General features: G+C 37.5%; 1 protein-coding gene across 1 annotated transcript; it reads left to right on the forward strand.

The window, feature by feature from the left end:
• Window positions 1–5910: 5910 nt before the first annotated feature.
• On the forward strand, window positions 5911–119254 carry LOC140712452 (uncharacterized). The gene is made up of 3 exons (XM_073019513.1): window positions 5911–6167; window positions 112803–112923; window positions 118301–119254. The coding sequence occupies exons 1-3, from the start codon at window positions 5911–5913 to the stop codon at window positions 119252–119254; spliced, it is 1332 nt and encodes a 443-aa protein (XP_072875614.1).
• The last annotated feature ends 24925 nt before the right edge of the window (window positions 119255–144179 follow it).

Below are 144179 nucleotides of genomic sequence, written 5' to 3' on the forward strand. Positions count from 1 at the left end.
GGGAATACTGAGTAATAGCGCTAATTTATATGTGGATGGTCTTTTGTTGCAATCTTATAATCACTTTCTCGTCTTCTTTTGGCTAGTTGGAGATATTGGAGCCCATTTTATTATGATTCATTATTCCCTTACTATTCCCAATTCTTCAAATCTGCATAAAGGACAATTACATCATATGATATCCATAATAAAGTCAATCTCTTTGTGGGTTGAAGTTTAATTTTATAATAAGTGGCTTTTTAACAAGTAACATTTTAATTTTAGTTTTAATAAAAGATTGTGATGATACAAAAATTTCAAAGAAATTACTTCTACAACGAATGGCAATAATTTTAGGTGATAGAACATGCTTTAAAGAGATCACTTTATTTCTTTAGAGCAGTTTTAAGTTCACAGCAAAATTGAACAGAATGTACAGAGAATTTCCATACACCTCCTGCTCCCACCCATGCACCACCTCCCTCACTGTTGATCTGCCGCACTGAGTGGTCCATTTGTTACAATCAATGAAACTACATTGACAGATCATTATCATCTAAAGTTCAGAATTTACGTTATGGTTCACTCTTGATGTTTTATGTTCTGTGTGTTTTGATGAATGTAGTATGACATAAATCTAACATTACAGGGTCATACAGAGTAGCTTTACTGCCATAAAAGTTTTTGGTGTTCTGCCACAGCAGTCCCCAACCTTTATGGCACCAAGTACTGGTTTGGTGGAAGACAATTTTTCCATGGACTGAGAGCGGGGTGTAGTTTCAGGATGATTCAAGCCCATTATATTTATTGTGTACTTTATTTCTATTATTATTACATTGTAATAGAGAAGAAAATAATTCTACAACTTACCATAATGTAGAATCAGTGGGATCCCTGAGCTTGCTTTCCTGCAACTAGACAGTCCCATCTGGGGATGATGGGAGACAGTGACAGATCGTTAGCCGTTAGATTCTCATAAGGCACGTATAACCTCGATCCCTCATATGTACAGTTCACAATAGGGTTCACACTCCTATGAGAATCTAATGCCATAGCTGACCTGACAGTGGGCAGAGCTCAGGCAGTAATGTGAGCCATGGGGAGTGGCTGTAAATACAGATGACACTTCATTCACTCATCCTGGGATCACCTCCTGCTGTGTGGCCCAATTCCTAATAGGCCATGGGCCAGTATTGGTCCATGGCCCAGGGGTTAGGGATCCCTGCTCTCCCACCATTTTCACATTTCCAAAATGTTATATAATTAAATTACGTGTATGTGGCCTTTTTATATTGACTTGTTTTACTTGGTAATATATATTTTTGTTTCCTTCATGTCTTTTTATGGCATGATAGCTCATTACTTTTCAGTGTCACATAATATTCCACTGTCTAGCTCCAGGTCAGTCTTTGGGGCCTCAGGCTCTAGAGGACCCAAGGTCCAGGTATATTCTGGCAGACCCAGGTTCTAGGCCTACTTCAATAAACTCTAGTAATAAGCCAGCCCTGACAGACCAAGATCCCAGGACCACTCCTGCAGACACAGGCACCAAGCCAGCCTCCATGGACTCGGGACCCAGGTCTGCCTGCCCCCATGGATTCAGACTGCAAGTCTGTCATGGTACCAGGCCAGCCTCCATGGCTATAGGCTCCACACCCACCCCTGTGGACCCAATCAACAGGTCCACCCCCCAGTGGTGCCAGGGAGGTCGAGGCTGCAGTGAGCCAAGATCACACTACTGAACTCTAGCCTGGGTGATAGAGTGAGACCCCATCTCAAAAATAACAGCAACTGGCCGGGTGCAGTGACTCTTGCCTGTAATCCCAGCACTTTGGGAGACTGAGGCAGGCGGATCACGCAGACAGGAGTTCGAGACCAGACTGGCCAACATGGTGACACCCCGTCTCTACTAAAAATACAAATAATTAGCTGGGCAGGTGCCTTTAATCCCAGCTACTTGGGAGGCTGAGGCAGGAGAATTGCTTGAACCTGGGAGGTGGAGGTAGCAGTGAGCTGAGACCGTGCCACTGTACTCCAGCCCAGGCAACTGAGCGAGACTCCTCCTCAATAATAATAATAATAATACTAATAAAACAGCAACCGCAATAAAATGCCAACATGTCGTATTAGTACATGATAAATAGATATAATTTTTGTCAATTAAAAATAAATTTTAAAAAAGAAGCAAGGTGAACATGATGCACTGTGTAAAAAAAAAAATGTAAGCAGACCTTTAGCGATCTGTTCACAAGGTGTGCAGCGGGAGGACCTGTCCTATAGCCCCATGATGAGGTTTCAGTGTGTGGTGAGCCTCTGCCCCAGACTCGGAGCTTCGCAAGCTCTCAGGTTCCCTCCCTGAGGTGATACAGGATGGCTGGAGTGGCCTGGGGTTGGGTACCTCCCTTTGCCCAGGTGAGCCAGACTCTCATAAAATGCCAGCAGGTTAGCCTCTGTTAATGAGCTTCTCCTGAGAGCAGACCTCATTAAGAAGAGCAGAAGGCTCTGGTTTATTTCAAAATGGTTCCTTTTCCCTTCTCCCTGCTGGAAGCACTGGGGGATTTTCTCTGACATTCATTGTGAGGACCTGGTCGAGTCCCTGGAGGTAAATCTCACAAAATGTGGGAGCCTGCCTGTGACTCAGTCTCCCTGGAGTTTTTATCCTGACTCGTCCACACCCAGCCTCCAGCCGTTCTTCAGTCAGCTCAGGTTCTCCCATCCTGGCTCTGTTCCTGCAGAGGCTTTTACTGGTAGATTTTGGCTTGGGTAAGTTGTGATTCTCTGGGTCCTGTCTGTTTCTCCACTTTTGGGGGCCTCAGTGTACCCTGTGCCCTCACTTCTCTGACAGCTCTAAGAAGAGTTGATTATTTTCCAGTTTTTAAAAAATTTATCTTAATTTTAATTTTTAAATTAAAATAGGTACAGGATATGCAGCTTTGTTACATAGGGAAATGTATGCCATGGTAGTTTGCTGCACCTATCAACCCATCACCTAGGTATTAAGCCCAGCATGCATTAACTATTTTTCCTAATACTCTCCCTCCCTGCATGCCATCCCCTCTATGAAAGGGCCAAAACCAGGAATACCATTTGACTCAGCAATCCTATTACTGGGTATATACTGAAAGGATCTAAGTCATTCTATTACAAAGATACATGCCCATGTGTGTTCATTGTAGCCCTATTCACAATAGCAAAGACATGGAATCAACTCAAATGTCTATCAACGATAGACTGGATAAAGAAAATGTGGTGCATGTACACCATGGAATACTATGCAACCATAAAAAGGATTGAGATTATGTCCTTTGCAGGAACATGGATGAAGTTGGGAGCCATTATCCTCAGGAAAATAATGCAGGAACAGAAAACCAAACACTGCATGTTTTCACTTGTAAGTGGGAGCTGAATGATAAGAATTTTCAGTTTTTTCAGTTTTGTACTTGCTAGGATGAAGTAGACCCTTCTGAGCCTTTTCCAGGCCAGACTGGAAACTGGAAGTCAGAACAGGCTCTTGTAGGTGGATCTTTAAACACTTTGGAAACTCTAGACTTTCATTCCTGAACATCCCATCAAGGAGACCCTGGCAATCACTTTATAGAATAGACTTAATATGTAGAATTACACAATATGTATAATTACATACAATTCCTGTTATATGTGGTGTTTAAAAAAACCATTTAATGTCAATATCAAATATTGTTTAATAATCAATTGGAACACAAAAATAAGGCTAATTTTAGTTGAATCTTCTAAGGTGCACTGAGCACTTTTCCTGTGCCAATCTGCAGGCTGAATTAATTAGATGATGGTTTCTTTAAAGGTTATAAAGCAGAAAATGCAGGCACTATTATTATCTGATGAGGAAACTGAGATTTCTTTTTTTTTCCTCCCCTTAGAAACCAGAAGACTTAAATACATTCCTGAGATAGTCTCATGAAGATGGAATTAAAATGCTCCCTAGCTGCTGACACCTTATGGGAATGCCAGGGAAGTAGATGCAGGTACTATTACGTTTTTTCTTCCTAATATTTATAGAGCATTTACTGCATCCATAGTGCACTGCTACAGCGCTCTGGGGAATTAGAGAAGTGTAAGCTTAGCATGATATTAACTCAGGGATTTATATTCTAGTAGGGGAGACTAGATATGAGCTTAAATATCTATAATCCAGGATAAAACGTGGCAAGGAGCATGGGAGAAATGAGAGGAGGGAGCAATGCCTCTGATTAGCGGAACTAGGAAGAAGGCTGACATGAGGCCGAGTTTTGAGACGGAGCCACTGGTAGGTGAAAATGACCTGGTAGGTGGAATTCAGTGGCGGGTGAAGGCAATGACCATAAAGCCGAGGCATGAGGGCCCAGTTGTGCTTAGCAAGGAGCAAGTTACTCTTATTGGCTGCAACGTTTGGTGATCATGTGAAAAACAGTGGCGAATCAGTAGATTGGAGAATATGAGGCAGGCCCTTGAAGGCCAGGCTGAGGCATTTAGACTTAGGCTTTTGGAACCCTATGGGGCATTGGAGGATTGCCAAAGTTTAGCGAAGAGCCAGAAATCTTTAATGTTGGCAGAAACTTGACTAGTATCTGGTCTACAATATCACATTTGATAATCTGATAATGAGAGATTCATTAACATTACCAAGATTGCCCATGATAACAGCAAAAAGACATATTGTGGGGATGTACAGTTCTAAATTTAAAATTTTCAGGAGCAACCCCCAGTGTCTTCTTAATCACAGGTGAGTAGGTGCTGGTAGAGGAACTGACCTCTCAGCAAATAGGTGGAATTAATGCCCCGGTACCCTCATCTCAACTAAGCTTCATGGTCTCATGTAGTTTTTGTAACAATTCCGGAAGACAGGTATTACAGTTTCTGTTTAGTAGCTGAGAACAATATCTTCTGTAGTAAAATGTGTGAATCTGGGTAGCAAAGATGATCTTGAATTAAATCTCTGGTCAATTAAAAAAAAAAAAAAGCATTATTACGTTTTCAGACCTCACTACTTTGTTCAGGATTTCTCCTCCTTTGACCCTTTGTCCCAGAACTAATTCTGGGCTGGGCACAGTGGCTCTCGTACCTGTAATCCCAGTACTTTGGGAGGCCGAGATAGCTGGATCACCTGAGGTCAGGAGTTTCAGACCAGCCTGGCCAACATGGTAAAACCTCGTCTCTACTACAAATACAAAAAAAAAAAAAAAAGCCGGGTGTGGTGGTGGGTGCCTGTAATCCTAACTACACGGGAGGCTGAGGCAAGAGAATCTCTTGAACCGGGAAGGTGGAGGTTGCAGTGAGCCGAGGTCATCCCATTGCTGTCCAGCCTGGGCAATGGAGCGAGACTCCTTCTTAAAAAAAAAAAAAAAAAAAGGAAAAGAAAGAAAAAAGAAAAAGAAAGAAAGAAAACTAATTTCTCAGCAGTGTGGGGGCGTGCTGAGAGGCAGGGAAACAGCCTGCCCCGAGCAGCAGCCACGCCTTTGGTGATGCCATTCCCTTTTCCTGGAATTCCTTTTCCCTGAATTCACTAAACACACTTATTCATCAAATATGACTTTCTTCACCTTTTTTAGATTTGACTTTCTCTTCCTAAACTTTAAGAAGAAGAAGAAGAAAAATAAAAAAATCTGTGGTATTTCCCCAATGAAGATACTAAAGCAGAGATTCGAGGAAAATATTTTCTGTATAGGGTGTAAAAAAACCCCATTGGGGAAGCAGGGAAGTAACAAAGAAACAAAGAGCCAGCCAGGAAAGAGTGTGTTAAGTCTCAGCAAGAGGCGTCTACTCCCACGGACACTTTAGGAAATAATGTAAAATGCAGCCCTCAGAATCCTCGTTTTTTGGGGAGGGTGTGTGGCCTGGAGTTTTATACGGCATTTCTCATGAGTCATTGACGGAGGGCTGCTCCCGTGTTGCTGGCTCCCTGGCACCTCTGGCCCCATGCATGCTGACAGGAGGACTTGCAGTACTAGAGAAAATTCCTCAGATGCAAACATAAAGAGGCAGCAGTTAGACATCAGCCGGGATACACTGGCTTGGCAGGGGCTGACAGATATAGGCGGGGCACTGGCAACATTCGTGATCCTGTACAATCAATACTGCTGGTTGTTATTAGTAAACAGCCAGCTATGGAAGGCCCAAGAAATTGTGGAATTGAGAGAGTGGAATCGGGCCACCTGTCCTCTGGCAGAGAACAGGTAATGAGTTCGATGTCCCTGCTGAGGTGTCATGCTCCAGCTGAGAGCCCCAAGCAGCATATGGAACCGTGAACTGCTAGCCTTTTTGTTTAGAAGAGATGCTCTGAACCCACTCGTCAGCAGGACAAAAAGCACTGGGTCGTCTTTAGCCATTGAGCTGGTAGATTTGTGTCAACCCAGGCACTCTCTGTGACCTTGCATTGGGCGGGCTTGATTAATCGTGAACAAATGTTCACAGAGACGTCAAAGCAAAATGAAAGGGAAGAAAAAGCTAATGAGCCATCGCAGATCCTGAAATAACCTGCAAACGAGTCTGATGCTCCTCTTTCCTTTAAATAATCATGGTTTGCAATGATCAGGAATTTCTGATTATCATTCAGATTCTTAAAAATGCAGAGCTGCACCTTCTTTCTACTCACAGAAGCCTCCATGGTAGCCACCTTGGTTCTACCAACTGGTAGAAATATTTATCTACCAACTGGACAAATATTTTTCAGTCACAGGTGGCTATTAAAGTGAGGAAGGAAATTCACTTGTCAGTGATGATTCTGAGTTTTGCTAAGCGGTGGTTTCGAATCTTAACTTTGATGTCAAATGGACACAGGTTTTAATTCCTTATCCACCATTAACTAACTTACTTACTGTGTAATGTTGGGCAAGTATCTCATGAACTCTCCAAATCACAATTTGCTTGGCCGGGCATGATGGCTCACGTCTGTAATCCCAGCACTTTGGGAGGCCAAGGCTGGCAGATCACCTGAGGTTAGGCATTCGAGACCAGCCTGACCAACATGGCAAAACCTTGTCTCTACTAAAAATACAAAAATTAGCTGGGTGTGCTGGCACGCACCTGTAATCCCAGCTACTCAGGAGACTGAGACAGGAGAATTGCTTGAACCTGGGAGGTGGAGGTTGCGGTGAGCTGAGATTGCACCACCGCACTCCAGCCTGGGTAAAAGAGCAAAACTTGATCTCAAAAAAATAAATAAAAGAAATAAATCACAATTTCCTCATCTGTAAAATGGGTCCAATGATGATGGTGCCCAACTCAGAGCATCATGAGGATTAAATGAAATGAAATGAGTTAAAAATTATTGCCTGAAATATAGGAAGAACTCAACGGAGTGAATGCTAATGTTTACATTGTTGTTGAAGCTGACATGGTGGTAGCTGCAGTTGTATTGATGGTAGTGTTAATAGTGCCATTCCCTTCCACAGCTGGGTGCAATGGAAGGACCGTGGATTTTGGAGGGACACAATCCTCAGTTCTAGTTCTGTTGAATATAGCTGTGTGCATGTTCGGGTGTTTGTAAACATTTTGTTTGGAAATACTTACAAAACATCAAGAAGTATTTGGAACCGAACAATACAGAAAGACTAGATAAATGTGAGTTTCCTTTCCCTTATCCTTCTTCATTACAGCTTATGTGTATCCAGAGAGGGGCTATTCTTTGAGCATATTTATAAAAGCTTCATGAAAAGTTATTTTGTAAAAATCTGTTGATAATTCTAGCATGAGAGAAAAATTTAAAACTTCATTTATTCTGTAAACCAATGGGCCATGTCACTGAGCCAGTATTTTAAATCTAGTTGTGGTTCACTCACAAAATAATTTTTCTCTTAGAGAATGTGACAGAAAAAAATCCGTGAGTCTGCAAAGTAAGCCATGACCCAAGGTTTAAATGGTTAATAGATTAAACAATCTCATCATCATAAGAAGCAAAAGAGAAGTAAATACACGTACATTGTTATTGCAGCAGAGGGTAAACTCAGAAAGTTGCAGGTCTGAAAACTATGAACACAACGTGAAACATGTTTTTCCAATCTGTAACTCCTTGGGTTGGAGAACAGCTTTTGACCCTACATCATCACTTCACAAAACAAAACACTGAACTGCTGGCGAGGAGCAGCTGGCAGAGGACAGTTGTTTTGCTCAGAATCCCAGAGGTGGATCCTGCTGGGTCTGGGAAAGGGAAGACTTTTTAATGACTCGTTCGATGATGGCAACTCATATTCAGTTGTATCTGGTATACTTCATAATTTTGAAATGTCATTTATATGCTGTGGTAAAAGTAGCATTAGGATGTTATTAGAACTAATACTGTCATGGTAGAGGTTACTACAGGAGTATAATTATAACTTCATGTTTTCTGAGTGATATATGATAGGAATATATATACATGTATAAGAATAAATGGTATCACTTCTTATATATTATGTTCTTACATATTTGAGAATAAACCATGTCTTATGCTGTCATGGTAGAAGTTGCTACCATGTAACTTTTACCATGATAGTGTAACAACGGTAGCATAAATTTTCAAATATATGGAATATTTTATTCCATAAAATATTTTATTTTCTAAAAAAATGAATTGCCCATGTTTCCTGCTTTTGTATGCATTTTATCCTACACATTTGTTTTTGTGTTATTTACATGCATTATTTCATATCTTAGGATGAGATCAAAGATATTTAACCATTTATAAAGCAATGATGTGCTTACGTGAGGAACAGTCAGGCTGATATGGTTCTAATCTCAGCCATTGTATCTGCCAAACAATGTTGTGGCCTCTTTCCACGTGTGTGTGTGTCCCGTTTAGTCCTAGCAATAAAATAGAAACTGTATATATACACACATAAATAATGTAAATGTACATATATAACACATATGTGATATATAACTATATAACACATATAATGTGATATATAACTATATAACACATATAATGTGATATATAACTATATATAACATATATAATGTAATATATAGCTATATATAACATATATAATGTAATGTATATAGCTATATATAACATATATAATATGATATATAGCTATATATCACATATATAATGTAATATATAACAATACATACATATATATAATGTCAATATATGAAAGCTACCTGACACTCTGAAAACATAAAATTAAAATTGAGATTTTTCTCTATAACCAATGATCTTTCACCTGTACTAGGCAACTAAAGGGAATCATCACTTTTTCAAATGCTTTCCACATATGTGTTTTTGTTTTTAATTTTTTCTTGGAGAATAAGTCTAGGTGACATTCACAATTAGGAGGCTCACATAGCACATGCTTGGATATTGTTTGTCTCCAACTACTTATATATGTTAATGTGAACGATATGCACGCAGAACCTACATGCCTCACCTCTGTCAAACGCAAACATGGAATCAAGGCAGCGTATTTGTATTTACTAATGATTAATACTTCTGGGTTTTGGCAAATCTCAACTGCAAGATGTGGCAGATGTTACAACTGTGTATCTGGTTTACACCAGGAAGACCTGATGTACTGTGGGTTTATATGTCCATGTGCCCTTCTTTACGCTGACCTTGAAATTAAGTGTGGCTATGTGACTAGTTTTGTTCAAAAGTGTGAGCGAAAATGATGTGCGTCACTTTGGGCAGAAGCATCTCCTTGTACACATCCGTCAATCTTCTCTTCCGCTGTGGCTATCGTGAATGCAATTGACGGTATGGAGAAGTTACGTGGAGTCATCACATAGAAGAGTGCTGCCCTGGCAGGCATCCTTGGCCTGTAGCAAACAGCATGTGTAACAATTAACTAACGGGGTTCCAAGGTCTGGATTTGGGAATTTGTTCTTAGTGCAGGATAACCCAGCCCATACTCATTAATGAACACGGACATGAAACAGGCTGATCCATTTGTCCCAAAAGTAGCACTTTGAGTAGGCGGGCACAGCCTTGAGGTTCAGGAATTGCAATCAGAAAAAAAAAGGTCAAGTTGCACAATTTTGAGATCACTTACATAGCTTTCCTCTTCACGCAGTCCTCTGACTACTAGAAATATGAAGGAATATAAACTCTTGATTAGATTTTCTCATTTCTAAGTGGAAGGTCAAACCTCATAATCCCCATTATCAAAAGAGAAGTACAAATAATGAGTGCCTCAGAAAACACTAAACAGATGAAAGTTATTTTTCAATTACAATCTATTTTTTTTTACATCATGGTAGTTAAATAAAGCTTCCATCACATCCTTGAGATTTCAGAGTGAATTTCTCCAAATATTCAAAGTCCCATTTCATTTTCAACTTACAAATAAGATTTTCATAAGTAAAGAGAACCTTCTGTATATTTGTTTGCCATATCAGATTAAAACAGTAATTATTATTATTATTTTTTACCCTATTGGGAAGTCTTGTTTGGAATATTCTGTCTGAAACTATAAACTACATGATAAATTTAATATTCTCATTTTTTTGCTCTCATTAGGATCCAATGATATAGGCAGTTCCTTCTTGAACAACTGAAATAAGGTACAATGAGTGGTCCTTCCTATTGTCAAGACGTATGAAAGCACCATGGACAAAAAATGTAAATAGCAATTGCAAATCAGAGCTGCATGTGAAAAGTCAGAAGAACAGATGCACCAATTTGCAGGTGCCATAGTCCAAGGTTAGCTGTACCATTAAGCTATTTCTTATGCAGGTAATTATATGAAGCCTGCTCCAGGGTTTATTACAGCAAAGACTAATTTATATCACTATTAAGGACATCTTCTTTGACGATGCTGAAAGTGACAGGTTTTATGTGAAATGGAAAAATTTCTAATCTTTGCCTCCTTTTTTCTGTATGGCTAAGTTTTTCTACCATCTGGATAAATAGTTCAAACTCTTCATTTCTAGTCCAAGCTTTTGAAACCTTAAGAATTCAAAATTACTCTTTTTTGTAATTTTTTGAAGGAGTAAATTTGGAAGAAAGCAACGTTATGAAATGTTCCCTTTATATTATTTAATATTTTTCTCATAAAAATAAAATGTTCTTCATTTAGAAAATTTAGAAATTAAAGGAAATTAATTAAAAGAAAGTTTAAAATATTAATAAAATAATAGCCAACACAAACTAGAAAATGAATCCTCATAACATAACCTGCAATCACACCATTCAGGAAAACACAATTAACATTTCCCTTCAGTCTTATTTTCCATAAAATTGACCTTATTTTCTCCATAAATTTATACTTTACAACATTTAATTTGAAGACAAATTTATGGACTTAATTATTTGAAATCATAATTTTGAAGGATATGTAATATTTATACATACCTACAATTATTTATACATTTGTTTTCATTTTCTTAGTCTAATTGTTTCATGTTTATGAATAACCTAATCATTAATATTCTTGCAGATTTTTCTTTGAAGATATTAGGAAAATCAGATATAAGATTCTGAAAAGTGTAATCAATGAACTTGAAAAATCTAAGGGTCATGAAATATATTGCCAATTTGCTCTTGAGAAAATATTACAACAAATTACTTCTCCACCACTCATTTATTTTATATATGTCTTATTCATTGCATCCATAATGTTCTGAGGTTGAAGACACAATGGAAAATATGATGGAACTAGTAATGCATCAAAAGTTAACTTCAGGTGATATTTTCCCAAATCCTGTTAATTGTCTTTGGCTTTTTCCTTGAAGTTTCTAATCTAAATGCATGCTGCAGCATCATTCCTGCCACTCCCAAAATTGAGTGAAGTCAATGTTTATGAGATTGTATGGATTCCTACCTATATCTAATCACCTTAACAATGTTAGTAATATGAAAAAGATATGGCATCTGACTTTGCTATTAATATTAGAATTCAGTTTCAAATATGAATAGACCTCCACAATATAACTTTGAACATATTTTGTAATTTATATATTGAATTAAATCAGAAATCAATTAAATGGAAAACAAAAATTAGATAAAACAGACAATACAGCTGGCTCTTTGAAAACATACTGCTAAGCCTCCATCCAAGCTAAGAATAAAATAGGAAACAAACTACTAATATCAGAAATGAAAAAGGACCCTTACCACTGACACCATGAAAAGTAAAATAGTAATATAGGAATACAATAAACAACTTTATGGTCACAAATTTAAAAAGTATCTAAAATAGACCAGTTGTTTCAAAGATACAAATTTTCAAAACTCACTTATAGGAAAGATACCAGCCTGGACAACATGGCAAAACCCTGTATTTACCAAAAAAGACAGAAAAAGTGGGCGTGGTGGCATGCACCTGTAGTCCCAATTACTGGGGAGGCCGAGGCGTGTGGATTGCATGCCATTAATCTATTAAAATTGAATGAATAATTAATGATCTTTCAAAAAGACAGCATGAGGCTCAGATATCATCACTGGTGAATTCTATCAAATGTTTAAAAATAAATGATATCAATAATCTCTTTTAGAAGATAGAAGCACAGGGAGCATTTTCTCATTCTTTCTGTGAGGCTAGCGTTACCCTAATATTAAAGTCAGACAAAGACATTAAAAGGATAAAGAAATACAGACCAATATCCCTCATGAACATATATGTAAAAATCCTCAACCAAATAGTAGCAAATTAATCCAACATTGTGTAAAAATTATTATACCCACAACACCGTACAATTTATTCCAGATTCGGGAGGCTGGTTCAACACTGGAAATTCAATTAGGGTAATATACCACATCAATAGGCTGAAGCAGAAAAATAATGTCATAGTATTTTAGAAAATCTACATAACTGTTCATTATAATTACTCTCAGCAAAGTGGAAAGAGGGGAACTTCCTCAACTTGATGAATAACATATTTTTAAGACCTACAGCTAATATCATACTTAATGATAAGAAATTAGATACTCTCCTAAGATTGAGGAAAAGGAAAAGTTGTATCCTTTCTCCACTCCTGTCAACATCATAATGGAAGTCCTAGCTAATACAATAAGATAAGAAAAGGATATAAAATGTGTGCAGATTGGGGAAGATGAAAGAATAGTTTTTTTTACACATGACCTCATTATCTATGTAGAAAATACAAAATAAATAAATAAAATGGGATGAGATGAGGGTAGAGGAAATATCTTGAAACTAATAAGTGTTTATGGCAAAGTTACAGGATACAAGATTAATATACAAAAGTCAGTTGATTTCCTATATGTCCATAACGCCCATTTAAAATTCAAAATTGAAACCAAAATGTAATTTACATTGGCATGAGTAAAATAAAATACTTGGGCATAAATTTAACAAAGTATTTACAAAATTACAAAACCCTGAAAGTAATCAAGCAAGATCTAAATAAATGGAGGGCTATTCTCTACTTACAGATTGGAAAACTTAATAAAATAAAGATGTCAAATAGATATTAACAAACTTATTGTACAGTCTATATGGAAAGGTGAAAGACCAAGAATAGCCAACACAATAGTGGAGAATCAAGTTTAAGGATTCACATAACTGAGTTTAAGACTTACTATAAAGCTACAACGTGTGGCATGGCACAAGAACACACACATAGACCAACGGAATAGAATACAGGGCCTAGAAATAGACCCAAACAAAAAAAAAGTCACCTGATCTTTGACAAAGGGGCAAAGGCAATCCAATTTAAATCCAATTTAAAAGAACAAAACAAGACAATCTTTTCAAGAAATGGTTCTGGAATGTCCTTCTGTTAAAAAAATTAGGCACAGACCTTTCATCTTTCAGAAAAATTAAAATGGATTGTAGACCATATTATAGATACTCTGATGAAATAGGATGGGCTTCTACCCAAAATTTGGTTCAGATGTTAACACGGAAGTTATGAATAAACGTATTATTTCCATATGAAGCATTTGGGGAAGAACAGGGCAGACTGTCCTGCTAGACCAAAAATGGCTTAAGAAAAAAGAAGGGAGACTATCTTGGGGGTTTTATGCTGGTAGGTATGGGGCCTGTGTGCTGGGTCTCCAACCCGGGCAGGGGGCTGGGTGGTTTGTACTTTCTGCTGGTACCAAAGGAGGGTGCAGCTGGGCTTCCTATCGGCTTGCCCACATGTGGAGCAGAAAGGGACAAGTGATGTCTGAAGGCTGTCAGCAGTCAAACATCGAAAACCGGAGTTGCACTTTTTATGACAATTGACCCCAGACGTTTAACGAGTGACTGACTCCAATGTGCCTTGAAAAAATTGAACGGAATTTGAAGTTGCTTATGTAAGCCGTCGTGCTACTACTCTATGAGGCCTGCAGCCTGCGGCCATTAAGGGAGGGTCCTTTTGAATATTTTGTTAAAGGGCTCAACTTTGTACATTCTGAGAAGTTAAATGAATGCCTGCATCACGATCAACAATGTCTGAACCTCTAAACAGGATGAGTGTCTTGGTGAGGCATTGTGTTTGGCTTTAGTATGTGTAAAGACACATGCAACCTTTATATTTTAGATATCCTTGAGGCAAAAGATTCCCAAAGTTATTTTCTTCAAAGGGGGCAATTGTACACAAGATATTACTGTGGCTACCCTTGGCCAGATCAGATAACCAGACCACTGGCAATGACCCAAGAACTTGTAAAAGTGTGCAGATGGCACTAATTGTTGACCAGGGAATCCAGTACTAAGATAACCGCCTGAAGCTAGCATAATTTTGCTGATCCTTGGGTCCCATCCTTTATTAGGGACATCTTGGTTAAGGGATGAAAAGCAGTAGCTCTTCACGTACTTCATCGCATGTAGTTGGTGGATACCATCTGTAAATTACATGAACACCCACTGCTGTCCACTCAGTTGATTACAAGGGGCTGCCCGGGTAGCTAAGGTGTTTGGAAGAGGGGTCACCTCCTGCAGCACCATGACATCTGTCAACAGACTGAGGGAGAGGGAGACGACTCCCTCATGCATAGAAGTTTGCCTGAGGGCCCAGGTCTGGCTTTATTCTATAGCAAGGATTCTTTGATAGCATCTGTGTTGAACGTCCATGACCCAAATTATAAAGGCAAGCTGAGAACAGAGGGTCAAAACTCAGGGTATGTGAAAGCCTTGACTTCCCAGGGAGCACAGTACATGACCAGCGATGGCTGCTTTATTGGTATATAGCACGGGGTAAAGGAGGCTAGTTTCTTGGCACAGGATCCCATGGATACTTGTTGCACTTGATGGGTGGTCCAGAAACTGCAGGGGGTATGTAAGGAGGTTGATGAAGTTTCTATATTGGAGGACTCTCTGGAGACACAACTGTATTGCAATTTGGACAGATTCTAGAGTGCTTTGTTCAGGGGAACCTCCATCAAGGTAAACTAGTCTCAAAGTAACAGCATAAATGCACATAAGTAAAATTTGTCAATGATGAACGTAGTTTTTGCCTTCATGTCTCCAAAAGGCCTAAAAGATGGGGCTTGTTTTAACATTGTGGGTACTTGAAAGTTCAATAGCTGTTTCTTGACAGTGGCGGGATGGAGCAGCTCTCAGTTTACCAAATAAGAGTCTAGCATCTAGCCAAGGTGGAAAAGCCTTGCACTGTGTGGGGGATAATGTCCTATTCACTTTTTGTGAGCTTCTTTGTAAGTATTTTTATTTCCCTAATGAGCTTATCAAAGGCGTCTCCTCAGAGTAGGATGTCATCAGTTTTATATTACACCTGCACTCCTGGAGAAAATTGGGTACAGTTCAGATCTTGCCTGGAAAGGCTCTGTGTGATGGCAAGCAAGGCTTTTAAGGTACCCATAGATAGCTGGAGAAAGGCGTACCATGCCTCTTTGGAGGGGAAGGTAAACTGTAGCTGGCAGGCTATTGAAATAGGCACTGAGCAGGACACATTAACCAAATCTACAATAGCAAAATGCTTATCAATAATATAGGCCATGGGAACCTTAATGGGTGAGACTATGGCATTAGGGTTCCTGTAGTGTGGTGAGGAGTCATTCCTGTTTTCCATGTTTATGAATAGGCACAATTGGACTGTTAAATAGAGAAACAGTGGTCTAGCTAGTCTTGTATAATCCTTTTCAATTGTTGAAGGCCCTATTTTAATATACACGGAACCAGTAACTCTTTTAACTGAGAGAGCAGTGATTTGTGCAGTCTCATTTTGCCAAGTCAATTTGTAAGTGTCAAAGAATTAATTTAATTTTAATATATTGCTGAGAGTATCCAAGCCTGATATGAGATATTTTTGAGCAATGTTTGCCAAGACCATGGAAATTTAGATGAGGTAGTAGTTCCAGTAGTTAAGATGAGACAAACTTCTTGCTTTCTATTTTATGTCCAGTAACTCCCATAGTCTTATAGGGTATACCTTGTTAAATTTAGTGGGATGACCAGGTATTACTGTTATTTGCGCCCCAATGTTGATAAAGACCATGATGTTTCGCCATTGGTACCTTTCAGCAGATGTTGAGATTAATTCAAAACCTATGTTAGTAAGTTATAGAAGTCAATCAGCAACCATTTATATTTTAGTAAATTTTGGATTACAGTTGGGTCAAATTGTGGACCTCTCTTTCATTTTGTTGGCGGTGGTGGTCCCTTCCCATGTATCCATGTTTCCAGATTCTCTTTCTGCCTCATGTGTGTGGTTTTTGGATATATTCTGGGGAGAGAGTTCTCTTGATCCTGTTTATATTTATACATTTCCTTATTCAAAGAGCTTCAAATCAGTATCATCAGGGTTAAGTATCTCCCTCAGGGCAATTGTTTCTTTAAAGGATCTTAGGACCCCAGTTTAAGCCATGTTTGAATTAGCCCGTATTTTGTACCACAAGATTGCTAGGAGTGTTCTTCCTCATAGTCATGTTAATAGACGTTTGTTTAGTTTTGTTGGTTTGCAACAGAGGCACAGATAACAGCAGCAAAGGCATTTGCAGAACCATATAAAGAACAATCTGCCTTTAGGAGTGTGGCTTTCAGTAACTCAATTCTTCAAATAATGACTGGTCTTCAAATAGTGACTGCTTTTCCTCCACAGAAGTAACTACTCAGGGGTCCTATATGACACACAGCAGCGTTCCATTGAGAACTCTATTAATAGGAGCCAACATCTGGTAGACACACTGCACCAATAGTCCCAAGGTAAGACATTTTGCCTGAGCCTAGCATTAGTTGCAGCTTATGCTAAAATTGAGAAATGCAATTAAATCTAAGATACCCAAACAGGTCTGGGCTCAGACACAGGCCCCAAAGTCACTCTAAGAAAGACCCCAATCCCATACTCCTGTTCTGAAATGCCAGTTAACCAAACTTCTGACTTAGTTCCAATAAATCTATAACAGAAACTTGGTAGAACTGAGGAAATACAACACAAAGCAGTACAGCTCAATGAGCAAGTTATCCAGCAGGCAGAAGAACTAGGTAGCTAGCCAGAGCAAGAGAAGAAATATACCCAGGGTAGTGGTCAACTTCCGGACATCTCACTCAAAGAGACAATTATTTTAAAGTGAAGATGGACTTCACCTCAAATTTGACTTGGATATCAAGATTGGTGACACCACACACACCATTAGGGTATGAAAAGTTTTATTACCTACATGGTGAGGCTTTCAGGGCAAAGCATAGCAGGCTACCCTTGGGTTGAAATGGCTTGAGAAAGCAGGAAAAAGAGAAAAGCTTAGGGTGTTTATGGTGGAAGAGTCTGGTGCTGATTGAGGGTTTAGGCAAGGGGTTGTGTATTTGACCGTCTTGCCAGTGTCAAAGTAGGGATCACTGAGCTTTCTTATCAGCTTGCCAAGATATGTAACAAGAGGGGAAGAAAAAGGGGTAACACTTAAAAGCTATCAAAGGTCAAATATCAAATAACAGAGTTAAACTCTTTATAACAAACATGAATATAAAATGTAGAACTATAAAACTTCTAGAAGAAAACAGGAGAAAATCTAGGTGATTTTGGGTTAGTGATGAATTTTAGATTACAACACCAAAAGTATGGTCCATGAAAGAAAAAAATTGAAGATATACTTTATTAAAATTAAAAACTTCTGCTCTGTGGAAGAGAAGTTAAAAGAATGAAAAGACACACTACGCAGTGGGTAAAATATTTGGAAAACACATATTTGATTAAAGACTTGTATCCAAATGTACCAAGAACAAAATGTTCTTAGAACCAAATATACTTAGAACACAACATGGTACAGCCACTGTAGAAGAGTTGGGCAGTTTATTGCAAAGCTAAACATAGTCTTACCAGGCAATCAAGCAATCATCATGCTCTCAGTATTTACCTAACTGATTTGAAGACTATGTTTACATAAAAACCTGTATATGAATATTTATAGCAGCTTCATTCATAATCACCAAAAACTGGAAGCAACAAAATTGTTCTTCAATAGGTTAATGGATAAGCAAGCTGAAGTACATCTATACCATGGAATACTATCTAATAATATTATAGTATTAATACTATACTATACTATATAGTATTAATACTATACTATACTACTAATATAGCATTAATACTATCCAGTAATATTAAAAACTATTCTTTGAAGCCACAAAAAGACATAAAGAGAGCTTACATGCATAAGTTAAACAGAACGAGGCAGTCTGAAAAGGCTGCCTACTATATAATTTCATTTACAGTTTTTCCTCTGTATCTACGTAGGGTTGGTTTCAGGATACTCTCCACCCCTCAGAGATACCAAAATCTACAGGTGTTCAAGCCCCTTTTATAAAAATAGCGTAATATTTGCCTGTGACGCATATTCTCCTATCTATTTTAAATTATCTCTAGATTACTTGTAATACCTAACACAATAGAAATGCTATATGAGTAGTTGTGTTGGTTTTTATTTGTGTAATTTTGATACAAATAGTTATTTGTATTGTTACTTCTTATTGATTTTTTAAAATATGTCTTCAATCCAAGGTTGATTGATTCCAAAAATACACAGCCTGGGGATGCAGAACCCACAGATATGCAGAGCCGCTTGGATATGGCATTTTGAGAAAGAAAAACCTATAGAGAAGTAAAACGTCAGCAATTGTCAGGACGAGACGGGAAGTGTTCAATAGATGAAGCACAGGGGATTTTTAAGTGAATGAAAGTACTCTGTGTGACTCTGAAAGGTAGTGCGTGATGTTACACATTTGTTCAAACCCAAAGAACTTTAAAGCATGTGGAATAAGCCTTAGTGTGTACATATCTTTAAAAACCATTTAGGGTATTAATGGCTACCTGGAAGGAATGCATATTGTCCTTCATGACTACCAAAAAGGTACGCATCGTGTCACAAAATAAATATTTAACTGTACTACAAATGTGTAAAACAACCTCAGTAAAGGGGATGCAGGTAAAAGTTGCTGTCCCGAGTAACTTTAGAAATGATTAGAGTTTGCAAAATTAAGGCAAAAAGAACTTGATATAAGCAATGTACTCCATTTGATAAAGTTATTTCTCATGGTGGCATAGGTTAATACTTCTGATACTGCTATATATGTATACCAGAATTACACAATTAAGTAAATGAATGGCAGATAATAGAAGGCAGGTTTCTCACTTTTGGAGTGGAAATTTGCAGATAAGGACATAAAATGGTCCGTGTGGTAATGGATTAAGTTTGGAGACATAAATATTAACTCATGTTTACCTTAATATAGATACCGATGGTTCATACAGAACTATTAGTAAATAGGCCTGGCGCGGTGGCTCACGCCTGTAATCCCAGCACTTTGGGAGGCCGAGATGGGTGGATCACGAGGTCAGATAGAGACCATCCTGGCTAACACGGTGAAACCCTGTCTCTACTAAAAATACAAAAAATTAGCCAGGCAAGGTGGTGGGCACCTGTAGTCCCAGCTACTCGGGAGGCTGAGGCAGGAGAATGGCGTGAACCTGGGAGGCCCGGAGCTTGTAGTGAGCCGAGATCGCGCCACTGCACTCCAGCCTGGGCGATAGAGCAAGACTCTGTCTCAAATATTAGCAAATATGTGTGCATACAGATGAGCATATGCACATGTATTTCCATGCTCTATCTCCTGAGAGCCTAGAAGCCATGATACCTAAGAAATAATGAGTATACCTAGCGCCCATGTCTTGGTTTATACTACTATTCTCTAATAAGTGGACCCAGGGATCCTTGGAAGTTGGCTGATTCTAGGCATGGGAGAAAGAAATATATAGGATGAGCCTGGAGCATCTTGTAGCGCCAGAAAGTAATGAATTGTTCCAAGAAAAAAGAAAACTCACATTGATGGGCTATGCCAAAAACAACAAAACATAAGCGCCAACTGAAAGAGCTTCCAGTTTGGCCGCACCTAAAACAATTTGAACAACAGGATAAATTACGTAACATTGAATTATTACTGGAAGCATAAGATAAAATTTTACAAATCTATCTTACGAGCCGCCTGTGTATAGTCACTTTCTTCAAGAGAATACAGTAAAATTTTTAAAAGGGATAATAAAGGAACTGTATTTTGGAGAAAGAAGGCAAACATTAGCCCAAACAAGTGATCAAAGTCAATATTAATAATGGCAAATGATTCTAATGGAATGTATCCTTGCTATGATGTGATGAAAATGGCACTTAGCCTCTATAAATAAAATATATTAAAGATATAATAAAATCCATAATCCCAGTTTACCCATGAGGATAGCATCATACAAATTCCAACAGAAGAGTTTTCTACAAAATGATAGACCAATACTCCTTAAAACTCTGAAGTTCATTTAAAGCAGGGAAAGTCTGAAAATCAATATTTTAAATATAAATCAAGAATTGTTATGAACTCATATATTTAAATTTATTTTCTGATTCCAGGAACATTTAGTTTTTCTACTAATTATTGTTTCTTTTGTTCCTCAATGTAACTTATAATTTTCTCCTTTTAGGTAGTATTAGACATTATTTTGTTGACTTTTAACTGGATGTTTTATATTTTGTAATCATTTGCAATCAAATGCTTTATTTAAAACAATTGCTGGTATATCCTTTATTCAATCATTCAGACAAAATGTATTGACCACATGCTATATGTCAAGCAATATGTTAAGCATTTAGAATCAAAAGTAGAAAAGACTGTTGTAACCCCTTCCTTTAATGGGATTTTATTTTATTAGGGAAAGTAGAGAAAAAACAGATAAATGGACAAATACACGAGAGGTATGTGCTTTAAGAAGTAAACAAAGAAGAAGATATTTGTGTTAAAGAGCAAAGGAATTTGGTGGTGAAAACACCACCTAAATGTGGGTGTTTTCAACCATTCATGAAAACCTCCGACTCCTATACAATGTGCTCACTAAGTAATTGGGATGGAAAGAGGAGTTAGTCTTTGATAGGCATGGAATATACATGCGCGCATGTATGTGTGTATGTTCTCACTGTTCAAAGACCACCATGAACACACCTATGGTTGTGAATACATTGGGTTTCATTCTTGTGGCCACTAGGGAGACCACACAATATGAGAATCATTGAAGCATTTCAGTGAAAAGCTGTGAGATAGGACTTCTTTAAGACTTTGGCCTTGGTTTAGATTATTTTGGTGAAGATACAAGGAAGCAGGGATTTTTCTCTAGATTGAAGGATATCAGAAGTCATGGGACAATTCTATGGCTGGGTATGTTAATAAATCTTTTCTAGAAAAAGGCAGACTAGAGTGAGGTTGGAGCCACAGTTAGTAAATAAGCGTCAATTGCTCATATTAGCCAAGAAGTATGGACTGTTAGGTGCTGTACAGTGTACAGTGACCTTGCTTTTGTCTGTGATTAGACAAAAATATGAAGTGGTCTTGATTTTGCTGTATTTCATGGTCACACATTGGCTTTCTCCAGTGTCGTCGTTTTGTGAGATTGTCAATGTCTAACAAGAGAACATAAGTCCTAGCTGTGAGCAAAATACAAAATATTAATGAAATACATATTTACATATACAAACATAATACACATATGTCATGATATACACATCTCATCTAAAAAAGCAAGCAAGCATAATTTGTAAATAAAGAGAGACATTGACGAAGAGATTTTCAGATACTGAAACTTCCCTCTCTTCACTACCAATATGCAAACCCTTGGGCTCATCTTGCCTTCAAAGTAACAGCTACAATCTACTGATTTCATTTGTTCTCTGAAAAAGGAAAAAGTTATTACATGACCCTATTAGAAAATTATAAGAGGCCAGGTAAGGAATTTGAGTCTCTTTCTGAAAGCAATTAAGAAAGGTAGAAATTTAATAAGTACATGAAAGTAAATTATTTTTAGTTTAGAAATATTACTCTAAAATAAGAAGAATGGGTTAAAATGGAGCCAAACCAGAAACAAAGTAGAGGCAGCGAGTCGTGAGGCACTGCCAGTGCAGACACGATGCCCTTAGCAGTGCTCCCTGAGTCTACATTGCCTGTTCTTTGTTTTTTGGTTTTTGTTTGTTTTTGAGATGGAGTCTCAGTCTGTAGCCCAGGCTGGAGTGCAGTGGCGCGACCTCGGCTCACTGCAAACTCTGCCACCTAGGTTCAAACAATTGTTCTGCCTCAGCCTCCCAAGTAGCTGGGATGACAGGCGCCTACCACTGCACCCAGCTAATTTCATATTTTTAGTAGAGATGGGGTTTCACCATCTTGGCCAAGCTGGTCTTGAACTCCTGACCTCGTGATCCACCCACCTTGGTCTCCCAAAGTGCTGGGATTACAGGTGTGAGCCACCCTGTTCTTTGTTTTTAGAGTTGCAGATCTTCTGATCTGGCACTTTAAAGAGAAAGATATTCCTTTATCCTCTAGTTTATTTCCAGATGTCGCATTTATTTTCTAATAGTGAAGGGCTAGAGAGCTCTGATGTAATTACTTTGTCCTCCACTTGCCCCAGAGCTTTAGTAGGCAGATATAATAGGGCATGGCAGGTGGTTAAAAATAGGGGAGAGGGAGAGGAAAGACTTAATGTTGTTCCCTTTGTAACACGAATCTCCTATAAATATAACTGAATTCACAAAGGTGATCATAATGGCAAAGGTTTAAAAGGCTGGTGGCAGCTATTATTTGATGACAATGCTGTCATTGTGTCTCATCCTCACTTTTTTTCCAACCATGAGTAGTGCTCCCCTTACTTTATGACCAGTAGGTTTAAATTCCCCTTTAAATACAGAGGGCAACTATCTGTTCATTGTGACTCACAGATTAACCATTGTTCTACTTATACATGCGCTGGATGTGTGCATGATTTTCTCATGGAAACTGGGTCATCTTCCAGCCCTGGTATTTTCTGTTGAACAAATAGCTTATCATTCACAACTGAGCACAGCTCTGTCCTCATGCTTTTCCTCCAAACTGAATGCCTTGCCTTTTAGTAGTGTTCTATGAGTCTAAATTTTCTGTTCTTTATATTCAGTGTTGCAGAAAAATGATTTAAGTAAAAATAAATAAACGTAGTCTTAATAGCCCCTCTCAAAAATATCTTGTCTCATCAATTTCTGAAGGTATTAAAACCACTACCACCACAACACCATTCAGTGCCTTTTCCTGAGCATTCCATTTAAGGAGAGTGAATCAAAGCCCTATGAAATTAAAAAAAAAAAAAAAAAAAACTGTTTGAAAATAAGGTGCCCACCCTCAACATTTTATTAAATGAACAGAGAGGAGAAAGAGTAGCATCACGAATAAAAATTATGGAAAATTTGGTCAGGCACTGTGGCTCAAGCTTGTAATTCCAGCACTTTGGGAGGCCAAGGCGGGCTGATCACGAGGTCAGGAGTTCGAGACCAGCCTAACATGGTGAAACCCCGTCTCTACTAAAAATAAAAAAAATTTAAAAAATTAGCCGTGCGTGGTGGTGCATGCCTGTAATTCCAGCTACTCAGGAGGCTGAGGCAGGAGAATTGCTTGAACCCAGGAGGCGGAGGTTGCAATGAGCTGAGATGGTGCCATTGCGCTCCAGCCTAAGCGACAGAGTGAGATTCTGTCTTAAAAAAAAAGGAAAATCTGATACAAACTGCCATTAATGGACAAATGAAGTTGCATGTGTGTCCTGGAAAAAATAAAATAGACCAAAGAAAGAAAGTGTCATTTGTCATTGACCCATGCTGATTTGGTACTTTGAAATTTTACTTCTTGTGAATGATCATTTATTAAGATATTGGATAAAGAGGAAAAGCAGCTTCACAAATCTGAGAAAGGAAGGCTCATTTGTCATTTGCAAATGTTAATATTAACAATAAAAATAATAGCAATAGTGTATATGATCTGCTAGGCTCCATGAAAGGCCTTTTGTAGGTGCTGTGTTGTAATTTGTAGGACAATAACATAGGATTTTATGGATGATAAAACGGAAATTTTAAAAGACTACATAAAGTGTCCAATGTAGAAGTCACATGCCTGGTAAATGATGTTCCTTACTGATTTATATAATTGTAGTCTTAGTCCTAATTTATTCCAGTTTCTTGGCATTCAGATAGATGTGGACTAGAATGGTTTCTTAATTTAATATTTATTGAGCATGAAATGTATGCTAAGTACTAGTCACTAAACAAAAAGCATGATACACAGACTAAAGTAGTTTCAATAAAATCCTGGAAGTAATTGGTGTGACCACATCAGATGAAATGGTTTATGAAAGGATACCAGAGATGTGTCAAATCTAGAAGAGGGTTGGAAGGAGTGGACTTGGCTAACTTTCTGCCCAAGGTCTATATTCCTATTTATTTTCCATCAGTGACACAACTGAGAGAAAGCTGAGCTCACTCCACTGAGATGTTCCTTTAGGAGATAATGGCAATGGCCACATAAGCAAAACTCTGGATGAATAAGCTGTCCTAGTCGCAAGACACAGAGTGTTACGGTGATACTTCCCCCGCCCCCCGCCTCAATTTTGCAACAAATAACAATCCTCCTTTATTGCTTTAATAAAACAAAAAGGTACATGAATAAAGCATATGCAGGTACGAGAAATATTACTGAGTGGAGCTCCTGTGTCATTTTTGGGATTAGGTTTCCCAGCTGCCCAGGCACTGATTCATTGTGTGAATGGGTTAGACAGTGCCTCCTGACATCCTTTCTAGGAAAACTACTGGGATTGAAAACCCGTTTTGTGAGATTCAGATAGCGGTCTTTCCACATCACTGCTTTTCCTATTTTTGATCACAGAAACCTCAGAAGGCAGCTCTCCTGATTCCCAGAGAAAAGCTCACCACTTCTGATCTGGCACTTTAAAGAGAAAGAGAGATTCCTTCATTTTCTAGTTTATTTCAAGATACACCATTTATATTCTAATAGCAAACGGCTAGAGAGCTCTGATGTGAATCCTTTTCCCTCTCTGACACAGTTATCTTTTTATTGCTGTTCTCCATCATTTCTTTTCCTTTCTTTATATAATAAAAACAAAAGCACTACCTCCCCCCAAACCGCCAAAAATGAGATTTGAATGTCTATATTCTCAAAATGTTTCTTTAACACTTATTTCTTTTTCTACTTTAATCAATTTAGAAGCTGCAAAAATTGAAAGCTTTGATTTTTTAGAGTGCCATCTTCAAAAGCCAATTTCTGACATTAAATGGAAATCGTATCCAGCATAATGGCTGGCTTAATACAACCTATTATGTTTATAGAAATCTCTACTTTTATTTCAGCAGTCTGTTCGATTTCTGTGTGCATGAAATACACACAGCATTAGAAACAATTTTTAAATTCCAAGTTACTAATTTTTAAAGCAAAAATGATCATTCTGCTTCTGCTATTTTATTCATGTTGTCTTGTAAAAATGTAATTTTGAATACATATTGGCTTTTTAGTATGTCCTTTATACAAGGGCTAGATATGACTGTGAGTGTCATAAAGGCAATATTTCAGAATGAATCATAAGAATGTTTATAAATGAGCACAGGAAATCAATTTCTTTCATTTGTTCTTTTGTTTTCATGATTTGCATTATTGTATTATCTGTATTTTAGCTTTTTAAAAATAATTTTAACTTTCCTTATAGATTGAAGGGTACATATGCAGGTTAATGGATATATTGCATGATGTTAAGTTTGGGGTCCAAATGATCCCATCTCCCAAGGTGCTGAGCACAGGTATATGCATGAGTATATAGTATGTGGTTTTTCAGGCCATGCCTCCCTCCCTCCCTCATCCAATAATCTCCAGTGTCTATTGCTCTCACATTTATGTCTATGTGCATTCAATATTTAACTCCCACTTTACAAGTGAGACAATGCAATAATTGATTTCCTGTGCCTGCATTAATTCACTTTGGTTAATGCCCTCCAGCTCCATCCATGTTGCTCCAAAAGATGTGATTTCATTTTTCATGGCTGCATAGTATTCCATGGTGTATATGTACCACATTCTCTTTATCCAGTCCACTGTTGAAGGGCACCTAGGTTGATTTCATGTCTTTGCTATTATGAATAGCACTGCAATGAACATATGAGTGCATGTTTCTTTTTGGGAGAATGACTTATTTTCCTTTGGGTATATACCCAGGGGTGGGATTACTGCGTCAAATGGTAGTCTTGTTTTAGGTTTCTTGAGGAATTGCCAAATGGCTTTCCACAGTGTCTGAACTAGTTTGCATTCCCCCCTACAGTGTATAAGTATTCCATTTTCTCTGAGTCCTTGCCAGTACATGTTGTTTTTTTTGACATTTTAGTAATAGCCATTCTGGCTGGTATGATTGTATCTCATCATGGTTTTGATTTCCATACCTCTGATGATTAGTGATGTTGAGCATTTTTTCTTGTTTATTGGCCACTTGTACATTTTCATTTACAAAGTATCTGTCCATGTCCTTTACCTATTTTTTAATGAGATTATTTGTTTTTTGCTTGTTGATTTATTTAATTTCCTGGTAGATTCTAGATATTAAACCTTTGTCAGATGCATAGTGTGTGAATATTTTTCCCCATTCTATAGGCTGTTTGTTTACTCTGTTTGTAATTTCTTTTGCTGTGCAGAAGCTCTTCAGTGTAATTAGGTCCCACTTGTCAATTTTTGTTTTTGTTGTAATTGCTTTTGAGGACTTGATTAAAAATTCTTTGCCAAAACCAATGTTGAGAAGGGCATTTTCTAAGTTTTCTTTTAGGATTTTTATAGTTTGAGGTTTTACATTTAAATCTTTAATTCATGTTGAGTTAATTTTTATATATGATGAGAGGGCAGCATCCAGTTTCATTCTTTTGAATATGGCTAGACAGCTATCCCAGAACCATTTATTGAATGGAGTCCTTTCTCCATTGCTTTTTTTTTTTTAATTTTAATTTTTTGAATTTCAGATGTTTGTAGGTATGTCAGTTTTTTGTGGGTTCTCTATACTGTTCCATTGGTCTATGTGTCCTGTTTTTGTACCAGTACCATGTGGTTTTGGTTACTATAGCCTTGTAGTATAGTTTGAAGTCAGGTAATGTGATGCCTCCAAGCTTTGTTCTTTCTGCTTAGGATTGCTTTGGCTCTTAAGGGTCCTTTTTGGTTCCATATAAACTTTAGAATAGATTCTTCTAATTATGTGAAAAATGAGATTGGTATTTTGATAGGGATGGCACTGAATCTGTAAATGCTTTGGGCAGTATGGTCATTTTAACAATATTGACTCTTCCAATCTATGAGCTTGAAATGTTTTTCATTTGTTTGTGTCACCTACGATTCTTTTTGGCTCTATTTTGTGGTTCTCCTCATAGAGATCTTTCACCTCCTTGGTTAGATGAGTTCCTAGGTATTTCGTATTTTTCAGCTACAGTAATGTATTTTAGCTTTGATTTACATTGGGCGATATCATAGTATTTTTGTATTTTTTACATTATCAGGATTTCTAAATTTCAGTTTTGTTTTCCTTAGATATTATATTCTATTAATAGTCATTGTTTTAACTTTAGAATCTGAAGAAAAATGTAAAATTTAGTTCAATTCAACACATACTTAGTGGAAACAATGTTCATTTCAGAAGTGTCTTATAGACAGATAAATAAAAAATATTTTATTTAAATTCTCATAATTTTGTGGTGATGGATAATATACACATATAAGTAATAGGTGGGAGTGAATTGGCTTGGTTCCTTGAATGTCAGCAGTAGAAACTGACTCAGAGTCACATGAGTATATATGTTACAATTCTGGGAAAACTTCCATTATAAATTAAGAAAATAAACCACAATCACAAGTTCTTAGAACTCACAAGAATGAGTTGGCTATTTTGATTAACAGTAACCAAATCATCATTGCAGACAACTGACAGTTTGAATTTTTCTAATTATGATTTTTTTCAACTTCTGAAACTTAAGTAGGTTTTACCAGAAAAATACGCAATTGTCCTAATTTTATTGTTTGGTGTACGAACCTACAGGTTTTAATACATGCATAAGCACTACCATACTCAGGCTACAGAATCTTTTCACAAGACAAAAAACTTCCCCAAGCTACCCCTTTGTCACTCCTTCCCTGAATTCCAACCTCTGAAAATCAGTGATATATTCCCCATCACCATAGTTTTAAAATCCACAAAACATTATTGCTATTGCTTACACTGTCAATATTTATATTGAGTCAGGTATTGGCCATTTCCATTGCACTATATTTTTCTTGCATTTCAGTTTTTCTGTTTAGAATATTTTCATTCTATCTGAAGACTGCTTTTAATGTTTTGTTCAATGCATATACAAGTGACATATTTTCAAATTTAACTTGCCTGAATATGTGGGGTTTTTTCCCACATTTTATATGTATGTGTTGACTTTATTTTCAAGGGATATTTTGGCTGGGTATAATTAGAAGATGGCAATCATTTGCTTTTAGCACTTTAAATATATAATTCTACTATCATCTGGTTTTGATTATTTTGGTTAAATAGTCAGATGTCAGTTCACATGTTGTTCCTTTCAAAGTGACATGTCCTTTTTAACTTTGCTTATAAGATTACCGTTACTCTTACAGTTTGGTTTTCATAAAGTTTGCTAAAATGTGAATAGTTTTATTTTGGATATTTTCCTACTTCTTTTGTGCTCTCTGTGCTTTTGTATAATATTTTTATTCAACTGTCTTTACTACATTAGTCCCCTCCTCAGTGATAACTACTTTACAGCAATATATTTAGATTTTATTTTCAATATATCGCATTGTGAGAGGACAGTGTAGAGTTCTAAGATTCTCACATTTTCTGGAAAATGATGGTAATATTTATATCATACTGTAATACATTTCAAATACTTATTATAAGTCTGGGATATGGCATAAAATGGTAAAGTAATGTCTAATCGATAAGGTACTAACAGGAAGAATAATAAAAATCATTGTGAAAGAAAAAAAGGAGAAAGGAAAATAGAACAAGTGAGATGAATAAAAAAAAAATAGGAGATGGGAATAACCACAAATATCGGTAATAGCATTTTATGTTAAATGGGACAAAGACTCCAATGAATAAAGTTTATCAAAATGTATTTCCTTTTATTTTTTGAGGCGAAGTCTTGCTCTGTTGCCCAGCCTGGAGTGCAGTAGCACAATCTCGGCTCACTGCAACCTCTGCCTCCCGGTTTCAAGCAATTCTTTTGCCTCAGCCTCCCGAGCAGCTGAGATTACAGGTGCCCGCCACCATACCCGGCTAATTTTTGTGTATTTTTAGTAGAGACGGGGTTTCACCATGTTTGACAGGCTGGTCTTAAACTCCTGACCTTGTGATTCTCCTGCCTCGGCCTCTCAAAGTGCTGGGATTACAGGCATGAGCCATCACGCCCGGCCCAGAATGGATTTCTTTAATGCCCTTTTTAAAAACACACTCGAATACAAAGACACAGAAACACTGAAATAACAGTTTGGAAAAAGTTATGCCACGTAAACACTAGCCAAAGATCACTGGTGTCACTATAATAATAACAATCACAGCAGATATTAAAGCAAGGAAAATTAATAGAGGTAACATGGGGATATAAAAATGTATAATAAATTGGATCAAACCACCAAGAAGACATACAATTCTGAATCTGCATGCACCTAATAATATAACCTGAAAATATAGAAAATAAAGTTGATGTAACCAAAAGAATAAATACTCCAGACCACAGTAGCAGTGGGAGACATTTAATGCATCTCTCAAAATGACTGATAAAGCAAAATGACAAAATATTAATAATAATGTACAAAATCTAAAAACATGGTCAGCAAATTTGACTTAATTGACATACGCACTGGATTGATGTCACCTGAGCACTATTACCAACAATCCCATATTCCAGAAAACAATTCCCTGGTTACTATTTGCCAAAGAGGAGAACTGAAGGCCATGGTAGCCAGGTGCAGCTTCTAGACTTGAACACAAGTCCTTGCTGCACTCCACAGCACATCACAGGCTTTCCTGGTAGCAGAGCTTGTTTTCCGCTCCACGGCGGGAAGCTGAGATCTTACGGCTGCTTTTCCTAGCTTCTGGCTGGAGCTTGGCAGATCTTCATTCTGCCAGCTCCTCCCACATTTATGTAAATCCTTTCCCCCTCATTAGTAGCTACTGTGGGTGACCTGCCTACATCTCCTTTACTAGGTCAATGCACTCATCTCCCACTGCTGTGACTAATGGTACACGGTTCTCCCTTCTCCAGAGAACTTCCATCACGTGTAGATGCACACTACCCCCCCACAAAATTTCTAGAGGTGACTTTTATCCATGACTGACTGATACATAGATACAAAACCCTGGCTGCCTTTCCTTAAGGTGGGGCAAGTTTATGATGCCATTTATGTCCAAGACTTTACCATGGTACTGATCTGAGGTGAGATACTAAATTAACAGTTAAATTAACATCTGTATTTGTCCCCTACCCTCCAGATTCTATCCTGCTCCCCTCTCTTTCCTACCAGTTTCTCCTGAGAATACCCTCAGTCACTTAGATGGGAATTCTTCTCCAGACTCTGACTCTATGAAACTCAATCTAAAACTTACCTGGAGTAGTTCTGTTTTTCTAATCAAACCAAAACAGGTAACAGATTTGGTATTAAGGTGCTTCCAGGGTAACATAACTTTAAGGATGAGAATTTAGAGCTGATCCTCAGATCTGTTTTGTTTCAAAGACATCAATGACTCTATTTCTAGTGGTAAATGGAACACTGGGAGTGATGGCATACAGGGTGAAACACCTATTTAAGTTGTCATCTGTAGTCACCCGAAAGAGTCAACTGGCTATGTAAAGTTTTGGGTGATCAAGTCGCTGCTGCAATGAAATGTTATGATGGGGATAAATATTATAAAGACTGTTGGAGAAGTTGCTTGGTTTCTTGTGATGGTACTCAAAAAGTTTTAGACAAAAGATGATGAGTTCAAGGCTTGAAACTCCCAACACAATACCCGAGTAAAGAACCAGAAAGTTTCTATGATTGTCCTGAAGGAAACCCTTATCCCTGCAGCTTCAGGGACAAGATCTCTGAAAACCAACCCCAAATTTGATCTTGCAAGTGGCTAAATGTCAATACATGCTGAACTCTTCAAATATAGTTATAAACAATGATTGAAAAAGTGTGATCAGAAAATCTGGGCAGATTCTGCGAACCCCTCAGATCCATCCATCTTCCATTGTTGGTAAAGACAGCCCATTTTCACTTTCTGAGCATGGGTATAGCTCACCAAAAAACGCTAGTCCTCCTTAAGCTTCCCCTCTATCACCAATCACCACTCATTGCTTCCAGAATTTTAACTAGACTCAAATCTCAGATGAATCTACAGGTGTGGATGCCAAGGGTGACCTGGAAACATGTTATAGACACATACATATTGCAAGATTTTGCCAATTGATAGATATCTTAAGAATGTGCATGGGAATGTAATGTCAGGGTGAAAAGAATGTTTGGACAAGACAAATTTACCGATAAAAATGTACTAACTAGGTAGCCTGAGATTTGTGAGTTTGGGCATCTGGCAGGGTTCTAGCATTTGGCTTAATAGGTTGAATGAAACCAGACCAACAGTGACCTGCATTAAATGAAACTGTAATGCTAGAATTTCATTGATAAATTGTAGGTTAAAGTATCTGAAGGCTTAGATAAGAACAAGGGAATGGATTTTTCATAAGCAAACTTCCCCTTCACCTAACTATTCTTCACAGAAAAGGTTTACAGGATATCTCTTAAATCAGGTCTTTGAAAAATACATTGGTGAGGAGAGCATAACTTATTGAAAATCTACTCAGTAAATGGCTATTCTCCACAGGGAAGAAACTAGAGTGGGAGATACTGCCATCAAAATGTGGCTCTTGAATTCAGTGACAGTGATGGAATTTTAGAGGGGCAGAGTCCCAATGGCAATTTCTAATGAACAGAGATAGACTGGGCATTACTACTGTGATGAGAACGAGTATTATAACAGATTAACAGAATATTTATTTTTAATTTGTGTGTATGTTCCAAAAATAATTAATCACACGTGTTACTGATAAAAGACACATTGCATATGTGACAAACGCTACTTCGTTGTCTCTAAGTAATATATCCAATGACAAAACATTGGAGGATTTATTGTGTATATTTTCTAGCAGTGTAATCCCTGTCCCTTGCCAGCCTGCATTCCTCGCTAAGATAAGTAGAGGCTTTTGCAGCTATTTTTAGTTTGAAATTAGTTTTAAATGGGGAAAACATTCATCTTGTGATTACCCTCCTCACAGAATCCCAAGCCTGAGCTTTCACGGGGGGTCACACGGTTCCTTTGATCGGATTATCAAAATAATTTAATCCTTGAAGATCTTTGGCAGTGGATAATCTTTCCTCCTAAAGTCTTACAGAATAAGTAAAAATCTCTTGGTTTAATAAACTGAGATCTGACCTGAATTGTCACTATTTAGAGTCATGGTCCTTTCTCTAATTCTTTTGTTTTTAATATTTGAAGAGGTTTATTCTGAGCCAAGTATGAGTGACCATGGCCCATGACACAGTCCCCAGGAGGTCCCGAGAACATGTGCCCAAGGTGGTTGGGGTGCAACTTGGTCTTATGCATTTTAGGGAGGCATGAGACATCGATCAAATACATTTGAGAAGCACATTGGTTTGGTCCAGAAAAGCAGGACAATTTGAAGTAAGGACTTCCAGGCTATAGGTAAATTTAAACATTTTCTGGTTGACAGTTGGTTGAGTTTGTTTTAAACTTGAGTTTGTTTGCAGTTCCAGAATCCCTTGAATGAAAGGAGTCCTAGTCAAAGAATAAGGTCCCTTTGAATAAGAACCCTACAACAATGCCCAAATCTGTGTGTAAATCTTCCTTCCAGTTTTCCCCCAATGGAACTGACAGCCATTTCCCTGCATAAATGAGTGTTATAAAAAGGAAAATGTACAGACTTTTGAGGGAATACTGGACACTAACTATAATGGTAAATTCTCATGAACCAAAAGCTATTGTGATCTACCAGTAAGAGTGATGGCTTTTGGAACTCAAGTAATTTATGGCAGATCCCAAAACAAACTCCGTGATTATTTACCTACTTCTGAAATACATGCTTGTATTAGAAATATTTATGAAATTGATAAGATCTCCATATTGGCTCCCTCAAATGTGGAATGGGAAACATTATGGTGGGAAAGAACCAAGTAAAAAACCTAGGACTGCTTCCATCCACCACAATAGTAAATGAAAGGCAATACCACATTTTTTTTTGTAGGAATTGCAGATATGGTCTCTTTATGGGAACAAAATAACACAGGTATCTACTATGCAGGTCTTCATCTGTCGAATTCTACCCACTGCCCCCCTGCAGACCCCCCACCACCATCTATATTTTAGAAACAATTTGGTTTCACCTGAAAGGGACAACAGTATACCTTCACAGCCTTAACTCACCAATACTTCAGCACTCTGTCACAATTTAATCAGCAGAAAATGTGATTGCCGTTCCACAAGAGCTTATCCTGGTTCACTACATTGATGGTGTCATGAAGATTATATCTGTTGATCAGAGCCTGGAAAATATCCTAGACATTCTTTTGAGAAATAAGCATTCTAGTGGTGGAAATAACCCTACAAATATTTGGGATCCTGCCACATTAGTGAAATTTCTAGAGGCCCAATGGCCTAGGACATGTCAAGATATTCTGTCCAAGGTAAAGGATAAGCCAGTGTATCTGGCATATCCTATCACTGAGAAGCACACCTAGTGGAACTCTGATTTTCTTATGGGTTGTATACCTTATTTTGGTCCACTGTTCAACCCATATACAGTGTTTTATAAAGCTTCCAATTTTTAGATGAACTCAAAGCAAAAGAAGGCTTTAAAGAGTTGTGGACTGCCACAAAACTACCCTGTTGTGTAAGCCAAATACTAAGCATGTCTGACGGTGTCTGCAGAAGATAACGATATTACAGCAACCCTTGAGTAGGGTCCCGTAGATGAATCATCTAAAAAGGTCAGGCTTATCAAAAAGGGGCACTCTGTCTTCTTCAGATAACTATTTGAAAATCAGCTTTTGGCCTGCTCCAGGGCCTTAGTAAAGATTACCCATGAGCCATCAATGTACTGTGCGATTAAAATCGATTACCATGAGCTGGAAGTTATCTGACCCACTAAGCTGTAATTTGGGGCATGTACTGAGTAACTCTATAATGAAACCAAAGTCTTATATATAAATCTGGGCTTGAATAGGTCCTAAAGGTCTGGAAGACCTCCAACTACAGGGAATCTAACTATGCAAAGGCCCAATTACTGTACTTTGAAGTCCATCCCTAGGTTTGTGCTGAGGCCTCACTTCCTTCAGGTAGCTTCCAGACAATAACTGGGAGGTCTCCAACATCCTAGCCACTGGTTACTTATCCTAATCCATTGGACTGGTTTCATTAATAAAAATGTGATGTTCTATGGGAGTTCATGTTCTTAAAACTATACTATATCAGAGGGAAAGAGATTTGACATAAAAAGAGGCAAACTATAAAAAGAGATGCAAAACTGTAAATGAATATTATCTATATCATGTGAATTAAAAATGTGTACGATCCTTTGTTCTAATCAGAATGGGAAAAAATGTGTTCATCAAATCAATGGCTGGCTATCATGTAACTGAAGACTTTTGAATACACTGTAGTAATTATACCACGTCTGGTAATGCAGTGCAATAAGGGCTACTATTTGATTAAGTTAGAAGTAGTTAGTTAAGATTTATTCTCCTGGATCTGCCCAGTTTTTGAAGAGGTCAAACTGGTTAGTGAAGTAAATGGGCATTGCAGGAATCACCCCACCTACATCCTTTATGTGCTGTGTCCTTATATAGTCTACACATTCCAGCATGTGCACTGTATTAAGATTATCTTGAAAAACAAAAGCAACTGAAGATACATGGATTTATAATAAGGAATTATCTCATGGAATGATGGAGGCTGAGAAGTTCAGACACAGGAGAACCAATGATATGGTTCCAGTCTGAGTCCAAGTGCCTGAGAAGCCGGAGAGCTGATGGTGTAAGTTCCAGTCCAAATCCAAAGGCAGAAGACTGATGTTCCGGCTCAAAGAGAGCCACAGAAAATTCTTTCTTATTCAGCCTTTTATTCTGTTCAGGCCTTCAGCGGATTGGATGAGACACACCCACACTGGGAAGGGCCGCTGCTTTACTCAGTCTACCAAATCAACTGTTGGTATTCAGAAACCAAATGAATGGGTTCAGAAACACCCTCATAGATATACCCAGAAATAATATTTCACCAAATAACTGGACATCCTATGACCCAGTTAAATGGACAAGTAAAGTCAGCCATCATATCCACTTCCTTTACACTCTTCTGTCCCTCCTCTACCATATTCTGGGTCAATTTAGGCATTTGTACTCTGTCAAAAGTTGGCCATTGTTTGTTCGGGGCTTCTAAGAGTCACCCCAGCAGCAAAGTTGCCTTCTGCCCTAGTATCCATGTTAAATTATGTGTCGTGAGGAAGCACACCTAAGTCAATATCTTTTTAGCTTATCCCACCTTAAATTCCAGCCCCTGGATGAAGCACACTACAATCCATCCATGAAATATTCACTTAGCTCCTGCTGGTACATGCCACCTGATTTTTATATTTCTTTCTTTATATCATCTCTTTATAGGCCCAGCTTGGAGGGCCAGTCTATACTGGGATTTAAACCTAGGTATCAGTCTGGCACCTAGGATAGTGGCATGGCAACTTCTGGGAAGGCCACCTGTCCCTCATGGGTCAGAGACTTCTGCAGTTTCTTCTAGGGCAGTGTAAGTGCCAGTCATTACGAGGGAAGGGTCGGCCACCTCTGCATATTCAGAAAGTCTAGGGTGACGCAGAAGCAACCCATTCTGTGACTTTCATCTAGATGTCCTGATCTCAGTTCTCAGAGTCCCAGGTTTTTCTTCCTGGGTCGTGATTTTCACATAGTAGATCCTGCCTTGGCTGAAAATTCAAACATCTGTGGATCTCTACTGTTGCAACTAAGTCTTCAACCTGCTTTTCATCTGTGTCTGCCCTTCTAGGATGGGATAAGGGCCTTTTGTATCTCCCACTGGGGCTCTCTGTCTCTTGTACTTAGCCATCAACATCTGCTTGTTCAGCCCCCAGTCTCTCATCCTTCACTGGAGTCAACTCATCCTCGCAGTAGCCAGTCACCTCTGCTGTATTGATAGCCTTTGCTACCCTATAGATTTCAAATGCCTGTATCATTGAGCCTACAACAGCATCCCTGCTCCACTGGGATAATTTACCAGGTCACCTCTGGTGTAATCTTCATTCATTCATTCATTCATTTGACGGAGTCTCACTATGTCACACAGGCTGGAATGCAGTGGTGCGATTTCAGCTCACTGCAACCTCTGCCTCCCGGGTTCAAGTAATTCTCCTGCCTTTGCCTCCCAAGTAGCTGGGATTTCAGGTTCCCACCACCATGCACAGCTAAGTTTTTGTATTTTTAGTAGAGATGGGGCTTCACCGTGTTAACCAGAGGAGTCTCAATCTGCTGACCTTGTGATCCGCCCATCTCGGCCTCCCAAAGTGCTGGGATTACGGTGGTGAGCCACCACACCCAGCCCACTGGTGTAATCTTTAATAGTCAGGTTGCTATTGTATGCTACCTGAAATGTTCCATCTCACATTTGCACCTGTCCCAAATACCCATCTTACCTCCTGTTATCTCAGACCACTCTGGGCACCACTTGGGCTAGTCCGCATCCTCTGGGAAGATTTCAGGATGAGATTAAATTTGTGAGTAGTTTGCACAGAAAATGCCTGTGTGAGGGACTCAGATACAGAGGCAAAGAAACTTGGGAGAGCAGTCAGACCAAGAATATATCTCTGATTCTCACCCCTAGTTAGTGAAAGACAGAGGGACAAAGTTTGGATGGAAGTGACTTAGACTTAAACATCTCAGGAATGGTAGGCAAAGATGAAGGGGAGTATTTAAGCCAAAACTGGCTGCCAGAGGAGTCCTGTATCTACCTCAGTATTCTGTCACCCTTAGTCATTAACCAGGAGCAACCCATGGGAAGTGTAGCCTTGTTGCAAACAGAAATCAGCTATATTAAAAACATGGGGTAAAGATAATGTATTAGTCTGTTTTCATGTTGCTGATAAAGACATACCTGAGACTGGGGAGAAAAAGAGGTTTAATTGGACTTACAGTTCCACATGGCTGGGAAGGCCTCAGAATCATGGTGGGAGGCGAAAGACACTTTTTACATGGCGGCGGTAAGAGAAAGAAGGAAGAGGAAGCAAACGCAGAAGCCCCTGATAAACCCATCAGATCTCATGAGATGTACTCACTATCACAAAAATAGCATGGGAAGACCAGTCCCCATGATCCAGTTACCTCCCTCCTGGGTCCCTCCCACGACACGTGGGAACTCTGGGAGATACAATTCAAGTTGCAATTTGAGTGGGAACATAGTCAAATCATATCAGATGGTTTAGCAATAAATGATGCCAGATAAATGGGATCAGTGATGCCAGATAAATTTGTCAAACCAATTTGGAAAACTTTGATACTATCTGTCCTAAAGCTGAAGATTTACATGTCATATTGTTAAACATTTCTGTCTTATAAATGCTGTGTATACTGAACAGAAGTGTACACATTTCCACCAGAAAAAGATTTCAAACGTGTTGATTAGAAGCCTTTTTCATGATAGCCATAAATTAAGTAAATCCAAAGTATACATCACCAAAATAATAAATTGTGGTTATATTAGTATTTTATTGCTGTTTTAAAAAATTCTCATATGCTTAACAGATTTAAACAACTCAAATTTATTATCTTACAGTTCTGGTGATTAGTAATCTGAAATGTGCCTGAAATGGGCTAAAGTGGATGTGTAGGCAGGACTGCCTTTCTGCTTTTCTTTTCTTTTTATTTTGTTTTTTGAGATGGAGTCTTGCTCTGTCACCCAGGCTGGAGTGCAGTGGCACGATCTCGGATCACTGCAACCTCTACCTCCTGGGTTCCGGTGATTCTCTTACCCCAGCCTCCTTCCTGAGTAGCTGGGATTATAGGTGCCTGCCATCACAACCAGCTAATTTTTATTTATTTATTTATTTTTTATTTTTTTTTTTAAGAGACTGGGTTTTGCTATGTTGGCCAGGCTGGTCTGGAACTCCTGAGCTCAAAGTGATCCGCCCAACTTGGCCTCCCAAAGTGCTGAGATTACAAGCATGAGCCACTGCTCCTGACCTGCATTTCTTTTTAAAGAACAATCTGTTTTCTTGCCTTTTCCAGCTTCCAGAGGGTATCCTCATTCCTTGGCTTGTTGCCACCTCCCATCTTCAAAGCCAGCAATGGCCACTCTAGTTTTTTTCACATCCTGTCCCTCCGACTCTTATTTTTTGGCTTCCTTTTATGTTTAAAATCCCTGTGTCTGCATGTGGTGGCTCAGGCCTGTAATTCCAACACTTTGGAAGGCCAAGGTAGGAGGATTGCTTAAGGCCATGAGTTTGAGACCAGCCTGAGCAACATAGCAAGAACCCATCTCTACAAAATAAAAATCAAAATCTGCTGGGTATGGTGGTGGTGCACCTGAGTAGTCCTAGCTAGTAGTCCTAGCTAGTCCTAGCTAAGGCAGGGGAATCTCTTGAGTGTAGGAGGTTGAGACTACGATGAGCTGTGATTGCATCACTGCACTTCAGCCTAGGTGATGGAACAAGACACTGTCTCAAAAAAAAAAATTTTTAAATTTAATAAATGTATGTGTATGTAGAGTAGGTATAAAAGAAGATATAAAAAAATCAATCAAACCTGAGCAATATTGATATATCTCAAAATAAATAGTCCATTAAGCATTAAGAATGAGTTTGGAGTAAGATCCCAAAGGATGATTTTCTTAGAAACACAAAACCTCTGGATTTTGAGAAACACCTATTATTTAGTTGTATAGATAAATTAGTTAGTTGTATAAATAGGTGAGATGTTGTCCTGAACATGGAAGAGACGGGAAAATGGCTTCTCTTCTACACAGCCTGTATGAGTGACACTGTCTTTTAGAGAGCCGTTCAGCCATAGACAGTCCTTTTTGTGCTAGCATTTGCCTAACTCTTTACTCCGTAATTCACACTCTAGTCAAAATGAGTAACTTTGAGATGTAGGAAAGATTTATCTTCTCCAAGGGGAAAAAAAAGCAAATGTGTCACGGCTTCATTCAGCATTGTATATCATCCATCTGCCCAGTACAACGTGTAATGTGTGTGTGCTCAGTTACAAAGTCATGGTTGAGTGCCCAGTTACACTTCCAGATTGTTTGCTGAAATATATGGTGCAGTTGTTCCAGGTCTTTTTTGTTTTGTTTTGTCTTGTTTTTTTCTGAAAAAAAGGACTATGATCTTCTGACATCCATTCAGTATGTCAGGCAGGAAGCAGTTCACTGCATCTCTTGATCCAGCATCTTCTTAAAAAGTAATATTAGGCCGGGCATGGTGGCTCATGTCTGTAATTCCAGCACTTTGGGAGGCTTAGGCGGGTGGATCACCTGAGGTCAGGAGATCAAGACCAGCCTGGCCAACACGGCAAAACCCTGTCTCTACTAAATACACAAAAATTAGCCAGGCATGGTGGCATGCACCTGTAGTCCCAGCTACTCAGGAGGCTGAAGCAGGAGAATCACTTGACCCTGGGAGGCGGAGGTTGCAGTGAGCTGAGATCGCACCGCTGTACTCCAGCCTGGGTGACAGAATGAGACTCTGTCAAAAAAAAAAAAAAGTAATATTAAGCGACAAACTAACTAAAAGTGTGTCTGATAAGGCAAGTTAGAACTGCAAATATTATTGGTTGTAAACAGCCACAAAATAATTCTAAACACAAACCTCCCTACAGCTGGAATACCTAATGGAGACTTAGTGGTGGTGACAGGTGGGGAGACAGTCAGTAATTATCAGGGACGTTTGGAGGCACCGGTTAAAGGGAGATTTTTATAACTTTCTAATGCAGTCCTTGGTGTCTGGTATGATGTGTTGATAAATACAGGGACCCATAAAGCTGGGCCCAGTAAGTAGTGAACTGAGGTTTGTCATAGTGCAGGACAAGAATGGCCAGTGGTATACACCCCACAGTCAGTCAGTGCCTGGTGAGGAAGGGGAGGGATGCTTCCTACTCAATACCTAATTCAGTTTAACTTCTCAGGAAATTAGCAAAAAGCTGTGAGAATATAGCAATGCAACCAATTGCTGACTAATACCGCATGCTATCTGTGCTAGCTTCTCGCGAAAGAGATTTACAGTGGGTGTTTATCATATGGAGAAGACTATCTTTAAAGAGATTTACAGTGAGTGTTTATCATGTGGAGAAGACTATCTTTTAAAATCAATAATTCTTTTAAAAATAATTCTTGTTTTGGGGCCAGATGCCATGGCTCATGCCTGTAATTCCAGGACTTGAAGAGGCCAAGGCAGGAGTATCACTTGAGCCCAGGAGTTCAAGTCTTCGGTGAGCTATGTTTGCAATGATTGTGCCACCGCACTCTAGCCTGAGCGACAAAGGGTGACCCCGTCTCTAAAAAAATTATATAAATATATTAATTTTTGTTTTTTAGGATACAGTCATTACTTCCTTTGCTTCATTTTGATTTCTTCCCCAGCACCCATCTAGTCAATGTATTGTATCTCATATTTTATACTTAAATAATAATAACCTCACAACAAATCCCAGGCGAGATATAATATTCATACCTTATCACATCCATCCCCAAATGTTGATTATTTTGCTTTTTTTTCTACTTTTCTAAAATGTACTTTCCATTAGTTCTTTAATGTCTTTAGAGATAATATGTAGACTGTACCATATATAAAATTAAATATTAATTATTTAGGGTCACATCAATACTAGTAATTCAAATAACTATTAACACTATACTAAAGAAATCTATATTCCTTATAATGGAAAAGCATTTGAAGAAAATGTGAAAAGGGAATTAACTAGAAGTTTCAGGGATCTAAACTGAATTTCATCACTTTTAGCCTCTTAGAAATCTTATCACCTATCTATTAAAAGTAGAGAAATTTTATCTGAAGGAAGGAAATCTGAGTGATAGCTTAATACATGCCTTCAAGTCTAAGTTGAATACATTGATCTCCATCTGTTCTCTAATGATATTGATGATAGAAGTAGGAAAAAAAAAAACAGATCTATGTAGCAAAAGAAAGAGATTCAACAAAGACATCAGAAAGAACATTGTGTTAAAATAAATCATTTTTAACTATCAAATTCCACCAGTACCCCAAATCCCTTAGATGCCCCTTTCACTCTCCAGCATGACAAGGTCAATCAAAAAACTTGGGCTACTAGAGTATGTATTGCTGAAAGAATCCAACGTAGTTCAAAATTATAAGCATTGCATCTAGGCACTTTTAAAAAATACTCCCATCTTTTGAAATTATATCCCCCCTTTAAGAAAAAATAAATTTTAAGCCTACCTTTCTAGGTCTCTTTTGACTAATGAGGCATTTGCTTGATAATGACAGATGACTAATGAGAATAAAGCCATTAATTTGATTTACAATTATAATTTATAAGTAAGAAATTCACTAGGCTGGGCGTGGTGGCTCACACTCCTGTAATCCTAGCACTTTGGGAGGCCAAGGTAGGTGGATCACTTGAGGTCAGGAGTTTAAGACCAGCCTGGCCAAGATGGTAAAACCCTGTCTCTACTAAAAATACAAAAATTAGTTGGACATGGTGGTGCATGCCTGTAATCCCAACTACTCAAGACTCTGAGAGAGGAGAATCACTTGAACCCAGGAGGCAGGGTTGCAGTGAGCCGAGATCACATCACCACACTCCAAGCTGGGCGACAGAGCAAGACTGCATCTCAAAAACAAAATAAAAAGAAGAAAAAACAAATACATTTAAATAAGCCTCTGTTCCATACCGACACATAAGTTCAAGACTAAGGAAATTTTAACATTAATAGTGCTATTGATGAATCCTAAATATGGATATTGATAATGATGCTAGAGGAGCACAGTATCAGTAGCTTTGTAGGAGTTTGTAACCCAGTGCTGTAAGCAGCTTTTGAGACTCTTGAATTCCTCATTTACATTTAATGTTTATTAATCTATCAATGAATCAGCTTGCTATTAGGAAAGCATACTTTATTGACTTTTGAGACATAAAAGAGGAAATCTCAAATTAACGATCTACAATGAGTACATACTATTTTCTTATTTAGACTTCTAAATCACTGTGACTATAGAGCTAATTAAAATATTTTAAATTTCACCATTGGAATAAAACTACATCTATTTATCAGTCTTCTATGAAACACATGTCCTTTGAAATCTAGTCCACTCTCCATAAATATTTTGAAAATTTTATACCAACAGCATGCAGTTTTAATTACAATTTATAGGCTTGCATTTAAATTGCATTTTAAACTAATTCGGTTTGTTCTTAAAGTTAATTAACTAATCGAGAGAATGTTTCTTGGTGCAATTGAGATAATAGAGCAGATGTGGAGATTTATTGGCATCTCTTGGAAGGCTCCCAAACTTAGACATTTTCTCTTTGTCATGCTTAACTAACCTTTAAAACCATGTGGCTTTTCAAGAGGACAGAGACCATTCATATCTGTTTATAGTGGACACTCAGCAAAAGTCAGGTAAGACTTTTATATTTGAGTTAAGACTCATACTGTTTTGCACGTAAATTCTCTTGTGGATGCTAGCATTATGCAACTCAACTGAGTATACGCGGGACATATTCTTTTCTTAATGAGATGAACTGATTATTTCTTTCACTCAGATATACTATTGCATTGGATTGTTTAATCTTGTTTTTGTTAAGTAATACGGACCTGTGAAAAGAAGTCTCCTTCGTCAAATTCACGAATCCCACTCTGAGAACGATAGTCATTATGCATCCAGCAACTTCCCTACTCAGAATTCAAGCTCATTCTTTCCTTTCTATGTACTCTTATGGCATGTCAGTGAGGTATGGAAGAGCAACTCTTCTACTGATTAATGAAAAAGGTCATAAGTACAGGTTGATTTTGAGTTGGCTTTATGACCATTATTCCATGAAGTGCTTCACAGGTAGCATCATCTTTAACTCTCATAACAAGGTATAATACTGTGTAGTACTAGCTCCTTGCTTACAGCTGAGGACACTGAAGTCCTGGAAGAATAGGTAATTTGTCAAAGAACCTACAGAAAGGAAATTTTGGACTCAGAATTGACATCTAAGTAGCCTGGATTCAGAGCCTGTGTAACAGTTGTAAATTTTAAAATGAGGCACATGTTTTTCATAGGTATTATGTGTAATACTTCACATTCTGCTTTTATTTAAAATGGAATAAACCTTCCAATTTCTATAGTCTGAATGAGAATAATTTTAATAGATATTTAATAGTGTACCTGGTTTATATATCTTAACTGGTTAAATACATTTCCCTGTTATTGTATATTACACACACACATATGTATATGTGTGTGCGTGTGTGTGTGTGTGTGTATGTATTTAGTGTCTAGAACAAGGGTGCATGAGTGTGTGTGTGTGTGTGTTTTCATTATATAAGTACATAAGTATGCTCATACAAATTAGGTTTTACTTAGGCTGATCTGTTTTCCTAAAATTCTCAGAAGTGGGATTCTGTGCATATAAGTGTGGCTATTTTTATGGATCCTGTCATCTCTTATATATTTGTCAACGAAAGAGACAGGCAAAGAAAGATCAAGCAGCTCACATAGTGGGCGGGAAACAAAGACAATGCCATCTGCTAAAGAGCGAGGTATTTCCACTCAAATCACTAGCACAGATGAGGTAATTCAGTATTTCAGTGATGCTTTCCAGAGTTAAACACTGTGCAGAAACACATGTGACTATAACGCATGAAGAACACATTTCCCAAGCCCTCTACAGCCTGAGAATTTATTTCGTTTTTTTTTTTTTAAGTCACTGACAGTATATTACTGACACTGACAAGATCATTGCCAAACTGTGTGAATATTTGTTGATCAAAAGTTCAGATATATAGATAGTATTTTAGGATTGGTAATCAAACTCTTCCAGAGAATAACTTCTCACAATGTGAATGTGGTAAATCAGGGAATCTGCTGTGTTGTCAGCATTAATTGCATCTTAAATTTACAATATTTTTGACTTACGATGGGTTTATTGGGATGTAATCCCGCTGTAAGTTGGGAATGTAAAAGAATCATTAGTTGGTTGATGGACTGTGCTACAACGGATTTTTTTTTTATATGGGAAACTGTTGTAATTCAGAGGAAGTAGTCTGATCTATAGATATATTTCAGTGCTATAGGATAACTGAATGCAATGTTTGGTCTGTGATTTAAAGTTCTGTATATTAGTTACTGAGTAACTATGAAGGATATAAAGATGAAGTTCCATTCATTCCATGCCTTCAACATACAAAGTATTTTCCTAACATCATGGGCTGTTATTATCAGGTAATATGTTTCTTTTTAACTACTATACAAAAAGATTGTTTTAGATAAACAATTTAAGGAACTGCTTATATAAAGATATTTATATAAATTGATTAGTAGATGATTCGTGGTATTCATAGAATACTTTATGGAATTGTTTAAATTGAGACCATTTAAAGATTTCCATAAAGTAAATATTCTATGTTTGTTTTAAACAATAGAACCTAAAGCATTTAGCTGATACCCATAAAAATTACCACCGTGGGCATCCTGACCCTTTGCAGGACTTTACTATGAAGATGACTGACCATTCCACAGATGCCTAATGGCCATCGTAACACATTCATGCCAGCTGGCAGAGAGCAGGTACACAAAAACAAGCCCAAAGTTAAATAATTGTGACCACTGGAGCAAATGCTACCTTCTTGTCGAATGCAATGCAAGCTCCTCTTGTTTTTCAGCTCAATTATTTTGCCTGCGATGCCCAGTAGGCGTGGGTCAGTGCCTTAAAGGTCACGACTACCACAGTCCAAGTTTTAAAGAGTAGACTGTCGTTAGCCTTTGGGTCTGTTATTGCAGCAGAAACAAGCTTACTAGTGGTTTGTGAGCGTGCTTTGATACCCCTGTAGTCTTGTTTCATTGACATACAGAAGGCTGACATCCAGAGACACTCTTCCTGGGCATTCATGTGTATCAGGTTTGGTACTCTCACTGTCAGCTTGATAGACCCACTAAATGACTGTGCATTGATCCAGAAGCAACTGTTCCTCATTCTCTGCAAGTTGTTGGAGGATTTCTGCATACCATACAGGGTGACAGCTACTTTCCTTCTTTTTTGGGGGTGGCGATCAATGATGCTACTCACATTTAAATTTCTTTGCACTCTCTTCTCCATCAGCTAACATTTTCTTTCATTTGTTCTTATTTTCCCCCACTTTCTCTCAGAAATATTTAACTCTAAGAATACCTATAAAAAACATATTTTTCCTACATAGTGTTCTTATCACTGTCAGGTGAGAATTACTTGCCTGGAGAATGTGTGTGTGTGTGTGTGTGTGTGTGTGTGTGTGTGTGTGTTCCATCATTTGAAACAAGCAGGTAAAGGTAGTGACAAAGATGTGGCTCCATCTTATAAACTCTACATAAAGTCACTGTTTCACAGTCTGTCTCAATGCATTTTTTAGGTCTTCCAACACCATAAAGAATATTTGGGCCTAATGTATTGCTGTTACTCATGCTCAGCATTTCATGATTAGTTCTTTTTCTATTTATCTTCCCCATGCCTGTTTAGTCCACCCTTTGACATCAGATTTCTTTGTCAGCTGCCAGAGTAGTTTGCAACTGTTTGGGGGCCAAGATAGCTTAAAATGAATCTTATACTAATCAGTTACAAAATGTCCTCTAAGGCTCCCCCCCACCACTGAATAATGAATCACTGTAATTTTATAGATGCATGAACCCATTGTTCTGCTTATGACTCTTAAAAGACAAAAATTTCACAATGTATGACTCTGGAAATTTTCTGAAGCCTTACCACAGATTCGGAAGAAAGCATCTCTCTCTGACTGCATGACTCCAGAAGTTGGTGGAAACTATTAAACTATACCGGAGCAGCTTCTTCCTGATTCTGCATTACGAGTTATTGTTAAGTAGATTTGTGGAAGCAGGTCTGGCCAGAAGTAATACGGTCCATTACCCCAGGAGCATTGCATTTGAATCTAACAGTCCTAGAGGAGTTCCTTTAGTTGTAAACACTTTAATTTGCTTATATTAGTGCAAAATAATAGTGCCTAACCCATGTTCTTTTGAAAATCGAATGAGGTATTATAATAAAGTATATATCACCATGACATAGTTACTACTGAGTAAATGGTAATAATCATAATAATGACTAGAAACACAGTCATTCTCAGATAGTCCAGAACACTGTAAAAACAGTTTGCTGAGCCTGGTGCCATCCACTCTTTTGAGATTAAGTACATATTTAAGTGAAGCCCAAACTGGGCAATTATATGATGGGTTGAATAGCCAAGACATATAACCCTTAAATGTATATTTAAGCAAAGCCCAAACTAAGCAATGATAAGATGAATTAACTGGAAAACATACAGAAAATTTTAGAAACAGAAAAATTTTAGATGCAGTAAACATATCTGAATTCCAAAACCTCAAGTTACAGTAGGGACTATCATACAACAGAGATCACCAGACCTCTGGAGGGAAAAATACCCAAATTAAGAGAAAAGGACGGAAGAATTTCATGAGACAAAAGCATAGGAAACGGACACTTAATGTTATTTTTCTATGAATGTGGGTCTGTGAATACTGGTTATACCATTTAACTACACAAGATAATTATTCTGTAACTTTAGAAATCTGACCTAAGAGTTCAATCTAACTTCCCAAGAGAGCGGCTTATAAAGCTTTATTACGGTGTGATTATGATATAATTTAGCCTCAAAGTACATATGTAAGGCAATAGGCTACATTTTATAGACTCATTATTACAAGCTCAAGGGGAAAAAGCATGGAATTATCATCTAGGAATCTGGAATGACATTTTTAAAAATATGAGTGAGCAATGACAGCCTGTTCATTTTCAGTAGGAGAAAATATTCCTAAAACTTTGTGTTTGTTCACCTAGAAAAACAGTGCCTTCCACTAAATCCTTTTGGTCTATTGATTCCTAGAGATCATGTAATAGACTTGAGGGTACTTATTATTTTAAGAGATGATGGGTTTAATTAGCTGTCATTGTCAATAGGTTCATAAGAGAGAAGAAGATGATACAACACAGGGGAATGCAATGCATCCTTTTTCAGGGGATTGAGAGCCTGAAATGATGATTATTGAACTGCGCAAGGTAATTTCATTAAAGGTAAACATGGAGAATCATTGAGCATTTTCCACAAACTTTTGCCAGGCATTCTTACCCTGCCCTACCCCAATGTCCATTCACAAATAAAAACAAAGACGTAAACTAGAGGCATTCCATGAGTTTTCACTTCTTTAGCAGTCTGTCGTGAAGAGTGAAGACTAAAATAATTCAGTTACGCTGTACAGAGCTGACCTTATGTGAGGACCTAGATATTTGCTTACAAATATCCATACATAGAAATCCTTTTATAAAAGGATTTCTATGTATGGATATATTCTCCTTCAGCTACGCTTTGTGCCTGATAATCCTATTCTTAGGATTATCTTATTTATGATACTTTATGGAAATAAAACTTCCTACAGTTGTGTCTCTAGGAGTCCCATTCTCATTTACAAATGTTGTGCCAAGGTGTAAAATATGAAACCATCTTCAGCTAACAACAAAAGTTTACATGAAATGGTATTATTAGCAAGATAGTCATTGTATATCTGTCCTGTGAAATATCCCTTTGGAATACTCCATATGTTGACAGGGGGAGAGATAAAAATGATGGAACTGAAGGATTGTTATTCAGAGAGGCCACTTTTTTTTGTTTGTTTGCTTTTGGGAGGGAGTCTCACTCTTTCCCTCGGGCTGAAGCACAGTGGTGTGATCTCAGTTCACTGCAACTTCTGCCTCCCAGGTTCAAGTGATTCTCCTGCCTCAGCCTCCCAAGTAGCTGGGATTGCAGGTGCCCGCCACTATGCCTGGTTAATTTTTTGTATTTTTAGTAGAGACGGGGTTTCACCATGTTGACCAGGCTAGTCTCGAACTCCTGACCTTGTGATTTGCCCGCCTTGGCCTCCCAAAGTGCTGGGATTACAGACGTGAGCCACCACACCCGGCCGAGAGGCCACATTTTACAAAAGATGACAAATACACATCAGGCTATTAGAGGTTTTGGAGACCTCATGAAGAAGATATAAAAATTGTTTTACTATATTTTAGTTCTGACTCTGTATTTGAAATTATAAGGTTATAAAAATTCAGAGTAGAAGGGACACAAAAGTATGTGTGTGTGTGTGTATATATGTGTGTGTGTATATATATATATAAAATGTCACTGATACAAAAGTTCAACAAGCTTCAAGTTTTAGAAACTACAGCAAGGCATTTCATAACCAAATTATTATGAATCAGTGGTAAAAAGCTGGTGGTGAAAGGCAAACTTAAAAGCAGCAAGAGAAAACAGATACATGACATTCATAAAAACAAAGAAAAAGGTGAGAGAAGGTTTTCAGTGGAAACAATACAAATAAGAAAAAGGTAGAAAACATCACTGAAGTACTAAAAGAAATAGCCTAGAATTCTATATCCAGCAAAAAGTTTTTTTCAGAAATGAAGATGAAACGTAAACTTTTTCAGACATAGAAAAGTTGAAAGAATGAATCACCAGCAGACCCACATTATAAGAAATATTAAAGGAATTCCTTTAGGCAGAGGGAAAATGATACCAGAGGGAATTACAAATGTACATAAAGAATCTGAAGAACCAAAAATGGCAAATATGAAAGATGTTTTTCTTATTAAATAAATGCCTTAAAGAGAAAATTCACTGTTTAAAGCAAAAATAATAACAACGTAATCTGAGGTTTAGACAATATGTGCAGATGATTTCTGACTGAGCATGGTTTGACTTGAGAATTTTTGGCTTTAAGATGGGCTTATAAAGAGGTAACCCATTATAATTTAAGGAACTGCTTATGACTTACAATGGGGTTATGGTTCTACTGAACGTGTATTCACTTGAACCCAAGAGGCAGAGGTTGCTGTGAGCCGAGATCGCGCCACTGCACTCCAGCCTGGGCAACAGAGTGAGACTATGTCTCAAAAAGGTAAATAAATAAATAAAAAATAAAGTGGACAATGCTAAGTCAGGGAACATCTGCTGTGTTGCCAGTGTTAAATGCATCTTCAACTTACAATATTTTTGACTTACAATGTTATTGGGATGTAACCCTGTTGTAAGTCGAGAAGCCTCTGTATAAGTCAAGTGTAGGACGGCAATGGTATAAAAGTTAGGTACGGAGAAATAAAAGTATGTGGTTGAGAAATTTTTATACTATATGTGACATGGTATAATATCTTTTTAGATAGACTTTAATAAGTTAAATGTGCACACTATATACAGTAAAGCAATGACTAAAAGGACACAAAAAAATGAGTTAGAGGTAATAAGAAAACAAAGGAGATAAAAAGGCCTCATAAAAAAATAATCAAATGATATAAACTAAGGCAAAAAAAAAAAAAAAAGACAAAAGGAAACAAAAGACATATGGGACAAATGGAAATCAAAGAACAAGAGAGAAGATTTAGTCCAAGGAGAGCAACAATCACACTAAAGATAAAAGTCTCAAGATCCCTATTAAAAGTCAGAAATTTCCAACTTGGATCTTTTGAAAAGGAAGACCCAACTATATTTTGCCAACTGGAAATTCACTTTAAATATAAAAGCACACATAGCATAAAAGTAAATATAGAAAAAAAAATTACTGCAGTACCAACTTCTCAAAAGAAGTTGACGTGGCTGTATTAATACCAGAAAAAGTAGATTTCAGAGCAAAAGGTAATGATCCTCTTTTACTAGGAAAAAAGAGGATTTTGTGGTAATGACAGAAGTATCATTTTGCCAGGAAGAAATAGTAACTCTAAACTTACATGAACTTGATAATAACAGGTCAAAGCATATGAAGCAAGAAATGATAGAACACCAGGGAGAAATAGATAAATCCATACTTCTCTTTTAATACTTGTTAGAACAAGTAAACATCAAAGCAGTAAGGGTATAGGAGACTTGAACGACATTGTATCCACCAACTTAACCTCAATGATGTTCATAGAAGACTCTAACAAAGTTGGAATATACTTCCCCCCGCCCCCCCCAAGAGTGCAAGGAATGTTTATAACGATCAACCATTTTCTGGACCATAATGTAAATCTCCAACTTAAAAGGATTCAAATCATACAATGTATGTCCTGTGATTATAGTATAGTTACATTAGAAATAGCTAACTAAAAGATATTTAGAAAATCCTTGACTAGCACGAATAAATAACATACTTCCATATATCACCTAGGTCAAAGAGACAATGGAAAAGAAAATGAAAAAGTATGTATCTTGAACTGAATGATTACAAAATGAAAATGAAACCAAATCTGTGGGATGCAGCCACAGAAGTGCTTAGATGGAAATTTATAATCTTAAAGGCCTACATTAGGGGGAAAAAGGGGGTCTCAAATCAATGACTTCAGTCCCTACCTTAATACATTAAAAAAATAAAGAAAAAAATGAACTTCAAAATGATCAGGAGAATGGAAACAATTAAAAATCACAGGAAAAATCAATGGGAAAACAGAAAATCAATCAATAAAAACCTGGTTATTTGCAACATTCAAAATCAATGATCCTTTTGCCGGATTAATCAAGGCAATAAAGGAGGAAACACAAATTACAAATACTAAGAATTAGAAAACATGACAAAGTCTTCCATAGAGATGAACAGGCTGATAAAAAATATTGTGAATACTTTTATGTCAATAAATTTGCTAACTTAGTTGAAATAAACAATTTCCTTGAAAGATGTGAACTACTCACTGAAGAGAAAAAATAGCTAACCTGTTAGCTTTCCTTTTCTAAAGAAGCTGAATTCATTTTTAAAAACCTTCCACAGCAAAAACTCCAGTCCTGGAGGACATCAGTTCCAACAAGGTAAATGCCAACAAACTTTCAAAAAGAAACAATATCAATTTTGCAAAAATTCTTATAGAAAATTGAAGAGAACGTTATACTTCCCAACTCATTCTGTGATGTCTGTATGTCTCTGAGACCAACATGAGGTGAGACATCCTAAGAAAAAGAAAAACTACACGCAGTATTCATGAACATAGGTAGAAATACTCGTGAACATAGGTAGAAAAATTCTTAACCGAATTTGTGCAAATAAAACCCAACAATATATAAACAATAATACATTGTTAATCAGTATGGTTTATTCCAGAAGTACCGGTTTATTTAACATTTAAAAATCAACATAATGATTTGTAACCAGAGACTGAAAAAGCACTACTCAAATGGAACAGTGAAAGCATTGGATAAAATACAACATTAATTCCTAGTAAAACCTCTCAGCAAACCAGGAATAGAAGGAAACTTTCTTAACCTGATAAAAGGCATCCACAAGAAACGCATGGCTAACAACACCCGTAATGGCTAAAGAGTCAATGATTTCCTCCTAGAACCAGGAACAAGGAAGAGATGTCTACTCTCACCATTTCTATTCAACATTGCAGTCCGTTTCTAGTATGTTCTATAAGGCAAGAAGAAGAAAGAAAAGACATTCAGATTGTATAGGAGCAAGTAAACTTATCTTTTCCAATAGACATTTGGTTGTTTATGTAGAAAATCCTATGAACCTAGGAAAATAAAACCAGAACTAATTAGTGGGTTTAAATGATTACAGGATTCAGTATACAAAATCCAATAGCATTTTGTATACCAGGAATGGACAACTGCAAATAGAATTTAAAACATTTAAAAACATTACCACAGATAAGAGTAGATCACAAGTATTTCTACCAAAATAAAATATTATCAAAATAAAATATAAAATATTAATATACTATTAATAAAATTATTAAAATATTAAATATTTAATAAAAATATTAAAATGATATACTATTGAAAATGTATTTGAAAGGGATACATTCCTCCCTTTGAGTAAAATCCATGGATTATTGTTAAGTGGTAATTTATTTTGAAAATAAAATTCATATTGTATAAAATGTTAATCACTTATAGCATCAAAAATATGAAGTATTTTGAGAAAAGTGTGTCAAAATATGAGTAAGACCTGTATATTTAAAATCACAAAGCATTACTAAAGAAAACTGAAGATATAAATAAATTGATAAATATATAATGCTTATTGATTGAAAAACAATATTGTTTAGCTGTCAATTACCCCCGCATTGATGTATGAATTAATTGGAATGCCAATAAAAATCCAAATTGGCAAGCTTTTGCTAATACTCATAGGAGAATACAAAAGACTTAAATAACCCAAACAGCTTTTTAAAAAGATGAGGATATTATCTAATTTCAAGATTTACAGTCTGAAAAGTGTTGTTCTCAACATCACTGACAATTTCCATGCTGCTAAATCCAGGAGTCATATATCACTCTTTGTTTTTCTTAACAAGTAGTCAGTATTTGACATAACCGATCACTTCCTTCTGATATGCTTTTGTAACCTAGCTTCTAGGATGCCATACTCTGTTTTTTCCTCTCGTTCCCTGCCTCTTAGAGTTGGAGTATCACAGTGCCCAGTCCTTGACTGTGTCTCTTGTCTGCTCTGTATATACTCATGTCTTTGGGGAGCTCATCTCACTGCATGCTTTTAAATACCAAGTGTTTAACCACCATCAGATGGACAGGTGCAACCAAGACCTCTCCGGAGTAGTTCCAACACATATTTCCAGTTGTCTACTTGACATCTCTTAGATTGTTAGTGGACATCTGCAAATTGACATGTCCAAACCTGTAGTCTTCATCGTCCATACATTTGCTCCACTGAGAGACTTCTGAGTCAGTTGACAGGAACTCAATTTTTCAATTACTCAGGCCAAAAAAAAAAACAAAAATCTCACAGTCATCTTTGACTTCTCTATTTTGCACCCCATATCCATCCTTTAGGACACACTGTTGACTCTTCTTCAGAGCACAAGCAGAATCTGGCCTCTTCTCAGTATTTCCAAGGCTGATACTCCAAGCTGTCACTTATTTGTTTCATTTGAGTTAGGGAAGTTCTTTATAAAGCCCATATTTTAACAATCCTTTGTCTAGTCGTCTCTTGATCAAAAATTTTCTCTCTCTACCTGTGTATCTATGTTCACCTATATAATTGATGGTTTCAAAAATGTCTCTTTTTTTTTTTTTTTGACTTTTGTGGCATATTTAAGAAATACTGCTTAACCTGATTTAACAAAATACATTTTCTTGCATTTACTAGTTCAGCCTACATGTTGACTTTAAATATTCCTTAACCATTTAGAACTTGTTTTGATCTGGTATAAAATAAGGATTTACTTTTCCTGAAAGCATGTTTATTGATTATTTTTCTCTTAAAGTCTCTATCGTGATACTATCTGTAACTCCTTAGTTAGACTCTCTAGAAAGCAAAGACTGGGCCAGGATTAAGGAGCTAACATGTTATTTGCAAAGTGCAAGCCAAGATAGGGTAAGAATGAAAGAGTAGTGGGGTAAGGAAAGTGGGAAGCAAGCTGTAGAATGCATTGTCATTCAGGCTAATGCTGCTTCCCAGTAAACTCTAAGAGACAGAGTTCACTCTGACTTCCCTGGCAAGACTGAAAATAGATCCCCTTAGACGTGTCTGCAGGAGAGAGGGAGAGGAAGAGTACATGCCTATCCACTTCCTTTCTCCTGTTGGGCCGTGGGTCAATGTCCACACCACACAGAGCTAACTTCCCTTGAATATCTGGGTTATATCACCAGTCTGTTAGCAATGTCTCAGGAAGCCAGATTCCATGTTCTGTGGTAGGCTTTATCCCTATTCAAAAAAGGGCAAACAGGTGGGGTGAGGGTGCCCATCGGCCCATCAATACAGAGACAAGGAAAAGATCCAGCAATTCTGAGAAGGCAAATAAGATTAATGTCCAGTGTAGTCACATGTCAAGTTACCTTGTATGTTTGCATCTGTTTTTCAGCTATTCTATTTCAGTAGTCCATTAACCTATCTCCAGGGCAATACCAAACTATTCTAATGATCACAGATTTACAATAAATCAAATGTCGGGCAAGTCATCAGAAGCCTTGCTTTATTATGGGTCACATACATTTTAGAATCAGTTGTTAAACTGATTTAGAAAGTTGTTAACTTTTTAAAGTTCCAGATAAGTAAAGCTGTTTAATATTCGTTTATATTTTGAATCAACATATTTATAATACAGAATCTTTATAGCCTTAAGCATAATGTTTTGAGTCTTATTTTTAAACATCAGGAATATTTAGGTTAGATACATGCTCTATGGGTTTTGTTGTAATTGGGAAGGATATTCCTTAATCTCAGTGGTTAAATTGGTTGTTGATATATTAGAACACTACTGATCGGCATAGGCTGATCTTTACCCAGCACGCCTGCTAAACCCTTATTACATCTTCTGTATTTTACATATGTTATTTTGGATTTTCTTTCTCGACAATTCTTTTTTCTTTTTTTTGAGACGGAGTCTTGCTCTGTTGCCCAGGCTGGAGTGCAGTGGCGCGATCTCGGCTCACTGCAAGCTCCGCCTCCCGGGTTCACGCCATTCTCCTGCCTCAGCCTCCCGAGTAGCTGGGACTACAGGCGCCACCACCTCGCCTGGCTAGTTTTTTGTATTTTTAGTAGAGACGGGGTTTCACAGTGTTAGCCAGGATGGTCTCGATCTCCTGACCTCGTAATCCGCCCGCCTTGGCCTCCCAAAGTGCTGGGATTACAGGGGAGAGCCACTGCGCCCGGCCTTTTTAGACAATTCTATGTGAATAACAATTTAGATTGTTCATCCTTCACCTTTTTAGATCCTTTATCATTTTCTTTAATTGTTCTCTCTGAAAACCTTCAGCACAATGTTGAATGGATGTACTGATAGGAATCATCTTTACCTTATTTCTAGATTCATTTGATCTGATGACTCGTGATATTTCACCATTCAGGATTATTTTGATATATTCTATCAGGGTAAGGCAGTTCCATTTTATTCTGTTATACAAAGATTCTGGTTCTCATGAATTGACTATTTTATCAAATCTTTCTGTACCTATTAATATGATCAAATATTTTCCATTTGGCCTGTTAATGTGATGAATTACATTATATGGTTTTTTAATATTTGAATGCATATTGGTAAGAAGTCTATATTTTTGTGTTGAATTAAAAATATTTTAGCTGGATTTGGTTCTGGAAAAAATCTCATCTCTTCTAATGTTAATTATATTCTTTCTGTTCATTCCCTCAGAACAAACACTTAGCCTTCTTATTTTATCCTGCCTGGGTTTTTAAAAATATTTTTTTTTTCCATAGGTTTTTGGGGGAACAGGTGATATTTGATAACATGAGTAATTCTTTATAACCACTGCCTGTTTCTTAATTTCTTAACCACATTCATATGTTTTCTATCCCTTTATATTTCTGTCTATTCTCAGTGATTTATGTCTGTCTGCAAGCTCATTAACATTTTCTTCAGTTATGTCAATCTGCTTTTTAAGTAATGCATTCATTTTAAAACTTCAGTGACTGCTTTCCATTTCTTGAAGCTCTCTTTGGTGCTTTTTCATATATGACTGTTTCTCATTCTTTCATGATGGCCTCATTATGGTTTATTAGAGCTCTCTGGTAAATATAAACATTTTTATTCTCTTTCAGATATTTTGTTATTGCTAGATCTTAGGGTAAAAAATCTCTCATGTATTATGTCTACTCACTACCCTTCCTGCTCAATGTTTTTCTAACTTCATTTGTAATTTTCTTATAAGCTTATCTTCCATAGGCATTGATTTTTTGTTTGTGCCTTCCACATGCTCTAGGTTATTTATGTATCTCTTCAGAATTATTTTGGTTTCTTCCTGATGTGGTTTTACATATGGCTGTTTTAAACTTGATAGTGTGTTAACTGTTTGACCTGGGATTTCCATGCCAATGTGAATATCATGAAGGCGTTATAAATACTGTCTTGCATATCTGAGGATGGTATTGGCTTGGGATTGCAATCCACTTGGAGTCAATCTGTAAAATGAGTTATTCATTTTTATTTGTTCTGCAAATCCCAAGGCACATAGCAATCCTTGTTACTGCTTCTCTGGGTTAATGGGAGATGTTTCTAGCTTGTTTTTCATGGCCAAGTGAAATGTTTGAGGTTTTGTGAAGTGCTTAGTTATAGCTCTCTATCTTCTAACACCTTAAGTATTTTGTATCAACACCCCAGCCACCAGCCCCTTCAACATGCATCTAAATCCTGTATAATATTAGACCAACACAGCATCAATTGAAGCTTATTACATTGTATTTGAATTCTTTCTTCAATCGCCTTTGCCTTTTCTTATTTCTTGTCTACATATTTAAAATCAATGTGGTCGTAATTTACCCATAATAAATGTATTTAAAGGGAGGAAAGAACCACTCCACTGTTGCCAGAGGTCCTAGTCTAGCCATTAGTGCCCAACTTGTCTCATACCTTTGAATTTCCATATATGAGCCTACTGTGTTTCCATTGTGTCTTAACTCTCTATTGTTCGTGAACGTTTCTGTCATCATCGTATCCAACATGACATATTTCTGCCCGTAAGTGCTAATCTTATATCTTTTTAGTGTTCACATCACTTTTCATTTTCTAAAAATACATAAGCTTCTTGAAGCCAGGAACTGTGTATCATGCTTCTATAGCTTTCTCTCTTTCTGTAGTAGTTCTTTAATTCATATCTACTCCTCAAATATAATAAAAACTAGAATCCTAGGAAAGAGATACTCAAACTTTTTATGTGTCAGAGAATATCCTAGAACTTCAACTGTATTGTGGCATTAATGGAACCCTCACATGGAGAAACCATGCAGTATGCTGTTCAGATATTCCTTCAGGAGAAAGCCCATTGCAAGGAACACATTGGCTGATAGCCTTGACCTTCACATTGAAGTCAGGTCCCGCCCAAGCAGCTCCCTGCCAAAGATCATAGCAGGGGTACAAGATCCTGGCCATTCCTGCCCACCACTGGGTTCCCTTGCCGGGCCATATGTGCTCTGGGGTTCTCACTGGCCTAGCTGAGCCTTTCTCTGAGTTGCAGTGCAGTCTGAGGCTCTTCTTATCTGATCCTTCCTCCTTCCTACTGCTCCCCATGTCTGCATCGTAGTCTGAATTCCTTCTTCACTCACTTCTGTGATCTCTATCCCTTAAAAATCCTTTACCTGAGAGCATTCATGATTCTGTTGATCAAGACCAATATCATGGATCCAAAGGAAGATATGAAGACTGTAAGATCAGAAACACTTGCATAATGAGCTATGATAGATAGATCTAGAAAGGGTTCATTTGAATAATCTTTCTTAGGCTGTCCCCACTGCTTAGTATAAGGGCCCCATATCTGTAACCTTTACAGATGTTCCCGTTAATACCTCCCTTTCATATCCAATTACACCTGGCATCTGCTTCCCAGAGGATACAAACTTCTTTTTCAAATAAGGGAACCAGGAATTTAAAAGATTAAGAGACATGTCAAGTTTACACAGTTATTCCATCAAACAGTCCAAATTTGAACCCAATTTTGTCTGACTACAGAGCCTGTTTAGTTTACCTGGGAGAAAGTAAAAATAGTGTTTCATGGAAATCAATGTCTTGCCATCTGAAAATGTTTAAGGATCACAATGAAATCATATTATTCCTGCAGGGGACCACTTGCAGTATTTCCAGTTCAGAAGGGCTGAAAACACAAGTGTTGGTCAGGAGACAAATATTTAGTCTCTATATTGTCTGATCTGTGAAAAATCAAAAGGGTAGCATTTGCTTCAGACAGTCACAAGGAACCCAGATGAAACATAAAAGTCCTCCACATGATAGCATTCATGATTCTTTAGATAAAGGCCGATACCATGGATCCGAAGGAAGATGTGAATAGTGTAAGATCAGAAACAGTTGCATATTAGCTATGATATATAGACCCAGAAATGTTTCATTTGGAAAAATTCTTCTTAGGCTGTATCTACTGCTTAGAATAAGGGAACTGTATTTGATTTTCAATACCACTCTTAGATTACTCTATCTTTATGGTTTATTATATTGAACTGGAACATTTTGTTTATATAACTGTCTCCCTGCACTCCTACCACACAAACCTTATCCTCAATATAGACTCACCTATTCTAAAGTCTTTATGCCCTTGGGAGGCGGGGATGGTATTCTTTACTGTTGTATGCATGGAGCCCTGCGGTAGTGGGCATCCAATTAATACTTGTTAAAGGCTTTAAATAAATAGGAGATTTTATAACTGTTATAAAACTTTAGAAGACTGTCCAATGAAAGGAAATGAGTCTCTTTGTAGCTATTATAAGGTGATTGTAAGATTAGTTGGGGCACGAGCTAAATGGCTATAACAAAAGCATCCTAAAACAGAGTAGACTGAACAAGATTGAAGCTTTATTTCTCTACCATCCCAAAGTAAAGACTCCAGGACTGATGGAATAGCCCTGCCACTTTGAATATGTGGCTTTAATCTCAGAGTCAAATAGCTCCTTTAGTCCCAGATGTCTCTAGCCAGCAGTAAGGAAAAATTGTATGGGACAACGCACGCTCAATTGTTTTAATGGCAAGTCACGAACGTGGTGCACATCACTTATTCTCCATCCACTTGCCTTAGTAGTCACATGGCCAACTCAGTCACATGGTCAGCCTTGCTCATTACAAAATATATCTTCAGCCTTGTGATGATGCATCAGTTAAATCTGTATTCCTGCAAGATTGCAAGAGAACGGTTATTTGGGCAAACAGCAGTGTGCTATAACTAACTATAACAAACCACTTTCTAATCAAAAGAACTGAATTAGAAACAAATGGGTCAGCAGTGAGTTATCAGGTTATCTATTACTGACTATATTTAAGCAGAAACATAATTATCATTTGCAAAGCAAAAATCTAAGATCAATACTATGTTTCCCCATTGGGAGATTCAAAGAGATGAGCATTAAACTCTCCACTATGTGGTTTTATGATTTCATTTTATTTCTCATACATTGTAGAATATATTGTACACAGTAGGCACCTGGGTAACCTGCTTCTTTTCACACTGTAAACTTTTTGAGAGCAAGGACAGTATCTGCCTTGAAGTCAACCAGTATTTGGAAAATTACATGAGAGACAGTCGTAAAATAAGATGTAAACATATCGTTGTTGAACAAATGAATTAATGACAATTAAAAATCATGGACTAGAAGCTAAAAAGACTAGGAAATGTACCTATGTTGCAATGGCAGGAAGTTTGGATTGACATTTAATACTCAAATTGCTCAGATTTTGTAACACAGAATATTTTTACTAAATCTGTGAAAGATATTGCATAAACATGAAACATAAATATATGTTGAGTGTATTTTTGGCATTTCTCAAAAGCTGATAGCAGTTATTTCTCTTATAGAGTCACAGAAATGATGAATGTTGGTTTTTTTTAGGTACAAAATGACAGTAAACTCATTGTTACACACTAGTATCCCTCACTTTAATTTGAATCTTTGTTCAACTTATACATTCAAATAGTTATTATTTAAGTTAAAAGTGGTCCCAAATAAAATAAGTTAAAGTAATGTCAGTGTCCCTAGGGGAGAATGTTTTTAACCTTCTCTATATAACTCAGTATCGGGAAATTAAAATTCTTACCACTTGTAAGGCTTACAATGGGGATTGGGTGGCAGAAGATAAATATTACCCATTGTATATTTTCTCTCTTTCTCCCTCTCTCCCTCACTCCCTCCTTTTATCTCTCTCTCTTTCACACACACACACAAACACACACACTCCTCTCTCTCACACACACACAAACACACACACACTCCTCTCTCTCTCTCTCTCACACACACATACAAACTCTCTCTCTCCCAACCCCCCAACTCTCTCTTCTTCTCCCTCTTTTTCTCTGTCTTCTCTCTCCCTCCCCTTTATTCTCCCCACCCCTATGGATCCCCTTCAGTTTATCCTATTTGTATGTTCTGTGTAAACCTTTCCTAGAATTATTACCTGTGTCTTAATTTATTCCTCAAGCCTGATTTGGTCAAGTACCTTCTATTCCTGAAGAGAGCACTGACAAGCTGTACAGGATATAGAAATCACATGGAGGTCAGACACGGTGGCTCATACCTGTAATCCCAGCACTTTGGGAGGCCAAGGGGGGAGGATCATGAGGTCAGGCGTTCAAGACCAGCCTGACCAACATGATGAAACCCCGTCTCTACTAAAGATATCAAAATTAGCCAGGCATGCTGGTGGGTGCCTATAATCCCAACTACTCAGGAGGCTGAGGCAGGAGAATCACTTGAACCCAGGAGGCGGAGGTTGTAATGAGCCAAGATGGCACCACTGCACTCCAGCCTGGGTGACAGAGCAAGACTCCATATCAAAAAACAAAAACAGAAAACAAAAAACAAGAAATCACATGGAGAAGCAAGGAAAAGCTGAAATAGATGTAAAGGGAAATAATGTCAGTTCTTCCATATTTAATAACTGATACAGTCATCCAGAAACAATGTTCTTGGTAGATACCTTGTTAAATTTTTGGCTAAGCACATTATATCATATATGAATACATGTACGGTTATTATATTAGTTATAACTCACGTGCTGTCTGTTATTCTAGGTGCAGAAGAAAACCATCTCTGTGGTATTTTATGAAAAACGCATTCTCGACACAAGTAATAATATCAAAGACTCAGATATAACCTGAAGCAGCAATTCTGACTTTTACAGCAAAATCTATTTAAGATTTTTAAATGACATGTCTCTTCCAGAAGAATAGGGTATTTGCTCATATATGAGTAATGCTGAATAGTTTCTGGAGAGGTCTCTTGTGAAAAGTTAGTGGCTTACTTTGATGTCAGTATCATTCTGAGCAGTAGATGAAATCAGAGAGCAGAATATCCATCATCCCATGATAGATGGGGAGGCTACCTATGGCCTAGTGAGTAGATAAATTGGTTACAACATTTAATGGGCACCACTGATGTCCCAAGTCACTGTTCAGAGATCCCCTATTTTTCACCATGTAAACTTGACTTCCACACTTATTTAACATTACCCTACCAAGACCAACGCTTTACTTTTGTCAGACTTGACCCATTAATTTAATAATTCCCAGATAAATCAATGGCAGAGGCACATGCATCAGGAATATTTGCTCTCACATATAATCTGCAAGGATTGCTTGTGTCTAAAAGCAACATCTTGCTGCCTGTCCATATGTGGTATCTGCCACAACTATGAAACATTTCCTCGGACTGCAGGTTGGCCCTACACATACAGCTGTCAATAAATAATGTGACCTTAGCTAAAGGATTTATTTGTTCTGAGCTCATGTATTTCTCCATATAAAGAGGAAGTAGAAATAAGTGATCTATAAGGTTTCTTCCAGCTGTTCCATTCCTTAAAGGACCCCCCATTCCAGGGGCCATGAAGCAGGCCACATGTGATATAACCTCATTATTCACGGCCGTTGCATTCATTTCTGATGAATGAAATAAGAATTAGAAGCATATTCTTCTCTTCTCCTGCAGTTGAAAATTCTCCTGCAGTCTCCCACAATGACTGTGATGTGACATTGTGTAGAAATACGACAAAGGCAAACCCTCTTAGACATAGATTACATTGGGGTGCAGGACAGCAGCTCCTCACTCTGGAATTCTCTAAAGCTATAGATAGCCCCATCCCACTCCTCCCTCTTCATTAAGATGCCCCACCTTTATACTCCCATACAGCCTGTCCCTTGATTTTAGCCTCAGTCACAGTACAGAGTAATTTTTATGTTATTTTCCTTCTTCTGGGTCAGACCGTGAACACTATGCAAGCAGGAAACATGCTTTTGTGGATTTTTTTCCCAATGTGAATGAACTCTGTTGATTACCTTCCAATAACCTCTTTAATGATCTCTTTAGTGACTGATTATATGTCACTAGTTATCAACCATGACTGAATGGGGCCAGGCAGCCCACAGCTCATAGTGTGTTCTGAGTTTCCATTCCTAAAGAAGAAAATCCCACTGGCATTATTCAACTTCAAAGTTCTGCGTTTGATACCTCTGGCCAGCTAGCTGTTATTCTTGGCCCAGTAAGCTGTGTTTGAGATGGCAAAGAGAATGAGTCTTACCTTTGTTCCTTTAAAATAGTATATACATACACTACACATTGTAGTTTCTTGCAACTAACAGAATAATGGGGTTACATTACATGTGACCCATTTTATGACCTTTGGGATGATGAGTCCTTCAACAAAAGCAAATGGTAAATAAGGAGACTAAAATGATGAGGAAATACATATGTGACCTGCCCTCAAGTAGTAGATAGTCTAGTTGTACATTTTGTTATCTATTGCCCACTTATTAGGAGCAAGAATTCTTACAGTGAGCAAGGGCCAGAGACCCCTGAATTGCTTCTGGCTCAGTAAGGACTTCTATTATTTGAGGGATATATTTTCCCCTAAAGGCTCCTAAAAGTAGGCTATTTCAGAGTCCCAACTGAAAAAATGTCCACCCCGTATCCAGCATCCTGAAACCTGAAGCACGCGACATGGCAAGCCTCATGGGAAATATAAATCCAGGAGTGCCGGGTCTAACAGAATAGCATCAGTGAGAGCCTGGTACTGAATTGTAGTTCAGTGGTTCAGTTGTGCTCACAAAGTACAACTATTGAAGAGAACACTGGAGGTAAGAGACAGCTCTCAACAGGACTCATAACTCAAAATTACAGAACGTGAGAATCAAAAGGAACTGATAGTTTATTTAGAAATGCCACGCAGGAGGAAAATTAAGGGGGATTGTAGATGGGTCTTTCACCTGAGCTCTCTGAAGACCACTGAGGCAAATATACATATTGCATATTCAATTTGTTTGATGACATGTTTGCAATATAAAATTCTTTTTTTTTTTTTTTGAAAGAGTCTCCCTCTATTGCCCACGCTGGAGTGCAGTAGTACAATCTCAGCTCACTGCAACCTCCGCCTCCTGGGTTCAAGTGATTCTCCTGCTTCAGCCTCCCAAGTAGCTGGGTGTGCACCACCACACCCAGCTAATTTTTGTATTTTTAACAGAGACAGGGTTTTACCATGTTGGCCAGCCTGGTCTCGAACTCCTGACCTCAAGTTATCCTCCTGCCTCAGCCTCCCAAATTTCTGGGATTACAGGTGAGTCACTGCACCTGGCCTGAAATTTTTTAATTTTTATATTTCTTATAAATTTATTTTGTAGCTAATAAAATTAAGTGACACATACAAAATATCCAAGTCATCACACCAACTTATGTGAGAATGAGATTAAAATTCTGTCCTCTTTCCACTAAGGTACTTTGTCCTGCTTATTTTTTGTTATACCAAGGACAAAAAAAAAAAAGTGTCTTTTTCAAATATTTGCTTGGCAGTTAGACCTATAATTGGAGTAGAAGACACAATATTCATACAATTCCTTGGAGTTAAGAAATGAGGTATTTAACTTCTATTTTTTTATTTCTAGTCAAGCCATTCATTTTCCTGGGAGAATTCTAAAGTCAAATTCCATCTAAAATATTATTAACTTGCCAGTTGGTTCTGAGAAATAAGTTTTTAAGCAATTTGACTCAGAGCATGTTCTCACGACAGAGCACAGTCCCCTGACCAAAGTTGGTCACCTACTCAAATTCCTGATGTCTGGAAGCTAACACACCTGCCCCAATATGTCTTGTGACCAGGTTTCTACCATGCCATGTGGTGCAACAATTGGGTATTTCATTCTCAGCAACATGATCCTTTAGATAACATTCTGAAAGTCTTTCTTTTTTTTTCCTTTTTCTTACACAAGTCCTTGCTTTGCTCTTGTTAGTCTTGTCAATTTCTGACATTATCTGTTTGGGGGCACTCTTCCTACCATCATTGCAACAAAGGAAAGAGGTTTGTTTGTGCAAAGCTGAATCTGTGCATGCCTCGCAGTGGTGCCTGAACGTTCTCTCTCTCATTCATGTAAAGTACACAAGTATTTCCCTTACTGTCAAAAATCAGTCTGACTGGGGAATATCAGACTATATTTGTGCAGAAAATGATTAAAATTCAAATGATTGCCAGAATGATATAAATAAACTCAAAATGATGGTCATAGTACATTTATTGAGCTATATAAATGTGTATCTAGTAAAAATACTTCAACAATTCTTCAAGTATAGAGGCCTTATTTCCCTTTTACATTCTATAATAAAACTCATCAGGTATAGTTTCTGTTACAATATCTTTTTAAACTATACCAGCAGTCCATCAGTACATTCTCTTTTTTCTTTTCTTTTTTTTTTTATTTCTTTGTTTCTTTCTTTTTTTTTTTTTTTCTTTTGAGACAGGGTCTCACTCTGTTGCCCAGGCTGGAGTGCAGTGGTATGATCATGGCTCACTACAGCCTTGAACTCATGGGCTCAAGCAATCCTCCCACCTCAGCCACCAAGCAGCTGGGACTACAGGTGCATACCACCACACCCAGCAAATGTTTTGTATTTTTTGTAGAGATGTGGTTTTGCTACATTGCCGATGCTGGTCTCAAACTTCTGGGCTTATGCCCTCTGCCCACCTTGGCCTCCCAAAGTACAGAGATTACAGGTGTGAGCCACTGCACTTGGTCTTTATTCTCTTTTAAACCATTAATGCCTCTCTCTCTTAAATAGGCTTAAAATCACAAAAAGGGTTCTACAGGAGATATCAGGGGCTGAAAAATAGTCAGGAAAGGTCTTTCCTTTTAATGTACCTATAAATCATTCTGAACTTTCTACGATAGCAGTAAAAGGGATCACCCTCAATCTCTGTGACAGGCCTTTTTAATCCCTGCATCCAGTAACTACCCATTCATTTAAGGAAGAATGATGAAAGGATGTAAACACTTCTCAACTATGCCACGGAATGAGAAGAGTAAAAAATCAACAGCAAAATGAAACTACCAGAAACTTATAGAAAAATACACTTAATATGGAGCCATAACTTTCACATTATAGTCAGGTACAAGAAAAGGATTCCTATTTTCACCATAACTACTATATATTTTATTTACAATAATACAACACATTATACAAATGATATTTTAAGTTATAACTTTAGAGATAATAGTGATATTTCTATGATTGTATACATATAGGCAATTCACTATTGGAAAAATATTTTCTTTTTTTTTTTTTCTTTTTTTTTGGAGACGGAGTCTCGCGCTGTCGCCCGGGCTGGAGCGCAGTGGCTGGATCTCAGCTCACTGCAAGCTCTGCCTCCCGGGTTTGCGCCATTCTCCTGCCTCAGTCTCCCAAGTAGCTGGGACTACAGGCGCCCGCCACCTCGCCCGGCTAGTTTTTTGTATTTTTTAGTAGAGACGGGGTTTCACTGTGTTAGCCAGGATGGTCTCGATCTCCTGACCTCATGATCCGCCCGTCTCGGCCTCCCAAAGTGCTGGGATTACAGGCTTGAGCCACCACGCCCGGCCGGAAAAATATTTTCAAAGAGTATCCACTAAGGTGACTGGATGCAAGATCAATTAAAGAAAAACCCAATAGCTTTCTTTATTACAGGAAATCAGTTAAAATATAAAAAGAAACATAACAGTAAAAAATTATAAAATACATCAGCATAATCATGATGTCAAGAAATGTGCCAGACCTTTATTTAAACACTCACACAATATGACCTGAGAGTATAAAATAATATTTGATTACATAGAGAAAATGCCCTTGGTTTGGAAAATATGATATTTATAAGGTTTTAATATTTTCAGATTATACTAAGAATGCAATGCCATTCCATTCAAAAATTCCAAAAATTGTTGATGATCTTGAAAAGATAGTCAAATTTTACATGGATTATTAAATGTGAAAGGCTAATCAAGGAGATTTTACAAACTAACACTTTGGGAGACCAAGGTGGGCAGATCACTTGAGGTCAGGAGTTCAAAATCAGACTGGCCAACATGGTGAAACCTGTCTCTACTAAAAATACAAAACTTAGCCAGGCGTGGTGGTGCATGCCTGTAGTACCAGCTACTTGGGAGGCTGAGACAGGAGAATCGCTGGAACCCGGGAGGAGGAGGTTGCAGTGAGCCAAGATCGTGCCACCACACTCCAGCCTGGGTGACAAAGCAAGACTCCATCTCAAAAAAAGAGAAAAAGAAAAATAATAAGGTGGTGATGGTTCTGCCAGATGTAAAAAAGCATGATAAGGCTATAGTATTTGTAGCTATGATAAAAGTGTAGTATTGTGCAATAGACAAGTACATCATTGAACCAAAATAAGTATTTCACAGGTAGCTGCAGCATTTATGGGAATCTGAAATATAAAAATGATGGCATTTCAAATTACTAAGTGACAATGGTCTGGTCAATAAAGTGCATTAAGACAATTGATTATTTAAGATGAGGAAAATACATAATTTTATGTCATTTTTCCAAAGACAAAATAAACTTCAGCTAGAACTAAATTCGAAAACAAGAAAAATAAGGCAGCTATGAAATTATGAGAAGAAAATATGGGATATCCACAACATGAAAACAATAAGGAAAAGACTGATACACTTTTTTCATTGCTTGTCATCTCTAATCAATTTGGTACATTTCATGGTATCAAAATGTGCCATAAGCATAATTAAAATATAAGGAATAAACTGGGAGACAATATTTTATAACATATAAAGCAGATAATATTGAGAATTTGTAAGTTAATAAATGCATGTCAGTTAATTATATATGAAAGATACGTAAATTAATGAACCTGTGAAACAGTACATTAGAAAACAGAGTAGCTATACAGAAAAGCAAATAGCAGATGAGATTTTAAAAAAAATGTCAAAAACCAGCTAGGCATAGTGGTTCATGCTTATAATCCCAACACTTTGGGAGGCCAAGGCGGGAGGATTACTTGATTCCACGAGTTCAAGACCAGCCTGAACAATACAGTGAGACCCCATCTCTACAAAAAAATTTTTAAAAACCAGGTATGGTGGTACAAACCTATAGTCTCAGCTATGTAGGAGGCCAAGGTAGGAGGACTGCTTGAGCCCAAGGAGGTAGAGGCTGCAGTGAGCCATAATTCTGCCACTGCACTCCAGTCTGTGTGACAAAATGGGACATCGTCTTAAAAAAAAAAAAAAAAGACAAAAACCATCCTCAGCTAAACAGACCATCAAATACACGTAAGAACAATAAAATCATAGACCAACCAATATTTGTAAAAATGGAGAATAAATGAAGTTTTATAGAAATGAATCTACATTATGAAATACTGTGCTTCATAGCTTTAAAGAGTGAAGTACGTCTCCACATTCAGACATGAAAAGATCTCAGGGGCAAATAATTTAATCTCTAACATATGAGATCCCATATATTCTGTGTGAAATTTTTTTCTACTACATATTACACTAGAAACATGAACCAAAAAATGCTGGCGCTCAGAGGAAGGATTTTTATCTGGAGAGGATGACAGATGTGACCCTGTAGCCAATCCCTAAAATATGACTGAGTATTTGACAGTAAGAAAAGTGGGGAATAGATCTTTTCAGAAGAGGCCATAGTCTGTTCCAAACTTCTCAAAATTGCATTCCAGTCTTCTTTGCCAACCCCATCAGTTCATCTGTAATCAATCCCCAATCACCCACTTCACCTGGAGCTCTTTGATGCCATCTTGCCTTGTGCTAATCTGTTCTTCTCTACTAACATCTCCTCCATTCTCCTCTCAGTCTCTCCCTTCCCGTTTGCCCAGCTAAGCTAATTCCTTTTTTTTTCTGAGACAGAGTCTTGCTCTAACACCCAGGCTGGAGTGCAGTGGCACAATCTTGGTGCACTGTAACCTCCACCTCCAGGGTTCAAGCGATTCTCCTGCCTCAGCCTCCCATGCAGCTGGGACTATAGGTGCACACCACCACACCCAGCTAATTTTTGTATTTTTAGTAGACATGGGGTTTTTACCATATTGGCCAGGCTGGTCTCGAACTCCTGACCTCGTGATCCACCCACCCCGGCCTCCCAAAGTGCTGGGATTACAGGTGTGAGCCACCGTGCCCAGCCTTGCCCGGCTAATTCCTTCTTTTAGCCTTAGCTAGGTCACTACCTTCTTTGTAAAGTCTTTTCCAATCTGCATCTTCTCTCTGAGCATTCTTACTTCCTCATGCTTCTTTTCCCAAACAATGTATGCTACTGTTGAAGATCCAGAATCAAAACTGAACAAAAAATATGATTTCTAAAGTCAGCAAAATATTGATAATAAAAAAGTAAACTCCCCACATGGCAGATGAGTTTCAATAAATTACCCGTGAAAGAACCTGAATGGTTCTGTAATATGTATGTTCATTATGCTAATGATAACACATCAGAATTAGTACAGAAAAGTTATTTACCACCTAACTTTTCACTTTCAGATGAAGTAACTCCACGTAAGTGGTAAATTTCCTTGATGTATATGTATCAAAATATAAAGACTTTTTTTTCTTCTTTTGGAAATCCTGGGAGACTGCTAATGTCTCTTCCCCTTGGTTACATTTACAAATGTCAAAAAAAGTAAATTTATTCTGTAAAACTTAGAATATTTTCAATGTCAAGCACAACCATTTAAAACATGCTGCTGTTTCTCTTTGGATGTCTGACTACAATATTGAGGCTGAAAATGTCCCACAAATTTAAAATAAATGACAAGCAGAGTCAATACATTTTTTTTCTTCTGTTATTAAGACTTGAAAAGAAATCTATTGCTGAATTGAAAAAAAAAAATCAAGTTAACTGATCATCAGTTAGGAAAAAATATTCATCCTAGTTAATAATACATGTAATATATCTAGTATGGTTATTATTGCATTGTATACCAACTTAGTGAGGAACATTTTATCCCAGCAAAGGAATAGCAGAGGCTACGTGAATAGGGACTATGAGTAGACAAGGCAAACAAGGAAACTGTGTAAGAGAAAAAGAAAACATGAATATATTTGAATGGCTTACATATTCCAGCATTATCAGCCACTTTCAATCACCTTATTTAATTTAATCTAGGTTGAGTTTAACTTATTGAAACACAAAATCAATCTATGCAGACTGGGGCATTGCTATCATTTATGGGTTAATATCTGATATCTAAACTCTGCAAATCTAATAATAATGCCCTATTCCCTCATGCCCTGTTTACAAGGAACGGGGTGAAACTCAGATTCCCAGCTGCCAGGAAATAGCCAACAATGTTATCTAGATTTAGACAATGATTGCTGCATGCGAGACATATTTGAGGCCTGTCATATAACAAAGCAGTTGTGTTTAATTTGTTGGAGGTTTCAGGGTCCCCTTTAGGTGCCTCAGTGAATATGTCACTGGTAGAGACACCTTTCAATCCAGATGGATGGGAAATTAACACGTTGTTAATGAATGGCATCCATGGTTTAGCAAGAAAACAACAGCAACAATTCCAAAACAGTGATTTGAAAGAGTTGTATATTGATTGCTGGTTGTTAAAGTGGATTTCAATGTACAAAATACTAACAACAAAAATCAGTGTCTCCTTTCACTTCACAGTTTGCCTTTAAAAACATCATTCAGTTTTTCGAAGACTGGTCGTTGAATTCAGGACACGTTCCTAACGGTTGCTGCCTTAGTTAAGAGTACACAATAGAAGTTGGCAGAATAAAGAGGATAGATTCTAACTAACTGTGATGTTTGTGCATTCTGAAATCTATTCATTAAGCTTCTCCTGACAGTGAAGGAATAAATGAAGACTACTGAAGCTAACATTGTCTTTTACCCCCAAGCTCCAAGCCATATGAAAGTGTCAACCCTCAATAAAAAACAAGTTTGTCAATTTTAGCTTCAATATTTTAGGGTGGGAAGGCTAAAATATCCATAAGACAAAAGAGTATTCTTTATTATTAGGCCAGTAAGAAACTAAAGAATTCAATAGCCCTGGCTTACTAGGAACCCCAATCATATTATGAAACAGCTCATCACATACCTGGTTGTGTTCTCATGGGTCAAAGTGAGACGCTCATCACTTGTCATGGGATTGATGCCATGGATGCTTTTTCTACAAAGCCTTTCTCCTTAATGAAAGGCATTATAAATATAAAACTTGTTATAAAGAAGTTCTATAATGTCACTCATAATTATGTTTATACATTATCAGAAAGTTATTTTACCTTCACAATTTATCTGAAATATTGTTTAGTCCTAAATAACAGAATTAAGAATGTTTCTGTATTCAAGGAATACAATAGATCATCAGTTGTATTTTTTTATGGTCACAAGTTTCCTAAATATGAAAACACATAGCTTTGGGAATTTTTGTTGTTTGTTTGTGTATTTCTTACTAGCTCTGGTAGCTTTCTTTAAAGAATTTAAAAGGACAGTCTAATCACCCTGAGAGGAAATGTGTTTTATTTTTATCTACTCTACAATTTAAAAATTCCTTCAATTTTTCTCCTGCAAGGGAAGTTTAATGAGCCATATTTGCTTGTTTCCATGGTATTTCAAAGGAGGATTACTAGCTGAAGCCAAGAAGATGTATACAAAAAAGAAAAAAAAAAATTGTAGGGAAATAACAGCCCTTGCAATAAGACAGAAACTTTACTTTTCAAATAAATTCCATAGGTTAGTAGTTATTTATAATCTTTGAATCAGTGCTAATCATTTTTCATGTTATTTAAAGATTGATTTCCCCTGGAAAAAAAAAAAAATGGTAACAAGAGTAGTATCTTATAAGATGGTTTACCACTGCAAGTGCACGTATAACCCACCATGATAATGGACCAAAATTCAACTCTCTGTACAACTATGGAATACCTAGAAAAACAAGGATGAAGTCCAGCTTGCATTGTCTTAGATCTGGTTGATAGTAGGCTGAGTCTGTGTGTGTTACAGAAAGCATCATTATGTTTTGTTATCTCTGAACACTGACACTTGTAAATCCACTCACAGTTGAGGGAGATTTTCCCAAAAGCAATTGGCCAAAATATATTGTGTTGCTCTCTTTCATCTCCAAAGTACATATTGATGACTTGCTTTTCAATTTTGTTTAAGTATTTTGATGATCTCTGATGTTTAAAATTCAAAGAAATTAAATCAAAGATTTCTATGGTGTCTCATGCAGTGACATTACAATGCCATATTTATAACTTGTGATGATGATTAAGTTCTATTCTGTAAATATTCTCAATCTCTCTTTTACATGTTTAAGACTAGGGAGGTGACGCTGGGAGCAGTGGCTCACTCCTGTAATCCCAGCACTTTGGGAGGCAGAGGCGGGTGGATCACGAGGTCAAGGAGATTGAGACCATCCTGGCTAACACAGTGAAACCCCATCTCTACTAAAAATACAAAAAAGTAGCTGGGCGTGGTGGTGGGCGCCTGTAGTCCCAGCTACTCTGGAGGCTGAGGCAGGAGAATGGTGTGAACCTGGGAGGCGGAGCTTGCAGTGAGCCAAGATCACGCCACTGCACTCCAGCCTGGGTGACAGAGCAAGACTCCATCTCAAAAAAAAAAAAAAAAGACTAGGTAGGTGAGTTGGCATGTAAATGGGAGAGCAAGTCCTGAAGTCACATGTGTTGGACATCATAGGGCCTATTCTAGCATTTCTGGAAAAGAAATGTCAAGCATAGGAAATGTTACATTTGTAGACAAAAAGAGTCAAACTCTTTACAATATTGAAAAGATTTTTTCTGACCCAATTATGAGTAACCAATAGCCCATGATACAGATGCAGGATGCTGTGAACATGTGCCCCAGATGGTCAGGCACATGTTCACAGCTACGAATGTTTAAATGTATAAAGCTTTGGTTTATACACTTTAGGGAGATTTAAGACATCAACCAATACATGTAAGATGTACTTGGGTTCAGTCTGGAAAGGTGAGACAATTGGTGACAGAGCCTTCCAGGTTATAGGCAGACTCAAAGGTTTTCTACTTGGCAATTGGTTGCAAGAGTTATTATCTAATGACCTGGAATCAATAGAAGGGAGTGTCTGGGTTAAGATAAGGGGTTGTGGAGACCAATGTTCTTAAGCAGATGAAGCCTCCAGGTAACAAGCTTCAGAGAGAATAGATTCCAAAGGTTTCTTATCAGACTAAAAGAGTCTGTTCTGTTAGTCTTAAGGTCTCTGTTTGGGTGTTAATACTGGTCAGCTAGGTCTGAATTCCAAAGGGAGGAGGGTATTGTGAGGCATGTCTGACCCCCACTTCCCATCAGGGCCAGGACTAGCTTTTCAGGTTAATTTTAGAATGTCCTTGACTGAGGGGAGGGTCCATTGATCAGTTGCGAGGCTTAGAATTTTATTTTTGGTTTAGATTTTCTTAAAGGTAATTCAATACCATTGACTATGTAATATCAACAAAACAAGAAAGGGTAGAGATCATTAGAAAATGTACATTTTATGAGGTGATGTTGTGGGAGAGCAAGGCTCTTGGCACTCCCAAAGTTTGCTGAAAAAGCAACTGAAAATAAGGTGTTAAAAAGAGAAAAGGCATATGAATCTCTTTAACCATCCACCTGGAGAGAATTAGATAGTGATTGTCCAGTATCTCAGTGGAGCCCGGAAGCTTGTATGTCACTGTGAGGTTGCAGAAAGAATGGGGGCTTGGATCCTGGACAAATAGGCTGTGGGAGGGGAAGAAGAGGAATTGGATGATTGGATCAGGCAGCAGAAATTAAATTGTAAATAGTTATCTTTGGAATGTAAATGATCCGTGTAGGCAGTCATTATCTTGTAAATGGATCTGTTCAGGTGTGGTTGCATTCTAGGTCTTCTTTCCTGTCATGGATGATAAGATAACAGGGAGAGGAACAAGAACAATCATTCTAGGTGGGAAGTCCTATCTTTATGTAGACAGTGATAGCATCTCTTCCAGCACTTGCTGATTTTGTCTGTTAACAGAAAGGGGTCTGGATCCAGACCACAAGAAAGGGTTCTTGGATCTTACGCAAGAAAGAATTCAGGGCAAGTCCATCAAATGAAAACAAGTTTATTAGGAAAGTAAAGGAATAAAAGAAAGGCTACTGCCTAGGCAGAGCAGCCCCAAGGGCTGCTGGTTGCCCATTTTTATGGTTATATCTTGATTATATGCCAAAGAAAGGGTGGATTATTCATGCCTCCCATTTTTAGACCACATAGGGAACTTCCTGATGTTGCCATGGCATTTGTAAACTGTCATGGCACTGATGGAAGTATAGCAGTGAGAACGACCAGTGGTCACTCCGGCCGACACCTTGGTTTTGATGGGTTTTGGCCAGCTTCTTTACTGCAACCTACTTTATCAGGAAGGCCTTTATGACCTGTATCTTGTGCTGACTTGTATCTCATCCTGTGACTTGAAATGCCCTAAGCATCTGGGAATGCAGCCCAGTAGTTCTCAGCCTCATTTTATCCATCTCCTACTCAAGATGGAGTTGCTCTGGTTCACATGCCCTTGACATATCAAAATATTCATTATACCAGGGAGCCATATTTTAAGGTGAAATTGACTGCACTCCTTCAACATGCTCTAGGGGAAGAAACCTTGAATTGAAATTAAAAGAAGTTGGTTTCTAATCATAAAACTGTTATTGAGTAGAAATACAAAGTCTTGAGTCTCAGTTTATTCCTTTGGGAAATGGTGTTGGGTTAGGTGATATTAGAATTACCTTTAAGTTCAGGCTAACACAGATGATGGAGGTGAGGGGTAGGAAGTAGCCAGTAAGTATTCTGTCTCTGGTCTTTGAGTACCTGTTTCTCAAACATTAGTGTTGAATATAAAAATGCTCTAGGAATAAATGCTCAGTGCTGCAAAGTGAAACCAGCATACAGCCAAAAGTTCTCTCAGCAAGGCAATTTACTTCTGCAGAAGGGTGCCACTTGCGTCAATCAGGATAGCAGGAGCACAGGGAACAAAGGAAAGCAGTGAGCTTTAACCTCTGACGGTAGTTCCTGCCTCTGTGTCACTCCCTCACGGACTGGGATTGGACCGCACAATCTGAGCTGACCCGATTGGCTGCTAGCAAATATTTTTCTAAATATGGAAGGGAAGGGGGATGTGAGGTACAGTGGTGAAACATGTGAGATGTGCAGTTTCCGGGGAACTGTGGGTGCAGGTAACCAAGGGAACAGATGGGAGTTATTCATTAGAGCCGATGGGAAAGGGGTAGGCTGTTTTACAGTAACTAGGGGGAAGGAGGAACAGGAAAGTTGAGTTTGAGAACAAAAGACAAGCAAGTTAGCAGGCAAAATCTTTGAAGAGAAACTCAGAGAAATTCATTGTATCTTACATTAGGGAAGAAAAAGCCATGAAAAGAGAAATGAATCAAAGAGTGAACTTTTCTATCTTGATCTTTTCCTTGTGGGCATTCAGGCCACAAAATCCAAAAGAGAGGAGCTGAAGCCCGACTGGCCAGCCACACAGACCTTCATGAAGATCCCTGCAGAGGCTGCAACACAAACAAACAAAGGCATAAAGAAGCCAAATTCACTTAAGAGTATGACGGCCTGTGAGGACATTAAAGAAACCCAGAGCCAGATAGTTATTCAAGTGGTGAAAACAGATTTCATTCAGGAACAATTACAGTTGGGGAAAATACTTCATTAGCACATGTGAAAGGAAAATAAATCTTGGGTACCCCAAACTCATAAAGTCAAAAGGGTAAGTTAAGCTGGGAACTGGGTGACGCAACTGCAAACTTGCCTCCCCGTTTTGTTTCCTAGATAAGATGGCTACAAGATGAAAAGCTACACACCTCTCCGAAATATTTTGCCTACAAGGAGATGGCTAGTGAGCTCCAAGATCTTTACCCTAAAGTGTTTCTGTTAAAATTTCACCCTGGCAATGTAAATTGATAGCTTATCTTTATAGATGCAGTCAAGTCCCCGGCCACCTGACACAAATGCATACCTGATTGTTCCCCTGCCCCATTTTGTCTATCTTGTCTTGTATCAAAATGCAGCTTCTCTGCATTTTTCCTCTGTTCCATTTGCCTATGTCATCTTATGCGTAAAAAAAAAAAAAAAAAATGCAGATTCACTGGGCCAAAGGCATGAATGACTATTTTTGCCTACCCCCTCTTACAGGAAAATTGTGTACTTCTCAATATCCCACCCTTTTCCCTTTAAATTGGGAGCCCTCGACATTATATTCAGAAAAAGGCCTATACCTGTCTCCTGGGAGTGCATCCTTAACTTTAGCAAATAAACCTCCTAAAATGATTGAGACTTGTCTCATCATTTTTCTTGATTGACATATAGAACTGGGATCAATTCTAAATACATCAAGAACAAGTTGGGGCTGGGTGCAGTGGCTCGTGCCTGTAATCCCAACACTTGGGGAGCCAAGGCAGGAGGATTGCTTGAGTTCAAGAGTTCAAGACCAGCCTGGGTAAGCTAGCAAGTCCCTGTCTCTACAACATTTTTTTTATTTTTTATTTTTTAAGCTAGGAACATGCCTGTGGACCCAGCTACTCAGGAGGCTGAGGTGCAAGGATGACTTACACCCCAGAGGCTAAGACTTGAGGGGTATTGTGAAGCATAAAAATGCCACTGCATTTCAGCCTGGGCAACAGAGACAGACTCCATCTCAAAAATTAAAAACAAAGAAAAGAAGTGGGAATTTACAGCCAAGGAACAGGTTGAGGAATTGGTTGGTAGAGAGAAAATTACTAATACCCCAGAGTAGGAAGAACCTGGTTAAATTAACCTAACAGGATTCTTGTTGAAGGCAGGTCAGGGTGATCACATGTCACCTGGGGCATCATGAGGGATAAGGAATTGGATTAGATATTAAAGGTGATCAGATGTCAAGGGTGGAGTGTTCTCTCAAGCTGAGTTAACGGGATTCTTGCTTCAAGTGGGCTAGGGAAGCCCAGCAAGCACAAAGCCCAAGTGAAGGCCTAGTGGAGAACAGGGCTCAGAGAAGTCAGACTAAAGTCTAGTCAGGGAGAGTTGATTTGTTGCTGACGAGTAGTGCAAACAAAAGAGGACACAGGGGCACAAGAATCACTGATGTCAGCCACTCCAATGAGGGATATTCCAAAACTTCAAAATAGAGACTTTGTTATAAGAATGTCAAAAAGAAAAGCTTTATGCAAACATGCATCTATTAACAATTATACACAACAAATATATAGCTGCATATTTCAGTTATTTATTTATTTATTTTTCCAGCAGAGCATGTTTCTGGGCTTTAAAGCTCTGTGGATTATACACATTTAAACAAATGCCCTCATTAAAAACTCAAATTCCAGAAGCTCTTTGCAAAGAAGCCCAGTGCCTATTTGAATATTTCATAGACTATAATAAAGTGGCTCAGATTTCCTTGGCTGGTTGAAATGTTCTGAAGAAAAAAGAAAGGAAAAAACATATTCAATGAAAGTGTTAAATATCCTCCAATATCTGGAGCTAGCAACTTCTCTGCATGGGTTGAGCTGAATTTCAAAACCATTGTCATTCCTAAGACAACCTGTAGTTTTAAATGACTAGGTTGTCAGCCTTTAAGTTTTCTACATTTGCCTTTTCTGCTTTAGTGAATAGTAACAATTACATTGCAAACAGCATGTTATTTCCAACTGTTTTTTGACAGAAATCTTTGTGTTACAAATATTGCAAACTTGAGTTCATTTGCATGATTCATTTTTTATGTAAATCTTAAGGGTGGAGTTTTTCTTTTAAGACTTCAATAAATTTGGTCTTTAAAACAGTATTGATTTGTCTTTCTCACACACACAAACACATACTTGCTAAGCACAAGTGTTAAGGGTTTGTATAGATTTGGAAACAATTTTTAACATACAATTGTTAGTTTCATATAGCAAGACTTTTTAATAGTTGGAATTCACTGATTAGGGGAAGTGATGCATTTAGAAAAAGGAACCAGGGAAATTATATATTCTTTTTTTGTTTGTTTTGTTTTTTTCAAAGAACTTGTTGCAACACCCTCAAACTGAAAAAGAATCGATTGCATGTTTTTATATGTAATCAACTGAAAATGTCATTTCTGGTTTAGAAAGAAGACAGAATTACTATGTTATAAAGTGCAACGGGCTTGGGGATAGCATAGGATGACCCAGGCCCTTGAAGATGTTTATCTTTCAAGCTGATTTAAACATTTAACAACTACCGAGTCTTTGAAGATCTAAGGAAAAACCAGTAGGATTAAAGCCTATGTTCCAATGTTTTAAAATAACTTTAAATATCTAAAGTAGCACAAAGGCATTGCTTATTAATTATATCTAGCTTTTGTAGAATATATGTAATAACATATTTATAGCAATTTATCCATATATATGTATGTGTGTATATACATAGATGTGTATATATGTGTGTGTATGTGTATATATGTTTAATGAACGCTAGATATGCAGAAGGCATTGATCTTTGCAAAGAGGAATAAGTGAATGATGGATACAAAGGTTTCAGCCCTTGATGAAGAGACTTTAACATTTCCCTTGGATTGACTAAACCCGAGACAGGTGTGTTCATGACTACACTCCCACGACCTACTTTTTGTAGAGCATTGACTTTAGAAAACCCATAATTGTAACTTCTTTCTCTGCCTCTTTGAGATGTAAATCTTCTCTAAGACTCTTGAAGTTTTATAACCCAGGAATGTCTTTCTCAAGGACCTGGGAGCCATTTTTTGAAAGGTAATCATTGAAGGAGATAGTGCCTCTGTCTCTTTGTGGGGGGGTGGGAGCCTAACTTTAATACCTGACCATTAGCAAAGAGATGTACTAAGTACACTGACCAACCTCTGCCCTGACATCCTCTTGGACCTTTGCACTAGGTCATCCCAGTGCTTAAAAATCCTTCAGCCCACGCTTTGGTTTGCTTGGCAGAGATTAGTTCAATCTCTATCCCCTATTGCCATAGTTTTGAATACAGTCTTCCTTGCCTGTTTAAATCTGTCTGGCACAGGTTTTTGTTTGTTTATTTTTCATCCTTAAGGAATATAAAATCTAGAGAAGTAAAAGTCACAGTTAACTTAACACAAGAGCCTTCAGTTAGTTAATACAGGAAAAGCCACACAGGCAGTCACAAAAGAGAGATTCTACTTTAGAATCACAGATACAAAGACTTCACAATAAACATCTGAACTATACAAATGACTTGAAATGTAATGCATTCAAATTCGTTTATTTTTATTTTGTTAAATATACCTATTTTTTCCTAATATGATTTAACATGACTATGATGCATTTACAATTATAGTAGTGAGGACGCATAAAATTGTGAAGAGTTAATAAATACCTGAACAATAACATTTAAATCCATAGCATTTGTCCTCAATGTTTTTCTTTGTGAATTCTTTTTACCTAAATTCTAAAATTAAATTTTGCTGAGTGTTTTCAAAATGTCAACGCTCTGATTATCCAAATTTGCCCTTTTCATTTTATCTCTATAGAATTGGCTGCCAAATCTTAGTGTTTCTTAGGTAATCCTTTCTTCTACTTAACTATTAATATTACATCGTTGAGTACCAAAAACCACCTTCAACTATAATGTTTACTATAAATATGAATGTGTTATACTATCCAACTGCATGCATTAATGTGCCTTTATTATTTTAAGGCATTCTTAAATAGATGAAGTTGTAAATAACTTTGTTTCAAGGATCTCTGCAAAATTCATTTATCTAAACAACAAACAACTTTAAGAATCTCTCAGGCCGATAGATTTCTTAACGAAGATCATCAAAAAACTTTGTACTTTACAGGACTGTTTTAAAACCCTCACTGGTTTCATCCATTAATTCCAGGCTATTATGTTCATAATCTATACTCAAGCCCTATCAGCCCCCAACACCACTTTTACAGACCTGCTTTACCAGCACCCTGCCCAAGACAACCTCTTAAATATCTTTTTCTCTCCTTCCTCTGAGATGCTACTAAGAAGCTTGGGAGTGGCCTCTCTTAAAGCAGTCAGCAATAAACTTACCTTTGCTTTATCAATGGATTGTTTTGATGGTCTTTCGAAGGAGTCAGCAGTTGATACCACTAACGACCAGGCCTTTGTGAGTGCCTTCCTATCCTGGATTCTGTCGTAGCCACTTAGCCAACCCCTCATCTGCAGCCTTTCATCTCTTTAGTGTATTCTGCACATCCTAGCTAGACATCTTCAACAAGAAATTGGGAGGACATTAACCACCAGATAAAATCTAATTTCTACTGTCTGACCTGAAATATATCCCAAGTTTCCTTTCTAGATTTACTGTCTATCATTCCCAATAGTCAAACTCAATTTTAACCAGAAGGGCCAATTCAATTTTCTCTCTCTGTGTCTTCCTCCTCTTCATTTTCTGATGTTTCTACACAATTTTCTCTCAATCCCTATTTGTATAAATACTACTCAAATTTTAAACATTATTCAATTCACATTTCAACTAATAAATCATCCCTTATTTTATCTGTTTGCTTTTTCTATGGTGTGAATTCTGTACAGTTTTGAAAGTGTGGTGTACAAATCATTGTTGCCACATAGTTGGCCCTTAACTTTCTCTAAGTGCCTTGGACATTTTACTTCTATTTCTCCTGACCGATTGCTTGCAGGCATGAATTAGGCTATATATACTTTTTAATTTCCTGTGACAAACTAGCAATTGATTTTCCGACCTTTGCCTGCTCACACCTTCAGTATCTTCCAGTTCTCTCTGGTGGAGCTCTTGGTGGCAGCCATACATAGAGGACATAGTTCGAGATTGACCTCCAGAGCTACTGATGGGCTCTGACCTACTTGTCATTCAAGTCAATGTTAGCAAATCCGTGAATGATACAGAAGGATGTAACTTCAAAGCTTACTATTTATGTGTCTTTTCAGACATTCTAATGATCTTTTTTAGCTGTTACATACAATAAATGAATTTAAAGTGAATAATGTGATAACTTTGGGTATATTCATATGTCTTGAAACCTTCATAATCCATTACCATAATACACACAATGAATGTTTCCACCACACTGAAAGTTTCCTCATCCCCTTTGCAACCTATCTCTACTTCTCCTCACCCTCATGCAGCCATTGATTTCTTTTCTATAACTATAGATTGGTTTGCATTTTCTAGAATTTAATATAAATGAAATCAAAGAGCATGTGCTTTTGAGAAGGAAGGGCTAACTTCTTTCACTCAGCATAATTATTTTGAATTTTATCCATATCATTGCATGTATCTATAGTTCATTTCTTTTTACTGCTAAGTAGATACTTATAAATATACAAGTTAGTTTTACCATTCACTTGCTAATGGACACTTGTATTATTTCCTGTGTTGAGCTATTTTAAATAAAGCTGCTATGAACATTCTTGGGAAAGGCTTTTTATGAACATATGATTTCATTTCTCTTAGTCAAACAACCAGAATTGTTTGACTGAATCACATGGTAGATACATGTTTAACTTTTTAAGGAATCAACAAATTATTTTCCAAAGTGGTTGTGTCATTTTCATTTCCACCAGTAGAATGTAAAGGTTCTGGTTGTTCTAAATTCTCATCAACGTTTCGTTGGGCCACAGTTTTCATTTTAGCTAATCCAATTGATGTGTATGTAGTGTTATTGCATTGTGGTTTTAATTTGCATTTCTTTGATGACCAATGAGCTGAACATCTTTACAAGCATTCATTTTCAACTTGTCTTTTTTAGTCTCTGTCTGTATAGGACTTTTACATTTCTTAATTAAATTGTTGGTGTTCTTATTACTGAGTTTTGGGAGTTTTGTATGTATTTTAGACATAAGAACTGTTTGATCACATGTGAATGTGATTTGCAAAATTTTGTTCTACTCTTTACCTTGACTTTTTTATTCCCTTAGGAGTACCATCGAAAGCACAGATACTCTAATTTTGATAAAGTACAATTTGCTATTCTTTTCTTTTATAGAACATACTTTGGTCATTGTACTTAGAAATTTAGCCTTACTCAAAGTAATGCAGATTATTTTCAACTATGGTTTTCTTTTATAAGTTTTATATATTTAGATTTTCTTTTTGGGTCTAGCGTTCTTTCAGAATCAACTTCTGTATATGGTGCTAGGTATGGACCAAAGTCCATTTTTTTATGTAAGGATATCCAAAATTTCTGACACCATTTGTTGAAAATACTATCCATTTTTCTACTGAGATGAATTTGTATCTTTGTCAAAAGTGAATTTACCATATATGTGTGGTTCTATTTCTAAACTCTCTATGCTGTTCCATTGATCTGTTTATTACTCTTTATACCAGTAACACATTCTTCTGATTACTACAGCTTCATAATAAGTCTTCAAGTCAGGTAGTGTGTATTTCTTCCTACTTCATTCTTCTTTTTCGAATTTGTTTTGGCTATTCTTTGCTGTTTGCATTACCATATAAACCTTAGAATTTCCTTGTCAAATTCTTTAAAGAGAAACTTGCTGGGGTTATGATTATTATCACATTGAATTGATATATCACGTTGGAGAGAGCTGGTAGCAGATTGAATTTTCTAACCTGCAACCACAATCTTTCTCTCTATTTGTTTACATTATCATTGTTTTCTTTCGGCAAGGCTTTTAGATTTTAGTACACAGGACTTACACATCTTCGTCAAATTTATTCCAAAGGTTCATATTTTAAAATTCTATTTGGGATAGTATTTTTTACTTTGATTTCCAAATGTTTGTTGTTAGTATATAGAAATACAATCAATTTTGTATATCCATGTTCTATATTGTGACCGTGATAAATACACTTAAGTCTTGCAGCTTTTCCCCCACCTCAAACTGGATATCTTCAATTTTTCTTCCTGTCTGATTGTACTGGCTAGAATGAGACTTGGTGAGAGTTCCTTGTTCCTGATATTAGAAAAAAAGCATTTAGTCTTTCACCATTAAGTGTATTGATAGGAGTATATTTTTTACAGATTGTCCTTATTAGATTAAAAAAATTCTACTACTCTTAGTTTGCTGAGAGTTTTTGTGAAAAGCAGACATTGGATTTTGTCAAATGATTTCTCTCATCTCTTGAAATATTTACGTGGATGTTCCCTCTGAATCTGTTTACATGGTGAATACATTAATAGTGTTTTAGTGTATTTGTATTATTTATATATCCTACCTGGTCATGGTGTGTTATCATTTTGACTTATTGTTTCATTTGATACACTATGATTTTGTTTAGAATTTTTGCATCTATTTGTTCTATGTGTTCATGAGAGATACTTGTCTGCACTTTTTTTTTATTGATATGGTTTGTGTCTCAGAGTAATGCTGGCTTTATTGAATAAATTCAGAAACACTCTGTTCTCAATTTTCGGGGAGTGTTTGTGCAGAATTAGTCTTATTTTTACCTGAAAGTTCAGTAGCATTCAAAAGTGGAACCATCTGAGTCTCCAATTTTGTTTTTGTTGTTGGAAAGGTTTTGAAGTACAAATTTAAGTTCTTTAATACACATGGGGGCTATTGTGGATCTCTATCCCTTCTTGATAAAGATTTTGTAGTTTAAGACTTTCAAGAAATTTTCTCATCTATGTTAAAGAGCAACTCTAACATGAAGTTGTTCATAATATTTAATAATTATCTTTTAAAAAATATATCTATCAGCTCTGTGGTGATGGCACTACTCTTATTCCTGATACTGTTAACTTGTCTATTTTCTCTGTTTTCCTGCAGAGAAGTTAATCATTTTTATTGTTGTTATCAAAGAGCTACCTTTTGGTTTCATACATTTTCTTTATTGTTTTGCTGTTTTCTGTTTAATTAACTTCTGCTCTATATTGACTATTTCCTTCTCCTCATTTTGGATATAATTTACATTGGTTTTTGGTTCCAATTTGCCCTTAGGTAGAAAGTGAGAATATTGCTTTGAAACTTTTTTTTCCTACATGTTTGGTTTTCATTTGTATTGACTTCAAAATACTTTCTAACCTCTATTTTTGTTTTTTAATTTACATTTAAATTATGTAGAAGTATGTTGTTTAGCTTCCAAACATTTGGGGTTTTCAATTTTTTTCAAAAAAATTTCTTGTTTAATTTCACTGTGGTCTGATAATACGTTTTGCTTGATTTGAGTACCCTATGTTTACTGAGACTTGTCTTCTGGCCAAGACTGTTTTGTTTTTAGTCATTGTTCCGCTAATATTTGGAAAAAGATACTGATGCCTGTATAATGTTATCTTGGGGTGGAATATTCCGAAAGTGTCAACTGGGTCAGCTCGGTTGAATGTGGTTTGAGCCTTCATTATTCTCACCTATGAGAGGTCAGTTTTAGAGAGATACCTTCACTTGTGCTATCAAAAGTATTCACGTATTTTACGTACAAGGTTCGCTGCTCCACCAAGGTTCCTGAGCTCCCAGTTGCACCTGAAATTGCACTAGAACTGCTGATGGCTGTGAACTTCCTAGATTGTGAAATAAAATAAATTATAGTTAACAGTTAACTCTTTTCAGTGTTTAATACCTGTAGTTCAGTTGGTAATATTTTCATATATAGCATGTTTCCTGTATGCAGTTGAACTATACAAAGTTCACTGCAAAGCAGATTATCTTCTGTTTTTTGCATAGCAATCGAAGTTGAAATTTGTTTGCTACATCAACATATTAAGGATATTTCCACAAACTGAGAAATAAAGATGCCAATTTGTAAAAAAAAAAAATAGTAATCATAAAGATAGTTATTTATATTTACCAATGTTATGACCAATTCTGGTTCTATGCATTTCTTTTTAAAGATCTATGATTTTCCTCTCAAATCATTTTCTTTTAGCTCTTCTGTGTGTAACAAGTACTTATTTTATGTTTATCTTCAAATGATATATTTATTAGTTATGGAAATCTAGGCTGACATCTTTTTTTGTCTGTTTTAGCTATTTTAGTAATTTGGTTTTGTGGCTATACTTCCTGGCCTTGTTTCTGAAAAAAAAGTCTGCTATCATTCTGATCTTTGTTAGGTAAATCATTCAGATTTTCAGTCTAGGAGACGATTGTTTTTATTAACTATGGAAATTTGGTGCATCATTTCTTCAAATATTTTTCCTAGGTCAGTCCTCTTTTCCTTTTTCCTGACACATTCTAGTTAAACTGCTTGAAGTTGTCTCACAGACCACGAAGTTCTGTTTATTTTTTAGTCTTTTTTTCTTTCTGTATTTTATTTTATACAGTTATGATAGCTATATCTTCAAGTTACAAGTCTTATCTACTACAATGCATGATGTACTATTAATTGCCCCTAATAGTAGTAAGAATGATTTTAATGTCATTACCTACTTAAGACCTGTGTCTTTTCTTTCTCTTTTTCTTTTTCCTTTTTTTGGAGACAGAGTCACTCTGCCACCCAGGCTGGAATGCCGGTGGAGTAATCACAGCTCACCACGACCTGGAGCTCCTGGGCTCAATTCTCTACTTCAGCCTTCAGAGTATCTGGGACTACAGGCTCCTGCCACCATACCTGGTTCATTTTTATTTTTTTGTACAGATAGTGTCTCGCTATGTTGCCCAGGCTGGTCTCAAAATCCTGGGCACAAGCGATCCTCCCACCTCAGCCTACCAAAGCACTAGGTTTACAGGTATGAACCACCATGTCCAGTCTCACCCCTGTCCTTCCTGAGTTGGTTTTGATGGCCTAGTATTTCTGTTAATTATATTTTTCTGCTTAGTTGCATGTCTAGTACATTTTCATTGAATTTTACTGATTGCGTGCTAGATATTTTTGTATTCTTACAAATTTTCTTAAGCATTTTTGGCCGGGCGTGGTGGCTCTGCCTGTAATCCCAGCATTTTGGGAGGCCAAGGCAGGCAGATCACTTGAGGTCAGGAGTTCAAGGCCAGCCTGACCAATATGGTGAAAACCCATCTCTACCAAAAACACAAAAATTAGCCGGTGTGGTGGCACGTGCCTGTAGTCCCAGCTACTCAGGAGGCTGAGGCAGGAGAATCACTTGAACCAGGGAGGCAGAGGTTGCAGTGAGCCAAGATAGTGCCACTGCACTCCAGCCTGGGTGACAGAGCATGACTCTGTCTCAAAATAAATATTCTTAAGCATTTTAGAGTGATTCAGTTTTACTGGGAAATTGATCCTTTCGAGACTTGGTTTCTTCAGTTTGTTAAGTGGGACCAGAGCAGTGTTTAGTCTGGAGTTAATTTCCACACCACCCAGGCAAAGCTCTTCCAGAGTTCTGTGTGATACTCTGAATTAGGAAGTTTCTCACGTTGACTAGTGGGAAAAGGAACGATTACCAGCCATGACTGAGCCCCAGGGATTGTTCCTTCTTCTCTTTTTAATGATGTTTTTTGCAGCCTAAGTACATGTACCCGAATGTATGCACTGGTCAGTACGCAGCTGAAGGTGTGAGGGAGATCAACTACAGATCTTTACATCTCTGTGTGTGCAGCATTACCATTCTTTCTTATGAATTGTGGATATTTTCATAATCAGAATTTTTGCTTTATCTCAGAGAGCTCTGGGCTCTGCAGTGCTTCCCCTTCTTATGTCATAATGAACACTCTCACTTGGCAATCAGCTGTGGAGACCGAAGACTCCTCTCATGAAGTTTTGTGTCTCTCATGAATCACTGTCTTTTGCTGCCTGATGTCCAATTTCGTTAAAATAATTTTTTAAAAACGCTTACATTGTATCTGTTTTTTTTTTTTTCTTTTCATTGTTTCTGGTGGGAACTTAAATTCTGGCCTGTTGAAAGCATAAATGTTTCCCTTTTAGTTTAAGAGCCAATTCATATTGTATTTAGGATATTCTATGGGAATTGTCTTGTTCAAGGTTTTACTGAGCTTGGACATTGATGGAAATAAACAAAAACTAAAATTCTAAAAATGCAACACCTAACATACTTTACGTTCAGATTGTAACAGCTGTAATTCAGTCACCTGTTGTTTTTTAAAACAGCATTTATAATGTGAGTGTAAAAAGTATTTTAAGTAAAATTCATGTACTTCTTGTTTTTCTCTTTTTAGATGTCACATTTTGAAAACAATAATTCATCAATAGGTTGGTGCTATAATAACAATTTTACTGAAGAGTGTATTAGTCACCCTTCTTTAGGTAGAGCAGATTTGATGAAGTCCTCTCTCAAGACAAAGTCATGATTTTTGAGGCCTTTTCTGAGATCTTGTCCAGTGTATAATATTAAAACTTGCCTTCATTGCTCATTTGTATCATCTTATGCCATGTAAAACTTTTCTTTGCCATAACAGCCCTAATATATTTTTAAGTTTTGTCTAGGTCTGTGTGAAACAAATAATTCTAAAATTTTATTCTTTTAAACTACTAAAATTTCCCAATATTTATATTATTATGGGGACTTATTTATACAGTAAAAATAGAGGAGAGTTCAGTAATTAGAATGTCAATGCCCCCAAATACATTCTAATAATTAAAAAGTAAAAAGCAAACCCAACCTTCTTTCCATTTAATAGATACTTGATTAATGCAGAATAGCAATCAACTTTTATGAGCGTTTTGATCACAAAGCTGCTTCACTTCCAACCAAATCAACTTCACTGATTCATTATATGTTTCCTTTCTCGCCCGCCTGCCTGCTTGCCTGCCTTCCTTCCTTCCTTCCTTCCTTCCTTCCCTCCTTCCCTCCCTGTCTCCTTCTCTCCTTCCCTCCCTCTCCCTCTCTCCCTCCCTCCCTCCCTCCCTTTCTTCCCTCCCTCCTTTCCCTCCCTTCCCTTTCCTTTTCCTTCCTTCCCTTCCCTTCCTCCCTCCCTCCCTTCCCCTCCCTTCCCCTTCTTTCCTTCCTTCCTTCCTTCCTTCCTTCCTTCCTTCCTTCCTTCCTTCCTTCCTTCCTTCCTTCCTCCCTTCCTCCCTCCCTCCCTTCCTTCCTCCCTTCCTTCCTTCCATAATATTATTTGGAGAGCACTGGAATAATAGCATTGAGTTATGATGAGTACTCATGATAAAGTGGTACCCAGTACATTTGCGTTCTAACATAAATACAAGTGGTATGAAACCTTCAGAGACTTAGTTGGGATGCTTTGTTCCTCTTTGCTTCACCTGACAGTGCGAGGAATAATTTTAGATTTCTGCAGGTTTATGTCTCACAAACATGTACACAGTGAAAAAAACTTAAAGCAATTCTTTAGATAACTGAGACCTTAAAATGCCTACTTTCATCTGACATTTTAAGATAATTTTTTAAGTTGCAAAAATTGATTTTGCTTAAATTTTCTAGATATATGCCTCATATGCACTCTGCTTTTTGCCTACAAATATATCTTGTTTATTTCTCAGGTCTTTTTTCACTCCAGTCCAGTCGAAGTTTTCGAATTGATTTGATTGATGACCTCACATCTGTCTTTATATATTTACATCCAACCAATTATCAGATGCTAAAATGAACTTCGACAAATAAGAAACTTTTCTCTGTTGAATAGTGGCTGAGTGTAACAGACTTGTGAATTTAATCAGCCTTAAAATTAGTATGAGTGTGTGTGTGTGTGTGTGTGTGTGTGTGTGTGTGCACGTGTTGATATATCTATTTAGAGAGTCTCCGGTCTTATACTTTTCTCACATTTTCATCCACCAAGCAGCTTAGTGAAACAGATGCTGTTTATCATGTCTTTGCCTTCACCAAGTTGATGTTAATTTTAGAAGTCAATGAAAAACATTAAAATCTTAAATCCTTTGTCAAATTAAATGTGGCAAAGAAGACATCAGAATATTACAAGAGTCTATTGGAAATAGATCTGCTCATTGGTTCTTGTGTAGTCTTCTTTCTGCAGAGATCTATATTTATGCATGTTCCTTGTTTGCTTCCTTAGAAATCTATAAATTATATCTATATCTGTCAGTCTGACAAATGTATTACCTTATACACCCATGGAGAGTTTTATCAGGAGAATTTTAATGGCCTGTAGCTATTGAACACAGCTGGTGACAAACCATTTCTTCTGTTATTGACCACAGCATTAAGACAGTTTTCAAAACAGTATTCAAGAAAGCCAGAAAACTGGGTACATCGTGTATCTTTTATTGAAATAAGATACTGTATGTAGAACAAAAATATACATGTTCTCAGCTTTATAACTGAATTTAAATTTCAGTTAATTAATAAATGCTTTATTATTATATTTGACTCTGAAGAAATCTTAAGCTTTGAGAAAAAGACATTATAAAATTATATCACTCCGGGGAATGAAGAGGTTAAATAACTCTTATTCCTAACTTTTCACAAAGTACAACTATAATTTCAAGGATTTTCAGAATTTTAATCTCTACTATGCATCTAGTACTTTAATACGTAATTTAATCTTCACCAAAAAAAATTTCATGAAGTAGGTAATCTACTCATGATAGATTCTATCACTGTTTTATTGACTAGAAAACTGAATCTTGAATAGAATGAGAATATAGACCAAAATGTATACAGTTGGCAAATGTCAGCTAGGACCTTTCTACTAACAAAGTTTTTTGTTGTTTTGTTTTAATTAGACAATATGCTTTCAGTTATATAATAGAGGATGATTATATAAATGGAACTCTAATTTGGTAAATTGTTTTTAAAAACTAGAGATTCAGAAATTTCCTAGAATATCTATTTTCTTTCTTCTCTTCCCTTTTCTGCTTTGTAGTATTCAGTAATGTATCATTCTAAGAAAATAAAACTAATATACAAATTCATAATAATGTTCTTCAAGCACCCTATGTAGCAAAAGCCATAAACCCAATTTATTTCAGAGTAATTTTCAAAGCACTATGTTTGAAAAATTGCTGTGCATTTTCAGAATCAACAGCTAACAGACTTGGCTTCTAGGTTTTATTTTTTTTTCTTATGAGAAGGAATATCATTTAATGTCCACCATCAATTGTAACATTGTACTGAGGTTTTAGTAAAATAATTTGCTGTTACTTTCTGTTATATTCTTTAGAGTGCCTTAATTGGAATCCATTATTATCTTTTCATTGAATTTCAGTTCAAGGTAGACCATAAAGGCAGCTAGCTGCATTAATAAGAAGTACTTTTACTATTTCAAAAGTAAACATATTTCACTATTTTTGTGTCTTGAATATGAAGATTAGGTATTATTTCTTATAAGAAAAGAAAAAAATACTGAGTGATTCCTTTAATACTTTTCAATCTTATGATGAATTCTTTCTTTTTTAGTTAAATATTCATCTTAGGATTGATTCCTCTAAAATAATAAAATAATAATAAAATGTATTTGCTCAGGCCTATCATATTCTACAATTTCCAACATTACAATTTTTTTTTTATTCATTCATCTATAAAATCTTAGCTAAAACCTACTGTGTGCTACCTCCGGTGCTAGAGTCTAAGAATAAAATGGTAGAACAAAACCGCGTATTGGCCTGGAAGTTATTAAACAAACAATCATAAAAATGTATTATGATAAATTACGTTAAGTGCTTTCAAGACAATGTGCAGGAACTTCTAGGAACATGTATCAAAGAGACCTGATCTGCGGTGTGAAGCGAGGAAGCTGGGATAGGAAGTCTTCTCTGAAAAAATGTTAAAACAGAATTTTTTAAAGAATGTCTAAGGATTAGGCAGAGAAGAAGGGAAACGATAAACTAAAGAGCTTTTGCACAGCAAAAGTAACAGTCAGCAGAGTAAACATACAGCCCACAGAATGGGAGAAAATCTTCACAATCTACACATCTGACAAATGACTGATATGCAGAACCTGCAGCAAACTCAAACAAATTAGCAAGAAAAAAGCAATCCCATCAAAAAGTGGGCTAAGGACATGAATAGACAATTGCCGAAAAGGATATACAAATGGCCAACAAACATACGCAAAAATGCTCAACATAACAAACGATCAGGGAAATGCAAATCAAAACCACAATGCAATACAACCTTACTTCTGGAAGAAAGGCCATAATCAAAACATCAAAAAATAATAGATGATGTGGATGTAATGAAAAGGAAATACTTCTACACTGCTGGTCGAATGTAACTTGTATAACCACTATAAAAAAAACAGTGTGGAGATTCCTTAAAGAACTAATAGTAGAACTACCATTTGATCCAGTACTTCCACTACTGGGTATCTACCCAGAGGAAAAGCAGTCATTATACAAAAAATAAACTTGCACATGCATGTTTATAGTAACACAATTGAAACTGCAAAAATGTGGAACCAGCCCAAACACCCATCAGTCAACGAGTAAATAAAGAAACTGTGGTGTGTGTGTGTGCGTGTGTGTGTGTATTTAATATATATATTGTAAATATATATATAGTGTGCGTGTATATATTTTTTTATATATAAATATATATATAATGAAATACTACTCAGCTATTGAAAGGAATGAATTAATGACATTTGCAGCAACCTGGATGGGATTGGAGACTATTATTCTAACTGAAGTAACTCAGGAATGGAAAACCAAACATCATATGTTCTACTTCTAAGTGGGAGCTAAGCTATGAGGAATGCAAAGGCATAAAAATAGTACCATGGATTTGAGGACTCGGGGAAATGGTGGGAAGAGGGTGAGGGATAAAAGACTACAAATTGGGTTCGGCGTATACTGCTCAGGTGATGGGTGCACCAAAATCTCATAAATCACCACCAAAGAACTTACCGGTGTAACTGAATACCACCTGTTCCCTGAAACCTATGGAAATGAAATTTTTTTAAAAATACACAAACAGGCCGGGCGCGGTGGCTCAAGCCTGTAATCCCAGCACTTTGGGAGGCCGAGACGGGCGGATCACGAGGTCAGGAGATCAAGACCACCCTGGCTAACCCGGTGAAACCCCGTCTCTACTAAAAAATACAAAAATCTAGCCGGGCGAGGTGGCGGGCGCCTGTAGTCCCAGCTACTCGGGAGGCTGAGGCAGGAGAATGGCGTGAACCCGGGAGGCGGAGCTTGCAGTGAGCTGAGATCCGGCCACTGCACTCCAGCCTGGGCGACAGAGCGAAACTCCGCCTCAAAAAAAAAAAAAAAAAAAAAAAAAAAAAAAATACACAAACAGAAGCCCCTGAAGTCAGGAAGAACATTGCTGGCTTAGAGAGAAAAACATGCAATAAGACAAGAGAGTAGTTACAGGCCAGATTGCACAGGGCCTGGGGACCATTCTGTTTTGGAGTCTCTACCCCATGAGCATTGGGAAATCACTGAAGGATTATACCTAACTAATATTAAATATTTAGACATTTCTTTCTTGTAAGGAGAACTTCCTCTCAAGCTAGAAGAAGAAACACTCCCTTTGGCTGTAAATTTTAAAGGTTGAACATCATAGATTGTATATCCAATTTGGAGTACAATGCTATCTTTCTATAAGGAAATAATAGTTTGGGATGCCCAAAAAGACCAATTACAATATTCATTGTTTGCTAGCGTATGGCTTGGTAAGTCTTTACCAAGAGCAATCAGAATTTATCATAGAGCAATCAGAATTGCTTCATGATGGCCATTGAACACACACATTCTAGACTAAATTCTACTACAGATAATCCACTGACTTTGTTCACCATTACCTTGAGAAATCTGACACTCAGGGAAGTTAGATGGAGAGGCTAATTCTATTCTGAAAGGGTAAGTGTTGAGAATCTGCTGTTTGCAAACACTTAGGCTTTTTCTTCCTCTTCCTTTCCCAGTTGTCTTCTATTTCTTTAACGTGTCTTCAAATCATGTTTTCATTATTCTTTCCTTTTTAAGTTATATTACCTCTATGTTTTTCTATATTTTGGTATGATTTTTACTTCTTGTTTCACTATCTTCTCCCTGTAAGTTTACTTTTATCGAAGTATCATTAATACATGCAAATGTAATGATAAATATATGTTAAAATGTCAATTAACACCAAAATGTTTCAATAAAAAACAAATCAGTCCTTTATTTTCAGTTTTCTATTTCATCTTTCCATTCCCCAAATACAAGAACTTTTGACCATTTAAGTGTTTTCTGTGGGAAAATAAACCTGCCAAATATATAAGTAATACATATATCATAATCAATATTTAATAGTTTCCAATGTACTTCCTATTGCAAATAAGGATATTAGGCAATCTATTCTGTTTTCTTCTGTATTATGCTACGTACATAATTATAACTTTTAAGTGCAATAAATACTTTCCTCATACATTTGGTTTTTTTTTTGTTATGAAACCTTTTCACATATTTTGATGGTTTTTTCAAACACCTGTCAATAAAATTTTCCATAATATGAAACATCAGGTAGGAGTTTTTTAAAAGTTTGTTTTGGTTGTTTACCACAGCCTTCCTATGTAGAGCTATGCAACTTCCTGATCCATTCCAGATGGCTGCTTTATGGTATGATTACATGTTTTTCACCCCCTAACACCCTGGGAATTTCCTTTGTGGTTATATAGAAGCTGACTTCACCTAGCATCTATATTGGATTCTGGATTTCTGAGGCACATATGTTTCTTTATCTTGGCTTACTCTTGTTTTTTTTTTTTTCTTTTTTTTTTTTCAGTGTTTGAGACTCAAAGTCAGAAAATACAGTTTTTGCTATTGTCACAGTTGATTGATAGTTTTGCTAGGTATAGAAGCCAAGGTTTAAAATTATTTCTTTTCACCCAAAAATAAAACATTAATTTCAAGAGAAATTAAAGCATTGTACATTATCTCCTGCCTGCCAACGTTCTAGTTTAAAAGCTCCATGCCAATTTTATGGCCGGTTCTATTCATAAAGCCTTGTTATCACCTTTAGATGGTTTTGGGACTTTTGTTACGGTTTTCTGATATATCATGATGATATGCCTGGAAGTAAACTTTTCGATTTTTTCTTTTTAAAATATTACAAATAGTTGCCAGTCAAATACCAATAAAAGATTATATACTCGTCTCTCCCTTTCTTATTACTTATAGGAGGCTATTTGCTTCTTTTGACATTAACTTCAGTATTTCTGAATAATAGGTATGTAATCATGTCTCTTGATCTTATGATTTTCAATTTTAGAATACATGTGCTAATTTTTCACTATTTTCTATGGACGCTTTTAAAATTTCTATTAAGCAAACGTTAAACCTTTCACATTGATTCCCTGTTTTTCTATTTTTCCCCTATGATTCTGTTTGTTTTTTCTTCTACATTTCAGAAGAAGATTTTTTTTTTTTTTTTTTACTTTGTCTTACAACCTGGACTTACTACCGTATTTAGTTTGTACTTAAATTGTTATTCCTTTTGGCTGAGCATGGTGGCCTATGCCTGTAATCCCAACACTTTGGGAGGCCTAGGTGGGTGGATCATTTGATGTCAGGAGTTTGAGACTAGCCTGAGCAACATGGTGAAACCCCATCTCTACTAAAAATACAAAAAATTAGCCGGGCATGGTTGCAGGTACCTGTAGTCCCAGCTACGTGGGAGGCTGAGGCAGGAGAATTGCCTGAACCGGGGAGGGGGCAGAGGTTGCAGTGAGCCGAGATTGCACCATTGGCACTCCAGCCTGGGTGACAGAGTGAGACTCTACCTCAAAAAAAAAAAAAAAAAAAAAAAAAAAAATTCCTTTTAGATTTATTCTCCTTATTAGTTGCTTCATTCTGGAATTTTCCTTTTTAGGTATTAGGGATTTGAAGCATTCCTCAAATGTTTCATGGCCACCATTTAGTATTTAAGACTGAAATGTTCCTATTTCTAGCAGGGACATTTTTGTTTGAGATATAAGTAGGAACTTGAGGTGCTTACTGCTGTAAGTGTAGACTTTCATTTTCCTCTTTTTAGTCTCCTAATTCACCTCACTGCATTCCAATTTTTCAGTTTCCGGAGCATTTCTGGCTTGTTTCAGAGGTAAAAGGTTTGTTTCTACTTCTTAGGAATCTTTAATCTATAGACACATAGCTCCAACTTCTATTAATACACACACATACTAGCAACCCATATTCATTTTCACTCCTTTTACGTCCTCTCCTCAGCTACCAAAGGCTAGAAGCCAGCTTGGGAACTGCATGTTTCAGAATTGTTTAGGAGCAGTGTTCTAATTTTCATTCTACCAATAAAAGCCACGTGTCCAAGGTTTGGAAGTAGAGAAAAAAATTACCATTGTAGGTACATATGTTTTGCATAATACAGACATGAAATTTAGCAGGTAGTTTCCTGCTATTCTATTACAATCCTCCACTTTTGTGCTGAAGTCAGTTACTTTCTGATTTTCTCTCATTCCTGCAATTTTCTGATTTCCTAGAAAGTAGTAATGGTTTTCTCTGATCTTCACTTCCCATACTTTTAAACATTTTGTGGCTCCCAATTATCTCTATTAAATCTCTCCCTGCTTCAAAAAGAGAAATGTCCTCCTGGGTGCAAAGTCATTTCTCTGTTATTCACCTGCCTTTTCATGTCATACACTACTGCTTCATTAAAAAAAAAAAAAAAAAAAATCTAATTTCATCAAAGATAGAGTTCATTTATCTGGTTCTTAAACTTTCACAAGTTATTTCTTTTTTTCATTTTAATCTTATACTTTTATGAATTTGGGGGGTATTTTATTATAAACTTTTTATTTTTTACTTTAAATTCTGGGGTACATGTGCAGAATGTGCAGGTTTGTTACACAGGTATACATGTGCCACGGTAGTTTGCTGCATCCATCAACCTGTCATCTAGGTTTTAAGCCCTGCACGCATTAGGTGTTTTTCCTAATGCTCTCCCTCTCCTTCCCCCGCACCCCCCAACAGACCCCAGTGTGTGATGTTCTCCTCCCTGTGTGCATGTGTTCTCATTGTTCAACTCCCACTTATGTGGTGTTTGGTTTTCTGTTCCTGTGTTAGTTTGCTGAGAATGATGGTTTTCAGTTTCATCCATGTCCCTACAAAGGGCATGGACTCATCCTTTTTTATGGCTGCATAGTATTCCATCATGTATATGTGCCACATTTTCTTTATCCAGTCTATCATTGATAGGCATTTGGGTTGATTCCAAGTCTTTGCTACTGTAAATAGTGCTGCAATAGACATACGTGTGCATGTATTTATAGTAGAATGATTTATAATCCTTTGGGTTTATGCCCACTAATGGGATTGCTGGGTCAGATGGTACTTCTGGTTCTAGATGCTTGAGGAATTGCCACACTGTCTTCCACAACGGTTGAATTAATTTTCCCTCCGACCAACAGTGTAAAAGCATTCCTGTTTCTTTTAGCAATGATTTATTTATTCAAGGAATAACTGAGTACCACGTTTAAGCCAATTCAGGGTGCATATAAAAAGGTGTTAAATGCTTCAAGCACTTATCGTATTCAAGCACTTATCCGTCTCATAAGGAATTAATAGTTAAAATAGTCATTCAAGTAACAGTTTCAATAAATATCAAATAAACATATGGAAAATAGGGAAGTCAGTATATTCAATATGACACAGAGAGAAAATTGCAGGGTGCAGGGAAGACTCAAACTGGACCCTTGATAAAAGTGCTTTTGGGAAAGTTAGAGAGAAGGAGGGGCAAGAGAAAGATGGAAAAGAATATACTTGCAAAGCCTTGGAACTAGAAATAATGGTAGCAACTTAGAAGCAGTAAGAATGAGATGGAATGAAATGTAAATGATAAATCAGTTAGATTTATGAGCACAAGATTACTAGTGGCCTCAGAAACCAGGCCAACCTCATTTTATAAGAAATGGGAGTGGAGAATTATCAATCAGAGAAGATGGCATGATTACACTGTATTTTAAGACAACCAGTTTAGCCTTTGATTTAGCTGGCATGAATGTCATGAGCCTCCAAGTTGCCAGTTGAATTTGAAAGGGATTAAGCTCTATGGCCAAGGGAGGCTCATTATTAATAAGGCAGTGACAGGTACCCAGAATGCCAAGGGTACAATTATAGAAAACAAAATGTGCAATAGGAAAGTGAGCAAAAAGCAGACCAAAAACAGTGACATTTGTCTTTGTCAAATGATGTATCCAGAAAATCCATAGAACTTCAGGGATTGGAGTCAGAGAGCTTTCATACTTTTGTTCTTGATTCCATAGTAGGAACTAAAATGCTGGTTGTTGTGATACAGTCTTTTAAACATGAGTAGCTCTATCTCTATTTCTTCTGTCTTTAAAAATTCTTAGCCAGTCTCTATGAAATCTATCATTGTCCATACCGTATTTACCAGCACAAAAGACTGAAAGCACAGACAGTCTGAGCTACCACCCTGTTAAGACTCAGTAGAAATTAAAAGTGGAAAGGGATATATCAAAGATACATCATAATTCTGAGCCTAGATAAGAATGAAAGAAAAATTCAGATTGGAGCTACCAGTTCACTGATGAATAAGGTCATCTAGTTTTAAACATGTTGACTTGGAGATTTTTTGACAACAGAAAACCTTTCAAAAACTATTTTTTAAAATTTATTTTACATGACACATTATAATTGAGTGACACATATATTTTTTAAAATTAACTTTTTAAGTGATACATTATAATTGAACATTTTATGGGGTATGCTTTGAGGTTTTAACACATACATGTTGTATAATATCAAATCAGGTAGTTAGCATCACCTCATGCATTTATCATTTCTTTGCCATGAGAACACTCAAAAGCTCTCTTCTGGCTATTTTGTAATATATATTACCTTACTGTTAACAATAGACACTTCCTGTGCAATAGAACACCAAATCACCCTATTACTCCTAATTGTAACTTGTACCCATTAACCAGCCTCTCCCCATTCTTCCCTCCCCAGTCTCTGGTAACCACAGCTCTATTCCCTCTTCTACTTTTTGAATGTGTTTGGTATTTTTTGTTGTGGTTTTTTTTTTTTTTTTTTGAGACGGAGTCTGGAGTGCAGTGGCTGGATCTCGGCTCACTGCAAGCTCCGCCTCCCGGGTTCACGCCATTCTCCTGCCTCGAGACTCCCGAGTAGCTGGGACTACAGGCGCCCGCCACCAAGCCCGGCTAGTTTTTTCTATTTTTTAGTAGAGACGGGGTTTCACTGTGTTAGCCAGGATGGTCTCGATCTCCTGACCTCGTGATCCGCCCGTCTCGGCCTCCCAAAGTGCTGGGATTACAGGCTTGAGCCACTGCGCCCGGCCTGAATGTGTTTTTTTTCTTTTTTTTTTTTTTTTTACCCATATAAGTGAGATTGTGTAGTATTTATCATTCAATGTCTGTTTTTTTCATTTCATATGACATCCTCCTGGTCCATTCATGTTGTTGTACATTAAATGCTTTTATTCTTTTTTATGGCTGAATAGCTTTTCATTGCATATATATACTACATTATTAAAAATCCTTTTATCTGCTGTTGGCCACTTTGATTCTACATCTTGGCTATTGTAAATGGTATTGCAATAGACATAGAAGTATAGATATCTCTTTGATATGTTGTTTTCATTTTTTCTGGATTTGTACCCAGGAATGGGATTGCTGGATTATATGGTAGTTCTATTTCTAATTTCTTTTTTAAGAGACAGGCTCTCACCCTGTTTCCCAGGCTAAAGTGCAGTAGTATGATCATAGCTCACTGCAACCTCAAACTCCTGGGCTCAAGTGATCTTCCCACCTCAGGCTCCCAAGTATTACAGTTGAGAATACAAGCACATAGCACTATACCTGGCTAATTATTCTTACTATTATCATTATTATTTTTGTAGAGACAGGGTCTTGTTTTGTATTTATTCTTCCAAATATTTAAATGTTTTTGTAGAGACAGGGTCTTCTTATATTGCCCAGGCTTGTCTCAAACTCTTGGCCTCAAGTGATCCTCCCGCCTCAGCTTTCCAAAGTGCTGGGATGACAGGAGGGAGCCACCATGCCCTGTCCTGTTTCTAATTTGTTGAGGAATTTTCATGTTTTTCAAAATTGCTCTATTAATTTCCAATCCCACCAAAAATGTGTAACTGTTCCCTTCTCTACACATCCTTGCCAGCACTTGTATTCTTTTGTCTTTTTGATAGCAGCCATTCTAACTGGAGTGAGATGTTTTGTCATTTTGGTTTTGGTTTTGATTTTCCTGATGATTAGTAATGTTAAGCAGTTTAAAAATACACCTGGCAGCCATTTGCATGTTTGCTTTTGAGAAACGTCTATTAAGGCCTTTTGCCCATTTTTAAATCAGGCTTTCTTTTTTGCTAAGTTTCTTATGTGTTCTGGAGACATATCTATATATTTATTTTGAGACAGTGTCTTGTTCTGTCATTCAGGCTATAGTGCAGTGATGCAATCATAACTTACTGCAGCCTCAAACTCCTGGGCTCAAGCAATCCTCCTGTCTGAGCATTTCAAGTAGCTGGGACTACAGGTGCTTGCCGCTGGGTTCAGTGATTTTTCAATCTTCACTTTTTGTAGAGATGCAGTCCTGATTTGTTGTCTGAACTGGTCTCAAACTCCTGGACTCAAACAATCCTCCAATCACAGGCTCCCAAAGTGCTGAGATTAGAGGTGTGAGCCACTGCACCCAGCCTCTAGGTTTTTAATACTTGTTCATTACACATTTTGAGCTTGGTTGGTTACAGTATCTTTTTTGGTGTTGGTGATTATTTGTGAATTATAACAAACCAAAATTTAATTTATTTGCTGTCTGGCAACTCACAATACTTTACTACCTCAGAAGTTTTTATTATTTCCCTCACTTCGTCCTTTCATAATATGACCTCTTTCCTCACCGGGACCCAATTCTTTGGAGCAATCATAAACAGAGTCCTAGAATTAGAAGAAAGAAATGAATTTTAGTGTACAATGGTGTCATAGAACCAGGAATAACAGCATATAGCCTCGTATTCACAATACATGCATACCTGTGCATGTATATCCATGTGTGCATGCACAACTACATATAAACCCATGCATATATATGTACCTCTCATATATACATATGCATATAGGGGTGTTTTTATTTGTGTGTGTGTATAGGTAGGTAGGTAGGTAGGTAGATAGATAGATGGATGAATGGGTGGTGAGGAGGCTTTATGTCCATGTTCCTGTTTCTAAATCAACTTATCTAAAATAGTGTGCATTTCAGAAAGAGCCTAAGTGATTTGCAGGGACACACAGTAATAAGATTAGATCACAGTCTCAATTCTGATAATGACTACTATCCAGTGCTTTTTCAACTGGACAAAGAATTCTGAGAAGCTGTCTGATCAGACCTGTTGGGGGGCACAATATGCCCCTTGAGGGTTTTTCACTAGAATAAATTTTAATAGAAAATTGATTTAACCAGAAATCTCCCTGCCAGTATAGACACGAAGTCAAATATCTAAACTTTATGGAGGAAGAGCCCCCACTTTCACTTCTACACTAGCAAAGAAACTTCTGCATGAAAGCAGGAGACTCTAGCTCAGGACGCTTTGTTTTGTAGAAGCATATCATGTCTGTAATTTATCTTGGTCTCAGTTGTGAAACAGGTTTGGGGGTTCTCATGTTTTGTTTCCCCTTTTCTTCTTCCACCTTTGCTTTCGCTTCCATATTTTTGGTTACTTTGGCATTTGCTAAGAGTGAATCACTTAGGCTGTTTCTCAAACACACGCTATTTTAGATTATATGATTTAGTAACAGGAACATTGACATGAAGCCTTCCCATCCATCTATCTTTCCGTGTATGTATGTATCTATCTGTCTATATATGTGTGCGTGTATGTATCATCTACCTTTGTATCTATACACATGCGCACACACACATATATATAAAAACACAATTATGTGCACATTTAATGGATGTCTCTATGATCATAGGAGAAGCTGTGATATTCATGTCAAACCCACTGTTTGCCATACTGGGGTGATTCATCAAAGTGTTAGAATAACTCAGGGAGAAATAAAAACACAGCCTGTGTAAGCTGCTAGCTCTAAACATCAAATTTCCACCCAACCCCCAACCCCTACCCAGAGAAACTTCAAAACGGTTTTGCTTAAGATGGTTTTTTTTCCCCCCATTCAGGCGGTGTACTCTTAATGATACCATATTGATTTTGTAATGTTTAATTTAAAAGGATGGTCAGGCTAGTACATAATCTTGTGTCGAATAAGACAGGGTCATTTATATGGCAACACACCAGATGAAATGTAAAAGTACCGAGTGACTAACAAGTACATAATTCAAGCCAAATCACATTAGGAGTGTCTGTGTAGACTTAAAAAAAAGCATCCCAAGGGACGGTGGTGCAGCTCTCCCTGGAAATCAAAGTTACACAAATGATATGGAGTTCTTACAACTGGGATTAAGAACTGACCCACTGTGGGAATTCACTCTTGCCTCCTGACCAGTGGTAGAGACTACTCTCCCATACTTTCTGGTTCTGTAATAGTCAATGTTTAAATTTGGAAATGGCAATAATAATTAGCCTGTATCATAGACTAATTCTGAGTATTCATGAAACAGTACACAAAGTCCTTAGCACGCTGCCTGACATAATACAACATTTAATAGATGACTTTCATTCTTGTTCTTCTCCCTTACTCATTCATTCAACAGATAATTACTGAGTGTTTACTTACTGCTAGGTGCTGGGTGCCAGGCAAGCAATAGATAAAGTTCATGTTCTAGGTGAGAGAAGGGCAGGGGCAATAAATAAGGCTATTTATATGTATAATTATATACATACATAAATTATATATAAATTATAAATCACATATAGTTATATGTAAATTATAACTCATATATAACTGTAATTATTATACATAAAACATAGGTATAATTATACATACATATACTTATATATTATGTAATATAGTATACATGTAATTATATAATTATATATACATATAAGTATACATCTGTAATTGGTATAATATACATACATGTCATATATTATATATGTTATATATTATATAGGTATAACAAATATATGTATTATATATGTATAATATAGAATATGTATTTATATATAATATACAATATGTAATTATAATATATAGTATATACTATATACTATATTATATTTGTAATATAAATTTATATATAATTATAACTATATTATATATTATACATTATACATATATACATATATGATGTATAATATACATTATACATATATACATATATGATGTATAATATACATTATACACATATGATATGTAATATATAGTTATGATTATATATTATTACAAATATAAATAATATATAATATATGTACACTATATATGTATACTATACATATCTGTATAATATGCATTATATATTATATGTATATGTATTATATATAGTTATATATAAACTTATAGTATTTAAGTTATATGTATTATATAACTTTAAGTTATATGTATTATATATAGTTACATATAAATTTATGGCATAAATTTATATATTATATATTAATAATTATTTATAATTATGTTGTTTATATATAATATCTATGTATCTATTATATTTTTATATATAATTATAATTGTTTATTGCCCCTGCCATGACTATATATATAGATATAGTCAGGTGGTAAAAATGCCATAGCAACAACAAAAACACTAAGCCGATATAAAGGAATCAGTGTGCTGGGTGATGGTAGGAGGAGCATGCCACTATTTTGATAGGATGGTTAGACAAGTCCTCTCTCTGATGGTGACCTGTGGACGGAAACATGAAAAGTAGGAGGGAGCAGGCCCCGTGGATGTCTAAGGAAGAGCAGTTCAGGCTGACAGGGAAGTAGGTGTAAGACCCTGAGGCTGGACAGTGCTTTGTTGCCTAGAGTTCAAGTCAAAGTCACATACAAGACAAAATGAAGAAATAATGAAAAGGAAAGAAGAAATTGAAGGATTTTGTTGTTAAAGGAGAAATGGAATTCCAAAGTGCCATATTATACTCAGCCCTTACTATATATGCTCACTTGATTCAAACTAGGTGCTCAATAAATGTTGTTGAGTGGATTTATAAGCAGTTACAATGTACTGAGTACTTACTATCTGTTAGATATAGTTCTAAACACATCGTATGTGATAACACATGTAATCTCCACTATATAGGTTGGTAAGCAACAGTCATATCATCAGTAAAATGTTAAGATAAATTATTAAACAGATAGATTGTGAATATTTATGAAACAACCAACAGTCTAAGAGTGTGTTTATTTACAGGAATACAAACATTTCTTTCTATTGTTGATGGTCCCTAAATAATTAAGTCTTAGGATTGCAGATGATATTATAATTTCAGGTTGCATAAGAGTCTCATGTTATCCTCCCTCCATAAGCTGAACAAGTCAGGATATTTTTTACCTAATGAACAAGTTGAATTAGAGCTACTTAAAAAAATAAATAAATAAATGGAATCAGATTCCACAAATGAAATTCTCTACTTTCTCTCTAAGCACTTTCCCTCTTCAACTTTTGTAATTTGCGAAATAAAAAGGAAGAGTTCCCTTATATTTCAGGTGCCCAGAATCAGCGCTGTAATGTTTAAAATTCTTCCTTCTTTATTCTCATGGAAGTCCCAGCATACCCAGTGCCTGGGTCCTCACAGTCATTCCCCAAACTATCTCTTTGAGCTGGTCTTTCCTTGCCACATTGAGATGTCTATTATTTTACTCAGCCTTTGAAGACCACTTCTATTTTTACCTTGTAAACCATCACACTTGTGACCTCTGAGAGCAAACTAGTTCTAACTCACGAATAATCTAGTCAGTAAAGATAGCAGTGTCCAATTTTCTATTGAGTTGTATCTAAACTCTTTGTTCACCCATTTCACAATCAGGAAGCTGTGCTGATTTTGTAACTGGCACGGTTCAAGGTTCAGATGTAGGTGCAAAGATAAAGATTTTATACAAAGATTATGACAGAACTTTGATTCTCAGACTTACAAGCAGTAGCAGGATGCATATTCAATAGCCATAGTGATAGATTTAACTGAATGAGAAGTTAGGATGCTCTTGGAAAAGTTCTGGTATCAGATGATATTTTCCGATTTAATAACCACATAATAAGCACTTTTTACGTGCCTCAGAATTTACCTGCTACAGTTTTGATAGGTTCCAATAGGCAAGTGTGGGGTTCTTGCCTTAAAATTTACATTTTTGTTTGCCACAACACTGATCACGATATGATGATCACGGATCACCCTATGCACCCAGTAAATAGATAGTTGTGGCTCTGTCACTAGTTGAGTTTGTCACCTTGAGGAAATATTTTGAGCCCTTGCACCTTTTTTGGATTAGATCTTCTCTAAATTTTCATGTAGCTCTTAAAGTTTATGGTCAAACTTGAGTTGGATAATCAGAAAATTTCCCTGTGTGCTGAATATGTTTCCTTAAGGATTGTTCATAAGCTCAAACATTAAGTATCCAGTAATAGAAGATTGGTTAAATAAATTACGGCATATTATTATGATGGAATAACATGTTATTTTTAGTGACTGTAAATCTACTAGTACCTATTAACCACTGTTCATTGTTGAATACAAAAACAGCTTATATTCTGTGTGTTACATGTATTATATATTTAAAAACAGTTAATCATACGTAGTATTAACTCATTGATATTACATATTTATGGAAGGATATTAACCACAATTTCATTAATTTCTGGAAGAAAAAATTTCAGGTAAATTCTATTTTTGCCTTTATATTTCCTTCATTGTTTGATTATTTTCACAATGTTCTTGGATCGTCTTAAAACTCAGATAAAAAGGCTGAATATAATATTGGAAAAATAAAATTGACTATCATTGATTATCAAAATAAACGTAAAATATAACCTGTGATTATGTAAATGAATGTGTTTTCCTTTCAGAAATTTTAGAGCTTCCTCAACTTATAATCAGAACAAAAATCTCATTTCATTCAAGCATTAGAACATTCTAATGGTAGAAGGGAGAGTGGATAATGCAAATGTAGAAGTCTAATATTATGATTGTAGCCTTCTTGTCTGAATTTTAAAAACAATACAGTCATTTTTCTGAGGCAATGTAATGAGTTCATGAAGAAAAATCAAATTCTCAGAATGCGAATCTCTCACTTTCTTTTTATTTATTGGTCATAACACACAATTAGCCCATTAAAAGATTTTCCTTTCATGTCTCATACGAAATGTGAGCTGCTTCATTTCTTCCCTCTATCCCATGCAGTAAAAACTGCAAAAGAATCATTGTACCTGAATCCAATTGGCAGAGCCCTTTTCAGTTTCAAAGTGGAACAGTTATTGCTGTTCTGTACCCCCTGCTTGAAATTCTGTATTCCCAATTTAGACTGTCAAAAAGCGATGGCTAATTATTCTCATAGCAAAGATAATCACACCAATTATGATTCTTAAAAGAACTGAAGAGACAAAAGTACAGATAAGATTCATAAAGACAAGTTGGGGGGAAAAAGGGTGATTTTACATGTTACTAATCTGAACCTGTATAGTCTTTTCCTTTTGGAAAGAATAACAATTAAAAATATATGAAAGGATCACATTATCCTTGTTCAATCCTTAGGAGGCGGAAGATCCGTCATTCGTATCATCTTACTTATTCCCACACATAAGGACCACTGCCAGCCTCCTGTTTGTAGCTGTCAAAAACCTCACCTTCTGCCCACTCCAAAATGTATTTAAAAAAAAAAGATTAGCGACAGCTCTAAGGAAATGAAAGTTATGAAAGGAAATATTTTATTCAATCAAGAGAGTTTATCTTTAGGTGACTTAATGGAATTTAGTAAAAGTTACAGATAAACCATGAGTTGTAGATAAATTCCTAACCACCTCCCCAAGGCCTCACTTCTTAATACCATCACATTGTGGGTTCAGGTTTCAATATATTGAATTTTTGAGGGGAATTTTAGTCCATAGCACCCTTCGGTTTGCTATTTGGAATTAGGCAAGAAACAAATTAATGAATAATAAAAACACATATGTGAACTTGTTTCTATTTTACTTCTAAACATAGGGAAAACTTATGCTACATTAGTAAGAATATCACAAATATTAACACAGTTATCTAGATTATACTTTTAATTCCTACCTCAAATATTTGATAATTCACCATGAGATAGATTTTATTTTAAAATTTTACCTCACATTTTGGATCGTGTCAATCATGGTGATTAAAACAAGGTTGCCTTTAATCTATGACCTACTAAGCCTGCAAAAAAATTCAGAAAACAATTCATATATAATCAATATTGTGCTAGAATTTAAATGATAGGATCCCAGAGAATCTGAAGACTTTAAAACTTGCTGACACAGTGGAATATATTGTCACGACAGCACATCCTTTTTCCTGTTCTTTGTTCTTTATTTCCATAGGAAGATAACTCATTTTCTCAGACAATTTGAGAAAACTGCTATGTTAGAAATCTTTTTTAGAGTAGATAGGTTATGTAAAAAGCAGTAGAAATGTGTATCTTTTTGTCTTAGTTCAAACTATTACAACAAAGTAGTACAGACTGAGGGGCTTGCAAACAAAAAAAATGTGTGTTTCACAGTTCTGGAGACTGGAAGTCCCAAATCAAGGTGCCAGCATGGTTGGGTTCCAGTGAGGACCCTCTTCCAGGTTGCAGACTGGAAAATTCTTGTATCCTCGCATGGCCAAGAGAGGAAGAGAGGGAGAAGCTCTCTGGCTTTTTAGGGCACTCAATCCATTCATGGAGGTTCTACCTTCGTGACCTCATCACCTCCCAAGGGCTCTGCATGCTAACGTTGTCACACTGGGGCTTAGGGTCTCATTATATGAATTTTTGAGGGGACACAGATTTGCAGTGCGTAGCACCTTTCAGTTTCCTGTTTGGAATTAGGAGAGAAATCAATGAATGATTAAATTAGTAAGAACTTACTGCCTGTTACAAGAAGGCACAGTATGGGTTGCAGTGAACACAGGTGGAGACATAGGCACCTGGCATCATTTTAAGCATCCATGTAAATGAACCAAGTGTGTAGTTGATATGGGGGACATTAGTTGACCTCCCTGCTGTCTGAGCTGCAATGATTTTACGCGTATGATTTCCCATTTTCTACGAATACTGTAGATGTCATGAGAAAATAATGCCCAGGGCTGCCACTTGGCTGAGATGCGGTCCTTCCTGAAAGTGTCACACAAAGGGGTTCTCTGAGGACTCCCAGCCATGCACAGATCTCTTTTTCCCTCTCTGCCTGTTTCTTCACTCCCCCTCATGCCCACACTCCTTCCTCCCTTCCCTCAAATGTTCTGTAGCTGTCAGGTTTCTTTTATAGAAATAAGTGAAATTATAATGAGACAAGAGTTAGACGTGCTGGAGATGAAAGACTTTAAGGAAATTAAAAAAAAAAAAAAAAAAAAAAAAAAGGAATTGCCATGCTATTTGAAAGCTGTAAGGAGGAGGAAGGAGGGTAGATGAAGGATCTTACCCTGCTTGGGAAGCTCTCTTCTTGCACATTTGACTTTCAAAAATGCCTCTGATCATTTCCCAGGGAGCTGGTGATGAATTGAGTTGGATCCAAACAAAGCCTTCACAGCTGGGGCTGGAAAACCTTGAGACCCAAAGACCCTCTCCTTCTGGCCCGAATGGTCATAGCCTCTTATGAGAAGCTCACTAGGTGTGACCTCTTCAGGAAGTTTGTCATTGAGAACAGATGCCTGCCCACTTCTGGATTTTTATAACATAGCCAGTTGTCTGTCATATCCGGAGGTGATATTCTGCTCAGGATTGATAACTGAGGTTGATGCTCTCTGTCCCAGTAGAAGCAGAGTATTAGAGCTTACAAAAATTTAGAGACTTACTGATTATAATAGCAAGCAAGCATGTGTATAGTACTTTACATTTTACAAAATGCATTCATGGACTTTATCATCTTTGTTTTTGTTTTTTGGGTTTCTTTTTTTTTCCCTAAAAATGTTATGGGTCTTGTGTCCTTATCATCACCATTTTACAAATTAAAAAGTAGTAAAAGTCACATACATTGTAAGCAGTAGAGCTAGATGTTAAACACAGACCTTTTATTTTAAAATATCTCATTTTATAGCTGATGCAATTTATGCTCAAAATGTTAAGTGACTTGTGCAAGATCTCACTCAATTCTAAATGTAGAAGCAAAGCAGGCATCGAAATCCTGGGCTTCCTGATCCTGAACAAGCAGCCATGACTCCCTATGTTCTGGGTGGAGGAATTGTTTTGGTGTGAAATCTGTGTCTTGTTTTTTGAGATAGGGCAGGTTTGGAGTGGAATATTGCAGGTTTAATTCTGAATATGATGAGGTTGAACTGTCTGTAGTGGAGCTGAGTGGAATTCCCTGAGGTATCTGGAGCTAGTGTTCCTGGAAGATACCTAGACAGGAGATACACACTTGGAATTCATTGGCAGTCAGACAGAAATTTAATCCAGAGGAATGGATAAAAATACCCAGCAGGAGTACATTGAGCTAGAAGAGAAATGGATTTATAATGTAGTGCTGGAAGATGGCAACATTTAAGCCATAGGTAGGAGGTAATCTTTTTGAGCAAAAATGAGAAGAAATAACCAGATAATTGGGTAAATTGGAAAAGAGTTTTTCTCTGCAATCATAAAAGTTTTTAAAAGTCTGCAAATTAAGTTTTAGTAACTCATTTGGCAGCAGAGCTTGGCCTGACTGACGTGAGGATGCATACTGAATTTAGGGACCTCCTTGATTTACTGTAAGAAAAAAAACAAAACAAAACTCAGATTAGAATCGTGATCTGATTAAGTGAACCGTGATTCTCTGTTATTCTAAATCCACCCATCTTCTGTGACAACCAAACTAGAGACAGACAGGGTTGTGATGGTGTTAGCTACTTTTGCCTCTATCAAGGCCAAAATAGGGCATTGTCTTCAGAAGTTTTCTCAGCAGCAGGTGTTGTGTGTGTACTTGTCTTTTCCTAACATAACTCTTTGACCAAGAGAGCAAAAACCCAACACAGGTGATCTATCAACCCTTGAAGGCAGCCTTTCCAACTCTACACAAATTCAGGAAACAAACATGGAATGGGTTTGAGATAAGCCTGAGCCTATTGTGAGGTTGACTTTAGCTCAACTTTTGTTTACCAAATGACTCCCTTGAGTCTCATGATGAGGTTCAGGACATGGCACCCTAAAATATGGTGCCTTGTCATTTGAGAAAACAGCAGAAAACACCTTCGCCTAGCTCCTTCTCCCCTGAAGCAAGTTATAAGCACCTATGTGAGAGATGCTCTCCATGTATCCAGAGGAAGGGAGTGTCCTTGTCTCTGAAGACAAAGGGACACAGAGAAGAATCTAAACAAACAGACATTAATAAGTCCCCCAACTTTGTACCATTAGATCATACTCCTTCGTCCAATCATACTTCTGCATACCTGCCCACTTTTTCATCAGATTTACCATAAAAATATACAGGTTTCCCTGTTTCTTTGGGTTAATTTCCTTATGAAGTCTTCTGTGTCGTATAAATATGAAACAAATTTGTATGTTTCCCTTTTGCTAGTCTCTTTTGTTATAGAGACCTCAGCCATAAACCTAACGATGGGTGAGGAAAACCAACTTTTCATCCCTTACATTCACCCTAGCAAGTAGATCTTGGTGACATTCTAGATCCCCAGAAATTACCATTCACTCAGGGCCACTAAGAGCTCTGGCTAGATGTTTCCTTCTTGCCGGGACACTGTTATCCTGGGTGTCAGTCACGGCTTTCACAGCGTCTTTACTAGAAGTTACCCAACACCTCCCTCGCTTCTGTCCTGGGTTTGTAAATTGACTCAGGTCAGTATGAAGTGAGGAGTTGTGACTTCAATAAGGTTTCTTCAACCAGGCTGCTCTTTGGCTGGCCTGGACTTTTCTCATTATACAAATTTGGTAGAAGAAAGAAAATAGTGTTATGCCCTTATGTGACCCTAGGGATCCATGGGAATGCAGTCATAGGTGAGGAAGTGCCAGGCTGCATCCTGTTATGGTTATTATACACACACTGCCTCTGCTAGCTAAATACCAAATGTTGGTCTCCACCAGCCTGGGATCCTGCCATCCCCTCTGAAAATCAGGAGCCCCTTCTTCAGCAAGGGTTCCTGTTCAACAGCAGCTCTGAGCTCCTAAATACAGCCACGAGGACTGACTCACTACCTTCACTTGCCCTGTGTATTTCTCAAGATGGGAATGGTCCCATCTTTCTGGTTCTCTCAGAGGTCATAGGCTAGTCTCAGGTGAGTGGTGGGATATCATATGATAAATCCACTCCACCACCCCTTTCTCGGTGGATGTTTGGACTATTTCTTCGATCATATTTCAAAAGATTTTGTTATGTTGCCTTCATTGAGATATTTTTTAAAAGAATGCAACTTGGGTGAATGGGATACACTTTTGTTGGCACCAGGTTTCGTGATGGGGGCTTGTACCTGGCTGTGAACAGGGCATTTTGATCAGGGCATGTATAGACTTACATTAAGTCAGACAGGTGCTTAAAGTTGTAGAGTTGATGTAAAACTGCCATAGTTTGTGTATAAGACTCTCAATCAGCCATGGGTATTTTGACCAAAGGGCTGGTTATAGTTAGTACTACACAAGTCAGTGCTTACTTCTGTACAAGAAGAGATCTAAGCAAAAACATTTGGACTTCTGCAAAGCAAAGGCCACTGATCGTAGACAAAAGGCAGGTGATCTGAATCTAAAAGGGCATAGGTGAGCAGGTGGTCTTAGAGGCTTTGCCCAGAAAAATGTGGCCTATCAAGAAAAAGATGGCTACATGGGTCACAACCCTTCCTTCTGGGATGGGACCTCAAGATGAAGATGGCCTGTGCTAACCACCTTTGTTTTCTCAAAGGACAGACGCTTAAAACCAATATATTTGGTACCCAAAGCAGATCTTTTGTGAACATCTCCTCTACATGATGAAAGTGTTTCAAGCAATAATCATGTAATAGAAATAATTGTTTTCATTGTTTGTTCTCTGGTTGTAAAACAATTCACCAATCCAAAGAAAGAATATATTTATATTTAAAGATGTTATTTAAATTCAGTATGATATTTCATATATGAACTAAAATTTGAACTTACCAATCAAAAATATTACAACTCTCAGTGGGTACTCTGTCTTCATTCTTTAAAATCTTAAACGCAAATGGAAACTTCAGGTGTCATATAGACAAAATTGAAGCAACTGAAATTACTCTGTCTTTGCAATCAAGGCATCATCACTGCTTATTATAATCTACTGGGGGTGGGGGCTCGGGGGAGCTGGGAGTATAAATAGCACCAGAAACAAGCTCAAACAATTGCAAATGTTTACAGGTTTGCTTTAAAAAAATAATTGACAAATAATAATTGTATATCTTTAGGAGGTGCAGTGTTATATGTTGATATATGTATACATGGCAGAATGATTGCATCCAGCTAATTAACATATCTGTCATCTCACCTGGCTACCATTTTGTATGTGTGTAGTGAGAAGATTTAAAATCTACTCTCTTAGCAATTTCGACATATACAATATATTATTATTAACTTTGCTCAGCATGCTGTGAAATAGATAACTAAAACTTACTCCTATCTAAAACTTTGTACTCTTTGAACACACTTCTCTCCCCTCCCCAGCCTCTAGTATCCACCATTTCTGTTCTCTACTTTTAAGAATCTGACTTTTCTAGATTACACATAAATGTAAGATCTCATAGTAATTGCCCTTTTGTGACTGGATTATTTTACTTAACCTCATGTCTTCTTGGTCCATTCATATTTTAACAAATGACAGGATTACCTTCTTTTTAAAGATATTCCACTGTGCATATATACCACATTTTCTTTATCAATCTTTTGATGGACACTTAGGTTGCTTCCATATCTTGGCTATTGTGAATAGTGCTGCAGTTAACATGAAAGCACAGATATCTTTTTGATGTACTGATTTCTCTCCCCTGTATGCCCCAAATTGGGGTTGCTGGCTCATGTGGTAGTTCTATTTTTAATTTTTTGAGGAACTTCCACACGGAAGTTTCCGAAAATGGTTGTACCAATTTACATTCCATCAACAGTGTACTAGAGTTCTTTTTCCTCTACATTCTCACCAGCATTTGTCACCTATCACCTTTCTGATAATAGCCATTCTAACAGATGTGAGGTGATACCTTGTTGTGATTTTAACTTGCATTTTGCTGATGATTACAAATGTTGAGCATTTTTTATATATCTGTAAGCTATTTTTCTATTTCGGGGAAACCTCTGTTCAGGTTCATTGTCTGTTTTTAATTGGTTATTTTCTTGCTATTCAATTGAGTTCCTTATATATTTTGGATATTAGTCCCTTTTCATACGAATGGTTTGCAAATGTTTTCTCCCAATCTGTGGATTGTCTCTTCAGTCTGTTGATGTTTGATACAATCCCATTTGTCTATTTTTGCTTTGGGATTCTATTGAAGAAATCATTGCTCAGACCTATTTCATGGAGATTTTCTTCTAATAGTTTTATATTTTCATGTTATACATGCAAGTCTTTAATTTGTTATGGTTTGATTTTTTATATGGTGTGAAATAAGGGCCTAATTTCATTTTTCTTCATGTGGAGATTTCATTTTCCTAACATCATTTGTTGAAGAGACTATCCTTTCCAGATTGTTGTTGGCACTTTTGTTAAAAACCAATTGACTATAAATATTTGGGTTCATTTCTGGGCTTTCTTTTCTGTTCTATTGGCCTATGTGTCTATTTTTATGCCAGTACCATGCTGTTTTGATTAATATAGCTTTGTAATACATTTTGAAATAAGGTAGTGTGATGCCCCCACCTTTGATTTGTTTGCTTTTTGCTTAAAAGAAATGAAAATTGCCTTTGTTATTGTACTTAGGGTCTTTTATAATTCTCTACAAATTTTAGAATCCTTTTATTTTTATTTATGTGAACAACATTGTTAGAATTGTGATAGAGGTTGCATTGAGTCTGTAGATCACTTTGGGAAGTATGAACATTTTAACAATATTAATTCTTCCAATAAATGATTATGGGGTATATTTCCATTTATTTGTGTTATATTAAATTTCTTTCATCAGTGTTTTAAAGTTCTCAGTATACAGGTCTTTCACCTAGTTTCAATTTACTTCTAAATATTTCAGTTTACTTTTTGATGCTATTTTAAATGTGATTTTTAAATAGTCAATTGTTAGTGCATAGAAATGCTACCATTTTTGTATGTTGATTTCATATCCTGCAACTTTATTGAGTTTAGCAGTTTTACCTGTATTTTGGTGAAATCTTTAAGGTTTTCTATATATAAAATTAAGTTGTCAGCAAGATCATTTCACTTCTTCCTGATCTATTTGGAGGTCTTTTATTTACTTTTCTTGCCTAATTGCTCTGTGTCCGGAGCTGCGCGCCCCGGCCATAGCGAGTAATTATTGACGATTAAACGCCTGAGCTCTATTCATTTCCACCTCTCACCTCCTTCCCAGATTTGTCTTTTTCCCTGTATTAAATACCTCGCACAAGATGGCGCGCTTCCTGCTTCTTCTTCACCCATCTTTCCCGCACGCGCGAAAATTGTTACTTCATAGCAAAATGGTTACTTCCTAGCGCAGGCGCAACATGACGACCGACCGTTGAAACCGAAACCTGCCTGGCCGCGCCCTCTGAAATGAGATCATTTCCGCCTTGGCCCAACCCCTTCCTCTCCAAGTGTATATAAGGCACTGCATTACTGCCATTAAACGAGACTTGATCAGAGCACTGTCTTGTCTCCATTTCTCGTGTCTCTTGTTCCCCAAATTCCCACTCCCTCCTCCAGGGCCTGCTTCGACGATCCCGCGGGCCGGGATACGTGGCGCCCGAACAGGGACCTGGAAACGAGGGACTCTGTGAGGAAGAGGACGCCAAAGGACGGTCGAACGCTAACGAAGACAAAAGAAAGTGAACTCTTCCGATCACCGCGGGAACCTGCCGCGTCAGAATCGAAGGTAAGTGACGCGTCCGAAATGGGACAAGAATTAAGCCAACATCAGATCTATGTAGGACAATTAAAAGAGGCTTTAAAGATACGAGGAGTAAAGGTTAAAGGTAATGATTTGTTTAAATTTTTTGATTTTGTAAAAGACACTTGCCCTTGGTTCCCACAGGAAGGAACTATTGATATTAAAAGATGGCGTAGAGTAGGGGATTGTCTTCAGGACTATTATAATACTTTTGGGCCAGAAAAAATTCCTGTGACTGCCTTCTCTTATTGGAACCTCATTAGAGATTTAATAGATAAGAAGGAGGCCGATCTGCAAGTCATGGCTGCGGTCGCTCAGACAGAGCATATTTTAAAGGTTAGCTCCCGCTCTAACCTTACAAAGCCTCCGCAAGATACGGAGGAGGATCTCATTTCCCTCGAAAGTGATCATGAGGAAATCAAGTCTCCTTCTGTAACAGATAAAGAAATGCCACACGAAAACAAACCAAAAAAAATACCCAATTTTACAGATGCTTCAAAAAGAGGAGGAAATTAATAAGCCTAATCAATCAGACATAAATTGGGATGATTTAGAGGAAGAGGCGGCTAAATATCACAACCCTGATTTGCCTCCCTTTACTTCATACCCGCCCCCATATAATAAGACACATAATGAGGCTTCTGCGCCCATTGTTATGGCAGCAATAGATCCCAAAGAAGAATTAAAACAAAAAATTGCTCAACTAGAGGAACAAATTAAACTTGAAGAGTTACATCAATCATTGATAATTAGGCTCCAAAAGCTAAAGACAGGAAATGAAAAAATACCCAACTCAGACGCTATGGAGGGTTCCTTGCGCCCACCTCAGCGGCCTGGACAACATGTTCAAAAAGGGGGGTTAGTTGTTAGCCGACATGGAGAAGACTCCTCCCCCAAAGACGTTTTTCTGGTCACTGAAACCATAGATGAACGGGGACAGGCTTGGAGGCATCATACTGGATTTGACTTTACTATTATAAAAGAGTTAAAGACTGCTGCCTCTCAGTATGGGGCTACTGCTCCATATACTCTTGCTATAGTGGAATCTGTAGCTGAGAATTGGCTCACTCCTACAGACTGGAATACCTTAGTTAGGGCAGTCCTTTCTGGGGGAGACCATTTAATTTGGAAGTCAGAGTTCTTTGAAAATTGTAGAGACACGGCTAAAAGAAATCAACAGGCAGGAAACGGTTGGGATTTTGATATGTTAACTGGTTTAGGTAATTATGCAGACACTCAGGCCCAAATGCAATATGATCCTGGATTGTTCTCGCAAATCCAGGCTGCCGCTACAAAAGCCTGGAGAAAACTTCCCGTTAAAGGAGATCCAGGGGCCTCGCTCACAGCGGTTAAACAAGGACCTGATGAGCCATTTTCAGACTTTGTGCATAGACTTATGACCACGGCAGGTAGAATCTTTGGAAATGCAGAAATGGGTGTAGATTATGTTAAACAGTTAGCTTATGAAAACGCTAACCCCGCCTGCCAAGCGGCAATCAGACCTTATCGAAAGAAAACAGATTTAACAGGATACATTCGCCTTTGTTCAGATATTGGGCCCTCATATCAACAAGGCCTAGCAATGGCCGCCGCTTTTAGCGGCCAAACAGTAAGAGACTTCCTCATTAACAAAGGTAGAGATAAAGGGGGATGTTTTAGATGCGGTAAAAGGGGACACTTTGCAAAAGATTGCCATGAAAACCAAAATAAAAATCCAGAAGCAAAAATTCCAGGCCTTTGCCCAAGGTGTAAAAGAGGAAGGCACTGGGCAAACGAATGTAAATCTAAAACTGACAGTCAAGGAAATCCTTTATCCCCTAGGCAGGGAAACGGGATGAGGGGCCAGCCTCAGGCCCCGAAACAAGCATATGGGGCAGTCAGCTTTGTTCCAGCCAGCAACAGCAATCCATTTCAAAACTTAGTAGAGCAACCCCAGGAAGTGCAGGGCTGGACCTCAGTTCCACCTCCCACACAGTACTAACACCTGAAATGGGACCACAAACCTTAAATACCGGAATATATGGACCTTTACCACCTAATACTTTTGGGCTGCTTTTGGGAAGAAGTAGTGTCACCATGAGAGGCTTACAAGTCCTCCCTGGAGTTATCGATAATGATTATGAAGGAGAAATTAAAATTATGGCCAGAGCTATTGATAGTATTATTACTGTCCCTCAAGGAGTTAGAATAGCTCAGCTAATCCTGCTACCTTTGGTCAAAACAAATAATAATATCCAACACTCTAATAGAAATATAAAAGGTTTCGGATCATCAGACATATATTGGGTGCAACCAATTACAAATCAAAAACCCTCTCTAACCTTATGGTTAGACGGGAAGGCATTCACTGGACTAATAGACACAGGGGCTGATGTAACTATCATTAAACAGGAAGATTGGCCCTCTCATTGGTCTACTACAGAGACTTTAACTCACTTGAGAGGAATTGGACAAAGCAGTAATCCTAAACAAAGTTCTAAGTACCTAACATGGACAGATAAAGAAAACAATTCAGGCCTTATTAAGCCATTTGTCATCCCTTACCTACCTGTTAACCTTTGGGGGCGAGATCTGCTCTCTCAAATGAAAATTATAATGTGTAGTCCAAATGATATAGTTACTGCACAAATGTTAACTCAAGGATACACTGCTGGTAAAGGTCTTAGAAAAGGAGAAAACGGTATTCCACAGCCTATACTGGTTTCAGGACAACTTGATAAAAAGGGGTTTGGAAATTTTTAGCTCAGGCCACTGACATACCTGCACCCCAAAGGTGCGCTGACCCCATTACTTGGAAGTCAGATGAGCCCGTTTGGGTTGATCAGTGGCCTTTACTCAATGATAAACTAAGTGCTGCCCGACAGTTAGTGCAGGAACAACTGATAGCAGGACATATTGTGGAAAGTAATTCTCCTTGGAATACACCTATTTTTGTTATTAAAAAGAAGTCTGGCAAATGGAGACTCTTACAAGATTTAAGGGCGGTAAATATCACTATGATCCTTATGGGTGCCTTACAACCAGGATTGCCTTCACCAGTTGCGATTCCTCAAAAATATTTTAAAATCATTATTGACCTTAAAGACTGCTTTTTTACAATTCCCCTTCACCCTGCTGACCAAAAAAGATTTGCCTTTAGTCTTCCATCTACAAATTTTAAACAACCAATGAAGCGCTATCAATGGAAAGTCTTACCTCAGGGTATGGCCAATAGTCCTACCTTGTGTCAAAAATATGTAGCTGCTGCTATAGAGCCAGTCAGAAAAACATGGACACAAATATATATTATACATTATATGGATGATATTTTAATAGCAGGGGAAATTGGCGAACAAGTCTTACAGTGCTTTGCCCAACTCAAACAAGAGTTAACAGCAGTCGGACTACAAATAGCCCCAGAAAAGGTACAATTACAAGATCCATACACCTATCTTGGTTTTCAAATTAATGGACCTAAAATCATTAATCAAAAGGCCGTTATACATTGTGATCATTTAAAAACTTTAAATGATTTCCAAAAATTACTGGGAGACATAAATTGGCTTCGGCCATACTTAAAACTCACTACAGGAGAGTTAAAACCTCTTTTCGATATATTAAAAGGAGACTCTAATCCAAAATCCCCCAGGTCCATTACTAAAGAAGCATTAATAGCACTCCAACAGGTGGAATATGCCATTGCAACACAATTTGTTACCAGTATTGATTATTCTCAGCCATTAATATTCATTATTTTTAACACAACAATAACCCCTACTGGCTTATTCTGGCAGAGCAATCCCATTATGTGGGTACACCTGCCCTCCTCCCCTAAAAAGGTTTTGTTGCCTTATTATGATGCCATAGCTGATCTAATTATCTTGGGAAGAGAAAACAGTAGAAAGTACTTTGGAATAGAACCCTCTGCCATTATACAGCCCTACACTCAATCACACATCCATTGGCTGTTACAAAATACGGAAGCCTGGCCAATTGCTTGCGCTTCTTACACTGGCACCATTGACAACCATTACCCACCTAACAAACTCATTCAATTTTGCAAACTTCATGCATTTGTGTTTCCCCATATTACCAGTAAAGAACCCCTCAATGACGCATTACTAATTTTCACTGATGGATCTTCCACAGGACTTGCCGCTTACACCTACAATAATGTAGTCGTTAAATTCCAGACCACTTATACATCAGCTCAGCTAGTCGAATTGCAAGCTATAATTGCAGCATTATCAGCTTTTCCTTGTCAGCCACTTAACATTTACACAGACAGCGCCTACCTGGCTCATTCAATACCCCTCTTAGAGACCGTGCCTCAAATTAAACATATTTCAGACACAGCTAACTTATTTTTACAATGTCAACAACTTATTCAAAAAAGGACTACTCCCTTTTTTCTTGGGCATATCAGAGCACATTCAGGATTACCGGGACCTTTAACACAAGGTAATGCAACAGCCGACATGGCAACAAAAACCATAGCCACAGTCACTACAGACAATTTACAACAAGCACAAAAAGCACATGCCTTACATCATTTAAACGCCCAAACCTTAAGACTCATGTTTAAACTTACTAGAGAACAAGCTCGACAAATAGTTAAACAATGCGCCAACTGCATAACGTATTTACCTGTTCCTCATTTAGGAATTAACCCCCGAGGACTCATCCCCAACGAAATTTGGCAAATGGACGTTACTCACCACTTAGAATTTGGTCAACTAAAATATATCCATGTATGCATAGACACCTATAGTGGATTCATTAGTGCAACTCTCCAAACAGGAGAGGCCACCAAACATGTCGTAGCTCATTTATTACACTGCTTTTCTATTTTAGGAATACCCAAACAAATTAAAACAGATAATGGCCCTGGTTATATAGCCAAAACCTTTTTACAATTCTGCAATACCCTACAAATTAAACATACCACAGGCATTCCCTACAATCCCCAAGGACAAGGTATAGTAGAAAGAGCCCATCTGTCATTAAAAACTGTTATCACAAAATTAAAAGGGGGGAGCTGGTACCCCGTGAAGGGTACCCCCAGAAACATACTCAATCATGCCCTGTTTATCCTTAATTTTTTAAATTTGGACAGTCATGGAAAATCTGCTGCCGACCGTTTCTGGCATCCTGAATCTCAAAAACAGTTTGCAATGGTAAAATGGAAAGATCCACTTGATAATTCATGGCATGGCCCCGATCCAGTTTTAATTTGGGGAAGAGGCTCAGTATGCATCTTCTCACAAAAGAATGATGCAGCCAGATGGCTGCCTGAAAGATTGGTAAGACAAATAAATCATAACCATTGTCAGTCCAGGGAAGATAAATCTCCCTGAGAAGTTTCTTCCTTTTTGTTTTTCAGGAAATGAAGTCTAACATGAGATTCCTTTGGAGAATAATCGCTCTATATAACATAGTGACAGTCTATGCAGGTTTTGGTGACCCTCGTAAAGCAAGAGGATTACTACGAAAACAATACGGCCAGCCTTGTGACTGCAGAGGGGGACAAATATCTGAACCTCCGTCAGATAGAATCACCCAGGTGACTTGCTCGGGCAAGACAGCGTACTTAATGCCAGACCAGTCGTGGAAATGTAAGTCTACCCCAAGAGACACCTCGCCTAATGGGCCGCTCCTAGAATGCCCTTGTAGCTCTTTCCAATCTTCTGTACATAGTTCCTGTTATACCTCCTATCAACAATGCAAATCAGGCAATAAAACATACTATACAGCCACGTTACTAAAAACACAAACTGGAAGTACCAATGACGTACAAGTATTAGGAACCACTAATAAACTTGTACAATCTTCTTGTAACGGCCAAAAAGGAAAGCCTGTTTGTTGGAGCACTACTGCTCCCATCCATATTTCTGATGGAGGAGGCCCATTAGATATTGCAAGAATTAAAACCGTCCAAAAAAAATTAGAAAAGATTCATAAAGCTCTATATCCTGAACTTCAATATCACCCCTTAGCCCTGCCTGAGATTAGAGATAATTTTAGGCTCGATGCTCAAACTTTTGATATCCTCAATGCTACTTACAATTTACTTCAAATGTCCAATACAAGCCTAGCCCACGATTGTTGGCTTTGTCTTAAAATGGGCCCCCCTATTCCTCTAGCTATACCTAACTTTTTGTTGTCCTATGTCAATTACTCAAATGAATCCTTGGTAAATAATTCCTGTCCTATTATCTCTCCCCTCTTAGTTCAACCGATGACGTTTTCTAATTCCTTTTGCCTCTTTTCACCATCGTATAAAAGCACTAAAGAAATTGATCTAGGCTATGTTATGTTGACAACTGTACCTCCATAATCCATGCCACCGACCCTTTGTGTGCTGTAAATGGCTCGGTCTTCGTCTGTGGAAACAACATGGCATATACTTATCTACCTACAAATTGGACAGGGCTTTGTGTTCTGGCCACTCTTCTCCCCGACATTGATATCATTCCTGGAGATGAACCTATCCCCATCCCTGCTATTGAACATTTTATTTATAGACCGAAACGAGCCATACAATTTATTCCCTTATTGGCTGGACTAGGAATCACCACTGCTTTTACAACAGGAGCCACAGGCCTAGGGGTCTCACTAACCCAATATACTAAATTATCCAACCAATTAATTTCAGATGTACAGACCTTATCCAGTACTATACAAGATTTACAAGACCAAGTAGACTCATTAGCTGAAGTAGTTCTCCAAAATAGAAGAGGTCTAGATTTATTAACAGCAGAACAGGGAGGGATCTGTTTGGCTTTACAGGAAAAGTGCTGTTTTTACGCCAACAAATCCGGAATTGTCAGAGATAAGATAAAGACTTTACAAGAAGAACTAGAAAAGCACAGAAAGGGCCTAGCCGCCAATCCATTGTGGACGGGACTCGATGGACTTCTCCCCTATCTCCTGCCATTTCTTGGTCCTTTACTTACTCTTCTACTCTTCCTCACTCTCGGGCCTATAATCCTTAATAAGCTTATGGCATTCGTCAGACAACAAATCGAGGCCTTCCAGGCCAAACCTATACAGGTCCATTATCATCACCTTGAGATGACTGAAAATGGTGAGTCTTATTTACCTCAATAAGACCACCTCCCCTGTGTGCTGAACTGGACAGTCAATGACGGGTAAGAGGACACTATCTCCACCGGAGCCTAAGACAGGAGGGCCGCCTTTGCTGCTGCCTTATCCCATGACGGGCCTAGAAGGTGGGGATGAGTTGACCCAACCTAAGACAGGCGCAGTTCCCGGGGGGTCGTTCTCTTGTCATAAAACAATAAAAAGGGGGACCTGTCCGGAGCTGCGCGCCCCGGCCATAGCGAGTAATTATTGACGATTAAACGCCTGAGCTCTATTCATTTCCACCTCTCACCTCCTTCCCAGATTTGTCTTTTTCCCTGTATTAAATACCTCGCACAAGATGGCGCGCTTCCTGCTTCTTCTTCACCCATCTTTCCCGCACGCGCGAAAATTGTTACTTCATAGCAAAATGGTTACTTCCTAGCGCAGGCGCAACATGACGACCGACCGTTGAAACCGAAACCTGCCTGGCCGCGCCCTCTGAAATGAGATCATTTCCGCCTTGGCCCAACCCCTTCCTCTCCAAGTGTATATAAGGCACTGCATTACTGCCATTAAACGAGACTTGATCAGAGCACTGTCTTGTCTCCATTTCTCGTGTCTCTTGTTCCCCAAATTCCCACTCCCTCCTCCAGGGCCTGCTTCGACGATCCCGCGGGCCGGGATAGCTCTGGCTAGTACTTCTAGTACAGCGTTAAAGAGTAGTGGTGAAAGTGGACATCCTTGTCTTATTCTTCATCTTAGAGGAAAAGATTTCAACTTTTCACCATTCAGTATGTTGTTAGCTATGGGCTTGTTGTATATGGCCTTTATTGTGTTGAGGTACTTATTTCTATATCTAACATTAGAAGTTTTATGAAAGGATGTTGACTCTTATCAAATGCTTTCTCTGCAGCTATGGAGATAAGTGTGTGGTTTTTATTCTTCATTTTTAATATGATATATTGCATTTATTGATTGCCTATGTCAAAACATCCTTGTATTTCAGGTATACAGATTTGCTTTTGAAACATATGTATGGAGATTGATCTGCATCTGTCAGGGACTGCCTGTATACATGGGGATATTCAGAATTAATTTCTAGGCAAAACAGAACATCTGTTAAAGAATAAATAAAAAGTTGCTAACTTAAAGCTTATATATTATCAAAATGCTGCATTTGCAATTGTTTAGTACCTAGACTCCAAACAATTTTATTAAATGGAATAGTTTACCACTGACACTGTTTAGGATTGATGATAAATGGTGATGATACAAAACAGACCACCTTTTAGTAAGTTTTATTATTTTACATAATCTTCTTAATGCATCTTTTTATTGCTCAAAACTGGGTGAACTCTTCCCACTTCTCTGTTCCTAGTATGTCAGTGGTTAGGCAATAATTCCATTGTAGAGAAAGGAAAATACATAAGCCTTTTAAACATTAAGAAGGTAAAAACAAAACAAAACAAAACAGAACAAAAAAAACCTTGCTTTTTATAGCTAATTTATATAGGTAGATTTTTTTTTTCTTTTTTTTGAGATGGAGTCTTGCTCTGTCACCCAGGCTAGAGTGCAGTGGCACGATCTTGGCTCACCGCAAGCTCTGCCTCCTGGGTTCACACCATTCTCCTGCCTCAGCTTGCCAAGTAGCTGGGACTACAGGTGCCCGCCACCAGGCATGGCTAATTTTTTGTATTTTTAATAGAGGCGGGGTTTCACCATGTTTACCAGGATGGTCTCGATCTCCTGACCTCGTGATCCACCTGCCTCGGCCTCCCAAAGTGCTGGGATTACAGGCGTGAGCCACCATGCCTGGCCTATAGCTAGATTTTGAGTACCATGACAAAAATTAGTAGAATTCTAGTTTCATATTATTACTTTTTAGCCTAGATAGGAAGTGTGAATGGCAGGTAGTTTTTGGAAGCCTACTGTGATCCAATATTTGTGAATACATAAAAAAATGTCCCAAATCTGGGATTTAATATTAGCAAACATAATAGACTTAAAATTATATTTTCCTAAGGGTCTCTAACAGTAGGCCACCTATCTAGAGGAGTGATTTTGTTTTTTTCTTCATCTTTACCCTTGCTTTCTTTCTGGGGTTATTCTTCAACTGGCCAAATAATCCAGAGCTATTTTCCATGTGACCCCTCAGAGACACAAACAACCACTCAAGTCCAAGTTCATTCAACTAATCATGCAAAAAGGTAGAATCATCTCTACCTACTCCAGTCACAATGCCGAGTCAATAATCTCATGCAAAACAATGTTTTACTCTCTCTGTGTTTCAGTCTGTTTCCTCATGTATTCCCCCAGACTTTTACAGAAGTTAAAAAAGTGGAAACTTTTATAATTTGAGGGTTTCACTGGCTTTGTCCTCCCAAGGTGAAATTTGCACTTCCTTTAACTTCTGGGGCATGCATGCTGGGATCTGTTTCTAATCACGTTTTGAAACAATCAAGGTTGATGATAGACCACAAAGAGAATTGGCTTCCTCTTGCAGGTCTCCATGGACAAGGTCATTTCTAGGTCTCTGGAAAGGTCAGTCAGTCACTTCATAAAAGAGAAACAATGCTGCTTCACTTGACACAAAGAATTAATGAGTGTTTGGGTGCAATAAAGGGTAGGGACAGGCATAGTTCAGGAAATTCTAAATTTTTCCAAGGTTTCCTTAAGATATCATTCCAGTTTTTTAAAGTCATACATTTTTTAGTAAATGTCTTAATTCTCAGGGAATACCTTATGAGACTATAAATTTAAGTGAGCATATAATCATAAAGTCTATTAACCAGTCTTTCTGATGCAGTAAGAAGAAAAATATCTTAGCCTTTAGCCTTCATGCTGCAAGAAATGAGAGATTCTTTAGACACACACACACACATACATACACACACACACATAAACAACTATAGCACAATCACAGACAAGCAGTCTATAACTTCTTTGGAGAGTTTAGGAACTTTGCCATGGTAGTCTTTTTCCATTAGCTTTCCCAACATTGCTGGACACAGTCCCCCAGATTCATAATCCTTGAATCCCCTCATCCCTTTGTGGCCAAGTCCACTTATTTCTCCAACACTTTGCTTTCAATGGGCACTTCATTTTAGGTGACCACAGGTGATAATTAAATTAGTTTCTTCACCACTGCTTGCTATGAAGTGCCAAGGTTGTATTCCCCAAGACTAGCTGTTTTTTATTGCCTTCAGCTCTAACCAATTCCAGATACCCTCCATGATTTGCTATGTGTGACCACCCCTGGAACCAATTTTTATGTCAATCTAAAAAAAGGTTTTAGTTGCTAGCAAATGAACCGACTATAGATGGTTCAAGTAGCACATAAATGTTTGAAAGAGCTGTTAGGATGTTCATACGCTTACTGGGAATGCTGAAGAAACAGGCAGAGAAAATTGGATAAAACAGAGCTACTCGAACCAAAAAGAACATATAGATCGTGTTTTGTGGGGACATATATGCTGCTGTCCCCATGCCCAGGAAACCAGAGGTTACTTTGCAGATGCTCTTAGCTTAGATGCTTAGTGGTCCCTACCATGATGAGATCTTGTTGCCTTATATTTCTAGTTTCAGTTTCAAAGTATATCCAATTGGTCTGGCCTAGGACTCGTGCTCAGGGCCTTCTGTGCACCAGGTTACTTGGCGCTGACATTGACAAGCTTCAAAACCAAAACAATTAAGTTATTAGTTTCCGTATCGGGAGACACATTCTCCTTCCCAACAGACTATGTAAGGTGAGAAATTCTCTAAACATTAGAAAGAGAGCTGCCAAAAACTGGCCAGTGTTTAGCTCATCTTCATTCTCTGAGTCAGCCATGGCAGCTACCCTCCTTCTTTACCTGGGACATTCCAAGCTTCTTTTCTTCTTAAGACCCCCATTGGGAACTCTCTTCCCCAGATCTTATATAGGGCTGGCTTTTCCTAATCATGTAGGCCCTACCTTAAATGCCACTTCCTCAAAGTGGCCTTCCTCAACTCCCCTATGTAAAAAATCTGGCTGCCTTCTCCCAGCTTCACCAAACATGCTTTACCCCATTACTCAGTTCTCTCTTTTTGCATCACTGATCACTCTCTAAAATGATGTCATTTAGGTATTTCAATGCTTATTACCTGCCCTTCCCATGTAACATATAAGTGTCACGAGGTCAAAGACTTTGTCTATGACTTATTCATTGTTCTTGCACCATTCAATCCCCAGCATCAAGAATAGTGACTTGTACCTATCAGAGTTCAATTGGTATTTAAGGAATAAATAAATTAATCAGGGTGTAGGTTTGGAATTGGCAGAGATTCCAGTGGAATCAGAGGCCTGGACTAAGCCGGGATGCAGGACCTCCCATAACTCCAGTGTGTATTATTACTGGCTTGCATTCTCCCCAGCAGAGTGCTCGGCGTGGGGCGTCAGTGCTGGAGCCCAGCCTGAATCTAAATAATGCATGATTCTGAGAGATTTTGAAAATAGAAAAGACCACATCAATTCTAAGTCTTATTCTCAACGCGTGTGGATTGTTCTGCAGGCACCACTTTCTGGCCAATCAGACTACACATTTTATGTGATATCGAGGTCCTACTGAGTAAATCGTCATTGCAGCATATACTGATTTATGGCAATTTTTGTTGGAATGATGAACTCTGCGTGCCTCTCTGATGTGTGCATTTGACATGAACTGGGCAGTGTTACAAATGTCAATCACTGGGGTTTTTATCTTTTGTCTTAGGGAGTTGAAGACATTTCCCAATGTCTCCAAAAGGGCCAAAAAACATGTAAACATTCTAAAAGGCAAGTCCCAGGGATTCTTGGACATGAGACAAGGTTTTAACGAGTACCTAGAGAAGGCAGTTCCCATATTCTGTGTCTAAAATGGCATAAAATGCAGTTTGTGCACACACACATCAGTAAGTCAATGGTCATTGCTGTTCGAAGCAATTATATTCTGGCTTTGGATTGTCAGCTTGATGGTAAGGTAGAAATAAATTGTCCAAACCCGCAGAGCTGAGGTCATAAAACATAAAGACTGCTCTCATTTCTGCCATTATCTTAATTTTATGACCTTGGGAAAGTCACTTTACATTCGGAACTGCAGAATATTGTATAAAATAATCTCTAGGGTCATTGTACTCATATTCCTGCTCTTGGAGTTCCAAGAAATGACCTCTCAATTATCTTCATGGTGATGTTGGTGCGAACCACCACATGATTCTGAGATGAAGTTGAATTTTGATGCACATCATGTCTAAATGCTGGATCCAATTTTTTTTTAAAAAATATATATAGTCATCCCCTTCCCTGTGAAGTATGAGAGAAATATTTTTCTAGGTTTTCCCCCTCTCAGAGAACTGTTGTATATTGACTAGAACCAGGTAAATATTTCAGACTTCCACTCTGGATGTGTCTTTGCCAGTGTACAGGAAGCCAGGGCTCAGAACACAGGCAACGCCTTTTGAAAGCTGCTTCTGATCACTGAAATTTTTAGCTTTGGCACGGGGAGGCTTTTATCATCATTCCCTCTTTTTTTCTTAGTGCTACAGAAAATCATCTCCATTCTTACTGCTTTGCTTTCTCAGTGATTGCAACGTCACCCCTGATGTCACTGCATGAAACTCCTGATCAGCTCTGGCTGACTGGTTTGCCTGAGAAGAGGGTTGAGGCGATGCAAGCAGCTCTGGTTTTGCTTGAAGGGCACAGCAGCTGGGGCTCAGCTGCCAGTTTGATAAGGAACAGGAACTGTGCCCCATCCAAGCAGAAATCTCAAAGTCTCAAGGACTGCTAAGGCAGAGAAAGGCAGAAGACACATATGGCTGGGCTCTGAGCATATGTACTCAAGCCAGGGGAGAAAATTTACGAGAAGGACAGTTTTCCTGTGCCAATTAGGCATCTTTATATCATTCATTTGACAGGCAAGCCTATATCACTTGAGATTTCTAAAGGACAACATGTCTGTCACAGATGGTATAGAATATTTTTATCTCGAAATTCACATTATCTCAGAAGGCTGATTATAAAGATGGAACTATAGCAATATTTCTGGGATAAATATCAGTCACACTGAGGGCAAATCTCTCTTATGTCCCTCCCTATCCCACCCCCACTGGCTCCATGGAGACCTGAGACTTCTACTCGCCCTGGATCTCCTCCTGATATTTATAAATCTTTATTTAATTAAAATGGTCAAATTCATTGCAGATGCATCAAATGGCCATTTCAGTGAACAAAAAAGGGAAGTATTGTTGCAGTCAATTTGCATACTGCAAAGTTTTCAAAATGGTGAGGCCCAGAGATACTGTAAATTTCTACCACATGCTGTTATTGTAAAAATAAAAACCTAAATGGACATGAAAAGATACATTGTCCCTCTAGGCATGGACTCTTTATGATGAAGCTGTTCAACTTAAAGCTAAGGTCACATCCTGCATTTGTATTCTGTGATTATACATCTTTTCCACCAAACAAATGGTAATTTAAAAATGTGTTCGACTTACTGCAGAAACACAACAAAACTCAAGCTTCTTGGTGTCAACTACAGTCTCACAATAGATTCTTCAAGGAGACAGTGACTTAGCTACTTTACTCTCCGTAAAATAGATTTTAGGCACAGCCATACCCACCCTAGAAGTCTCTGGTCATTTCATTCTCTCTCACATGTATTTTATTTTAATTTAATTTTATTTTTTTTTGAGATGGAGTTTTTTGCTCCTGTTGCCCAGGCTAGAATGCAATGGCACAATCTTGGCTCACCGCAACCTCTGCCTCCCGGTTCAAGTGATTCTCCTGCTTCAGCCTCCTGAATAACTAGGATTACAGGCATATGCCACCATGCCCGACTAACTTTGTATTTTTAGTAGAGATGGGGTTTCTCTATGTTGGTGAGGCTGGTCTTGAACTCCGGACCTCAGGTGATCCACCCGCCTCGGCCTCCCAAAGTGCTGGGATTACAGGCGTGAGCCACTGCACCCGGCCTTCACATGTATTTTTAAGTCCCTGTTTTCCTGCGATATATCTGAATTTTCCTCCATAAGTCAATCAAAAACGTGCTTTGCTGGGTTTGGAATTCTGGAGTCTCTTCCATATTTGCTGAGTTTGAGGAGCAGAATGAGAGAGGTTCTCAGGAGTCCTGCTTCAGTGGTGATGAGATAACGGGCTGGAAGCTCTTGCAGTGTGGGTGTTGGGAAGTGGGATACCTGCCCGCCATTCCATTACACTAAGGGCAAGGTAAAATGAGGCAGGGGCTAAGCGCTTGTGCTGGATGCCCACTTTGAGTCTAGCTCTGCTGTGCAGTACCTTAGGAAGGTCACTTGAACCCTCTGTGTTGCAATTTTCTAAAGGACGAAATAGGCATGATAATTATAGAAACTACCTCAAAGCGGTGGTGGGGATTTAGAGGATTACAACATGCAAGTGTTTGTAACGATATCTGACATGCAATAAGCATGATGTATATGTTATTATTATGTGATATAGCAACATTTAACTTAAGTGAGTAATTGGTAGGAGCAGAAGCAATTTTAATATTTTAAACAAGTCTATGTGAATAGATATTTCACTCCATTTGTAAGATTCCTCTGTAAAAGTAGTAGGAAAGATAATTTATCCCTATTTTATTAGTAAAAATCCTGATATTCCCTGTTGTAACCTATGAAGTTAGATAGAAGCAGGAAAATTATACCAATATTCAATAGAAGTTTAGTGCCTACAATTGATCCGACATAGTTCCCAGTCCAAGGAAAATAACTGAAAGAGCTGTTTTGAAGATTATACTCTTCAGAATTAAAAGCAGATATTTGATTAAAATCCATTTGATACTATAGTCATGGTGGAAAAATAGTGTAGAGGGAATAAAGACTTCTGCTGGGAGAAATCAGGGAGGGCTTCACAGAGGAGGTGATATTTTTGGATGACCTTTGAAGGAAAAGTCAGGTTTTTCTAAAAGAAGAAAGAAACAATGGCCCTAGAAGGATATGTCTGATGACTTCCTGATAGATTTTGCCTCATAGCTAGTCTGTCCTCATCAGTTAATAAACAATGCCTATCACCTCTGGGAATGCTGAGACCTAGATCCAGCCAAATACACACTCAGGGTCTGTTCTCTAGGTGTCCTAATCATGGTATTCTGAAGGCTCCATGAAAGCACTGGGGTTGTGGTTTGGGAAAAGCTCTATTACCTAAGGGAGCAGTTACATTTTTGTTCTGTAGCCCCATCTAATATTTGTGTAACAAGGAAAGACATGCTAACTTCAACCCCACACAGTGACAGCAAGGCAGGTGATCTCTTGCAAACTAATAGGTAACATGAATCAAATTCCATCTGCAAAGACTTTAAGGTCCACCTACCACTGACTCTTAAAGAAATGTATTGGCTTCTATTGTTTTCTTTGTAGTAATGAGGCTCCTTTACATCCATTTTCAGCCTAAAGTGTTGAAATTCACGTAGTAATCCAAGAGAACACTATTGGCGTCAACCGTGTTGCCTGATAAACAGAAGTGATTATTCTGGAAACATCCTGACCGTCGTGGTCTCCAAAGTTTTGTTCAATCTGCCTTCCCCATGCACTATATGCAAAGTAAGACCATTGTGGAACTATTTTTAAAGTATCAAGACAATTGTTACCCTCCCAACTCTGTCCTTGTGAGAGAGAAATACATAAGAAACAAAGGATAAGACTGGATTTATTTAAAGTAGAATTCAGACTACTTTCTCATTCTTTTTTGTTTTTTTTCTTAGTATGGAAATGGCTCAACATTTTTTCTTTTCTGCTGGTTTTCTTACGATTTTTAAATAACAGTTTAAAGCTATGCTGTCCAACACAGTAGTCACTAGCCATGTGTGCTTAATGAGTCCTTGGAATATAGCTGGTCTAACTTGATATATGCTATGAGTATAAAATACACACAGGATATTGAAAACTTAGATAAACAGCCAGACATTGTGGCTCCCACCTGTAATCCTGGCACTTTGGGAGGCCGAGGCGGGTGGAGCACCTAAGGTCAGGAGTTCGAGACCAGCCTGGCCAAGGTGGTGATCTCACTCCATCTCTACTAAAAATACAAAAAAATTAGCTGGGCATGGTGGTGCATCCTGGTAATCCCAGCTATTTGGGAGGCTGAGGCAGGAGAATCACTTGAGCTCAGGGGGCGGAAGTTGCAGTGAGACGAGATCACGCCATTGCACTCCAGCCTGGGTAACAAGACTGATACTTCATCACCAAAAAAAAGAAAAAAGATAAAAGCAATGAAAACCATTATTGTTTTTATATTGATTATGTCTTGAAATCACTATAATTGATATATATTGGTTCAATAAAATATAGTGGTAAAATTGTTTTTTCCTTCTAACTTTTAAAAAATATGGCTACTTGGAAATATAAACTTATCTATGTAACTCATACTATGTTCATATTGCACAGCAATGCTTTAGCTGTACTCTGTTCTCTTTCCTAACACTCAGAGGGAATTGCCAAATGCTGTCATTACTGATGCGGCTGATTTCTGGGACATCTAGGATAGTTTACAGAAAATACTTTTAGTATATACCTGGATATCCTGTCAGATTTTCTCTAACAGTCCATGCTGTTTAAATTATCATCATCCCATGAAAACATCTTAAATTCAAATCTGTTATTTAAACTTCAATAACTATGGTAGTCACTGTGGTCTATCTAACTGAGCTTTCATTTTCAGCTCCCTTCTTCCTGTTACTGAAGTGGCATTATTGTCTGGGGTAAATACCCAAGGTTTGTCATCTCACATTAGGGAGATCAAGGATGGGGACACACAAGAAGTGAGTTTAAGAGCAGAGGTTTAACAGGAGAAAGAAAGAGAAAAGAGAATAGCTCTCTCTCCTGCATAGACAGAGGGTCACCAGTGCGTCTTCCAGTCTATGGTGAAGTGCACTTGGCTTTTATAGACTGGTTAGAGGAGGCGGTGTCTGATTTACATAGGGTCCAAAGATTGGTTAGACCAGGTGTGCCATTTACATAGCACATGAAAAAGCTGGACACTCCACCCTAATTTTTTGTTATACAGATGGGTTCTTTACCCGCCGGATGCCACGCTGCGTGTTCCTCACTGTACACGTGGTTGACAAAGAAAAGGGAAGATGAAGCCATCATGTTGAATATGCCTAGGCCCCAGGTTGACTTTTCCTATTGGCAAAGCTTCTGGCATTATGCGTGCAAGCTTCCAGTTTGCTTTTCTATGTCTGCAGCTCAATTTTTCAGGCTGCTGTTTGTTAGAAAAGCGATGATTTGGGGGCTTCTTTTTGTTAAAAGGAAAACCTTACTGAGGACTCTCTTATCCTCACTATCTGCCTAAATTATTTATTTTTATCTCCTAAATCATTACCTTAAACTTTGAAGGCTGTAGATTTTTAAAACTCTCTTACTCAGTCTCCGCATGTAGCAAGATAGGGCCAGAAAATATAGTTTTAGACAATGAGACACGGTTGAAGCCAGCTGAGGTATTGTTTACGAAAAAGTTATTTTGTATCTGCTAAAAAAGGACTGTTGGTGCTACTGGAGTGCCTTTCTTCCTTCTCCTTGTCTCCGATGCAGATGGTTGCGTAGCACCAGTGTCCGTCTACGCTTAGCGGGAAAGGCCAGGAGAATCACATGGATTCTGAGTCTCTTCCTTGTTCACCTACTGAATCAATGTCAGAAATCGCTCGACTCAGACTTCTTGGACTAAGGGAAAGTAAGCTGCCAGTTGTTAAAGCTGCTGCAAATTAGGTTTCCTGTTACTTGCCGCTGAACATATTCCCAACTGACACACCAAGGCAATTATTTTCTGAGTATCCAGAATCGGAAACTTGGTGTCATTGTTGACTGCCTCCTCTTCATTAAAAAACAAAATCAATCACTAAGCCCTGCAACTTATCCCCTTTGATATCTGTCCCATGCTTCCTCCCTTTTAATCTTATTCTTGACATGTAAGTGCAATCTCTCCTTACATAATTCCTAGAATCATGAAACTAGAGATGCGAGATGACACTCTCCTCCTCAACACTTGTTAAATGCATCTCCATTTCTAATGAAGTGATGGCCAAATGGCCTAACCTGGTAAACAATTCAAGGATCTCTACAATCTGCTCATAATCTACCTTTTTGGACTTATCCATTCCCACTAACACACATATACCTTTTATCCCATTCACACAATGGTTCCCAAAGCCTCTTTATATATTTATTCTCCTCCTGCACGCCCTTAAGTATACCTCTCTCCCTGTCTGAAATACATTGCCTCCTCCATGCCACTGTAGAAAGCCAGCCTTATCTTTTCAAAGTCAGGTGATCTGTTTTAGTTTCCTACTCACATTCCTGGGTTCCTCTCCCTGGTTGAGCTCTTTGAGTCATGCACACATTTTATGAAGACCCAGGTATAAGTAGCAAGCATCATGTTAGGTACTTGGAATTGAAAGATGAGTAAGACACAGCCTTTGACATCAACAGATGGGTGGAAGAGGCAGAAAAAGATAATTTCAGTCTGCAAAAGTCACTTAGCTCGGTCTTGAAAGGTTAGCTGAGAAGGTGCTGCCTGAAACAAAATGAAGAGTCAGTCACCAAGTGAAAAAGCAAGCAAAGTTGTTCCAGGCAGAAAAAAAATACTATGAGCAAAAACCAAGAGATAATAAACACCATACTATGTTAAATGAGCAGTTCACCATCCCTCACATTTTCTTTCAGTTAGTGACCAAACTTGATAGAAATTAATGTCAATTAAATGGCTAAAATGTCCTCAAATTTGTTTTGGTGGCAAAACTGGCATCAAAACACTTGTTACAATACCAGATCTTCCCTACGACTGTCCCATTAGTAATGCTTTGTTTTATTTAAAGGAAAATAAAACACATAATGACCAATGCACGTAACTCGATGAAACTGTCAATCTCTCTTCTTTATTTGCACCGTTCCTCTGAATTTTCTATGGAATACAGTCTCCAGTGGGTATTGGTTACAAGAAAGTAAGAAAAAAAAATAGGCATACCAAGATTTTAATTCTGAGTTACTATACAATGAAATAATATATACTTAAAAAAAGACTTTATATTTTAGAACAGTTTTGGTGTCACAGCAAAATTGGGCAGACAGTGGTTTCCATGTATACTCCTGCCCCCCATATGCACAGTCTACCCCAGTACAACATCTCACATCAGAGTGAAATATGTGTTCCAATCAACGATCCTATATTGGCACATCATTATCACCCAAAGCTCAAAGTTTGCATTAGGGTTCTTTCTTGGTGCTGTTCTTTCCATGGGTTTGGGCAAACGTTTACTTGACAGGTGTCTACTATTCTAGCAATAAACAGGATAGCTTCACTGTCCTAAAGATGCTCCGTGCAGTGATGACTCATCTGTCTCTCACACGTCTAACCCCTGGCAACCACTGCTCATTTCACTGCCTCCACAGTTTTGCCTTTCCCAGATGTCAATATATACACATTACAAGGAAGAGATCACTGGCCTAATTCTTACACTATCAGATGAACTAGTTTTTGAGGAATGACCCACTAGGAACGTGTCAGTGCTAGCTGTACCAGATGAATTCTAAAATCTCAGTTGCTTAGCACAGTAAAAGTCTGTTTCTGGCTAACTTAACAAGGGCAGTTGTGAGCCTTCCTGCTTGAATGAGACTCCTCCCAGTAGGGATTTGGAGATCCTTTCACTCCGCTGGCTGGTTCCATCTTCTTCACCATGTGGCTTCCAGGTCCACCTTGTTACAAATCTAGTGGTTAGAAATTGAAAAGGGTTTACTGAGCCTTGTATAGGTGGCTACTTCTACACACCACGTTATTTCTGTACACATTGCTTTGATTGGAACTTGCTAAGAAGAAGGAACCTGTGGAAGTATGAACCACATGGAGTGGTTAATGAGTACATTAATTTATCCCAGTGGACATGTGATAACTTTACACTACAAATGTAAGAGGTTAGCATACTGGTTAGGAAAATAAAACTACATATAGAATTTGTATTGTTTTTTCTTTTAAAGGCACTTAATTATATTCATTTATTGATTCTCTCATTAACTTCTGTGTGTGTGTGTGTGTGTGTGTATGTGTGTGCGTGTATGTGTGTTTGTTTGAGATAGAGTCTCTCTCACTCTGTCACCCAGGCTGAAGTGCAGTGGCACGTTCTCAGCTCACTGTAGCCTCCGCCTCCCAGGTTCAAGCCATTCTCCTACCTCAACTTCCCAAGTAGCTGGGATTACAGGCGTGCTCCACCACACCCGGCTGATTTTTGTATTTTTAGTAGAGACAGGGTTTCACCATGTTGGCCAGGCTGGTCTTGAGCTCCTAACCTCAATTAATTCACCTGTCTCGGCCTCCCAAAGTACTAGGATTATAGTCACTCATTAATTTCAACAAGCATCCACTGAGCACTTAACATTAAACTAGGCAGAATATTAGGAGTGATCAAAGTGACGCATATCAGAGAAACTGATACTGTTATTCCATCTGGTAGAGTGTTTGTCCCAAAATAGGTGTTCACTAAGCATTCATTGAATTAATTATTCAATAAATAATCAATGCAACATTGAAAAATGTGCTGTTATAGGGCTACAATAATTGCCACATAGGGGACTGACCATATTTTATATCGTACTGTGCTCTCTGAATTCCAAAAAGCTGCCCTGGGTACATTTTGGCTGTTTCTTGGAGAGATTAAAAACCTCATGTACTGATTTGCTTCCATTGTTCATTAATTCCTTAGCTAAATACTACAACACCTAGAACAGTGCCAGATACCAAAAGAACACTCAATTATATGCTTTTTGATGAGGGTGATGACAATAAAAGTTACAAGTCTGGAAAAGGAAGAGCAATGCTATGATTCCATTTTAACAAGCTGGATGGTCCTTCAAATTTGGAACATTTGGGAATTTGAGCTTTTTTCTTTCTTTCTTTTGCTCTCCTCTTTTTTTTTTTTTTTTTTTTTCCTAAAGAGTGTTTCCTAAAAGAATCAGAGGGCTATGACCATGGAGTATGGCAGTTATAATTCTTTATTGATAAATGATTATTTCTGAAAAACAATAGATTTTTACTGGATGTTAGTGAAGTGACCCTAAAGAGGAAAATCTGTGAATTTGTGGCAAGGGAGTATACATTGGTCAATTTATCAAATGACAGGATTTTTGGAGGTAAGAAATATTATGAGATTAACGAATCAATAAATGCTTATTATAAATATAACACAACGAATTTAGTTTTGTCATATCTTTCCTTCCCTGTGCTATAAACAGAGAACAATAATAGATACAATCGGCATAAGATAGTCAATAGGATACGTCCAGCCACATGAACGAGGTAAACGTCTCTGTAGATGCAGAGCACAGAAACCTTACATCTATAAGAGATGCAGGAAGTCACAGTCAGGAACATGGCTCCTACCCGGGAACAAGATCTAAAAGTGTTTGATATACACTGGCCTAATATGATGTAGGCCTATGCCTAAAGTCAGGGGTTGGGGAGGTCCTTAAAAATATTCAAGAAACTCTGGCATAACTGAAACTGCATGAGTTCATAACTTCATGAGGAACTCTGGGTCTATATAAGCCAGGAAACAAAGACAAATTCTGATGACAAGAAACTGGGAAAAGTAGCTTGTACTCACGAATAGGTGTATAGATATCCCCGTATCTTCACAGAATAGGCTCCAAAACCTAGTTCCTGACTGGGGGCTACAGACAATCAAGGAGAAGAAATATCCAAAGTTTTAGATAGGAAAGGGGGATAATGAGAAAAAGAAAAAGTCAAGCAGAATTCAATACATACATTTCTTTATTTTAAGAAAAATAAGCCTTTCTAAAGAACAATTTCAAATATATAGAAAAAATACATATTTTATGTATTTGAAAATTAATATACTAAGAGAATGTAAATGCAGTATATACCTTCCCAGATAACAGAGGCAAAAGCTTGGAGTATAAAAATAACTTTATTAATTCAACAGAATATAAGAGAGAAGAAAATAAAGAAGCAAAGAAAAACAAGTAGTAATCTAAAAATAGAATAAGAAGTTAGCAATGAATCTAGATAAAACAATAAAAGTAAAATATAAATGCTTTCAAAGACATGCCCAACACAAAATAAAATTCAAATATGAAATAGAAAAAGTTAGTAAAATATTAAACCAAGGATACCTGGGGCAGAAATATTAATATCAAGACAAATAGATAACTCAAAACACATTATTAGGGCTAAAGAAGGTAAATTATATAATAATGAAAGCAGTTACCTTCAAGAAGATAGGAACTTTTATGAACTTGACAGCATAAAAGGAAATTTTAAAGCACAACTGATAGACATACAATGTAAAACTGTCAAATTTACCACCATTTTGGATATTTTTAAATACCAATCAAACAGAAACAAATTAATCCAGCACAAAAAATTATTAAGGATACCAAAAATTTGAATGAGAGGTTTAGTGACCTTTATATAACAAAAATACATAGAACCCTGCATGCAACCTACAGAGAAAATACTTTATTTTCAACAGTACATTCTCTATAATTTTTATTACGTTTGTTATTATTTATTATAGTTGCATGAGCTATAATTACAGAATAGTGCTAATTGTGATTTTTTTAGTTGTTATTCTCTTGTTCTTAAATTCGGTGTGAATGCTTTTATGTGTAACTTTGGCTTTAAGTTTTATATAATCAGTTTAATAGTGTGACTGTTTTTCTTTCATTAGATTTTTTTCTTTGAGAAATAAAAATTAATATATTGGTATGATATGTTTTTCTCTTGTGACCTATTTGTTATTTCTGCAATGGATTGAATGTTTGTATCCTTTCAAAAGTCATGTGTTTAAATCCTAACACCTGGTGTGATGAGTCTTTGGATGGTGATGATTAGGTCGTCGTGAATGGGATTAGTGTTTTTTAAAAGAGATATCACAGATCTCTCCTGATCTCTTTCCATCATGGGAAGATACAATGAGAGGTCAGTTGCCAGTCTAAAACTCCAAAGGGGGTCTTTACCAAATCTCGATCATACTGGCACCCTGATCTCAAACCTCTAGTCAACAACTTTGAGAAAGACATTTCTATTTTCTAAGCCACCCAGTCTATGGTACTGTGATATAGCAGCCTGGACTGACTAGGGCGTTATCTTATGATGTTTCTCAACATTGATCTATGCTTGCATTTCTCACATGAAGCCCATGTTATTGTGGACGTTTCTCTTTAAACATTTATTTATTTATCTCTAAGATAGAGTCTAGCTCTGTTGCCCAGGCTGGAATGCAGTGGCGAGCAGAGCTCACTGTAACTTCAAACTTCTGGGCTCAAACCATTTTCCAGCCTCAGCTTCCTGAGTAGCTGGGACTATGGGTGCACACCACTGTGCTTGGCTAATTTTTATTTTTTTTTGTAGAAACAGGGTGTCATTACGTTGCCCAGGCTAGTCTTGAACTCCTGGCCTCAAACGGTCTTCCCGCCTCAGCCTCCCAAAGTGCTAGGATTACAGGTGTGAACCATCACACCCAGCCTACACTATTAATTTTATTTGCTTTGTGTTTTCAGATTTTTTTGCATTGATATAAATTTCTTAATTCAACATATATTGATTGCATTCTCTCCTTTGACTGAGAGAGCTAAACTTGAGCTTTGGGCACGTAGGAGAAAGTGTCAACTAACCCTTATGATGTTAGGATATCACATTTAGGAGCATCTCCCTACTCAATGCCAAAATGAGAGGGACCCAAATTGGAAGCTGTTGGTACATCACTAAATTCTCTCTGTCATCTGGCCGTACTATTTTCTGGTGAGCAGAAAAATTCTTCAGTTTTATCTGGACCAAACACAGCCCAGTCTCCTCCAAACACTTTGTAAGGGTGAAGATGGGAGAAAGCATAGTAATATCAGCCATTAGGTGTTCAGTTCTCCAATTACTTACTCAGATTGCTGATTACTGGGCCCTCCGAAATTCTTGTTTCTGCCCCTGAAGACTCTGAAACTCTTCCCTAAAGAACAGTAGATTGCAGGTTTCTCTTCTTGTCTCTGCGCTATAATCTCTTTTTTTTTTTTTTTTTTTTTTTTTTTTTTTTTGAGGCGGAGTCTCGTTCTGTCACCCAGGCTGGAGTGCAGTGGCGTGATCTCGGCTCAGTACAAGCTCTGCCTCCCGGGTTCACGTCATTCTCCTGCCTCAGCCTCCCAAGTAGCTGGGATTACAGGCGCCCGCCACCGCACCCGGCTCATTTTTTGTTTTTTAGTAGAGATGGGGTTTCACCGTGTTAGCTAAGATGGTCTGGATCTCCTGACCTCCTGATCCACCTGCCTGGGCCTCCCAAAGTGCTGGGATTACAGGCGTGAGCCACTGCGCCCAGCCTATAATCTTTTCTTACTTGATCCATCCCTTAATTTGATCTCATTCACTTTAAATGTACAGAAAAAAAATAAAATACTTTATCTGTTAGTCTTTCTTCTTTCCATTATCTGCGCTAACACACATTCATTCTGTTATGTATTTCTTTATTGTCATTTTAAGGAGATTTTCTGAGGAATGGTAGAAAATTGTGGGTGCCTATTTCAGCACTTTGGACACAGTGCTTCTCAATGTAAATTTTAAATGATTGTTGATGAAATAATTGAGATCTTATTCATCACAAAGTTTCTCAATCTATAAATGGTAGTATGATATATACTCTGGTCTCCTGCACAGATATAGCTCCTTAGGTTTAGGAAATGTTTTCAAACCAGAAATGTGTCTTGTGGTTGGATTTAAAAGTCAGTTGAACCTAGCTTTTGGCTGTAACAAATAGTTTTAAATAATATATGAAGGTGATACAATTCATTTGAGATAAACATCTGGTTTTTAGTTCCAGGAGCAGTGATGGACTGTTATTAACTCAGTCATTTCCTCCTACACCAAAAATTATTTTACATCACTAACATGGTAGGAGTTCTTAAGAACAGTGTTGAGAAAGAATGGGAGATGGCACTTTGGGAGGCCAAGGTAGGTGGATTGCTTGAGCCCAGGAGTTCAAAACCAGCCCAGGAAACATGGTAAAACCCTGTATCTAAACCCCCAATACAAAAATTAGCCAGGCCTGGTGTAGAAATTCTCTACATTTAAAAAATGCATCCTTTATGGATAAAGGCTTTGAGGACTTCTGGTTTATGGTCTAACAGATAATGAACTTGGAAGGTGCCACTCCTAACAAAAAAATGTAAAGTTGAACAAACTGAAAAATCACCACATCTTCTTAGATCCACCAGTGAAGGCAAATCCCTGACCCTCAAATTAGGGACACAGATGAATACAGAGAACTATAATTTAATGGAGCAGAAAGCTACCAGCAGAAACTTCCAAGGGAACCAGTACAGGGGTAGGGAAATGAGAACCACATGGACAAATTGCTGCAGGCACATTGGACAACCCTGAGGGTTAGAAACTATAGAGGGACTCAGTCACTTGTAAGTTTTTCCTCCAGGAGCACTACCAGGTCATCACGGAGAACATCAGAAAACCCCCTACCTCCACGATTAATGCAGGGGAAAGGAAAAGAAAACAACTGAAATACCCAAGAGCATTATGTTCTTAATAATGCCTGCTCTCAGGTGTAACCAGCTAATCACAGCTTCTCTTGCTGGGGTTTTATCAGAGTATAACCTACCTGGGGCATGACAGATACCCAACTTGAGCCCCCTCTAGTCATTCTCTTCCACCTAAGGAGAAAGGGAGGAACCAAGACGTACTTTCGAATTAACATTTCAGAAGCACAGTCTCACAAAAACACTGAGACCAAATCACAGGAATACAGAATGCTTCCTCTTCCGCCACACCCTTCCAGCACGTTACTAAAGGCCTATTTGTGGCAGCAATACCTTTTATACAGTCCATCATGCCTGGATATCAAAAGAAAAAATTACAAGGCACACTAAAATGCAAAAAACAAAGCTTAAGTGCACAGAGCATATTAGGCCGTTCTTGCATTGCTGTAAATAGATCCCTGAGACGGAGTCATTTATAAGAAAAGGGGTTTAATTGGCTTATGGTTCTGCAGACTACAGGAAACATAACAGCATCTGCTTCTGGGGAGGCCTCAGGGAACTTTTGCTCATGGCAGAAGGCAGAGCTGGAGTATATACTTCACATGACTAAAGTAGGAGTCAGGGAGACAGAGTGGGAGTGTTGATGGGGAGGACGTGCCACACACTTTAATGAGAGCTCTAGTATCAACAAGGGGATGGCCCAAGTCATTCATTATCCAAACAACTCCCCCCAGGCCCCACCTCCAATGCTGAGGATTACATTTTCACATGAGATTTGGGTGAGGACAATGATCCAATCTATATCACAGAGGAGGTATTGAAACCAAAGTCAGACATGACAGGAATGTTGGGATGATCAGACCAGGGATTTAAAACAACTCTGACTAATATGCTAAGAGTTCTCACAGATAAAGCAGTCACAGCATACAAGTATTACAGGAAAGGAGTCCAGATCCAGACCCCAAGAGATGGTTCTTGGATCTCACAAGAAAGAATTCAGGGTGAGTCTGTAAAGTGAAAGCAAGTTTATTAAGAAAGTTAAGGAATAAAAAATGGCTACTCCACAGTGCAGCCCAGAGGGCTGCTAGTTGTCCATTTTTACGGTTATTTCTTGACTATATGCTAAACAAGGGGTGAATTATTCATGCCTTCCCTTTTCAGACCATATAGGGTAACTTCCTGATGTTGCCATGGCATTTGTAAACTGTCTTGATGCTGGTGGGAGTGTAGCAGTGAGGCTGACCAGAGGTCAATCTCGTCACCATCTTGGGTTTGGTGGGTTTTGGCCAGTTTCTTTACTGCAAGTTGTTTTATAAGCAAGCTCTTTACGACCTGTATCTTGTGCTGACTTCCTGTCTCATCCTGTGACTTAGAGTGCCTTAACCATCTGGGAATGCAGCCTAGTCGGTATCAGCCTCATTTTACCCAGCCACTACTCAAGATGGAGTTTGTTCTGGTTCATCATACCTCTGACACAAGCACAGATGAGCAATGTAAACAGTACATTCTTTCCTCTGCTAGCACTGTGTATTTCTGACTGTGGAGGCTGTGAGCCCATAAACTTAATCATTCATTTACTCTTCTTGGTCCTGATGTTTGGCTGAGGCTTGAAAACCTAACTCTGGCAATCAACATTTCTTAGCTCACTTTCTGTTTTCTGCCATGGCATTCTCCCAAACCCTTTCCCAAGTTTGCCTTTAAAATTACTTAAAAAATAAATTCGTTGTGGCCCACTAGCCTGATTTTAATGCTAATTAACCCAGTTTTTGTTTTGTTTTTAGCTGGAACGGTATTTGCAGATTTGGAAGACGACTGGCCAGAATTAAGGGTGTATTCTGTGGCCATTTAATGAAGATTTGTTGTATGTGAATGAAATTTTCTTCTATTGTATTGTCCAAGATCAAATAGGAAATTAAACTTTTCGCTGTATTTGCATTCACAATACAACTAATTACTACCTCCTTCTTCTTGCTTTTTAATTTGATGTCATTTTAAAGCGCAACCAAGTTCATGATGGAACACACAGATATCATATAGCTCTAATAAAATACAATCTCCCGTTTTTTTCTTCTCATTTTGTGGAAATACTCAGTATTATCCAACAATAACCTATAAGTCATGCTTCATTGCCACTGTATTTTATAATCTTGTGCAATGATATTTTTATTCTAAGCTGTGACAGCATGGCTGAATCTGAAACCAACAGGGTTGTATTGCAAATGTGGCCATTTTTCAAAATAGCTGTAGTACAAAAGAGAAGTCGATGAGATAGAAAAAGGGACATTTAATTAAAAAAAAATGGGCTGTGTATAATTTGTATTTTATAAACTGTAATTTAAACAATTTACTATAAAATTATGTTTGATTTCCAGGTTTCTCTGTTTTCTCTGACTTTATCCCATATATAGGGGTGTGTGTGTGTATGTGTCTAGGAAATAGCTTATGTTTTTGCAGTAATCTGATCTCAGAATGCCAATTCAGGTAGATCTCCTTTTAAAAGGCATGATTCAACATATACAAAATAATGTAAATGAATTCCCCAATTCATTCTCTCTTTTCTTGAATGATATTAAAGGATTCCAAGTCATAAACCCTAACGATACTTCTCTCATCTGTGCCTTACCTCAGGCACAAAATCCACTACCCATCAGGCTCTTTCAGAGTCCTGACTGTCCCTTCTGAGGGGATATTCCCCTTTCTGTGCTTTCCTGTTTCTTCTGAGCGCTCCTGGGTGTCTGTGTTCATCCTGTCACTCCCCATTGCAGTTCTGCATCTTCTGAGGAGAATGGATTTCCCAAGGATTATGGGATGTGGAAAATAGACCCTATTCCCATGTGGCGCACTTTCAAAATGGCAACCTTGTGAAAGAAAGACAATGGGATAATCAAAAAGCAACTTTGAATGAACTTCCTGAATTTCATGGACATTTTTCACATTTAGACATCTCTTAAAATCTATTAATAGTGTGTTTTAAAAGTTTAAAGGGTGGCCTTTGCTTTTTTTAGTGACATATAATGTGATTTCTTTTAATCAATAGTCCCTTGGATTTGATGAAATTCAGTGAATGCCTTCACCATGTTTTCCAAACACTCAGAAGATATTATGTGACTAGAGCAATCATCCTAAAATTCCTCTTTGTATATTTCAGCTCCTTCTGATTGAAATCCTCCTTCTCCAGGCCTGTCCAATATACTACTTTTCCTCAAATATTTTCCCTTTTTTCTCTACTATAGCACACAAGCCTAGAGAAGATGACTTGTGAGAGAAGAGAAGGAACCACACTCAATCAGAGTTCAGTCTGGGGAGGGCAGAGGTAAGAGTAAAGCTTTCAACACTTCATAGGAGTCATTTATATTCTATTACATTTACCAAGAAGAGTGTTTTGTAGCAAGACATCTAATATCCCTACAATTGTTTTTGCACTTACACTGATATAATTCACAAAGTTCATCATCATATCATTGATTCATTGCTCTGAGTTCCTGAAATAACATGGTACTTTCAATATAATGAATGGTTTGCTTGTGCAAAGTACTGCGGAACACATTATAACTCTGGTTACATCGTTGGTTGGTTGGGGAGGTCAGTTAGGATGTTTCCTTTTAACTAAAATCTTCCTCAGAAACTCAACTCAATTTAAATTCTTGCCATGAAAGTCTTGAATTCCCTAAGAAAAACTATGAGCTTTTGGTCAGTATTTTTTGGGAAATGCTTACTCTAGTCTAATGAAATAAGTTAAAGTAGAGAAATGTATACCCATGTGTGGTTCAGCAAATAAATGCCAAAAAAACCCCACATTTACCACAGATGCATAATAAATACCTTAAATCCTCTTTTAATTCCACAGGGTTGTGAGGCTTCGCCTCGGGGAATTTGTAATTTATGCCATCGAGGTAAACAGTAAGGTTTTCTTGGGTTTATTTTCTTCCTTTAAAATATATTATAAGTAGCAATGTGAAATTTGCTACTTCAACATTACTGCCATTATGATAAATAAGAACATATGTATCTTCTATGTTTATTCGTGAACAAATTAAGCAGCATTATACTAAGATACACTAATATGGCTGTTTGCTAAATTCTATTTTCATGAACATATCCTCCAAGATACCAAGAGAGGCCTTGCAAGTTACCTCCTAGGTTGAAATAGTGACCCCAAGTCCTAAAAAAATGCCCTTTTCCTTATATAGTCTCTTTTCTCAGCTTTTATTTCTGTCTTTAATCTTAGCTGTATACATTGAAATTGGAGGGATAATTGATCATTACATTAAGCAGGTATCTCCTGAGGTTAAACATATTTCAAGAACTGTGATTATCGGATAGTTTTGGATTTAATATTGTCAATGTCTTAGCAATGTAAACGGTCAAATTTGCTCTAGAGCTGTGGCCATTTAAGCATGTAGATGCGTACTGTATCGTCATTAGGCAGCCCACTGTTTTGATAAATAGAAAGTTTCCTATTCCTTCAGTAAAAGTCTACTATGTGTTTTTCTATATACACTAGAACTTTGTTACCATACGCATTCTAGATAATTTCATCTAATCTATTTTTCTAGGTCATTAACTTTTTCGATATTTTAAATCTGTTATTTAACTATTCATTGACATTTTCATTTTATTAACTAAAACTTTTATTTATTTCTTGTGCCATTTTTTCTTTTTTGAAATAAATTTGGTCATTTGATATGTGAATTGTTTTTCCTCATATTATAATACTTTATGTCTGTGCTATTTAATATTTATAATCTTTATATTGCATTACATGGGTTTTTTGAGTTATAATTTTATTATTTCTTATGTGAGATCAATTTTAAGTAACTGTGAGGCCTAGCTTGAATGTTTTTCCCTCATGAAAAGTTTTTATTTGCTTCTGCTAATTAATTCTGAGAATTGTAAGGCTGGGACCACTTTTTAATGTTAATTTCCAGCCCAGAGTTTTCTGTGACTCGCAGATAGTACACATTGGAACCTGAAACCTTTTTAGTAGCACGTGTAAGACCACACATTCTCATGACAGACCGCATGGTTTCTACCTAGAAAGCAAGTCAAGATACTCAAGTATCCCTGTTGTCTTTATCTGCTGGACAGGTGGGCAGCTTTTCTAGTCTACCTGCTCATTGAGGATGTAGCCTCAAAATCCTGGCTTTTTGTAGAAAGTCTAGATGTCAACTAGTCATCTCGTCTAGGACCAAATCCTTACCTCCTATTCCCCATGGCCATTAAAATGCTAATTCCTTGGTTATCAAGACATGCAGTGTTTCCATTAAAACCTCTTTCTTAACTCATTTTGCTACTCTGTTTATGTTTTCATCCCAGAATATTATTTCCGTAATTTTATAAGCTTAAATCTGCATCTTAATAAATGTTTGTTATAATTTATTCAGAATTGCTCTCTGCTTTGTATTGGAGCTTCATCAAATTTTCCAGTATATTACATTATCATAAACAAATATATATTCTTTATTAAGAACGTTCTTGATTTCATTTCTTTATATTTACTTCTCATAGTCTGGTATCATCATTAATCATCTCATCTCCTAAAACATCTTTCTGGCTCCAAGAAATATGTATACTATTATTCTATGGTGTGGAATTTTTTCCCTATTTTTCCCTCAGTTAATCTCTGGTCTACTAAAAGTGTAGCATTCATGGAAATCATAGCTGCATCC

This window comes from Chlorocebus sabaeus, chromosome 9, assembly GCF_047675955.1.
Source record: "Chlorocebus sabaeus isolate Y175 chromosome 9, mChlSab1.0.hap1, whole genome shotgun sequence".
NCBI classification, from domain to species: Eukaryota; Metazoa; Chordata; class Mammalia; order Primates; family Cercopithecidae; genus Chlorocebus; species Chlorocebus sabaeus.

What these genes read in the sequence shown, in the direction of transcription:
- LOC140712452 (XM_073019513.1), top strand. Translation starts at nt 5,911, where the DNA reads ATGCATGCTGACAGGAGGACTTGCAGTACTAGAGAAAATTCCTCAGAT. An exon ending in TGTCCTCTGGCAGAGAACAG is followed by an intron (nt 6,168 to 112,802) that starts GTAATGAGTTCG and finishes GCGCCCGAACAG; the next exon opens with GGACCTGGAAACGAGGGACT. An exon ending in CTGCCGCGTCAGAATCGAAG is followed by an intron (nt 112,924 to 118,300) that starts GTAAGTGACGCG and finishes TTTGTTTTTCAG; the next exon opens with GAAATGAAGTCTAACATGAG.